Here is a 126,104-nt window from a genome sequence, read left to right on the forward strand (position 1 = left end):
AAAAATATGAGGTACTCTAAGGCCAAACTGGCCTTGCCCTAAAAATGACGAAAATTTAGGCCTGTAATGTTCTTGCATTAATTATTGAAATCCTTGTTTGTAACTCACGATTTTGCTCTCAAAACAGTTAATTTCTCCCACTGCTTTCCCTCACATGCTCACAATTGGTTGACATGTGAAAAAACATGAAGAAAAAAAAAAATTTGAAGCAGAGAGGACCTCTAAATACAGGACAAATTTATCTGGTAGGAACGCGACTATCCGCGCGTCCACGGTGCATCGATTGGTAACTTCTTATTTCACAATCAATTTTTGAGTGCACCGACAGGGCTCTATTCAAATCGCTATAGTGCTATTTTTAGTGCTTACATCATGTATATTTTTCATGCTCTTTCGAATGGTACTCTTTTTAAGGATATTCAATAAATTCTAAGAACCTAGACCGATATCTAGTAGCACAATAATGGCGATATCACTACACTACTTTGGGGATCTCCCCCACTGCAAGCATGGTTAAGACGGCAGGATGAGCACAAAAATATTCGGTATTTTTTAATGTTAAACTGTAACCATCAAATGATTTGTGTACAGCTAGAACTAGGGTGTCTGAACGATTTTTCAATTTTCAATTTGGGATCGTTTTTCACCATTTTTGTTTGATATTTGAATAAAAAATGTTATCAGAATAATACATTTCAAATTTCAAGTCTCACCGATGTTTCTATCAAAAGTTACAGCCCCTCCAACACGCTGGTATATTCATATCATTTTGGTCAAAATCGACGAAAAAGACGTCCACGCAGAGTGATGTTGTTTTGCTAAATTTAGCCAAACAGCTGTATCGCGCGATATGCAAGCGTATGCATATCGTACGCATGCTGCTAAGCCAATCCGCGACTTGCAGCTTGAGCTACGCTGTCTCCGCGACATGTGCGATTGACTAGTATGGTTGGCGTTCGTCGCACAATAAACCCGGAAGTGAATGCACGTTATAGTCAATGGCAATATCGCGGAGACAACGCACGTTGTCTCCGCGATATTGCCATTGACTATAACGTGTATTCACTTCCGGGTTTATCGAGGGAATTGCCAACCATAATTTCAGTCACTTTTTCGTTCGTGCGCGGAGATGTTACGCGATGTAACCATGGTTTGGACTGAGCGGAGCGCACGCCTCCTAATTAGCTGATCCACCAAATAGCGAGAAGGGTATTTTTAAACTGTTATCAGTTGTGATCCCTGGGGCTAGCGAAAATATAATCACATAGAATTGTTCCTTAGGACTGGGACTACTTATCGATCGGGGCGTCATATCTCAAAAGTGACAAACCTCAGAGTTAGCCAGGACACAATGTTTAAATTGCTGTTTTGACCAAGATATTTTTAGAATTTCGGGGGCTACGCCCCTTTGGAATATTGGAATTCACCTGCTCTTTCATATGACACCTCATTCATTGATTATCACCTTCAGGATCACAACTGATAAAGGTTTGAATCTCGATTTGAAAAAAAAAATTGACTTTTTTTGCATGGTCGCGCAATGCACGTAGGCTGCATAGGGATGCGTGTAATCTCTATGGGAAGAATTTTAGCACACAACATCGGGTGCGCGATCAGACACCCTACTAGAACATATAAAATCAAACACCAAAAAAATCCATTGGGCAAATGGATAAGGAGCATGAAGAAATCTACAAAAATTAAATATCAATTTACTAGACCTATTTTTCAGGATTTTTAAAACAAAACAAAAGCTCCAAACAATTTCAATAATAATATGTGGAAATAAATGCTGGAACAAAGAATTCAAATGCTGGATTTTGTAATAAGTGGCCGAAAAAACACTTCTTTACTCTAAATTCAGGGGGTATTTGAGTTGTTTTTGGCCAGCCCACTCTCGTATTAATTTGGTTTTAATAAAAGCTGAAAAAAGAAAGGAACAGGCAAGTAAAACTTTAAATTGAAGCTAAACCTGATTAAATTAAATCAAGTTATGAATTTTTTAAGTTGCCAGCAATCAAACATAAATTGGCACATTTGACAGGTGACATATCTTGCAAGGTCCCTTCCCATTGTAGACTAGATGTAGAATCTACTGAAGAATGATTTTAATAATACGTATTAGGAGCCTCTCAAAAGCCAATTAGCCTGTGGTGAAACTTAGTTATTCCTTCCATCGACTACATCTAATTATATGCCTACACAGTACACTCTACAGACAGCCGAGCGCACCAACCAACCCGTGCGGGTATTGCACAATATGTTGACAAATCTCTTCTAAATTGCGGCAAAGAGCCACAAGATTTAGGGGAAATGACATGGAAATAGGTACACACAATTGGGATAAAACTTTGAAGAGTGAAAAAAGTGTGCTCCCTACGATGTCGTTTTGCTAAAACTTAGCTTTGCCTTTGCTATATAACTTCGCTTTGTACACACCAGGCGCGGCCATTATGTGTGTGCACATATTGATGCATGCGAATGAATGACCCGATGGTTACACGTGGCGTGACGGCCAAAAGCGAGAAATTGACGACGAACATGTCACAATCACACGCAAATAACACAAGAATCAGACAACTTCATCGAACAAAACTTCCATATGTGCAAATTTCAATATCAACACAACAAATGCTAACAAAATTATAATGAATCATAATGGCATAACGCAAAAAGATCACTTCCAAATTACAAATGCTTATTAGAAATCAGGATTACATCCTACCTCTTAGCGAGTGCAGAGCGAAAAGACCGATTTGTCTAAAATGGCTGCTGGGATCGCTCGAGAGCCGCCCGGCGACTCAGATCACATGCGCAGTCGACAAGACTCATGCAAATGTATGACGTCATTACGACAGAGGCGGAAACGAAAGACAACGTCGAAAATGCAATGAGTCATTCAGAGACATTCATTCAAAAATTAATTATATGACATTTCATTCAGTGGTGCAATTACTACATTGGGCGTCAGGGAGTGTACTGTTATGATTTTTCTTGGCTGAATGGATGGACATATTATTACGATGATCAATTTAAAATTTGAATTGAGATATATAAATGATGCAAACATTGCAAGACATCCCACCGATTGACAACAGAAATGTATAGCCAAGCGTAGCCATAATGTAGCTTTTAGTATTGGAGGGGGCAATGGCTCGAATGTATACATACTTGATATTAGGTTTATGTTGCAAGCAGCAAGGGTAATGATCTATACACATGGAATCACAATATATCGGGTAGTGGTATCAGGGGGGATCTAGGGGGTTCGGCGGTTAACCCCCCCCCCCCCCCGCCCATTGGGCGGCCAAGTGAAAAAAGAAAGGGGAAAAGGGGGGGGGGAGAAGTGTTTTTTTTTAAAGTAAAACGGCGCGATTTTGAAAAAAATCCTGGATCCGCCACTGGGTCGAACCCCCCCCCCCCCCCCCTGGCAAAAAGCTCGATCCGCCCCTGGATATCAACCATTATAATCATCATATATTTAAGGGTGTAGAATGTAGATCAAAGGGACGCTCTGGCACAAAGGATCCCACAAACCCATGTAGGCCTATACAGCAAAAAAGATTGAAATTGGCTCGCTTTGCACCTCACTTGCTAAACAAAATTTATGAATTTGGTTTATCTAGAGTGACAGTGAATAAAATATAAAATGAGGGTGCCTTGACTAATATAGAAATGTTGAAAAAGGCGCGACGATCTATATAGAAGATTTCATAGACGCCGGAAATTGGGGACAGGGGGCACTCGCCCCTAACCAAAAATAAAGAAAAAAAATAAAGAAAAAAGGGAATTAAATTTCCTAAACATATCGCATGCCACCTATATCAATGGAGGTTTTTATAATAGCGATACGCGCATATCGTGGTAATATTGTGAGAGGATGGGAAAGCGTGTGTGTGTGTTTTTTTTATTTTTATTATAGGGGTGCCAAAAGACATGAGCCCCTGAACGCTTGCGTACTGATGGGGGGGGGGGGGTTATTTCTAATTCGATACCAGTGATTTACAAATGTCACATGATTCTCCTCCCCGAAAGAACAGATTTCGCTTAGCCTCCCTAAAAGTGTGCCCGTAATTTAGAGCAATTTTCATCTCGCTCTCTCACATTTATAACTTAAATAATTATTGTGTAATCTGTTACAGGTCTTATGTATTTATCATCATGAGATTATGCTAAATTATTTCCATTTTTTTTTTTACTATGATAAGGTCTAATCGGCCACAATGCGACCACACACAACTGCAAAATATGATGCTGAAGCAGCTAGTACCGTATATAGAAAAACAATAATTTGCAGACGATCCCTGTTATTGTATTAATTAGAATGTAGCTGTGATTACAACGGTCTCAGTTAAAATTAAAATTGTTGCTTTAGGTCTTGCTTGGGAGCCGCCCCCAAACAGGGGCGGATCCAGCCGGCGGCGAGAGGCCGGGGCCCAATCCGTGAGAAAATATTTAGCAGCGACTTTACTGGCCAGCTGGTGAATAAGCGGGGGGGGGGGGGGGATATAAGAGCACTTTTTTTGGGGGGGGGGGGTCCAATTTTTGATGAAACATTAAGCGGCGACTCAGTCAGCCGGTGAATAACCGGGGGGGGGGGGGGGGGGGGGGGGGGGGGGTAAGAGCACTATTTCTTCTCTAGTTTGCCTAAGTCGTGAGAAAATTTTTTTTTTTTTTCTTTTCAACAACTTTTTTTTTGGGGGGGGGTCAAGGCCAGTCCCCCCCCCCCCCTCCGCGCTACTACCCCAAAGTGCCTTTTTAGTTTGGGAGTGCCCCCTCCCGGCCATCTTTGAAAGTCGCTCCACCGCCCAGTCTGCCACCGCCCCCACCGCCCCTGATGTTTGAAGGGCGTGAATTTGCATAGTAAATGGGTCAATCAAGGGGTAGTGAATGGTGTAAAGAACTCTTTCCTTAAAGTATGGTGTTAAAAAAATGGTTATTACATTCATTTTCTTTTCAAATTTCCAACTGGCAGTGTTTTATTCATCCCCTTTTGTAGAGATAAAAAACACATATTTTTTGGGAGGTTGACATTTTGCAGATTTATAAACTTATTTTTCTGCTGCGCTGAAGATACATTTTGATTTTTTTTTGGAGGGCTTGCTGCATTGTAAATCCCTGATTTTTTTCCTTTAGTTTACTTTAATTCCTCTAAACGCCTCAGATGTGCGGCATCCCGCCAAGCTATCATTGTGAAATGTGAATAAGTACCATACCATGGAACTTTCATACAAGTCGCCCTTTTGAAAATAACATTTGTCATCACATACAGGCGCGCCAGGAGCAGTTTGGGATGGGGGGGCACAAACATTCCAGGGGGCTCACCTTCCAGGGGCAGTGGCGTAATGAGCAAAAACGTTTGGAAGGGGGGGGGGCAGAAGGTACGCATCACCCCCACTCTTACATGTTACATGCAGGCCGATCAGGTAAAGCGTAGCGAGCGTAAATTGGCGTGGGGTCCAGGGCCTGAAAGCTCAGGGCTTTTAGGTATTACATTACGGTTAGATAAGCATCCAGGGGCCCGCCTTAGGACTCTCGATGGGGCTCAGGGGGCAGAGCCCCCGGAAGCTCAGGGATTTAGGTATTTAATTACGGTCAGCTATGAGCACAGACATTGGCATATGTCACTTATTTGTTTTCTTCTCTCTCTCTCTCTCTCTCTCTCTCTCTCTTTCTTTCTTTTTCTCTGTAAAATACTCGTTTTTTTTTAAGTGAGGGGAGCTCAGCCGTTCTGCAGCCCCCCCCCCCCCCCCGCTTCCACGCCTGGGTGTGCATGTCATATTATCACTATTATTCTCATAATTTGTATCACTTCCGTCGTTAGTGATATCTTTATTGAATAATATTAATTCGATTTGAATGACAAATTCAAACTGACTGTGATGGGTGACATGAGAATAAATTGTCATTGACATTGCATCGTCATTGTCCGCGCGCGCGCCACGTAAGTACAACGGTACTTGCATATTATGTACAACTTGTAGGCTAGCGCGCGCGCGCGCTCAAGCTACCACCACCTGGCTTTCAAGATTGAGGTTGAATTGATGGTGGAAAGGCGTTTCAAAGATTCTGTATAAATTATAATGGCAACTGGTAAATCCTTGCGAGTGCTCAAACTACTGCAGGATGTTGGCAAAGCATCGTAAGTTTAAAGCGTAACAGTGCTTTCCATGTTATTTTTTTATTTTTAGTGGGTTCGATTATAAATATAGATATCTAGGAACAGGAATGTGTGTTGCCCGTTGGCACCCCTCGGACCTCGATTTTAGTGCATGTCCAGTGGCAGCCGCAGCATGCTTGTGGTGGTAGACGGGATGCGCGGGATTGAAGGGACCTGAGCTGGGGCAGCATGCAGCAGCCAGAGGGAGGGAGGCGTGGCGTGGCAAGCGGCGAGGAGCTGAGCTGAGCTGAGCTGAGGCCGCGGCCGGGAGCGATAGATATTAGTTTGTTGAGGTTTTTACAATCCAAACTTTCAAATGCATAATCCTGATAATACATGCATGTGTTTACAAAGATCTTGAATGGATGTACAGGACCTGAAAAAAGCATAAAAAGGCTAATCATGTCCGGTACAGTGCCAGTACTCGGTAGAGTGTGGTAAGTCACTATTAAAGGTAAAGACCAGTATTGGAAACGCCCCAATTTCAAAAAATGATGTGGAAGCTCTTATTACCAATCGTGTGAAAGAATATGTTTTGAATGTTACATTATGATAAAAAATTTGACGGGAAACCGGCTACTAATTGATATATTTGGTAAATTAGTGTATCTCTCGCCTGTTGAGAGATATGAAATGCACATGTAGCACACGTGTGTGTAGTCCCATTTACATCTTTCTGTGTACAGTGCTTCTAACTTTATGAAGACTTGGCCAAATTTCTTATCATTTTGATGATTCCAGAACCTTGTTGCTGCAGTACATCTATGCTAGATGATCAACCTTTTCTGATCAATTTCACAACGTTTCGATAGTAATTCTTTAAAATGTTGATGTATTTGGATTCCCATGTGGATGTATTATAACTTTTATAAGCATTAGAAAATTTAGCCGCTAAAACACTTCTATTTTGCGAAAAATGAATAATAAAAAATTTACTGGTGCTCCCGCCTTCCTGGTAAATTTCAAATATTTCAAATAGCACCTAATTAAGCTAAGGCCAGAGATTTATGCCATTTTACAAAGCTGGTGAATCAAAAAGTTGGTACCGTATTTGCCGGCGATAAGGCCGCAGCGCCGTATAGGCCGCACCCCCGATTTTGACATTTAAAAAAAAAAAAAAACTTTTTGTCAAAGTCGGGATTTGATCTCTTGCGTATAAATGTTGATTTGACTAAATCACCGCCTTAGACCTCTCGCCATCCCGCACTGATGCTAGCTAATGCAGTTTTTTGTGATGTATACATTGCGCCTCTCTGTTGTGTATTGAAATGGATTCAAATAGCGACTTCGCGTGCTGGATGCTTCGCGGCAGCTCCGTTAAACGGGCCCTTTTACTTTTGCAATGCATTGGCACGAACTTAGATCAAGATCTATCAGCAGATGTTGTTTTTGGAAGTTTATTTTCGTCTTCATGTCAACAATGCAAGATAAAATTGTTGGTAAGATGTGTGGAAATGTATACCGTATTTGCTGGCGTAAAGGCCACAGTATTTTTGGAAGAGAAAATATCAAAAAGTCGGGGTGCGGCCTTTACGGCGAAACAGAAAAAAAAAAAAAAAGTCAAAACCAGCACAAATTTGTACATATGGGACTAGATCTACGAATGGTACAATAACTATATAACTGCCCCCACGCCCCCCCCCCCCCCCCCCCCCCCCCCCCCCCCCCGGCTACGCGCCTGAGAAAAGTCCAACTTAAAGTGGATCTTAGTATTTGTGAAACACTCCCCTGATGATGATATGACATGAGACTTCAGAACTCTATTGCTTCTATTTCTTTCACAATGCAATTGCATGAGTAACGTCAACTTTAAGTTTATAAGGGCACTTCTTTTCTTTTTTCTTTCTTCTTATTTTGAACACCTTTAGATGCAGTTGTCCAGCCCACTCTCAGGCTTTTGGGGGAGGTATTGCACTGGCGCCTCCGGGGTCTCGTATGCCACTCAAATCTTGCTCCACGTCAGCTGAACAGCCTGACTATGCATTTGAGGTGAGCTGGAGCACATGTAACCTGTTACTACTGTATTTTCTTATTCTCATAGACTGAATACAGGAGCCATCCGGCTCCAGTAGGCAATGGGTTATGACAAATAACCCTCCCCCTCCCCTCCCCCCCCCCCCCCCATGGATGTTCTGATTTCTGTGAAAGTGGTGATATAGCGGTGCTTTCATTCACCTGCTACAAAAATGTTGTACTTCCAGAGTCAGATTGCAGGTTGCTTGCTTCAATAAGCTTGTTAGTCCAGGGCAGGCTTGCAACAAACAACTTGAATGATGGTGAGGAATACAGGGTTAGAAAACTCTATACCAGTGGGCCCAGTGACATACTTGAAGCTTGAACCAGACAACAATAAACAGAGTACTAGTACAAAGAACAAGTAGTTAGTACATTACCCCAGTACTTACAGGTAAAGAACAGTTTGGGAAACTCCCCCCCCCCCCCCTCTCAAAAAATGAAATGGAAATATGTTTTGACTAATACGTGATGATACAAATTTTGCAGAGAAGCTGCCTACTAATTGATATATTTGGTAAATTATATCTATTTGGACCTGAAAGATATCGCGCACGTGTCGCGTAGTCTCATATTCATCTTTCTGTGTACAGTGCTTGTAACTTTACCAAGACTGGGCCAAATTTCTTATCATTTTGATGATTCCAGAACCTTGCAGATGCTAGATGCTAGATGATCAACCTTTTCTGATCGATTCCACAACGTTTCTTTCACAATGCATTGCATGACCAGAACCGATATTTACCTTATAAGTTGGACTTGAACTATGGCAAGCCGTTCATGCCACTAGATCCTCTTACCATTCCTGGCATTGGTTTCTTTAATAATCATGCAGAAGTATATCAGAACAAATAATATGTATGGATAAATGCAAACTTACTGTTTGTCGAGTCCAAGAGTAGATCGATGGAGAGCTCTGCTGTATGTGAGATATTGCTGAGGAATATGAGACATAGGAGGGGATGGGGGGGTTCTAATTATCCACTCATCCTTCAGTGTGATTGGTCATTCATTCATGTATCACCTAGTTATCCCCCCTCCCCCCCCCCCCCTATTCATTATGCCACAATACACCTCAACATGTAGTATGTACAATGGCAAGTGCAAACTAAGGAAAAGGACGATTACACTCTTGCATCCATGTACATGTACATGTATGAAATACTAGTGGTACACATGCAAGCCACATGTTCCAATGTTTCATGTACATGTACATGTATATCAAGACCTAATTGTCAAATTTTGTTGAACAATCTGTTGTCTTCTCTGTCATGGTTGAAAGACAATTTTCTTTCTTCTTTTTGTGCATGTGTGCATATTTTAAAACAAAATTTTTGAAAGAAAAGTAAGATTTAATCAGTTAATGATTTCCAACAATTTATACTACTTTTTGATCTGACTTGTCGGGTTGCAATGCTGTTGATAAATTAACGTAATACATTTAAGTTTTGGCAAGTTTTTTGTTCTAGCTAGTACCTACTCATTTTTTTCTTCTTCTTCTTTTCTCCTTCTTTTTCTTCTTCTTTTCTTTTTCTTCTTCTTCCCCTCCTCCTCCTCCTCCTTCTTCATCTTCTCCTCCCCCTCCTCCTTACTCTCTCCCCCTTTTTTGTTCTTGTTTTGTTTTTCAGATGGCGTGCTCCAACATTCGATTTGGAAATGGGGTGACTCAGGAAGTTGGCTGGGTAAGTTGCATGATTTAGTTTGTTACAATTTCTTTTTTTTTAAATTATTTCCTGAACTGTAGAATATCTTAATTCCTTAAAGGTAATACAAAGTTTTGGGAAATGTTGAAAATCGGGTTGATAGTGATTCTTTACCATTTTGATATATTTGGATGCCCCTGTGGATGTATTATAAACACTAGAAAATTTAACCTCTAAAACACTGCTGCTTTTGAGAAAAATTGAATATAAAGATTTACTGGTGCTCCCGGTAAATTCTGATAAATTTCATATAGAGCCTAAGGCCGTACAATGGTAGCTGTGACCATGAAAATCTCAGAATATGTAGTTGTGATACATAATTTCCAAACGGGAATAGCTAATTGGTCGATTTTAGTCAAGAAGCATTGTTCTATAGCTTATAATTACAGTGCTTATATAGTGCTTATATAAAGTCTCTAAGCGCTCTACAATAATGCAGCATAATTACCCTGGCTTTAGCAGTGCAGCTGTTACGCGCGCTGCGTTTCAAGGAATAAATTCCTACCAGGTACCCATTTACTTCACCTGGGTGGAGTGTGGCAAATATAGATCAATGTCTTGCCAAAGGACATTAGTGCAGCGGCGGGACTCGAACAGCGGACCTTGTGATCGACAGTCCGGCTTAGTTAAATATCTTGACCTTGAGAGGGAGCTATACAAAATAAAGAGTTTATTATTTACAATTTCATAACTTTAGACTCGATTTCAACCACGACAACGATCACTGAATATTGTAGGATCGCATATATATGCTTCTAATATGTTCATTTGAACCAAATTCATGACCTCATACCAAAACTTTGTATTACCTTTAATGTCTGTGTCTGTGTGCTATTTCTGGTTTCTGTTTTTTTTTTTTTATGTCAAAGCAAGGGCAAGTTTTACAAAATGGTGCTTGTTTATTTCAGATACATAATAGATTATGGTATACCAATGTGTAAACAGAAGTAGCAGCTTTATGTGCTAGTCCTTCCTGTATGCTACATCTGCTCCGTTCACATTAGCCCTTTGTCTTTACACTTTGCAGGCCCCAATTACTATTGATTTTTGTACTCAATCCCCCATGGTGAAATCTCTAGCCAGAATGTGAAGATTAATCTTTGCTGGACTTTGAGCCTATGCTGGTTATGAAAGAACATTTGCACTGTGACAAACATAAAGCTCCTGGATGAATAGAGGCTAATACTAATCCATGTCCTTTCTTTGTTTGGTGTCTTATCTTTGCAGGACTTTGAGCACATGGGTTCAAAGAATGTTTGCGTGGTGACAGATAAGAAGGTATGTTTGCCATTTGGTTCATCTTAGGTTCAGTCATGGGGGAATGGGAGTTAGGAAAGTGGGGGGGGGGGGGGGGGGGGCTACTCGTCTTACAGCTAGATCAATTACAAGAGCGAGCTAAGCATGGAGGGGCTGGTAGGGGGTTGAACCATTTTCTTTTTCACTTCATGTCTTTTTATCCTGTCTCCCTTCTTATGTTTTTCCTCCAGAGAAGGGAAGAGAACCTTTCCCTTTTCTTCTTTTTAATTTTTCCATTCAAACTCCTCACTATACCCCTGTCCATGTTCATGAAACCTTTTTGTAAAGGGTTTGAAGAAAATTGAAGAAATGAGTATGTTCTGTAATTGTAACCAAGAATGTTTTGACTACTGAACTGGTGATAGAATATATGCCTATAGATAGATTTTTTATTGTAGAAATGAGTGTGTTTTGCCACCAGTAATGTTTTGACTACTGAACTGGTGATAGAATATATGCCTATAGATCGATTTTTTATTGTAGAAATGAGTGTGTTTTGCCACCAGTAATGTTTTGACTACTGAACTGGTGATAGAATGTGCCTGTAGATCGATATATTATTTACTGAAGGAAACTTAATTGTGATAGCAGGAATAAATATTGCCGGAGTAGATCGATTCATATTCCTTGATTTTCCTTTATTTTATTCTTAAATAGAAAAAGGAAGTTAATTTTCGACACTCTGACACACTCCCTCTTTATCAGTTTTGCACATCTACAAAAAATGTACACACAAACAGCCTTTTCACACAGCTAAAATTCTATAAACATGATAAGTTTAAAGGGCTTTGAACTAATCAGCTGTACATACGACATCATTCACACACAGAAATTTCGGTGCGATCGTTAATCGTTTCGTGATTAACCACTGCTCTTAAAATGCGCAGTAGTGCCATTGCGCATTGAAGGTCAGGTCATATCAAACAAAGCACACGCTCCTTCCAGTTTAAACACGTTTAAACCTTTCACACACACAAAATGTCAAGCTCTCTAGATACGAACTTCGTATCTGCAGCCTGCTTTGAGGGGCGTATGAATCGCGACTTCGTATCTATCCGAGCATCGTATAAACGATGTACACACAGGGAAAATTTTCTTTAAAGGTGTTTAAAACTGTTGAGTTTAACATGTTTATACTAATCATCTCTAGACACGATAAATTTTAGCTGTGTGTGAAAAGGCTGTTGGACTGACACTCTTGGGGGAACATTAAATACGCAAAGTAGTGGACTCTCATGGGGAATTTGACACCATCTGGTGTTTACCCAATAACAGGTGTTGTCTCAATGTCTGTCAGCAGGATCAGCCTTCAGTTTTATGACCAATTGGCCTTGTGTAATGCCTTTAATCCCTTTAACATACAACCCATGTATCTCTTGTATAACACCACGTCTCATGTTTTAGCTCCTTTAACCCCAAGCTTGCATGCCACACCTCACCCAGTTAAGGTACCCCTGTGGTATTCAAATGGAAAGGATGATCCTTAATAGGAGATTAAAAGGGGAGCTTATTAACCCTCCTTGATCATGGATTAATCTCCCCTTAATTGCCCCCATGTTGTCATACCAGGTTATTTCCTTTCTATTGTGCTGGTAGGCTGAGTGTCTTTTTGTTAGTACTTTGAAAAGGAATTATAGGTAAAGACCAGTAAACACGCCCCAATTTCAAAAAATGAAATGGAAGCTCTTATTGCCAATCATGTGAAAGAATATATGTTTTGACTAATACATGATGATGAAAATTTTGCAGGGAAACCGCCTACTAATTGATATATTTGGTAAATTAGTTTATGTACATGGTCTGTGAGAGTTAAACGCATGTGTACGTATAGTCCCATATACATCTTTCTGTGTGCTTGTAACTTTACGAAGACTGGGCCAAATTTCTTACCATTTTGATGATTCCAGAACCTTGCAGTACACACCAATACTTATATGCTAGATGATCAACCTTTTCTGATCGATTCCACAACGTTTCTTTCACAATGCAATGGCATGACCATAACTGGTCTTTACCTTTAAGTGCAGGCCCTGTAAAGTTAACATGAAGAATAAAAGAACTTGATTGATTTTGTCCTCTCATGAAGCAATTAATAGAAAGGAAGTAGACCTGTTGGAAATGCCAACTACTACAAGTGGAGGATGCTGGTGTTATCACAAGATTATTGTAAACCATAGCAGTTTGGAGTTTTACTTGTATTTATGAAGTAACCAGTTTTCCCGCCTCAAATTGGCCACAATTAAAGATAAACTTGAGTTCTGGTAAAAAAAAAAAAAATGAATTCTCTCAGAATCAAACAAAACTTACACTGAATGTTCAAGATTACAAATAAAAATGAATTTGCCAAACAATTTTGGTAGAAAATGTATACTGGCTGAGTAATGAGCATCGAAAGATAAGGGAATCAAGGTTAGTAGCCCCGACACCGTTTGTGTAGTCCCACATCTTTCTGTGTACAGTGCTTGTTACTTTTCCAAAACTGGCCAAATTTATTATGATTTTGATGACTTCAGAACCTTGCAGTACACACCAATACTTACATGCTACATGTTCACCTTTTTTCTGATCTATTCCATACCTTTTCTTTCACAATGCAATCGCATGACCAGAACTCAACTTTATCTTTAAGCTTATTTTCCACTACTTCATACATGTGGTATGAAGAAAAAAAAATGTGGATTTTAAAGAACCAATGTGAAACGAAATTGCAGAATTTCACTCTAAACAAATTGCATTGCTACTCAAAAATACTGAATTCATATTTGTTATCACACTGCCATTTTAGAGAAAATTAAGTATTTAAAAAAAAAAGATATTCGACCGGCCGACAGACCCAGGTTCTGCCACCTAAATGGCAATACAACATCATTTTTTTGTTAAAGGTAGAGACCAGTATTGGAAACGCCCCAATTTCAAAAAATGAAATGGAAGCTCTCATTACCAATCATGTGAAAGAATATGTTTTGACTAATACATGATGATAAAAAATTTGCCGGGAAACCGCCTACTAATTCATATATTTGGTAAATTTGTTTCTCTCATGGTCTGTGAGAGATATAGGGTAGTCCCATATACATCTTTCTGTGTATAGTGCTTGTAACTTTACGAAGAATGGGCCAAATTTCTTATCATTTTGATGATTCCAGAACCTTGCAGATGCTAGATGCTAGATGATCAACCTTTTCTGATCGATTCCACAACGTTTCTTTCACAATGCAATTGCATGACCATAACTGGTCTTTACCTTTAAGGCTTACGAAGCCCTGATACATAAACGGCACATTGTACTGCACTTGAAATAGACTCAAGTTTGTCTGTGTGATTTTTGTCTCTTTCTGCTAAAGTAAAATATGTAACTCCTAGCATTCTGGATACGGTAAAGCTACAACACTATTGCACAGAAAGGTGACACTGTACTAGGTGAATCAACAAAAGAAGTTATTCCTACACGTTGAGATGTACTTGTACAGCGTTGTATAGGGCTATCATGGAATAGTTGTCTATTTTTTTTTTTTTTCAATCTTTAGGTTGAGATTGCCAAAATCCAGTTCAGTCAGTTCAAACAAGGAAAAGTTATTTAAAATGAAAATGTAAGGCATTTAAATTTTGCCATTCATGATATTATTAATGATGGTGACAATTGTAAAATGGTGATGATAACAATAATAATAGTATTAATAATGATAATAGTAATAAACCTAGCAGGAATTATGATGACGATGATGGCGATAATAATAGTAGTACCGGCAGTAGTAATACTACTACTACTACACCTGCGCCTCAGAATAGCTTACTAGATCGATGGCGCATAATAAATGCTGTATTATTATTATTATTATTATTATTCTTCTACTACTACTACTACTACTACTACTACTACTAATGATAATAATGATACTGATAATGATAATATTAATAATGATAATAATAAAAAGAAGAAGAAGAATTAATAGTGATAATGATAGATAAATTACTAAATATTTTCTCCACACATCAATGAGAAATGGATGAATGAAAGATGGTATATCATTGGTCTATTTTGATGTGCAGTTAGCAAGCCTTCCAATCATGGACACTGTTCTGGAGTCCCTGAATGCGGCTAAAGTCAACTATGAGGTATTTGACAGTGTCAGGGTTGAGCCAACTGATATAAGGTAAATTCGTCAGCACGATTTAAAATACTTGATCGGAAATGTAATTCAGTTCATCTAGCATTTTTGGTGTAGATATTATTCTGTTATTATTCAATTATAAGCCTGGGACCATATTCCAATGACCAAGTCCTCTAATATGTTAAAATGTGATTTTAATTGTCATATCAAACTGAATTAAAGGTACCGGTAATACAAAGTTTTTGGTAAATTTTGAAAATCGGCTGGTTAGTGATTCTTTAAAATTTTGACATATTTGGATGACCCTGTGGATGTAAGATAAGAGCTAGAAAATTTAGCCCCTAAAACTCTTTTGCTTTCGAGAAAAATTTAATATAAAAATTTACCGGTGCTCCCGGTAAATGTTGATAAATTTCAAATAGCGCTTACGGCCATACGATTGTAGCTGCGACCATGAAAATCTCAGAATTGAGTTGTAATATGTAATTTTAAAACGGGAATAACCAATTGTTCGATTTTAGTCAAGAAACATTATTTTATGGCTTTATTAATATCTTGACCTTGAGAGGGAGATTTACAACATCGATTTCAACCGCGACAACAATTACTGAATATTGTAGGAGCGCATATGCTTCTAATTAATATGTTCATTTGACCCAAATTCATGACCCCATACCAAAACTTTGTAATACCTTTAAGTCTCGTTCAGATACGACGCAGTAAACTGTCACAGTTTTCTTACGTGTAAATGAATGGAGACTGCGTGTGACTTTGCATGGTCTTGCACATATTCACTGAGCTCTGTGTTATATGATACAGAAATTTGATGCGCTGATTTTGCCGCTGATTCTACCACATGAACTATCAATCAATGATAATAATGACAATAATAATGATCTTGTTCGCACCACAAAATTATGACAATTTGGCTTTGCCGCAACTTTTGTAACATGTACAGTGCGCGTCAAAAAATGAAGTTTACACCTAGAAAATTGCTAATTATTTTAAAAATCATCTAGGAACAGTAAATTATTATACATGTACATCTTATGAAAGAGTGTTTTATTCCAAATCATTTGTGAGTGATACGTGTTCATGCTTGGATGAATAAGAGATATTGTTTAAGAGAGTGCAAAAATGGACTTGCGCCGAAGAAATACATGTGATGTTTGAATAGAGCAATTGGGATTTGGGTATTAATTCGGTCCTTGCAGATCCAAATAACATCTTTAACAAAATAATCATGCCACACATATTAAATATCGAAGGACATTTGAATGTGTAAGTGTGTGACTTTGTGTCTGCAAATGCATCTCATTTGATACATTCAATTCATTCTCTTACTTTGATCACTTGGCGCAAGTCGATTTTTGCATGCTCGCAAACAATGCCTTCTGTTCATCCAAGCGTGACCACATACCACCCAAAAATGATACCAAACGATTCGGGATATAACACTCTTTCAAAACATGTACGATAACCTTTCGTTTATAGCCGACTTTTAAAATAAATGACAATTTTCTAAGTGTAAATTTTTTTTTTGACTCGCATGGTACATCAATGTTCTCTCTATGTATGTACATATTGAGGGTTCAGGGACTCAAAAACTTAACTCCCTATTTTGTCAATGGGTATCAATGGGTATTTGGTATCAAAATGTTCAGAAAAATGTGGGCTTTCCAGGAAACACAAAGACTCAACTCCACCCAACACCCCATTGAAGTCAATGGCTAGTGAAACATGGACTTACCGGTAACTTGTTAAGGCCCAAGTGCTCAGTGACACATAAACCACTTTTTCTCAAAATGGCCAAAATGTCTTTGTGTCAGTGAACCCTCGAATTCGATATACCTGTCTATTTCCAGTTTTCACGAGGCCATCTCTTTTGTGAAAGCCCGAAACTTTGATGCCTACCTGGCTGTTGGAGGGGGCTCTGTCATGGACACCTGCAAGGCTGCCAATCTCTACGATTCTCACCGGGATGCCGAATTTCTGGATTTCGTCAACGCCCCCGTCGGTAAGGGACTCCCAATCCCAGGAGCAGTAAAGCCTCTCATTGCAAGTAAGTCTGTCTCGATCACAATTCTGTTGGTCACCCCACTCACTGTCTGCTGAATTTCAGCCAACTTTGAATTCTCATGATTCGCCTTTTGATTTTAAAATGTGAGGTTAAAGGCATTAATTGTTTAACAATGCCAAATCTGTGATGCATGGCCCTATGTGTTATTAGTGTCTATGATATGGTTTAATATTGAAACCCTAAACGATTTTCCAGATTTTTCCAGATTTATTCCCAATTTTTTTACTCTAAAGGGGGGGGGGGGGGAAGTAGAGGGCAAAAACAACTAGTTGATTTCATATATTTCCATAAATTGTTGGTTCTGTTTGATAATTGCTACCTAAATTGACAGTTCACTTCCATACTTTTTTGTTGTTAAATCAATTACAATATCTGCAGAAACTCATTTATGTTTTGTGTAGATTTGTGTATCTGTATCTTATATAATTGCACATCATTAGGACAGTGGTCTTGGCTACCATTCCCAATTTTCCATGTTAATAATAACCTTTTTACTTCGTATTCCTTGTAAGGTTTCTTGTATTTTCTCTCCTTGTATTTTGTACAAGAATTTCTCCTCTTGAAGGTTTTCTTTTCCGTTGAAAGGCTGCCTTCAAAAGTTATCCAATCTTTCAATTGCATTCCTTATCATTGTTTATTAGAAAATCAAGCTATGATATATAGTCCCATAGACATTCTGCAGTGTAGTGGTAGTGGTAGTGGTAGTGGTGGTGGTAGTAGTAGTAGTAGAAGTAGTATGAGTATTGTAGATGATGGCATTATAAGTAGAAGAAAAATTGGGAGTATGAGTAAATATGGTATCAATTTTATATTATATTATATCTTCTCATGTTCTGTTCTATCACTTCTTCTGTTAATGCTAATATGAGTAAAACAATGTTATCAAACTACATGTCAATACTACAGAATACATATTCTACAAATTCTACTACTTACGATTTTACATTTTCACAGTTCCCACTACATCGGGGACTGGGAGCGAGACTACAGGGGTGTCTATATTTGACTACACTCCACTCCGAGCTAAAACAGGTAGGTACCGTGAGAAGTAAAATAAATAAAAACAAATTTATTGAAGCTCTCTTTTTGTGTGTTTCTATGGGATTTCAAACCACTCCCATCGTTTACATGTACATGTATAAAGGCCGGTGGCTTGTCACATGTTGTTTTTTTACCTCACAAATGCACGAAACAGATCAGTTACTTAATACATGTTATCTTTAATCAGCTGTTATTAACAGTAAAAGAAAAATTTCCAGGTCAGCTCAGTAGAAACAATTTTGTTAACATAACGATTGAGGGTCATGTGACAATGTATATTTGCAACAGGGATTTCTCTATTTACTGATGAATAAAAAAGAGAAATTGCATTGTAACTAACCGTCACCATATTTGACTATTTTTGTATCGATTAAGGACATCTTTTTCAAGCTACACACATTTAAATGCTAAGGACCTGCTTACACTATGAACATGACTGACAAAAAAAGCGGACAAAATATACAGTTCCTCAGGTAGACAAAGGAACATCCCTTCACTGCTATTATGTAAACATGTGTAGAACAGGTGTCACATGCATATTCACCTTTTTACATAATAGCAGTGAAGGGATGTTCCTTTGTCTACCTGAGGAACTTTATATTTTGTCCGCTTTCTTTGTCTGTCATGTTAATAGTGTTAACGCAATAGTGCACGTCTGAGTTAAGAAGAATGGAGCCACGTGCTTACACCCTTTTGCATGCCAAATCATCTCATGATTTTTCGTTCCTGATGTAGGTATTGCTAGCAGAGTGATCAGGCCGTTGCTGGGTATTGTTGATCCCTTGCACACCCTCAGCATGCCTAACAGAGTTACTACTTACAGTGGGTTTGATGTGCTGTGGTAAGTTGATATTAAAGCTTATCTGTACTAGTTGATAGGAGGGATTAGACCACTCTGCAGATTTTTTTTTTTTTTTCCTTCTTTTTAATGACGAAAAGTTTTTGGCTGTCAAATGCTCAAAAAAATTCATGGCTGGGATTATTTTGTCTTTTGGAGTTGTTGTGTACCATGTTTGTTGATATTTAGTGCCTTTTCATGACTTTGAAATTGAAATATTTGAAATATTGGTCTAAGAGAAGACGCAAAACATGCGGGCCGCCATCTTGGATTACAATGTAGGCATGCATTATAATCCAAGATGGACATGGACAAAATTGGAAAAAGTGTATGAAAGTTATACTAGTAATCACTAGTTGTATGGGCACTTAAAATTGGCTGAATTAATAATGTCACTGTTATGTTGTGCCGGGCAACTGTCCAATTTGTTTCAAAACACAGAATGACTAAAATGTCAATTTTTCAAAATGTATGACTCAGGACCTATACTAATATGTTATCCATAATATATGTTGGCTAGTGCCACAAGGGAGAAAGTAATTAATGATGTTTTTGTACTTGTCATAATCCTTTTATTAAAATTCCAATTTGAGATTTGCATAGATATAGTGATCTCATATTTCAAACATTCATTACTCTTGCTTTATTTCAAACTTTGGCCGTTTCTCTGCATTGTGTTGTAGCTGATAAGCGATATATGTATATAAGAAACAATTAGGAATTGTTATTACCCGATGGACATATTCTGGGTTTTTGTTCCAATTTTTAAGAGGTATTTGCACAGTTCATGATAAACGTTTAAAGGTAAACACCAGTTATGGTCATGCGATTGCATTGTAAAAGAAACATTGTGGAATCGATCAGAAAAGGTTGATCATCTAGCATCTAGCATCTACAAGGTTCTGAAATCATCAAATTATAAGAAATTTGGCCCATTCTTCGTAAAGTTACAAGCACTATACACAGAAAGATGTATATGGGACTACCCTATATCTCTCACAGACCATGAGAGAAACAAATTTACCAAATATATGAATTAGTAGGCGGTTTCCCGGCAAATTTTTTATCATCATGTATTAGTCAAAACATATTCTTTCACATGATTGGTAATGAGAGCTTCCATTTCATTTTTTGAAATTGGGGCGTTTCCAATACTGGTCTTTACCTTTAAAACAGATCGCATTCATCTATGTTTTCATTGTTGAATGAATACAATACATGTATAAAAATGACAAAACATAATACTGCAAATCCGCATTTTAGAAATGAATTCTGTCTTTATTTCTTATAAAAAGCCATGCTCTGGAGTCCTACACTGCCATCCCATACAACGAGCGCAAACCAAGACCAACCCACCCCAAGAACCGACCAGCCTACCAAGGGAGCAACCCCATCAGTGATATCTGGTCTAGCCACGCCCTTAGGATGCTTCAGAAGTTCTTCAAGAGGTAAGATACACAAGCCTACCAAAGTAGTAATTCTATCAGTGATGTCTGGAGGGTGTTTCACAAAGACTAAGATCGACTTAAAGGTAAAGACCAGTATTGGAAACGCCCCAATTTCAAAAAATGAAATTGAAGCTGTTATTACCAATCATGTGAAAGAATATGTTTTGACTAATACATGATGATAAAAATTTTGCCGGGAAACCGCCTACTAATTGATATATTTGGTAAATTAGTTTATCTACATGGTCTGTGACAGATTAACGCATGTGTCGCGCACAGGTGCATATAGTCCCATATACATCTTTCTGTGTACAGTGCTTGTAACTTTACCGAGACTGGGCCAAATTTCTTATTATTTTGATGATTCCAGAACCTTGCAGTACACACCAATACTTATATGCTAGATAATCAACCTTTTCTGATCGATTCCACAACGTTTCTTTCACAATGCAATGGCATGACCATAACTGGTCTTTACCTTATAAGTTGGACTTGAACTATAGCAAGCTGTTCATGCCACTAGATCCTCTTTCCATTCCTGGCATTGGTTTTTGAAGGGACATACCCATCGTGGTCACTAATCTACAGAATTTACATTTTTTGATAGTTCATTATTGAAGGAAAAAATGTTATCTAAAGATCATAATTGAGAGACCAATGGTGAGAGCTAGCAATGAATGGCCTGCCATAGTTCAAGTCCAACTTAAGTCCATCTTTATTTCGTTAAAAATATAGGGTTAGGGTAACTTAGTTGCAATCTGGTTCAGGTTTAGTGTTAGGGCTAGGAATAGTTATAGTGTTTGTTCGGTTAATGTAGGGAATTAATGCAGAGCAATTGCCGCAGGAGTGAGTATCGTCCAACTCCCCAACAATACATCATTCTTTGTTCTAACTTGTAAACCCCCAGAGCTGTGGCTGACCCGGAAGATTTGGAGGCTCGTTCCGAGATGCATCTAGCCAGCGTCTTTGCTGGTGTGGGCTTCGGCAATGCTGGTGTTCATCTATGGTGAGTTCTAGTTTTCCCTCCGGTGGTTCCTGAACAAACACAGGGATCGTTTAACAACGTTAAATCTGAGATGCACGGCCCTACGTGTTACCAGTGTCTGTGATAGATGTTATATTGAAGCCCTACAAAAATTACGCTTCAAAATGATCCAGAAGTGCCTCAAAAAAGTAAAAACCTTTGAGTGACCAGTGTTACCATACTCGTGTTCCCCAATTGATTGTAGTGTTACGAAAACCGTTAAGCAAATACAAAATTTGATTCTGATTTTCAATCATAAATATCTTGATAATCAGACAGGAGATCGGCTTGTAAAAGTCATGGGGTTCCTGACTGACCTAAAGGTTTATAATTATCATTGCAGCATGAGCTAAATCCAGAATTTTGTTTCAGAATCTGAGTCAAAGTTATCGGATCCCTTTAAGGACACTCTGTCGCCACTTTTCATGTGCAGTATGTCATAATTCCCTGACACAGGACTTGGTGCAATACCATTAATGAGTGTACAAGTCTTGCACACAGCAAATTGGACGTCCCACCAGGGAACTACCCTGTAGTGTCTAAGGAAATCTTCAGGCGAGGGAAAATCATGATGATGAGCTTTCCTTACCGGTATCTTAAGTGTAGAAACATTGCCAAAATCAAGATTTAGGAGGTAAGAACAGGTTTTCAAAACGTGTTAATCCAGTTGTTACCAATTGAAAGTTGTTCAAACTTTGTTTGTAGGATACTGTACTACTAGGGAATTTTATGTGTGTAAGAAATGAGAATTTGAGCTCATTTACTTCATAGCTGGGTATCATTTTAGTCTGATCTCTTAACATTTGTGTAGGAGTTCCAAGATCGACACTTATTTTCAGTTAAACGTTAACATCCCATTTCTTAACAGTGGTTCAAACAGAAATAAAAATAACCGCGATATTACTGCCAAAATCAAGATTTAGAAGGTAAGAACAGGCTTTCAGAATGTGTGAATCAAGTCTTCACCAATTGAAAGTTTTTAAAAATACTATTTTTTAGGAATGTGAACTTGAGCTGATTTACTTTATAGCTGGGTATCATTTTAGCTTCAGTATGATCTCTTAACATTCGTGTAGTAGTTCCAAGATCGACACTTATCTTCAGTTAAACGTTAACAGCCCATTTCTTAACGGTGGTTCAAACAGAAATGAAAATTAACGGAGTATTACTGCACTTTTCTCTCCTCATATCTTCTACATGCAGCCATGGTATGTCGTACCCTATCGCTGGTATGGTGAAGGAATACAAGTCTCGTGACTACGATGTGGACCATGCTATCGTGGTGAGCCTCTATATAGACTCGTCTTCATCAGCTGGAGTTTGCCAAAGAACCCGCTATATCAGACTTTAGATATTATCCCGAAGCTTGAAATTGCGTTTTCACCAGACGAGTTTGCCAAAGAACCCGCTATATCAGACTTTAGATATTATCCTGAAGCTTGAAATTGCGTTTTCACCAGACCAGACCAATCCGCTCATCACAAACTAGCTCGGACAGGCGCAAATTAGCGCTCTATTTTCCGAATAGTGGGATATTTTGGCAACAAGATCAAGATTTCTCTGGATATTTTCTTGACCAAATATCCCACTAATTGCAACTGCAGGCTAATGAAAACCTAAATTGACTCGTTAGTTTGTAGTTTGCGATCAGGATAGTTAAAATACCGGGTTATTTGGCTAAGTCGAGCTGATGATGACAGGCCTATTGAGTGTTTTCCTTGTGAAACCCGTCTCCAAGAAATAGGCCTTTGGATACAATGGAGGGTTCTGGGGGGTGTTTCACAAAGATCCTAAGTCAAACTTAACTCTAAGTTGGACTCGAACATTATGAATAGCCCTCTGTAGCCTTAAAATAAATATATTCAAAAGCAATTATTCAAGTATTTTAGATGTTTCATAAATTCCACATCAAGAACATGAATTCTCCTTGATAATAAAAAATCTGAATGATTTCAATCAACTTTAATGCCTTTTAAAATAACTTCTACAAAATATTTTTGATAATTGTTTTTTTCCATAATTGTTAAGTCCGACTTAGAGACAAGTTCAACTTAGGATCTTTGTGACACCTCCCCCCCCCCCCCCCTTGTTCACCTCTTGTGTATTTAGTTTGTGCAGTATTTTTGTGCAATATGTGCAATTTGTGCAATATTTCAACATGGGAAACCACAGCATCCCATGTTAAACAAACAAAAAAAACTCACAGGATTGTTGGTGTGTCTGTGCTGAGTGGTAGGTTTCAAATACCAGTATGCACGCTACAGTCACATACAGGTTCAACAAACTTTACAGTTAAGCACTGGTGCACTTTCAACTCCTTATCATTTTGCTTATAAGTGTTATATTCAGATTACTGCTTTTGTTTTGTTTTTAAGATGTTGGGCAAGTTGTTGTAGTCTTGCTCACCATTTCTCTCTTGAATTTAACCACACTTAACAAAAAAAGCTTGCCATGCAAGTGCAAACATGGATTTAAATAGACTGTGTTTATATCATGAATATATGACCAAATAAATTGTTGGTGTCCCTGTTATCTGCTTAAATATCTTTACTCCAAATTATCTGCTTATACAGTATATGAAGTTTCATTATAATGTGCACACATTTAAAAAAAAGCTTTGTACTTAACTATAGCAGGGCCCAGACACATGGTCGTTGGCACCAAAAATTGAGGTCTGGAACCCCCCCCCCCCCCCCCCCCCAGATTTCAATTTACAGTGGGCTCATGCATACAGACTCTAGAACATTAAAGGTACTATGTCTCTTTTGCAGCAACCTCAAATGCTGTAGAACTTTGCAGGAATTATGAGTATGTCATGTATGTCCTAACTGTGAAATTTAACGTTAGCAGTGTCCTCATATTCAAATTTTGCAAGGAAACCCGTTTACTTGCTAGACTTCACTGTCAGACACTATTGAGTGACTGACTGGCTCTTTTTCTTCTTTGGTAATAACATACATGAAAAGAGTTGTAAAGGGTACATGAGCATTTGTCTACATCAATAACCCACTTCTTGTGATGGCCAAGATTAAACTGATTGAATCTTTGCGCAGCATAAAATGTATGACCATTCGGTACATTTATTGTCTGAAAATCAAGACTATTACTTTTGGGCTCTATAGCCGTAAAGTCAATTTGACAACTATAGTCGTTATTTTCCCACTTGAAGACATTTTCAAGCCCCACCTTTTTTAGGGAAGTGCTAAATTAGTATTATCTTTCAAATGCAGTTGGAATTTAATTTTTTCATTTTTTTGGCCTGCAAATGGGACATAGTACCTTTAAATCAGACCCCCTTTTGAAAAAAGTTACCTGTGAGGCCCTTCCTATTGTACCTCATGGTCTAAAATTATCTGGAAATTGTTGTCATATTGCTCCAACACTGTCTGTCTGTAATATAGTTAATAGAGTCAAAGCTTATTAAGTGCCCACCTCTATATAAAGGCCACCAGTCTGTGGTGGTCACCCATATTGCCACCCTCTAGAAGGGAATGTGTGTTCATGGAGAACCCGTCTACAGTGGCCAATTTTTGTGTTTCGCTTTGATGGCCCTTATAGACAGGTTGGACTGTATTTCATCTTGTTTCTCTTTGCTCTTTTTCACCAGCCCCATGGCTTGTCTGTTGTCGTGACAGCACCTGCCGTCTTCAACTTCACAGGGCCCAGCTGTCCTGAAAGACATTTGGAGGCTGCTAAACTTCTCGGTAAGCAATGGAGGATTTGCCCTCCAAATGAATTTTAATGGCTCGTTACAAGGGGAATCATGGAAGTTTGTTTTTTTTTACACGTAAGTTAAGAGTAGACGTCCCTAGGTTTCCATGTGCGTTAGGTCATAATTTGTCGACACCAGACATGATGGAAATACCATGTCTTGGTGGTGTACAAGTCTTGCACACAGCAAACCAGTAGTCCCATCAAGAAATCTCCCCACTGCCCGTCTCTTGGAGAGTCTTCGGTCAAGAAATGTCCGAAAATTAATTTTCTTTATTGGGCGATTAGTGGAAAATGCAAAGCATCATGTCAGACCTGCTGGTCATAAAACTGAATGCTAAATTATTCCTGGTGATTGACAACACCTTTTATTGGGTAAACAACGAATGGTGTCAAATTCCCCATGAGAACCCACTACTCTGTGTCTTAGTTGGGAAGTGGGGATGAATGAGAGTAGCTTCCTGCAACGAAGGTCCTATCCGTACTCACCTTATGTGTGTTGTAATATGCTGAAGTATTAATTGATTATGCTTATCACACATTATTATTTATAAAGTAAAATCCTGCAGCTTGCCATGTCAATTGAGAACGAGCCAATGAAATGACCAAGGACTTATTTCTCTCCAAAATATGATTTATGGGAAATTTTGATCATTTTCCACCGAGTGTTTTGATGAAACCCACTATGAAAACAAAAAAATGCACAAAATACACAAAATACCACTTTTCCCTTTCGACACAATGAAAACACTGAAGATATCCAACATGTTCTTAAACGGTTTAAAATTTGACTTTTGACCCTTCTTTCACATCCCCAGGCACTGACATCACGGGAGTCAAGCTCGCGGACGCAGGCCGCTGCTTGGCCGACACCGTCAGGAAGTACATGTACGACCTGGAAGTAGACGACGGACTGGGGTCGTTGGGCTACGACTCTTCGGACATCCCCGGGTTAGTCAAAGGCACACTGCCACAGGTAAGTTTGATGTCCGGATTGAGTATTTCAATTTGAGTATGATGTTTTATAACATTGTATTACCATTTTTTATTGGTTGGTTTCACTGTATACCATTCAGTTTCAATTAAATTAAATTCAATTTTATTTTATTCTAAAAAAAAAAACTGGAAAATGTTATAATTAAACCACCTTAAATGCATTGTTTAACAATGTTTAATCTGAGATGTATGGCCCTACGTGTTATCAGTGACTGTGATATGGTGTAATATTGAAGCCCTAACAAAATTGCGCTTCAAAATGATCATGAATTGCCCCCCAAAAAGTAGAAATCTTTGAGTGACTAGTTTTAATATACACATTTTCTCCAATATTCTCCAATGCTGATTTCCAATCATACATATCTTGATAATCAGATAGGCGATCGGCTTGTAAAAGTCTTGGGATTCCTGACTGACCTAAAGGTTTATAATTATGATTGCAGCATGAGCTAAGTCCAGGATTTTGTTTCAGAATCCGAGGCAATGTTACTGAGTCGCTATAATGAAAAGAAGAGCAAACATGTAAGAGAAAAACGCTACCTAAGGGCAAATTATGAAAATGGAAGGGTCAGCGATAAAGAGAAAAAAGCCTTATAAGATGTTGGCCCCAAATAAAGATATAATCATATCTTTGCGTTGTGATATTATAATAGCTTTCCTGATTGCCAATGCACTTCATTATTTAATAGTAACATAGTATCTTGTCATCAATGAGGTCAACCATATTTTAAATTATTATGCTGTATACGCAGTGAAGCAGAATTCATAAATATTGCCTGTACTGTATATTGAGATGCATAGACAATTTTTTTAGTTTTAAGGTTGCAGTTCTTATTTAAATTTTAATTCTCATCACTGTCTTATTCTCTCCCCCATTTTTCCAATCCCTCCAACATCCTCTGTCTCTGTCACCCACATCTTCCATTCTCTCTGTTTCTCTTTCTCTCTCTCTCTCTCTTCTCGGTGTACTCTCTATCTCTCCCCCTCTGACTCATTTCCTGTTCTCTCTTTTCTATCCCTTGTTTCACTATCACTTTTTGTTTTCTCTCTATCCCTCCCCCCCTTTCTCTCTCTCTCTCCCTCTCTCTTTCTATATTCCTCCCTCTTTATCTCTGTTCTTCTCTCACTCATTCTCTTTCTTTCTCTCTCTCTCTCTCTCTCTCTCCTATGCATCCTCTCCCCCTCCCTCCCTCTTACCCCATGTCTGCCTGTCCTGTTTTCACTCTACCTCTGCCCCCTCTCTCCCCCTCCCCCTTCCCCTGTCCCTCTCTCTCTCTCTCTCTCTCTCTCTCTCTCTCTTCCATGCCCTCTCTCCCTCTCTCGCTCTCTCCCTCCCTTTCCCTACCACTCTGTCTTCCCCCCACCGTTCATGTATACAGCACCGTGTGACCAAGCTTGCACCCCGCCCTCAGAGCGAGGAAGACCTTGCATCCATGTTTGAGAGTTCCATGAAAGTTTATTAATGGAACGTGGCCTTCGTCGTCCTTGTGTGCTGCAACTCAAGATCCAGAGTAATGGATAAATTTCCTCCTTTATATTTAAAGGGAACAAGTCACCAAACAATATTTCGGCCAGATACTTGGTGATTTTGTACAAGCATACTGGCCAACGTTATTCTTTGTAGGTGATTCGTTCCCTTTAAATCTATCCATTCATTCTGTTGGAATTTATCTTGAGGTATTCAAAAAGAAAATGAAATATTCAATGAATGATCATTTGTTATTTCATCTGGCTAAATCAGAGTTCAATCAGTTTTTATATTTATCACACGGCCAGTATTATCCAATATGTATGATTATGAAAGTAATAACTTGGTACATTTCGTACATTTACTTGTGTGCCTCGTATCAATACTTCAGGGCAGAAAATATTGCAGAAACGTAAGCTTAATTTTTAAAGATTTTGGCAACTGTTATGTGAATCCACTTCCTTCATTCGCACAAAATGGTTAAATATCCATTATATGCATTACATTTTGTATTCTTTGCTAATGATCCAATGACAATCGAAAATTAGAATGATTGTTTATAGAACTACTCAAGTAATGAAGATATAATGAAATTGAAACTACTTTTGAAAGTTTGGTGCTAAAATGGCATGCACATTTTCATTGATCAGTAATTTTCATAATGTAGCCATTATTCTTGTGTTTCTTTATTTTTTCATTTGAATTTCAAAATTGGTTTACTGCTCAGCATTTAAAATCATGGTAATAAGACATGTTTTCTACTCAAGACAAGATGTTCATTTGATTATGTAACTAATAATTTAATCAGCTATAATTCCAAAACCATTGTGATATAGATAGAATTTTTATGATATATATATATTTTTTGATGATGATGATGATGATGATGATGATGATTATGATGATGATGATGATGATGACGATGATGATGATGATGATAATGATGAATGTGATGACGGCAACAATATTAATTATGATTCATAGAGTGATAATATTGTTTACCATGAGAATCATTTCAATGGTAGAGTTGATGAAACAAACAATCATGGCAATAATGGTTATTATTCAAAGTCACTTGTTACAATGATTTAGTAGAGGGGCTGTCTGACGGCATATGTTCAAACTAAATGCAGTATGAATACATGCATTGCAAAGCCATTTAAAGTTTATTTTTATACATATTTTTATGGCTGAGCCTTCTACATCTTATATTCTAATTTTCTCTGCCAGGTTGATGTGAAATTTTATTACATGTCCTTTCTGGGTGCTATATAAAATGGACTTTACATTTGTAATTTTTTTTTGTTCTCCATTGTTGCCTGTGCCAAATGTTTGTGATTATCAAAATGATGTATGAGATATATTTTTGTAAAAGCAAACGATGATGATGAAATTGTATACCGTCCTAAAGAACCCTATTATGTATGTGATTCAATTGCGGTTGATTATTACAGATTTTTAAGCAAAGAAAATTTGCTGTTCTCGTTCCTTTTGTAAATGGACTTTGTTCTTTGACTCTGAAGATGGAATTGTTCTGTGATATGCAGTTATCTTAGTAGAGTGCTAAAGTCCAAGAGATATGAAGTTGACTGATACTGCAGAGTTTATTTGCGTGTGTGGTGGTATGTGAGAGATGCACAGAGAGAGAGGGGGAGAAGAGGGATACTATAGTAGCATTGAAAGAAGAGGTAGATATATAGGGGAAGATCTAGAGGGAGACTGATGAGACAAACAAAGCGGTTGCCATTTTTCAAAAGGTAGAGGGGGGTCGGGTTGAGAAGTGTTAAGAAATAGGATACATATGTTTTGGAAAGAAGAAGAAGGGGCGAGGCATCAGTTGGGGAGGGGATGTAACATAAGCGTCACAGAAGAGGGGGTGAAAAATCCATTACAAATATTCTTTCGGAAAATTTGGGATATGCATAGGTTGTCGGACAGCACGAAAATTGTTTTAGCTTTCTGTTTTCTATTTGATTTTATCAAGAAGATTTCTAAACACCTGTCAACACATTTTGAAAATATGGTACAGTGTTACATTGCATTCGACGGACGATTCCGTCAAATGTTTCTATATAGTACGACACAAGACTTTGATCGCTATCAAAAATGACAAATCTTGTGGTGTGACCATTGATAAATGTCGGTGATATGAGGAAGCCTCATAATACCATTAAACAAGAGATTCAATTTTGGAATAAAATAAATGAATTAAAAAATAAAAAAAATAAAAAAAAAAAATCCTTTTTCAACTTTTTATTTATTTATTCCCCTATTTATTGAATGTATCATTAATCAATTCATATGATATGTTCAGGTGCCCTCTGTTTTTACAAGCTTAAGGTCTAATTTCATTTAATATTTTGCCAATTTATGTTTATATGACTGTTATATGTTGTTTTTTGTTATATATGTCGGATTATAAACAAATTGAAAAAGAAATTGAAATCGAGGAAAAAATATTCATTTATTTATATTATTTTATTTACTAATTATCGTTTTAGGCATACGAGACACATTGCACGAACTCGCCCGATAAATGTTTCCAAAGTTATCTCCACACAAAGAAATAAGAAACAGGAATGAATTGATTACGTTAAACTCTGTATATTTCATAATCAAAAATATAATATAGACATGTACAATACAACCAAATCATTATTCAATAAGCAACGCCCATGAAGTAAACAAATATTTTCAAACTTATAGATACTTAAACCAAGTCCCTATATAGCGCCCGGCTACAGTGGTGGATGAATATATGTGTCTGTTGTATTTCAAATACCAGAATGCAGGCTGCATGTAGTCGTTGTTGCCGTGTTGGACGTTAGATCGGTCGATATCCACTATTAATTATAGCTGCATGTATCATATCGAAACTTGATCGCAAAATTTGCAAAAAATCAACCTTTTGCAATTTCAATCCTTGTGATGCTACACCTATTGAAATGTGCGAACGCGTCAATGACACATTATGTAATCATTAACATGATGTCTATAAGCAATCTTGAAAAGGTTCGGAAATCGTGTTTTGAAAACAAGTTCATGTTACATTAGTTCAAAAGCATTACACCTCGTACGCATTTTAACCGTTGCGGTCCATAATACCAACGCCAGCGGACACTCGTAGCTCTTTTGTACAAAATACCCTTTTCTGTTCATTGGAATGTTTATAGTGATATGTCAATATAGTTAAAAAGCACAACAACAATGGCCTAAAACGTTCCTTTAGGCGTGAAACGTACTCTACTTCTCCAGTCGGCATATAAAGTACAGTTCACGTTTTGGAGAAAGCAAATATTTCAAATCCATGTCATTTATTCAACATTATTACGAATTGACTACACTTTAAACTCTCTTATAGAAATCTTGTAAAAGAATTTACCAATATACACATCTATTTAATTCAATCATGTCTGTATCATTGAAGATAAATGTGTGTTTATTTTGAGATAATCTTTTGTGACAATGTGAGTTGCAAATAAAATTCATTTTAAAACAAATTTAATAAACACATCAAAGTTCTGTACATGATACCCACTTTCTCTTTACTGTAATGCTTGTGGTGTAGCACCAAACGCAGGTCTAAAACGTTTTTGAAACACTGCAACATTTGCACGTTTAACCTTTTGGAGAAAATAAATATTTCACCTCGTATTTATTTTATTGTCCTTTCTGTTTTGCCTCCGTGTGAACTTTGGACTAATTTGGGCGTTCCTAAATGACATCTTTAAAAAGGTTAAGATGCAACATTGTGTTAAGATAATGGTAGAGTATATCTACATAATTTCTAAATTTTAGTTTTGTTTAGTTTAGTGGTGGTTATTTTACCCGACTGCCAAGAAAGCATAAATGCCTGTGAGTAAGCAACCAGAGGACCGACTGCTTTAGGTCCTCTCTTTAGGTCCTCTCTTTAGGTCCTCTCCTGTTCTTTATTTTTCTTTACTGTTTATGTGGTACGTAAAAAGAATTTCTTCAAATCAATACATCCATGTTCTTTTCTATTTTTCTATTAAGCTGCTGCAACAGTACTGTGAAATGCAGGATCAGATTTTTTTTTAATAATGTAAACAAACATTGATGCTTGAATTATGATTATTTAATTAAAAAAACACAGAACGAACAATAATGACGAGCTATTGTATTGACCAGAGAGATTCATCACACCAGCATAACACGGTGAATATGGTTTTTATTGTATATCGCCAGTTTCAAATTGAAAGGAAAATTGCACATATCATAACATTCATGTTCAAAGCTAACACAGCATTTCTTTGATATCATTGATATACATTTGGAATGACGTCGAAGTGATTAATGTGACAATTATAATGCTTACTGTAATATTAATTTTATATTGCGCACATATACATCCAATGGGATGCTCAAGGCGTTTACATAGTACCAAATATTGCCATGGCTTTAGCCCAGCTGCCCTAAGTTGCTGAAACATTCCATTCCTACCAGGTACCCATTTACTACACCTGAGTGGAGAGAGGCAAATGTAATGGGACTCGTACCGAAAACCATGATAATCACAGTCTGGTGAGGTATATTAGCTAAACTACGACAAATTAAAGCATAATTAGAATGTGCACTGTACATTGTGATTTCAACACCAATACATTCCAAAGAAATACATTAATAATTTTTTATTCGTGCTAACATGATGAAACGATTCATTTTAATAAAAATATATATTTAAACAAATATCCCCTTTTATATGGTGTGTAATACATCAACGATGTCTCTAAGCACTTTACAGATGTATTATTACCCCAGTCATCGGATTCAGGTTTGCTCGCACACAATGTATGCACATTCTCCACTCCCTGGGGAGCATTCCAGCAACGCGTCATTTTACCGACGCACACAATGTTGATCAAACTACATTAACTTTCACATCCTATACCGGGTACCCATTTAACACATGGGTGGAGAGTGGCAAATTTAGATTAACGTCTTGCCAATGGACGTCAGTGTCAGGCTGGGATTTGAACCCCGTACCTTGTGACCTGTAGTCGGGTGACTTATCCACTAGACCACAACACCTCTACCTATTAAGTCTTCAAGATAAATATACTGACTGAGCTGACTATTGTCATAAAGTGAGACCTGTCATATACTCTTACACTGGCTAATGAACAATAATTATAGAGTATCAAGGTTTGAAAACAATTCAAAGAGAGAGAGAGAGAGAGAGAGAGAGAGAGAGAGAGAGAGGGGGGGGGGAAGAAAAAAGGGGATCATGCAAAGATGAGGAGGGCGAAGGGGCACAGTGTGTTTATAAAATGCTTGTCAGCCAATTAAAAAAGAACGCTGACTACTAAAAAAATATGGAGGTTATCAATTTTTTTTATAATGTGTAAACATTTCTGATAAGCAAAACAAACCAAACGATAATTATCCTGCGAGGGAGGTACATGGCTTTATACAAGTACTGGCTTGTGGCTGGGCGCCGATCGTCCAAATTCGTGTACTTTTTTAAATTATATAATACCTTTGCATATATATATCATTAGATTGTTAAGGTTGACAAAGACAGAGGAAGACAGAGACAATAATGGGATGGAGAGAGAGAGAGAGAGAGAGAGAGAGAGAGAGAGAGAGAGAGAGAGAGAGAGAGAGAGAAAGAGACGGAGAGAGAGAAAGAGAGAGAGAGAGATAGAAAGAGAGAGAGAGATACAGGGGAGAGACAGGGGAGAGATAGATAGAGACAGGCAGAGACAGACAGGCATCGAAAATCCATAAATTGTTTTAAAATATACTTCATATCATTCTGAAAAAACAGTCAATAGGTACACATAATATTAGACTGAGCCTACATAACTATAATATGCTATTCATCGTCTTTCATTTCTTTCCTTTATTCTTCTTTTTCAAGACGCCCTCTTCGTGCGATGGTTGCCATCGTAGATCCCTTTCGAGGAATGCTTGTCGCCACGGTAACGAGTCGTAGTTGGTAATGTCTCCTCCGAACGTGTCAGGGAGGATGGAGGGTGAGAGGTATTCATGAAGGGTTTCCATGTTCTGACCGTGTAGCCGGACCTAGGTTTCCATTACAGACAAATAGAGAGAGAGAGAACAAAAAATAATGATGATAGTAATGATGATACAAAATGATGATTTATAAAGTACATTTTCCATATACATGTTTAAATGTGCTTTACAAGAAGAAGTGAGTTTTGAGATGTTTTTTAAAGGTATTGAGAGATTGCTGGTTCCGAAGAGATTTGGGTAGGTTGTTCCGCAGTTTGGGAGCAGCATTAATTTTGTGATTGCTCTGTCACCAAGACTAGTGTGGGTAGCATCATGGGAGACGGATGGTTCAGCATAAATAATGACGATAATGATGGTGATAAAATAATAATGAGAATAAATAAGGAGGGGAAGAAAAAGATTAAGACGGTGAAGAAGAAGCCCTTGCCATTCAATTAAAACATAATAATATAGGTATATACAGAGATGCTCCACGGTCCGGGGGTGGAGGCATAAGCCACATCATAATAATATCCCCTTCTTCTTTACTATCTTTAGCGAATTTCATATCATGCGTTCCAAATGACTGTGGATATCATTACTCCACCTTTAGTTCCGGCAATCTTAGCGCCAGTACATTCCTACCAGCTACCAAATTACTACTCCTGGGTGGAGCATGGCAAATATAAATTGATGTCTATCCATAGGAATTTAGTGTTGTTACCGGGATTCAAACCCCGTACCATTTGGTTCAAAGTCCGAAGAATTATCCACTAGACCAAAAACACATTTACAGACATACTGATATTAGTGGGTGTAAATAAAATCTTACCCGTTTTCTGATCTTTTCTTGCATGAAAGGTTTGATTATAGTGAATGCTCCATCGAAGAGTAGACTCTCATTGATGAAGTGAATGCCTTGCACTCTGACCGGTACACAGTTCTGATCACGGTTCATGGGATAAACAAAAAGAGATAATATCGATTATAACTCATGAAGAAAAAAACCCATATATTATCGATGTGTACTACATTGATACTTTGATAGTCATTTCATGATTTTTGATATGCACATTATTATTTTTATTCTTATTCTTATTCTTATTCGTTTTCGTTTTCGTTTTCGTTTTCGTTTTCTTTCTCTTTCTTTTCTTTTGTTTCTCCTCCTTTTCCTTCCTTTCTTCTTTTTTTTTCTGTCGCTTTAGTCATTCTTCCCATCCTATTCATTCTACCTTTCCCCCTTTTTTCCTCTCTCTCTCTTCTCTCTCCTCCATTCATCGTTATTTATCGTTATTTTATCTAAATGCTACTTCTAACCCTTCCCATCTATTTCTTAACATTATCATTAGAATAATGATAATAATTGTAATAATGAAATGATAATAATAATGATAATATTTATTTCAAAAATCCTCATCATCACCCTCATCATTATCAGCATTATTATAATCATCACAATCATCGTCATCATTATCATCATTATCATCACCATCACTAGCATCAGCGTCATCATCACCATTTTATCTAACCTGAAAAATGGAAGTGAGTTTCCTGGCAACGGATGGGGTTAAACACGTGACCTGAGATAAATTGACCCCTTCGAGATCGAAGAGGAGGATGACGCCGTTGATTTGGGCAGCTTCGTCTTCTACGAGCTGGTCGATGACCATGAAGAGGGCAAGGGCGATGTCAGTGATGGGGTACAACCTCGGATCCCAATGACCTGATAGCAGAGAACGACAACTTTAATAAACATATTTTTTATTAAGACAACAATTTTCATCCTACCTATATAATCGAATGTAATGAAAGAACATAAAGAAAGTATTCTTTATCTTGTATCATGCTATACGGATGCTAAGAAAGAGGGCTGTTTCTATGAATAAACTATTGCTTGGTGATAGCTATATAGCCCCACAATCAAACGTATTCTAAAATTAAAATTTGAGTTTGGATAATCAGATTTCAGCGCCATCATGGACTTCCAGGGGGATACTCATTGAATAAAGTCATTAATGTAAATATTTAAACAGCTCATACTTGATTATTGGTATCTTCATTGCCTTTCGTAAATGATACATGTATCATGCTTGATGGTCGTCATTTTATGAAAATTAAGGTATCCACCATTTTATCTTTACCTGTATACAAAAACATGCAAACTACTGTATTGAGTTATTTGAATGATTTCATATTTCCTATTTGCCATAATAACCAAATTAGTGGCATTGACGATTCCAATTCATCTGAAAGGGCGTTATGCGACATATATACTTGCTAATCAATTCAAATTGAATCATTAATTCAAATTAATGAGTTGATGAGACCAGGGAAGGTTTTAACAGTAGCTAAACGACGTCTTAATCTTGTCATTATGAGTGTCAGTGGCACTGGTATGCATAATTATAATTTATCTCACATTTTTCCACCCATCAGAGACGTACCCACAAATTAACAATTCAAGAGGGGGCGAAATCCCCCTCTCAGATTGGGGAGGGGGAGTTATAATGTCTGAGCAGCTCTGCATGATGTTGCAAGATGAATTGTTTCCCTCTATCCCTCTACCCCCCCCCCCCCTCCCCCCATTTGAAAGCCCAAGGGTGGAAGATACCCAATTGCGCAGCTCTGTACCAAAAATGAACTTTGGTTGCCTCTTGATTCGTCGGTTTTATGAAGTAAAACCATGAGAAAAAAAACCTGTCACTCTGGTGACACTGACAGGACAAATATGAGTATGTAAACATTCAGTCTGAAAAGAACCTTTACATGCTGTGAGACCATGCAAAGCGCCCCATTCATTACAAATCAAACACATGTGCCTTTTTTTTTGTTTTTGTTGGACACACGATTTGATGAAGGAATATCACAATACATTACAGATATCAAGATATTATTTTCCTTCGCAACCACACGAGCCTCCCTGATACATCCATATTACATCCTTTCCAACAAAGTGAAAAAAGGTAGTACGCGTCGTGTTTCCGAAGGTTCCATTCTGAAAATCCTATTATTATCAACCTTATTTCATTTTACGGAATTTATGATCCCCTTGTAAAGGAAATTTGTGTTTCGGAATAATGAAACTTCGGGGAAAAAACGCGTAACCCCTAACAATAATCATCCTTCAAATGTATTCATCATTAAACTTATACGATAGAGGATTAATTGGTCGGGGAACCTGTCGTGCATCATGTGAATATAATTGTAAAACTAATCAGGGGCGGATCCAAAATTTTGTTACAATGGGGCGGGGCCACAATTCTGGGGAAGGGGTGACAGCAAATTTCTGAAGAAGATTTTTTTTTTTTTTTTTTTTTTTGAAGTTAGGTTTGAAAATTTGAAAAATGGGGTGACGCTCAATCTTTTCTTTCTTGTTGTCGTTATGTTTGTGTATCAAAGGTATGTCACATGGGTTTTAAGAAGGGTCACAAGCGGTTGTGCCCCTTAAATTTGGCACTATTTAAAATGGTTATGCAAATTGCATCTGTATAATATACATGATTTATAAGTATCTGAACATCGGTGTTCCTTCATTGAATAGGATATAGGTATGATTTACTGGCGTAGCGTGGGTTATTGCTGTGGGGGCACCACCACCATGGGGGAGGGGAATCTCACTTCACTGTTATGCGAATCGACAACGTTATTGATTGGGGGAATGGCGCGGGAGGGGATTGATGAGTCTTGTTTGCTGGTTCCCTTCTTCCTCCCCCCCCCCCCCCCTCTCTCTCTCTCTCTCTCTCTCTCTCTTTCTCTCTTTCTCTCTTTTTTTCTCTCTCTCTTTCTCCTCCACACCCTTCTCTTCTTCTTCTTTTTCTTCTCCTTCTTTTTTTTTCTCCTTCTTCTTTTTCTTCTCCTTCTTCTGTTCCTTCTTCTTCTTCTTCTTTTTCCCCTTTAAACACATATGATTGGGGTCACAAGCCCCTGGGCTTCCTTTATTTAACGATATACGCCACCAGTGCGAATGGCGAATGGTAAATGTATTCTTGGACGGAGAACACAATCTACATTTGTTCTTATAGATTGCTATGAAGCTCCATTTGGCGTTGTTTGCTCGATCAAAGTCCAACTGAAATGTAATCACGTCACAACATCGCCCGTCTGTTTAAATTTAGATTAGAAGTGAATTCTGTCCTTAATTTATATTAGAAATTAAACTGAGACATATCAAATACCATGCAGCTATACAGGTGTGTTGTATACCTATGCAGCTCGTGATCATTTATGAATGGTCACAACACTGACTTATTCTTTTTTGAAACTCCTATCATAACCCATCATTCTTTTAAAGAGACATTTTCATCTAAAAAAAAACAACGACACACATTTCAGTGGATTAAATTCAACCAGATAAGGACATTAATAATGCACCGATTTGAGAGATCAGATTTCTTGCTTCTGGAAAGTTCTGGTTTTAAAGGGGGTGGGGTCCCCCTCCCAATATATACATATATATTCTTTTTAAATGAAAACCTCTTCATTTCTTGCTTTTGTTTGGGGTTTGTTTCGTGGGTGTGTATGTATTTTCTTTTTACAATGTGTACATTGTACAAAGTCCGTCTTGCAGCTAGATACATTCACTGCAAGTCATATACATATCGGATGAGTCAATATCTATTTTTATATCACTACTGAAATGGAATTACGTGCATACTCAAGTACATCGTTCAACAGTAATACATCAATCGTATTAATCGTATGTACTTCCTTATATACTCGTAACGAGGTGTCGAGGAAAATATCAATAATGATGATGATAATGATAATACTCATAATAATAACAGTAGTATTAAAAATTATAAAAATAATATCAATAATAATGATGATTATGATAATAAGTATAATAATATTACAATAAAAGCTTATCATATTGTTATTATATTATGATCTTTTTAAGGTACAACTCAATTGATGAGGAACTTTATCAGAAATGAAGGTAGTGATCAGCTAAGAGAATGTTTTTGCCACGAATGTTAATTCACTTAGCCTAATGATCATTTAACGAATTATCATTTTTTTTGGCTAAATAAAGTATAGTGATAATAAAATTCTCATTCTTCTTTCCTCATTTCCTGATGGTGTGATATAACAAATTTTCTTTTGTTTTGTTTTGTTTATCATGTTTTTTTAAAGACCCTTTTCGTATTTAACTTTGCTTGATTTAGCCATAAGCACAAAACATGTAATAATCACATATTTTATCAATAAATTGTCAGACATTTTTATATATTTTTCAATATTGTGTTCATTTTTGAGGGGCAATTGAGAGGAGGGGAACATCGGGCTTACTCGATGAAGGAAATAAGACTTCACAAGGTCAATGATAAGGGGTGGGGTATAGGGGGTCATTATTATCTTCTTTTCTACGCCCCCCCCCCTTCTGCAATCGGACCGAGGGCACTTCCCTACCGTAGCTATTGTCACATGCAGCCTCTCGTTCATGATACATGTTTGTATCACATTGGATGGATGTTAATTTTATTATCCTATCCCAGTCTTGGGCAAACATATCATTATTATATAACGTCATGACGTTATCTGTTTGTACCTCGCCTTACCTGTCTTCATGGCTACTATATGCCTTCCTTCTTTATCGGTAGACTCCAGCACATACGGGTACCCATCGTCCAAAACGTGTTTGATACCAGTGGGATGGTACTTCTCAAAAAAGTCCGGGTGCTTCACGTGCAGTTCGTAGTACTTCACAATCGATTTGAAGGCGCGATCCACCTCAAACTTTCTGGCGCGTAAAAAGCGGATCAAAAATCTCGAATCGGTATTGAACACGATACCCTTTTTCTCGTCCATGCGTTCCCTGAGCTTTTGTAGCGCACTCTCCCTCACGCTTGGCGTCTCTCCTAGTTCAAGCTCGGCCTTTTTCTTCAAACCTTCACTCATAGTCCATTCGTAAGACGCCATTTCGATATTGTCTTCAGATAATCGTGAAGTCGATCATCAAAATATATCAAGCGATTGAGGCGCCATCGGAAATTTCACATCAGACATGGACATCGTCTGTATAACCATTTCTTTCTGTCAAGCACGCATTTAATTGGATGATACCAGTCAATAACAGTTGAATTCCTTAGCTATGTCTGCATTCAAGATGGATTTAGCCTATACATTCACTGCTGTATCACTCGGGTCCGGTGTAATAATTAACGCCGGTTATATGGCTTCAAGAGCCTTTTCATTACATAGGGAGTTGGAATCATAAAGTCCAACCCGATCAATCATTATCTCAGCCAGCGCTAATTATACATTTGCAGTTACACACTCCGTTGATAAGAATTAGACCTCCGTCACACCGCACCAAACCTACTCCACACGGACCGATCCTTGTCCATTCGTGCAGGTGCAAATTCTTGATCGGCGTGCTGTCGTCCTGGCGTCATTCGTATCGGTGTGGCAGGGGTATGAGACGTGCCGGTGTCACCCTCCCGAATTATACAAATACTTGACCCGAATCAGCTGATTAACGTGTATTGTGAAATGTTATAAGGTTTGGGAATGATTTTTTTTTTCTTCCTCCATCACTCGGGTAAAATCAGGAAATCAAATCGCAGATCATAATTTGTTATCGTTTAAAGCTTATCTGTCATAGTTTACAGGAGGGATTAGACCGCCCTACAAGGTCACTGGACAGGTGGTTATCTCATCAACTCAGCTCTTAGTTAACATACGAAAAAGAGGATCATGGGGGACCAATGGTCACCGATTAAGCATTGTTTGTTATATAGAGGGCGCAAGTAGCTACAAGTAGTGCAGTGGGCCTTTAAGCGCTAAAAAGGTTGATATGGTGTGTATAGGTAAACCGTATAGTCGGATGCCATACGAAGAAGTAAAGAGGGGGTGTGTGCAGGACTGGGTGTGTGTGTGTGTGTGTGTGAGAGAGAGAGAGAGAGAGAGAGAGAGAGAGAGAGAGAGTGAGAGAGAGAGAGAGAGAGAGAGAGAGAGGGGGGAGGGGTTTAGCCCTAAGCCTTAATAATGTATGTTATTTTTATTATTAGAACAAATTTAGTGATTTTATTCCATTATTCTCCTTCTTTGTTCACTTTTTTGTGAATAATTTATTTGTGTTTTGAAAACGAAATGAAGATTTGTATTTGTATGGAATTAATTACATTGATTTTATGTAATGGTTTATTTTGAATGAAATCTCGTATTAAAAGAAATATGGAAAAAAATTAATGGGTAGAGGTTTTTAGAATGAACCCGAAGAATTTTTGTATGACAATGCTAATAAAAGGACCTACTTCGTATTATTCAGAATACCGATTAGGGTCGGCAAAGGCTGTGCCCAATCCCCCCTAAATACGCCATTGCTATCATCATCATCATCAACAACAATTTACAACCCCCCTCTCTCTCTCTCTCTCCCTCTCTGTGTTTTCCTTCTTCTTTCTTTCTTTCTTTCTATCTTTCTTTCTTTCTTCTATTTTTAGCGTGTCCCTTGCCCCCGAATCTATACCACCGCTATCAAAGCAATACCAATAATGAGCGTATTCGGTAATTACAAAAGAGCATTAAAACAAAAGCTTGCCAAACAGTTTAATGATTAACTTCATGGGCCAAGAAATATATCAATACTTATAGGAATGAGTCAGAGTTAAGTTTCTATAATTATAGGCCGCCAAGACTTAAGAATCTAATTTATCACGAGGAAGACAGATTCGTGGCAGTGTAAGATGTATGATTACTATTACAATAATTGCTCCGGGTATATATCCTACACTATAAACGAATTTTTAACTGCAACAGTGGACCCGACTCTAAATATAAATCTAATCTTAAGCCTAAACATAAGTTAAAACCCAATTGCAACCCAAACCCTGACCCTATACCTTTGACAAAATAAAGCTCAGAGCAATTGTTGCCAGAGCAAGCGTCGTTTGTGTCGTTTCACAGGTTCACCTCGGTCAAACAGTGGTGCGACATCACAAGTCCTTAGGCAGAGGAATTTAACCCAGTGGCGAATCCAGCCCTGGGAAAAAACAGGTAAAAACACGTTAATTTTACCTTTATTCGTTTTTAAAAAGAAGACGGGCCCCTTCCTCTGGTTCTCAAGGGGGGGGGGGGGGGGGTGTGGGATTTTCAAATTTCCAGGGGCAAAAAGAATAAGTGCTCATACCCCACCCCCCCCCCCACCCCCCAATGAGCGAAATATCGGCGCGATTTTCGAATATTCGGGGGGCAGAAAGAAATTTAAAAATATTGCTTCTTACCCCCCCCCCCCCCTCCCCGGTTTATTCACCAGCTGACTGTTTCGCGGACAAATTTTTTCTCACGAATTGGGCCTCCTCTTTGGCCCCATCCCCCGCCGCCGGCTAGATCCGCCCCTGGTTTAACCCTTTTAGTGTCACAACCCATTTTGGCATTCCTTGTCAGTGCACGACTCTCCAAGTAAAAACGTTGGTCAATGCTGCTATACCATTATGGACTAAAATAATGTACATCGAATAACCTTTTTATAACCCTCGCCCCCTAATAAAAAAGGTAATAATAAATTAATCAATAAATGAAAAGATTAATAAATGAAAACATTTAAATGATAACCCATCAAGGTTGAAGAAATACCATTCCCTAACCCAATTTCAGAACGACTGCACTAGTGTAAGCATTTCTTTTTCAGAGGGGATGTGGCAGACAAATGAATGTAAGCATTAATTTAACTAGAGTATATATAGAGGCTCATCATATTTTCCGAATAGCTTATTACAATTTATTTTTAAAATATGTATTTTCACCTTTAAGTACCTTTTTCTTTTTCTGCGTTTGTTTATTTTGTTTCATTTTATTTTGATTTGTTTTGCCTACTTGCTATATAATTCAAACATTTCGAGGATCTTAGTAATATACTGATGCCATTTCTTAAAGATAAACTTGAGTTCTGGTAAAAAAAAGAAAATGAATTCTCACAGAATCTAACGAAACTTACACTGAATGTTCAAGATTACAAATAAATGTCAAGTGCCAAACAATTTTGGAAGAAAATGTATACTGGCTGAGTAATGAGCATAGAAAGATAAGGAAATCAGGGTAGTACTAGCCCCGACACCATGTGTGTTGTCCCATATACATCTATCTGTGTAAGTGATTGTTACTTTACCAAGACTCTGCCAAATTTATGATGATTTTGATGACTCTAGAACCTTGCATTACACAACATTACTTACATGCTATATGATCAACTTTTCTGATCTATTCCACACTTTTTCTTTCACAATGCAATCGCATTACCAGTACTCAATTTTATCTTTAATAACTGGAAATTTAAATGAAAACAAAAATCCAAATCCCCAAATTAGCTAAATTCACATATTAAATAAATCGTAAAGAATGTATTTACACCAACCCGTCACTGGACTTTCGAATGAAACCAGCTTGTTACGATCACCATATAATTATAACCTCGATCGTATTTCCGTATTTTATTGTCCATTATTAAGTAGTCATATATTACAGTAAATAACAGTAGTTGGTCTCATTACATGTACATGATTACACAAAACAAAGAAATAAAAACAAAATTAAACCCCTCAAAGGAGTTTGGAAACTCAAGTTTCATCAATTTTATCTCACTCGTCACGGGATAATTATTACTTTGTTTAATATCATTAGAAACAAAATTACTTGTTCCTCTTTAAAATAGCATATTTGTTATCATTTTGCAGCCACGGAATGAGCAGTATAGTACATCAAAATAAGGGGCAGGGTCAAAAGTAAAATGTTGCAAAGTACACTGGTAAGCACTGGTATTGTTATGCAGTGCATGCACTACGCAGCAGAATGCACAGCCGAACAAGATCAGTGCGTTTTGCAACCTTTTCACTTTAGACCTTGCCCATCATTTTGATGTAATGCTAAGTCTATGACTGAAGAATCCTAACAAATGGGGTATTATTTTAAAGAAGAATAAACACACTTTCTAATAATGCTAAACACAGCGACAATGACGCCATAACAAGAGAGATATCATCATTTAAACTTAAGTTTGCAAACTTTTTTGAGGGGTTTAGAGGAGTGGAAATCTGTCGGATGGAGTTACGTGAGGAATCACTACGTTTGGAGTGGTAATCCAAGCTCAAAAGAGTGGAATCAACTCTCAAAAGAGTTATTTAACCACTTCTTTGGAGTGTGTTTCGCTACAATTTGGATTGAATTAAACTCCAATGCCGGGAAGCGATGCCTATTGTGACTCATATACAGTGAATTCCTACTTCTCTGCATTAAGGCAATATAGATAATAATACTGATAAACATTTCAGAATAAAACAAGCAGCAACTTATAAAAAAATACACTCTGTTTTCGCTCTAGACAAGAGAAATTAACACAAAACATACAAGAGAAATTTAGGAATTTTGAAGCATCCAAAAAAAATTTAAAAATCGATTCACAATTTTACATTATTGCTCGTTAACGTTAAAAATCACATGGGCTTGTAGAGAAAGAGATATTTATAACTTACATATGAAGTTTAGCCTTGTCATAGAACTACCTTGTGAGAGAAACTGCCTGGAAGCAACTGGGAATGTTGATTGCGTTCATGAATTGCACGAATCGATCCAGGGGCGGATCCACGTAGCAATTATTCCTGCCCGCCCCCCCCCCCCCTAGCCCCGCCGGCTGGATCCGCCACTGAATCGATCCAAGTTCATAAAAAGCAGGTAACACGACTACGACAAGAATGTCAAGAAATTTACTCAAGCGTAATTTCAATACCCTATTATTTATTATACAGTCATGTATTAGAAAATATTTTCGGGTTATGCAATATCCGCCAGTGTAATGTTCGTATGTTTTAAAAGGTGATGCACAAGCTAGGTAACTGAAACTTTCTCAATTTGATATCTTGAAACGTCTTGGGGATCATTTTGAAACATCTCCTTTCAATATTTATATCTAAGCAATAGACCTTTATCAACGCGTTATCAGTTTATCTCTTATAGTGTTTACAAGTACAGGTCGAAGTTCATTTCTCAGATTAAAATGAGTTATATTGGGATAACAAATACACAGACAGAATATAACGACAGTAATGGTTGTCTCTGGTACCCATATAGGTAGGCACGTAGCCACGGGGGGGGGGGGGGGGGCATGTGCCCCCAATTTTTTCTCCAACTTGAACTTTTTTAGACCCCTCCCCAGGACGTCGACCAATTACATGTATGTGCCCCCAAACATAATTATAGGCCTATATCAAAGCTGAGAAGATTTCACAATACCTATTACCGACCCGCATTATCAGTTAAGTGTTAACAGGTATATCGATGTTCATTTCTCAGATTAAAACAAGTTATAAGGAGATGCAAATAAACAGACAGAGAATAACAACAGTAATGATTGTTTCTGGTACCATTTTCCATACATTGTTGTAACATAAAGACACAGATAGTATAGTACATAATCTTTGACACTTGGTAAACTCCATTACACTATTGAAGAACTACAACTTATTGCATATTCATAGTCAGGGTAAATCTTTGTAATTCATGTTTGCGTGAGGCTTGTCCAACATAGCATTTTAAAGTAATCAATATTATTGGGATCTCTCTTAACATAGAGCTCACTTTGACCTGACTTGAGCTTTCATGAGTTTCACCCAACAATCTAAAGCAACACTGAGACTTGCATTCAGAAAAAATTGAAATAGCCCATATAGGCCCGGTGAGCTACCAGCATCTCAGCATATGGCATATACTAAAATACGTAACACTTTAATGGGAAATTTCATAACATATGCATATAATCAATGTGTTTTTATCTAGTTTATTTAATTTGTTGGTACATCTTGGTTATCATTTATGAGTTTGCTTAAGGCCTGTCCAACATAGCAACTCATAGTAATCTTTATTCATTGGGATCTCTCCCAATATACCTTCGAGCTCACTTATCGATCATCTTTAAAAGCTTTCATGAGGTTTACCCGACAACACCGAACACCATGAGATTTGAATTCAGACAATATTGAAACAAACAATCTCAAAACACATCAGTTAAACAGCATGCCAGCGATTGCATATTTCATTATGTATAAAATTATGTATAAAAACTTACAATACAAATCAACAGGCAACTTGCAATCAATAGTGAAATTGAATATCTCTAAATATATATCAATAAAATATTCCCTGTGCATGGTTGCATATTTCATAAACGTACTCATAAAACAGAGTTTTGTTTTTTTTTGGTTATTGCATATGAAGGTAGGCCTACATCTATTTTAGCAGTAACTCGAATCGTCGGCCCTCGACGTTTCAATGTTGCATATCAGGCTTGCACGACACGTAGCATCACACGGACCCGCGTCGAATTGGCGATGGTAAAGTCTGAAGAATACGATAACGAGAGGTCAAGGGAAAAAAATCATTGACATTGTTAGAGGCAAACTTATTTAGCAATGCAATCATTAAATATGATCTAACTCATTGGACTTTTTTTCGTGTTTGTTTCCTTCCTCGTTAGGGACCGAGTTGAAAAAGACAGTGGAATATACTTGTTTGATTTCACCTATTTTCTTGTCGTCTTTGCTAGTATCAATAGCAGTGATAAATATCTTTATCATCATAATTGATTGTTGTTATTCTTCTTATTATAATCATTATTGATATTATTATTTATTATTATTATTGTTATTATCATTATAATTACTATCATTATAATTATCATCATTATTATTATCATTATTATTGTTATCACAATCATCATTATTATGATTAGGCCTATCGTTATTTTATTATTATTATTATTGTTATTATTATTATTATTGTTATCATTATTATAATGATTACTACTACTAGTACTACTACAATATCTTTCTCTTAAATTGTACCCATCACAGAATTGTTTTACTTTAATCAAATCTTTATACTACTTGAAATTTTGCTTAATCTCTCACCTAAGATTTAATCATTGACCTTCTAAATTGCCATTGCTTAAAAATGTGATATCTGGAACCACTTCTGAAAAATGAAAAAAAAAAACTAAACTAAAACGAAACATGGCTTTACAACTTGCAAGATGGTATAATGAATAGAAGGAAAACACAAATCAAAACACTTACAAACAACAACAACAACATCAACACGACCGACCAAGAAGAAAACAAGGCAAAACGATTAAAAAAGATACCTGTAAAATTGATTGAAAAGAGTTGTATTTGTCTTCATTTGACCGACGACTCTGTTCCATTCTTCGGGTTGCAATGATGTCATGTTGTAGGTTTGCTGCGAACGAACCAATAATATTACAAACAACAATTTTGGTAAATTCTGAGACATATACTATTCATCGTGACACATTATTTTTTTATCGCTGTGTGATGATTGAAATAATATATCCAGTTTGCGTTCAAAAGGAAAAGAGGGGGAAAAGTACGGGGGAAATAGGTAACATTTTCTTTAAAGCGTATCTGCCATAGTTTACAGGAGGGATTAGACTGCCCTGCAAGGTCACTGGACAGGTGGTTATCTCATCAACTCAGCTCTCAGTTAACATAAGAAAAAGAGGATCATGGGGGACCAATGGTCACCGATTAGGCATGGTTTGTTATATAGAGGGCGCAAGTAGCTACAAGTAGTGTAGTGGGCCTTTAAAGAAACTATAAAGTCCAAGTAGTATTTTGGTAACTTGTTTAGATTGAAAGAAAGAAGAAAGATGTATGGAAGGCTACTTCTGTATCATAGAAAATTATTATAGTCTCATGACGACCATACATTTATAAAACAACAGACAAACAAACAGACAAAACAAAAACCTTTAAAAAAAATCAGATAAAACAAATGGGCGTTTTCAAAGATGGAAGTGTTTAACATTGATTCATAAATACAGTCAAGAAATCTGCACTCTATGCCTATAACTGAATTGTCTTAATGCCATGGAACCTTACAATCATGGACAGAGAAACGCTGTTACCTTGGCGGTGTACTCGTGACGCCATATTGGTTTGTCCGTCAGGTTGGCCTCGGTGAGGTTGAGATAGTAGTTATCATGGTCTAGTACAGCCTGTAAATCAATGGGTAAATTGACGCATTTCTAAATGACATGGGACTTTAAACGGATTATGGACAGCCTAGAATGTATATCATAATAATACCGAGAATTGCGTTTGTGATGGACGTCGAAATTGAACATGATCGCAAAGACGTTTGAAGGAAAAAAAATCACCGTAAGTCTCGCTCAGATCAGTGCAGCGGGTAACCGCGGTGGTTAATTTTTGTTTAGGATGATGAGAGTGTGATACGCTTTATACCACTTCATAATATGTGAACATACCTTAAAGACAATTTCATTTCAGTACTCTTTTGTATATTCCATTGAAATTATTTTCGAATCATGTAATGTGGCTTTGTAATGTTCACACATTTGAATATAGGTGATGAAAAGACCATTTAAAGTGGCGTCGGTTGATTTTTGTAAAAGTTTTTGCGATCGTTCTAATGATAATTTGGCAATTGAACTAATTTCAACAATGGGCTCATTTCAGAAACTACATTTTTTTTTTTTGGGGGGGGGTGGTATATCTATAAGGCAAAATATATTTGTGGAAGTATTCGAGATGTCGCTTTTGGAATAGAAGTACCGGTAATCCTTTAAAACATCTAATCTAGATATTGCAATACCGCTTTTTTTAATATAAATCTCCATCCATAACTTCAGCAAATTATGATTAATCCAGGTACTATAGGCGTATGATGTTGCATGAAATGAAAAGAAGGCTTTTCATCGACTTTTAAATCATTACTCAAAGTCAAATATCCGATTTTATGTACCCAGGTAGAGAGGTTCTGGGCGCTCGGTGTCACGGCTCCTGCAATGTACACCGCGCTGATGGGCCGGAGGGAAGTCGTATTCTCGTAAAAATAAGTATGAACTGATCTCGATGCCTGTGCCCAAAGAATTGTCCCCGAATCGTGCTCTCGCATCTCAAATTTAGAATGAATGCAATGAGAAAGGACAAAAAAGAAAAGATGAAAAATTGTGATGGCGAAAGTGACAAATGATTGTGGATTGTGAATTTTGAAGGCGTACCCAAGTCGAATTAGCGTAGCTGCCATCCAAAGTGTAAACACGGTAACCCGGAAACTGCGTATCGGGCGTGATAGCTCCTGCCACGTAAACGACGTTGATTGGTCGGCGAGTAGTGACGTTTTCGTAAAAGAGGTGGAACTGGTCATGATGGGTGTGGCCAAAGAATTGTCCCCGGATGGTACTCTCGTATCTATAGGTGGAAGTGACGAGCAAAATTTCAAGTTCATCTCAATTATTATTTTTAAAACGGCATCGAAATGTGCATTTCAAAATATGAATTAAAGATAAGGTGAGAACCAACCTATTATGCAGAATAATCCAGTCATTTAAAAATGTATCAAAACTTCTTGGCCATACTATTTAAAGTGCTATCAAGGGGGTGAAAAGTGCTGCCTGACAGCTCATTTTTGTTATAAAACTTCGATGAATTCTCACCTCTTGACGATGAGTTCGTAGTTCTTACTCCAGACCGGTAGAGTACTACTTGGAGGAATGTGGCCCAAGATGTGCACCTTCTCCCCTGTCGCCTCGGCTGCCTGCAGGACGCCGATCAACCACTGCAGCTGACCGTCAGGGTCCGTACCGTTGATCCGCAACCACCTGGGGGAACGAGGTAACAACAAAAATAAAGACATTTCAGACTCTCTTGCCTGTCCGTACTCGGGTGTGTAAAGTGATTTCCTCTCGATTAGTGAATAATATATTACACGTTGTTAAAGAAAGCTTGTGTGGCTAAATTTAAAAGAGCAATGGAGTATAGTCACACGGATAGGTAAAAGACATTAAACAGAGTGGCAAAGACTTTCAAGAAATCAATAATTATTCACAACCGGTTTGTATACCCCAATAATGTTCCATAGGCCTAAATGTAACATTTTTGGAGATTGTAAAACTTTATGTTTTGTTAAATGTTTGTAAATGTTTGTACTTTTCTGGAGATGATAGACAAGGCTATAATGAGACCACCGAAGGTTAATTTTTCAAAAGTCTTTGTGATCCCTATACAACCTAGTCCCTTGGAAAGAATTTAGGACCGTTGGCTTGTGAACCGTGCTTCCAATTGCTTCTTGCTTCATGGACATTCAGGTAAAGATCTCTAATCAACACTTTTTCTTGTAATAACGGGCAATCTCCTCGAGTTTGCTTTATACAGTCATCAAGGCAAACAAAAAGTGGCCCCCGTATACAGTTTTTACTACACACATTCCTCTCTCTCTCTCTCTCGCTCTCGAGGGAGACAAAATGCATGGCCACTATAATAGAGAGGTGGCCACTAAGACAGTTTTGACTGTATACCAATTACCATGTTCTATGGTATGATTTAGCTATAGTTTGACGAAATGTTTCCTTCTTCTTACCAATTCTTTGGGTTTCCAGCATTCGAATTTAGAGAAACAACGCGGAGTCCTGGGTACAAAAGAACATCGTAATAACCACCACTAAATTGAAGAAAATGGAAGAAAAGAATTTGTTTTAAATACCAGGTTTCAAATATATAGAGCTGTCTACTGCCGGAATATGCCTATGGGAAAGTTTGAAAATCAGCATAATATCTAAGTGCTTGAAAATGTGTATTCACATTTCCTAAGCTTCAATACACAGCTCACATGATAGTGAAAAGTGTCGTTTTTCAGTGAATAAACCAACTTGAGACGCAAATCATTTTGTCGTTTAGCGCCACAAAAGCTATATACCATAAACTTCGTATTTCTTATCTGAAAGGTATCTTTTAGTTCGTGCATTTACATACCCCCCCCCCCCCCCCCGATATTAATTTAGGTCTCTGTACAACAATGTTTACTTGATCTGCCATACCCGCAAAAGCGTAGCATAAACGGGAAGAAGGTAAAAAACAAAATGGACGATTGCATCAACGGAATGAAAAGAAAAGTTGAAGAATATGAAGAATGAAAACATGAGATGGTGGGATTAAAAAAGAAGGAAAACAAGAAAGTAAGAAAGAAAGATAAATAAGATAGTAAGGAAGATGGATAAATAGGAAGAAAGAAAGAAAATAAGAATGAAAGAAAGAAAAAATGAAAGAAAGAAAAAGACAATCAAGCGAGAAAAAAACGATGAAACAAGAGAGTGAGATGTTCTTACCGTTGAATGGTTGCACGTGTTGTATTAGGTAGCCAATCAGCTTTGTCTATCCAAGAATCGACCATGTTGTTATATAACCACGTTTCTGATTGGTCACCCTTTATGACGTCAGTAGGTGGAAAACTGATACAAATAATTGTTTGGAAATAATCTGTTAATATTACCAGTTGAATGAAGTTCTATAAACCAATATTTAATACAGATCACTCCCATATTACAACACTTTTATAATATCTTCATAAGAAATTCAATAAAAGAAGTACTGAAAAAGTATGAATTAGAAATAAGAATGTTTGCGGAAGGAAAGGGTGGAGGTTTATAGGTGTATCACTCTTAGAATATGAATTTGGCGAACAAGATCGTGGGAACGTATTCTTTCCTATTCTCCATATACGTGTATTCACGTTGCTCTGCGATATGAGATATGATTATAATGACTCTTAACAATATCATTTAACAAAAACAAAATACTCCGCGGTTTGCCACATTACATCTGGACGAGGCCCAAATAAACCAAACTGAAATAATTAACTATTATTCTGCTTGGGTCTAATTTCATCCTATGTATTAACTTTACTTCTCATCTTGCCTTTCTCTCCTTCAATTTTCCTTCCTCTTCCCCTCTCTCTCTCTCTCTCTCTCTCTCTCTCTCTCTCTATCTATCTCCCTCTCTTGTTTCTCTCTGACCCAGCTGTAGCTGTATTCCCTCCCTCCTGTTGTTGTACATGCAACAGTATACAATGCAATTTATTTTATTCTAAGGGGTCGAATTCACAAGATCTTTGAGTAGATCTTTAATCTGATCCCCACTCAATTTATGTTATTTGTGGTGTCATCTACTGATTTTGATATGTCCACCTTTTTATATTTGTTATACATGTATGCGTTTATTCGCAATTCTATGTGTCTGTTTTTTATATTGAGTGAATAAAGAAATTGATAACGTTGCGCGTCAGTCACCTGTTTACGGGGGCACTTTCGTGGTTGCCAAGAGCGCCGTAAACTTTGACCCCAGGGAAGTATTTTAGTAAGAGGTCGGTGACGAGGTTGAAGATGCCAAGGTTATCGGATCGAGTCTGATTCCAAACATCATGGGCTGGAAGGTCACCGGTCATGTAGATCAGGTCAAGCTGAGAAAAAAAGTGTCAAAATCACAATAAAATCGGAAATAATCAAGATATTCCAACATTTTTGTGGTTGGCTGCTATCGAAGTTCATTCATTGAGAAAATTCTTGATAAGTCATCTGTAATTCATGCTCTTAATACATTTTGCGGAAATCAAAAATATGGGTCCATATACCACCTTATAGGCTTTTACATTGACGATGTCTTTAAGCGCTTTACAAAAATAGTATTACCCTGATCATTGGATTCAAGCCTGCCCGCACACAAGTCATGTTTGTACATTCTCCACTCCCTGGGGAACATTCCAGCCAGTTGCTTTTTACAGACGATCACAATGCCGGGGATCGAACCTACGACCTTCGCATCTCTAGTCAATTACTGTTCGAATCACTCGACACCTCTATTTATAGAGCTACTTTCAAATTTAAAATGACATGCAAGTTTGGTTAGATTTCTTCACCACTTTGATTTGAGGTAATATGTTTCTATATTCTTTTTGTAGCATTGTCGTAAATGTGAATGTATATAAAAATTAATACAATTTTCACTAATAGGTTAGGGCACTTTAAAAAAAACAGAAACTACATAGTTGATTAATGTTTAAGCAAGTCATAATCTACAGAGGACGGCCCATAGATAATCATTGACAATTATGACAAAAAGGGATTTAACTTTTCAACATTAAATAAAAATCTTTTATATATTTTTCTTATTCAAAAAATGTTAACATCTACTAAAGATCCAATGATCAGGAATCCTCTTTTCGAACGGGGTATCATAATTGACGTGTGGGCACACCGCCAACAAAATTATTCAAAGTCAAACGGTAATTTTTGTTCAGGAAATTTCAGAATCCAGTCCAAAATGTAAGGGTCCACAGTCCCAGGAAAAGTTTATTTCTAGTTCCTATATTTGGATAGGAAACTTGATTTTGAAAATTACTTTCTGCCATATACCATTTTTATTTATACAATATTTTATTTTTGGGCCTGTTTACGATTCAACCTAGAATGTGAAAAATTGCATAATGCCCCTTAGATTCGTTCTCTCATGACGCGAGAAACAGTGTAACGCATCATAATGTGAACGAGCCTTTCCAATTTTTCATCTCTTTTGTTGAAATGTATACTGGCAAACGCCTACGTATTGTTCCAGCAGATTTAAGCGGGCATTTGTATCATAGGAGGCGGACTTGCTAGTTGAATTAGAAAATTAAGGATTAAATGCAAATGAACAGGATCATCGTGTGAGAGAAGCTGTGGAAAGGGGTGATATGATTTTTTTTTTTTTTTGGGGGGGGGGGAGGGGGGTGCCTTACTCTTCTATCACCGATCTTCTCATTTTCACTCTTTTTCCACGTCCCCCTCCCACTTCTTAGTCATGTAATTGGGGGCAACATACTCCTGCCTCCTATAATTATGTATACCACTTGTGGAAGACATCATACCTACCTTCTGAGTCTTTGATATTTCTTCTAGAGTGTTGATCATTAGTTTCAATGAAGCATCACAACCTCGTAGATCACCCCATTTACCAGCTCCAGGAACACCGGGTGCTGTCGAAAAGAAGGAGGTGGACGAAAAAAGAAGAAGAAAGGGAGGAGGAAGAGAAGAAGGAGAAGTAGAAGAAGAACAAAATGAAAAGAATAAGGAGGAGGAAAGGGAGAAGGAGGAGGAGGAGAAGGAGGAGGAGAAGGAGGAGGAGAAAAGAGGAAAAAATAAAAAATGAAAAGTAATAATTTTGTTCACAATATCTCTCATATCTGATCCATGCAATCTATATGTATAAGTTATCTGTAATTTATCGTGTAATCATCGGCAATTTCACTTGACTTAATCCGCTCTCGTCCAGTCATTCAATTCTCATTTACTTGATACATTCGCTCTTTTGTACGTATGTCATTCATACACCTCGATGTCCCCTCTCAATCTGGCGCCGCGCGGTCTCACATTTAAAAAGTTATTCCATCCATCCACCATCCACAAAACCATATCGATTTGAATTTGGGTGTATTCGTAAACATCTCGTCCATTCTGAAATAGCGTCTGATGCCCGTTTTATATTCGAGCTGATGACGTATCTAACTACCTTGTTCAACCTGGGACTCGTTTCACAAAGCCTTTTTTCAATGACAAATGACAAAAATCAGTGACAAATCTGCCGATAACCAATCAGAAGCAAGGATTTCGGTAGCTTATAACAAATACTGTCACTTGTCACTGATCTCAAGTTTTGTGAAATGGGGCCCACGCAGGATATATTTACCTGGGGGACCGTCATTCGACCTGCAACAGATGGGTTCTCCGCAGTCGGTGTTCGTCCCTGGCTCGTACATCCGATCAATGTGAAGATCGCTGATGTGGAGAATACGGAGAGTTGGTGATCCTTGCTGCAAACAAAAAAGATAGCCATAGACCACGATTAGGATGATGATAATGATGATGATGGTGGTGATGATGATGACGACGATGATGATGATGATGACGATGATGATGATGATGATGATGATGGTGATAATGATGGTGATGATGATGATGAAGATGATTTAATACTTCATTATGCTTTATTTGCAATCTATAAAGCGAGTGTTGGAAATCAATTTAATAAAAATGTAGTGACGAGAATAATAAGCAAATATTTTTTGTTTATGTTGAAATACAAAATAGAAGTAGAGGAAAACAAAATTAAGACAACGAATTTGAATATTATTAAGTGGAAGAAGACAATTACTAATTTAAAATCTGCTATCAAGTAAATAGAGATATAATTTGATTTGACCTCATTTAGACATAAAGTGCTTTGTTATGAATATTTATGTACCATGATGTTATCCATGATTTTATCTGAATAAAGATTTATTTCCACAAAAAAAAAAAAAAAAAAATGATGATGATGATGACGATGATGATGATGATGATGATGATGATAATGATGGCGATGATGATGATGATGAAGATGATGGTGATACTGGTGACAATGTTGATGATGATGATGATGATACAGATGATGATGATTGTGGTGATCAGGGGCGGATCCAGCCGGCGCAGGGGAGGGGGCCCAATTCCTGAGAAAATATTTAGCGACGAAACAGCCGGCCGATAAAATTTGAAAAATTGCATCCCCCACCCTTTGAGCGCCAGGGGAGGAGGTCCATCTCCACAAGAAAAGGTAAAATTAACGTGTTTTTACTCGTTTTTTTTTTCCCCCAGGGGGTAAAAGTGGGGTGGTGCTCCAGCCCCCTGACCCCCTGTTTCATCCGCCGCTCCTTCAGCTGAATAGAGAGTGGCAAATGAAGGGTTGAGAGTGATGTGAATGAACCACTGCACCACGACAAAAAATCCCTAATATAAATTTCTAAAATTTGAATTTTTCTTACCTTGGGTGGATTCACTGGGGTTACTGGAGGTTTGGGGATGCTCGGAAAGGTCACGTTCCAGTCCGAGTTCGGGTCATAGGTCACTGCGCATGACTCTCCGAGCAACGTCCCACATACCTGATTTGGGCTCAAGTAATGTAAAGCCGCCACATCAACAACCTCATCCTACACAGGAAACAATGATTAAAAAGAAGAACCAAGTTTCAATGACCCTCTATTACCGTTAAAGATCATGGATTTAGTTTTGTTTATTCTATTTTTTCAATATTTTGAAGTGAAATATAATTACCTAAGTGGCCCTGAAACTGAAAGTACACGCCTCTACAATTACTAATACGGGGGGATACACTCGTGACACGTACAGAAATCATTGGTAATGATCTTGCAAAAACTAGTTTTATCCCTTCAAGAAGAAAGTAGGTGAAGTCGTGAAGACGTCTGTCGCTATTGATATCATTTGAGAAAATTATAAGTAGATAAAGTTAGTTATCTTTGCAATCATAAACGGTGCTCCGACATTTTCCCCGGTGACAGTTCAGTCAGTTATAGATGGTTAGGGTTTGAGTTGGATGGAGTGTTGGGGCCAGGGTTTATAAATCGGTTAAAGTGTTTAATGTCACTGGAGCAATGTGTCGCACATCTATGTGTACGTCATAAATATGGAAAATGCGAGCCAGAAGTTACTTGACAACGAAGAAGAAGAAGAAGAAGAAGAAGAAGAAGAAGAAGAAGAAGAAGAAGAAGAAGAAGAAGAAGAAGAAAGAAAGAAAGGAGAAAATAAAAGAAGTAGGAAGAAGAAAGAGGGGAAAAGAAGAAGGAAGTGGAGGAAGAGGAGGGAAGGAGGGGGAGGAGTAGGAAGAGAGGGTAAACGAGAGCACGAAAATAGAAAATAAGAAGAACGGGAAGAATAAGAAAAGGAAGAGGAGGAAGAAAAGGAGGAAGAAGAAGAAACCATCCCTACAAATATATAACACTAACAATAAATTGAACAAACTTAACAGATTAAACCATAGATTTTTCTTTAGGGTACCCAGTTCAATTTTTCACGACTCGCCTTAAATTCTCTGGTGATGTAATCGCACACGCGGTCGTCCTCGATCTTCAAGATCTTGCACACCTCAGCGGCGATGACGGCGATGAGGTCACGTGATTCCTCGGACATAATGACGTCATCGATGGCAGCCATGATGTCCTTGCAGAGGTCACAATCGATATCGAGATGGTAAGTGGATGCTGACTCATGTATGATGTTGTTCCTGTTCAACAAAGTCGAAGTTGAAGAGGAATTACATTTTGGTCGTTTTCTTTCTCATTATCTTTTTTTCGTTGTTTGTTTATTTGCTTGTTTGCTTGTTTATTTCTTCCTATCTCTCTACTTTTTCCCCTTTTATCTATATTTCTATGATTCTTTCTTTCTTTCTTTCTATCTTTCTTTCTCTCTATAACTACCTTTTTGTCTGTCTGATTTTTTTCTTCTATCTATCTTTTTTTTGTCTATCTATCTTTCTTTCTTTCTTGTCCTTTCACTATTCACTTCATTCAATACCATGAACGATATACATTTTATAGACTTTTTTGTAAAACTCTAATTTATTTTCTGTTCAATTTTCTCACTTCTTCTTTTTCCTAATATATTCTCTTCTTCCTATCTCTTCACGTAATCAGTTTTCTTCTGACACGAATTGATTTGCGTTTCCTTTTTTCTATCTTTTTCAACCTCAATATTAGTCTTCCTAGTTTTTTTATAAATGTATTTTTTCATCGGCATAGACATCATCATCATCATCATCATCATCAACAACATCAGTAGTCTTCATCTTCATCAAAATCATCATTTGCCATCATCATCACTATCATCATCATCTTCACCAGTCGGCATTCACTCACATGTACGTGGGATCAAGGAGCGGAGGACTCTGTGAGAGTGATGCGTTGCTATAGGCAAAGAGAAGCGGGGCGATCCGGTGCGCGAAGTAAGTCCTCGTCTCCTTTTCCAGTAGCTGCTCGTGTCTCATTGACGGAATCGGTGAGGAATTCGTCAAGCCAAGATAGCACCAGAAAGAACAGAGTAGGACCAGGAAGGTCGATCTTCTGCAAGCCATGTTGTCCTGACGACGTATAAAAGAGAATTTTTAATCTTATTTCGTGATAAACCGTATTTAATTTCAGCGTTCTAGCTATGTATGCGGCACGCGCCCACATGTAGCGAGAAAATTGCCACCCCCCCCCCCCAAAAAAAAAAGAAAGGGGGGGGGGCAGAGAAAATTAGAAGGAAAATGAAAGGGGTGGTAACTTTAAATAGGATTCAACTTTGCATTTCAAATAGAAAGACCCCCTCAGTATATCACCACTAATATATGAATGGGGATATTAACGTTGGTGAAGTACAGTTAACCCTTAGTATACCGACGCAACCGAAACAGAAACAGAAACAGAAATCTGAAGAAAAAAAATAAGGTATGTCTTCAAAAAACAATACCTTGTAGAATGTAAAAGCTATTTTATTTATTTGTGCATTTCGTGCAATCGTTAATCCACCGTTAAAAGCATGAAAGGAAAATACCATAACAAATATCTTTTTGTACAATCTGACCGACTGTAATCTAACTTTCATTCCATTTTCAAGCCATTCCAGAGATGATAAATAAAACCTTATTAGTATTATTATCATCATCATCATCATTACTATTTTCATCATCACCATGATCGTTTTAATTACCATTGTAATCATCATTATCACCTACTTTTATTCTTGTGTGGAAACCTATGTAGTGCTTCATCATCAGAAAATTCAAACAAACTATTACAACATACTAATGTTGAATAAAAATCTTTAATTACGTGTCATAAAAGTTGATTCTGTTATAATCGAAGTACTTACAATTATAGTTTACAGTAAACATGACACGCGATGGCATAGGCTAATGATGGTATGTAACTCTCCTTTAAAAAAAAATAGGTTATAGTTCACCAAGTATTGTTGTCCATTCATCAAGGAAAATTCCAGCTTACCTTCCCTTCCGGACATCCGAACAAAAATAGTGCTGGGTCAAAGGAAATTATGACAAATTAGCTCTTTGACATTCAATAGTGCGACCCAACTAATTCGTTGAATATTGCGATTTGTTGCTGGGTGCAATTTGAATAGACAATTTTCTGCATCAGTCCTTAAAAACCTGTTTATTCGCTGGGTTTTTTTTCTTTCTATTTTACACGAAGAGCTATCATTTTGTGCATTTATTGACTAATCGCTCCTACCGTGATGAGGTTCAACATAAATTAATTTCCCTATCAGTAAGTTGGAAAAAATAATTTCGTCTCATGGAATTCACTGCTGGTGCATAAAATTAATGATGATAGAGTATTCATTGGGTACAAGGAAGTAAACATTAAATTGCATGCCCATGTGCAGGAGATAGCGATTCTAAAGTGGGGCTCAAGCCCCCCCCCCCCCCCCCTCCATTTTTCCTGATTATAAATACATTTAAACGAGGCATAATATAGATTTAGAAAATGAATGACAATAAATTCTCAAAGACATAATTTAATTATGGGTTACATTTTATTACGAACATAGCCTGTTCCCAATTAAACCCGACACTGGGTCCAAGATCACATTTATAAACAAAGTACACTTTAGACCACAAACCAACATTGTTGTCAAACCCATTTTTTAACAAATCTCGCTCTCGGGATTCAATTTCATTAGCTAAATAGACTAAATACAGATATATATAATTCTTAGCATCATTTTGCCACTATAACATGTATTCATACTACGTACTCGCGTGTATATACTCGTACATAAATTGACAATACTTGTAAATATATACATGTATGTACTATAATCTACTAACATAATACTTACGGGTTACAATAATCACAGGCAAAGGCCGTTAGTTGGTAATTCACAAAGTCATGTAAAATGGCGAAGAAAATCCAAGCTGATTTAATGGAAGCGGGAAATACCGGTATATTGTCCAAGATATTAGCGAAATATTACGAGCACAATGTCGTCTGCTGGTTGTTTTGTATATTGTGCTCGTTTCGGAAGCATTGAACTAGAAACGCGTCATTCGATGATCGAGTGGGCGGGAAAAAAGTAAACAACGAAACTGATACCACGATTGCATATCTCGTGATTGCGTTGTGATATCGAAAACATAAGTATTTAGGCATGTTCTGTAAATGTTCACCGCAAGGGATGTTGAATTCTCAAATAATAATGATAAATGATCAAAAGTAACATTGAAATACTATCATAAAGCGCTATATAAGAAATATAGCTATATTATAATAAATTGTTTACATACAAAATATGCTATTTCCATTTGCTGAATATCGGTATACAGTAAGCAGCAGAAGGGGTGTGAATACTTCCAAGCAAGTAAACTTTGCAGCCACAACATTGTGACCTATCGTTCTTATTGCCATTTATAAATATTTATTCATTCATTTATTAATTGATTTAAGAATATTTCAAACTTGATGCTAATTTTCAGGAGAAAGTTTTTGTTTCTGTTCTTCAAACTACTTTTTTAACAGTGTAAAAGGAGAATGCCGACAGTGGAGTGAAACCGAAAGATAACAATATAGGGCAGGAAACTTAACCGCTTTCGCGCAGTAATCTTAATACCATATGGACATTGCACCGTCATTACGATTTATTGAGTCTATCTTTGATAATTAAACTTGCCAATAATCAACTTATGCGATATCACAAGCAAAATTATAAAGTTTGTAGTTTGATCGTTAGCTAATTATTACATGTTTTAATCACGCATGCGTCGCATTACAAATTGATTAGAACGACGACGAACTTATGGTTGGGGGCAACAAACTTAACTAGAACAATATAGTAAGCAAGGACTCGCGGACCTGAAATAAGTTTCCTCTTACTCAAAACTGATCTAGCTTCGAGTATTAATACGATAATCTCAGTTTCGAGATATTAATATTTGTAACATAAATTTCTAAAGCGCAGAAACTATAAAATATTATATTACACTTCGCTACAAGAACCGATGTGCTTAACATTAATACGGACAGTAACTAAAACATAGATGTGATTTTAGTTTTTATTTAAAATCATGTCGACTATAATAAGTAGGCCTATACTCTATTTACAACACTCCCCTCCCCTTCCTCTGAAGAAAAAAAACAAATCGATTTATGGATACGCCATAATAGGCATTTCAGTATCATTAGCGACTTGCATTATTGAAGAAATAAATACTTAAGATTTAAAACAACACTCTATGTTTATTGTTTGAATGGAGGCTGATGTACCATCTGGAATAGTAGGAAAGGACATCATAATAGGAAAGGCCCTAGGATGGCGTATTGAGGACGCTACGAGAGAGGCATTAATTCTTTATGATTTTTGCTATAGGATTGGACTTTGATTGAATATCGTTCTGCTTGTACTTTGTAGCATTAGAAGATCGCTTGCTGAGCTATGGCCGTTGATGGGATAGTCACAGTTTACTAATAAAGCGATTCGATCATATACATACTGATACATTATGTACATGAAATACAGTCTCCATGTATACTCCAAAACTAAAGCTAAATCACCGTCGAATCACCATTTTAATGGACCAAGGAAAAAAACTAGGAGTTAAATAGCAACAAGAATTGCAAGACATGTACCAGGGGTGGATCTAGGGGGCCCGGCCCCCTCCCTTGGCCAAAAGAATAGGTCCCCCAAAATAGAGATCCATCCCCCCCCCCCCCCCCCCCCCCCCCCCCCCACCCGTTTAGCACCGTAAAATAAATAGAAGTTTTGTGAGATGGGGCCCTGGATGTTCTCATTATCACATGTCTTATCAGCATAATAATTATATTGGTTGCCTACCGAATTGGGGTCCCTTCCTCGCCGCCGGCTGGTTCCGCCCCTGGTCGCCACATAAGTAATTTGCGACACAACTTAAAACATAATATCCAAGATAATTTTTTTCTTTCTTTTAAGTTTCCCATCCCAATCTAAAGCCTCAACTTGTTCTTTATGTCTACCTACATAATTAGACTGCCGACTATAAACGATAAGTATTATAATAGCTCCCATGTCGTCAGGAATAGGTCCGTTAGCTCAACAGGCAGAGCGTCGTGCTAATAACGCGAAGGTCGTGGGTTCGATCCCCACATGGACCAGATCCAGTATTTTTATATTCTATTTTATAATTATTTGAAGGAAAGCTCATTATGAATTATGAAGAATGAATGAATTAGTTCATTCACCTTACGAATAATTCTATTTTAATATTTTATAAGCAAATTTCACACATCAATACCTTGTGAGAAGGATTCCGCCGACCCCCCCCCCCCCCCCCCCCTAAAAAAAAAAATCAAAAATCAAAAAAAAAAAAAAAAAAAAATCTATTTATTGATACGCCACAACAGGAATTTCAGTATCATTAGCGACTTGCATTATTGAAGAAATAAATTGTTTGAATGAAGGCTGATGTACCACGTATTGAGGACGCTACGAAAGAGGCATTAATTCTATTAGTGTGATTCTTGCTATAGGATTGGACTTTGATTGAATATTGTTCTGCTTGTATACTTTAAAATTAGAAGATCGCTTGCTGAGCTATGGCCGTTGATGGGATAGTAACAGTTCACTGATAAAGCGGTTCGATCATACATACTAGTACTGTCAGGATACATCTGCATATAAAACATCATCTAAATGTCTACCTGTATAGTCTAAAAGCTACAACTTCGAACCACCATGTTAAAGGACCGAGGAGTGACCACTTTTTCAAAATTAACATTCTAACATGTTCGCCCCAGCACAGTACAGATTCAATCTCGCATCCTAAAAGTGTTCAATCTGGTACTTTTAAAAAGGGGTCACTCAAAGGTCATTTTGAATTGTGATAAAACATTTTAGTTTTTAGAGTGAACATGTATCTCAGTGTTTAAACCAAAAACATAAGAATTAAATAGCAAGAAAAATGCAAGACATATACCAGGGGCGCCCCCTCCCCTGGCTAAAAAATAGGTCAAAAAAAAGAGCTCCATACCCCTCCCCCCCCCCCCCCCGTTGAGCCCCCAAAATATATAGAAGTTTTGTGACATGGGGCCCTGGATGTTCTCATTATCACATAGCTAGTTGTCTTATCAGCATATTGGTCGCCTACCCCCCCCCCCCCCCCGGCTTATTCGGCCGGCTGGCTGAATCGCCGCTAAATATTTTCTTACGAATTGGGGCCACCTCCCTCGACGCCGCCCCTGGTCGCCACATAAGTAATATGCGACACAACTTAAAGATAGCCGCTGCAAAAAGGACATAATGTCCTTTTTGCAGCCAACATTAAATTCTGTATAACTTTGCAGAAATTATGAATATGTCATGTAAAATATCTGTGAAATTTAAACGTTAGCAGTGTCCTAATATTCAAATTATGCAAGGAAATCTGTTTACTTGCTAGACTTCACTGTCAGACACTATTGAGTGACTGACTTTGTGACTTTTTTTTCTTCTTTGGTAATAAGATACATAGAATGAGCTGTAAAGGGTACATGAGCATGTTTCTACATCAATAACCCACTTCTTGTAATGGCCAAAATTAAACTGATTGAATCTTTGCGCAGCATAAAACGTACGACTATTCGGTACCATGGTCTGAAAATCAGACTATTACTTACTGGCTATATAGCTCTTAAATCGATTCGACAACTAATAGTCGTTATTTTCCCACTTAAAGACATTTTCAAGCCCCCCCCCCCTTTTTTTTTAGGGAAGTTCTAAATTAGTATTTACTTTCAAATGCCGTTGGAATTTAACCTTTTCATTTTTTGGCCTGCAAATGGGATATAGTAGCTTTAAAACACAATATCCAAGATAATTTTGTTCTTTCTTTTTAGTTCCCCATCCCAATTTTAAAGCCTCAACTTGCTCTTTATTTCTACTTACATATAGAGTGCCCACTAGCGTGGAACGAGAGACGCTAAACTATAAGTATTATAATAGCTCCATCGTTGCCAGGAATAGGTCCGTTAGCTCAACAGGCAGAGCGTCGTGCTAATAACGCGAAGGTCGTGGGTTCGATCCCCACATGGACCAGATCCATTATTTTTATATTTTTATATTTCATAACTATTTGAAGGAAGGCTAAATATGAATTATGAAGAATAAATGAATTACTTCATTCACCTTACGAATAATTGTATTTCAATAGTTTAAAAGCAAATTCCACACATCAATACCTTATGCAACTATACATTCATTGTGATGCAACATATCAACTCGTTCATGAAACACTATTGTGCCTTAATGTTTTGAAATTGAAATTTATTTGAATGTGTGTGAACTAAACACTAATAATGCAAATCAACTTTTGTTTGTTTAGGCTTTTCTTTTCCAAATATAAGTGATATTTGCTTTTCCTTCTTAAAACGGCACACTCTTACGACCTGCACAACATATTATTTATATTTGTTAAAACCCTTTCAGGGAACTATATAGAATTAAATAGTCTGTACATAATTGCCATTTTAACTCCCATATCGATATCAATATACACGTATATGACAGAGGCCTAGAGAGGGAAATAGAAATCCCATCCATGCCCAAGCTTCCTATTTACTCAAATGTACCTACTCATCTGATATTTACAAGCCTTCGGATTGCATACTAATTACTTGCAAAGTAAAAGTGAAGTGTGAAATATGGTATATTGCTAGTTTTGCTAAGGAATGTAATTTGTTAATACAACAAAACTTCAAAAACCTGTGAGGGGGTAGTCGCTTGCCATCACCTTCGCCCCTCTCGTTCACTATGCTCCCTCGTCCCCCTCGCTTTGGCGTACTGATGGGGGGGGGGGGGGGTCTTGGGCCAGTTGCCCCCCTAATACAATTCAAACGTTTTTTCTCACCGTAAATTATACTTTTGTATGCGTTTATGGAAAATTTACAGTCAGGCAAAAAGTATTCTTATTAAGAAGCCCCCATGTCAGGGTCCGCCAATTTGCGGGGCTCGAGGGCTCGAGCCCCCCCCCTCACTTTTTTGAATAAGTATGTTTAAGAGAAAAAGAAAGAAAGAAAGACAAAATAGAGACCTGCCAGTGTCACAAATGAGGTATCAAAATATGCTCATTTGACCGTAATTAAATACCTAAAACCCCTGAGCTTCCAGGGGCTCCATCCCTTGACCCCCGCCGGGACTTTACCCTTTGACCTCATGCAAATTTACGCTCCACTCGTTTCGCTCACTATACGCTCTATCTGATCGCTAATGCTTCAGCCCCCCTCCCCACTTTGAAAAACGTTCCGCGGGGCATGCATGTAACATACAAGGGTGGTAGGCGGTGCGGATTCCCCCCCCCCCCCCCCCCCCCCAAATGTTTTTGATCATTACGCCACTGGTCCCTCGCATTCCGCCCCCCCCCCCCCGGTCATGAAAAGAAATCGCCGCCCCTTCCAATTTAACCAAGAATCGTCAATAATGAGTGATCTGAGATGATCTGTTATAAGGTGAGGCTTTGCATGGGGTGTGTATAAATTCATAAGTTTGTGGTTTCACTATGTGGGCAGTCCTTAAAAGGACAGTTTGGTTCGAAAGGGGATAGAACAGCAAAAGGGGTGATAGAGAGAGAGAGAGAGACAGAGAGAGACAGAGACAGAGAGACAGAGAGACAGAGGGAGAGAGAGAGAGAGAGAGAGAGAGGGGGATATTCTTTCAGATTCGTCCTATTGAGGAGTACTACTTGGTATTAAACGAATGATATAATATGAACTTAATGTGTGATCTGTTTCGCTTTGGGGGAAAAGTTACTAACATTTAAAAATATGTCATTTCTAAAAAGTTCTAAAAAAAATTCTTGTAAAATGCTATGAATAAGAGGTTCAAAGGATAAATCTACCCTGATACTAAGTTGGTTTAAGTAAAAGCAGAAAAATGAGAGACACAAGTGGTGAAAGCAGGTGCGTACGCAGGATTTTTTCAAGGGGGGGGGGGGGTTAACATTTATAAATCGGGTCGAAAATTTCGCAACAACTCAGCCAGCCGCTGAATAAGCGGGGGGAGGGGGGGGGGGGGGGGGTCACTTTTTTTTTTAACCCCCAAAAATCGCAACGACTCAGCCGACTGCTGAATAAGCGGGGGGGGGGGGGGGGGGACACTTTTTTAGGTCAGCCATGGGAATATTTTTTTTTTTTTTAATAAATAAAAAAAAATCCAAAGGGGGAGGGGGGAGGTTAGGGGTTATGGGTTTTTTTTTGTTTTTTTGTTTCATCTTCTCCTCCTTCATCATCATCATCATCATTTTCATATTTTTCTTCGTTTCAGCCTCCATCTCCTTTCCTCTCCTTCTTTCTTCATTTTCTTTCATCTCATCCTCCTTCATCACTATCATCATTATCTTCTCCTTTTTCTTCATCATCTTATACATCAACAATCTGCTGGAAAAAACATTATTATTTACATGAAAATAGGAGTGAACATTTACATCAAACATATACATCTGCACATTTTTGTAAATTATCTTTATATATTTAATGGATATCAGTTGCACTGATCAGATAATATAATCAAAATAAACTCATAAAAAGAAAGAAAGAAAGAAATCATCGACAAAATAGCGGCATGAAATGTACACATCCAATATCAGATACAAATACTACATGACAGTGTAGGGCATTATGAAATAAAAACATTTTTGTTAGAACAAATCATACAGTAAAATAGTTTAAATGACAAAAATCAAAACTGAAATCCTGTCTGGATAACTGTATAGAGATTGGATATACATGAACTATTTTCATCATAAATATTCTAAGAACATATAACATTCAAATGTTATCATGCATCATATACATAAACATTAGCACAGTCGATAAACAGCCATATAAACAAATTAGTGGACGATTGAAAAACTACCCATATGGTTACATTCAGATGTCAATAATTAATTTATCAAATTAAACAAGGAAGAAAATCTGATTAAATAAGGTATAAAAATTTCACCTAAAACTTGTCTTGATAGAGATAGTATTACTTAGACTGATACATACATGTACTTCATTATACAAAAAATAATCATTTTAAAAGCATAGTACAATATATAGGTTAATGCGGGTACATGCATGTATACATTCTACAGAAAAACATGATTCAGACATGTGCAACTGCATAAGGAACTTCATAAATACTCTTAAGTACTATAAACTAAGATATGCACTTCTGCTCCTATTATAGGATGTGATAAATTTTCAACGACACAGCCAAGGTTTTCAACCAATATCATTATTCATAACAATGATAATCAGGGAATTTGCTAAAACAATTTTTGGTTGATTAGGGAGTGGGTGTCAAAATTAGTTTGTAAATAAACATCAATAATAATGAGATAAAAAAGGTTAACATTTTATGACAGGAGTAATGCAAGCCCTGTAATCACATTAAAGTTGCCAATAATTAAAAAAAAAATTAAGATTGAAAATTTCTGGAGATGTAAAAATAAAGAAATAATTTAAAAAAAAATGATATCAATAAAGATGTCAACAACAAGATCTTTAATCATTGATGGCTCCAGAATACATACTATTTGATTTATATTGGCTAAAAATGGCAATATTGTTTACAATCGTCATTCATTACTAGATATATTGGACATGTAATTAAAACATGTAAGCAATTAAAATTAAATTTATCATTCAAAAATTTGATTTTAAAAACAATAAGGCAAGTTCATGAGCTTTAATAATGCTGCTAATAAGTATCATGAAACAAAATCTACAAAGTTTTTGGTATGGGATCATGAATTGTGTTCAAATGAACATATTGAAAGCAAACAGTATGTGATTTTACAATATTCAATGATCGTTGTCCCGGTTGAAATTGAGTCTCAAGTGACGAAATTGTAAATTATAAACTCCTTATGTTGTTTAGCTCCCTCTCTAGACTGGTATTATTTTAGCTTTAAAACAATGTTTATTGACTACAATCGACCGATTTGCTATTCCCGTTTGGAAATAATATATCAGAACTGCATATTTTGAGATTTTCATGGTCCCAGCTACCATGGAATGGCCTTAGGCACTATTTGAAATATTTGAAATTTATTTCAAAAGGTTTACCACCTTGTGCGTTAGAGGCTTGAATAGTTCCAAGCAAATGGACTGTTCACATAATTATGCAATCATTTTTTATAAGAATTAAAACCAATCAAAACAACAATGTTCATTAGTTAACTGACAATACATCCACCTATCTCAAAGATTTAGGCCATCACCTTCGCCCCTCTCGTTCACTATGCTCCCTCGTCCCTCTCGCACTGGCATACTGATGGGGGGGGGGGGGGGGGGGTGGAGGGCTTGGGACAGTTGCCCTCCCCCTAATACAATTCAAATGTTTTGAGACAAATAAACATACTAATATACACACATGTGTGTAATTGAGAGCATAATAGTTAAATGTAAATAATGCATTATTATAAAGGAGTATAAATAAATACACTAGTACATACATTTATCAGTTAACAATATGACATAATACATGTATATGACTATGAAGTAAGTTGAAGGACTGTGGCACAAACACAACAGGCAGTCAAGGAAGAATGATTACCGGTAATCATTTTTAAGATAACTGCCTTACTCGGGAGACAAAAGAACTATACAGTAATTTGTACATGAAAATATATAATGCCCAGGTTTTGTAAATTCTGTCTCACTCCACAATAAACCCCAAAACATTTTCCATAAAATGATTAGAGTTATAACCATCTTAAAATCATGTTAGTAGTAAGGTGCGTTTAAAAATGAATAATGTAAAGAGATATGGAAGAATGGGATGGGAAGATAGATAAGGAGACTGATGGAAATATAAAAACAGAGAAAAATGAATCAGAATTATAATACGTAAAAGATAATGTAAAAGAATAAAATATGAGAAAAAGAGAGGCATTCAAATTAAGCATAAATTTGAAGAAAAACAATACCGTATATAAATTGTATATAATATCTAACTGTACCTCAAATTTATAAATAAGGGGCCGTATTCTGAAAACGATGGTATCTGTCATGTTAAGGAAAATGATGTTATTCGTCATAACAAACTCAATTTGTGTGAGAGTAACGCTTACTATTAGTCCTAGCACAAATGTCTCTTATGACTTTATGCAAAAGCAGTCTGCTTTGCGCAGACATTAACCAGTGACTTGTAATAATTTTGATTTGCTGTGACAACTTACATTATTTTACTAACATAACAGATAACATCATTTTCAGAATACCACCCAAGCTATTAAAAAATTGCATTTCTAGAGATCTAGAATGCATCATTCCACAACACTGCATGCCCCCAGTGGGCCAGGAAGCAAATACGAAAAAACTGCACCATGTTGTTATGAAATGTTTGTTCACTGCTTTAGTTTTGGATGATGGCTGCTAAAAACATTTATCTCATGCTTCACACAGAATAGCACAATAACTTATCACACACTCTAAAAGAAGAGGGGGGGGGGGGGGGAGAGAGAGAGAGAGAGAGACAGAGAGAGAGAGAGACAGAGAGACAGAGAGACAGAGAGACAGAGACAGAGAGAGAGAGAGAGAGAGAGAGAGAGAGAGGACAGTACATCCTATGGAAAACAAAGAGGCATAAATGTATGTACATTTTTTAAATATAAATGACGTAAACTGTGAACTGCCAATGGATATCACACACAACCACATACACTTACAACCAATCTATGTCCTGGGTAAAAATTAGCAAATCCTACAGAATATCGTAAATAGTAAGAATTACATATAATGTCAACCACCTTTGTAATGCTGCGTATATATACAGTATGTGTGTGATTACTATTTAAGGGTAATATAAAGGTTATTGTATATATCTCTCTATCATTATGTACATGTACATTGTATGTATAAAAGATGATAAAAAAGTTCATTGCTCATAATCACATGTACATTGTAAGAATTTATAAAAACGGTACTGATAATTATTTTAGTTACCGGTTGGTTACAATTCCTGCCAACATGTCATGAATAAGTGAACAGGTAGGTCTTTATTGATTTTTCTCGCCAAATTATTTTTTATTTTTCTTCACCAAATTAGTAGGGAATACAATTCCCAGTTTTTTCCCTCCCTTTTTTGGGGGAAGGGGGGGGGGGATAAATTTCACATTAAGAACTAATAATCAAAGGGACATTGTATTTTACATGCACCTTGGATGTACATGTATATACATGTATATGATGATAATCAGTATTACATTTCAGCTGCATAAAGTCACAATGCCAATTTGTTACCGGTATATCAAAGTTTTTCATAGATCTTCATTCATTTTGCTTTGTCTCCATAACGTTTATCAATTTTAATTTCAAAATCAAATATATATGTAAAAACACAATTTTGTGTGAACACCTTGTATTGGCTTTTTATGAAATCACTACGGTACATCTTTAAGTTCAAGTAGCCCTGCCCAAAATTAGTCACAAGCACACACATGACACACACAAACTCTGGTGGGTAAATAGCTCTCATGCACATTACCGGTATATTATGTAATGTAAGCCAGTTCACAGAGCAGATTAAAGTCATTCGTACTAAACTGTAAACCCCACCGAGACAAATGAAGGATAGTTCATGAGAGCATGTTCTTCATTAATGCATACCGGCAGATACATGTAGTACATCCTATGATAGACATGTAGAAACTGTATCGTTCTCAAGAGGGCAAACGAAGGGTATTCATGAAGCATCTCCATTACTATGGCAGTTGTACAGGTAATTCTAAAATGCACAAAGCGGGACTTCTCCATATTCAATAGATCAGTGGACATGTATGGGTGTCATTTGTACTTGTGCTACCTCTTAACTGGTCTATTGCCATGGGTACAGACATAGCATGTACTTTTCCTATCAGAGCAATAACTATTTTTTTGAAACTCAGCATGCTAAGACCCTTTAGGTAAAACTACTATTGGGTTCTCTTGAAACCAGCATATGTGATTAAGAGATACAAACTACATGTACATGTAGCTGTAAACAATGTGGAACTTCTCATAATTGCAAGTCATTAAAAATATACAATATTTCTCTTCAAAATATGACTTTGTTTTCTTTAATTTATTTGTTCAACTAAACTTGAACCAATTATTTTTTCTTTTGAGGTAGAATGTATGGTAAACGTGCAGATACCTGTCTAAATCATGTCATATTTTATGTTCACGATGGAAATCTCCTGTAGCACAAAGTCTGGTCCAAAGTTGAACTCTGGCTTGGGTTTCATGTCCATTCAAACATTGCGTCGGCTACTTCTAAGCAATCAAATAAACTATGAGGTGAAGAGGTGTTGTGGTCTAATGGATAAGTCGCCGGACTGTGAATCACAAGGTTAAGGGATCAAGTCCCTGTAATTCCACTAACGTCCTTCGGCTAGACATTAATCTATATGTGCCACACTCGACCCAGGTGAAGTATTGTTAAGTGGTATTTGGGTAATGGTAGGAAGTACAGCGCAATCCTTTGAATGTGTCAGTGCTTTCATCAGGGCAGCTAGGCTAGAGCTACAGTAATAATCTAAAAACCTCTTTGGAAGCACATACAGACATATATAGACATTACACATAAAACAACAACAGTGTATTATTAATTAGGATTATCATCATTATTATAATGAGGACAAATCAGTAGCATTACCGGTATCTAAAATTGCCATAAATATAACCTCTGAGCTACTTTTTCCAGAAGGAACAAATTCTTCACAAGAAGTTGACATTTTAAGCCCAACTAGGCCACATCATGAACCACTATTTTACACATCCTACATGTATGTGTGTGATAGAGAAGATTCCATGTTAATTCATGACCTGATGCAATAATAGTGGACAGTACATTAAAACAAAGTTTTTTCATGATGGATGTGACAGGCACTATACAAAAATGGCATATAATAATTATTATCATTATTGAAGACATAGCGTATTCCATATGAGCTTGAATCAAAGTATTCCCAGGCTTGTGATATGTCTACCCTAACTTTACCCAGTGAATGAGATTTGGTTTGAGAATAACACACAGTTGTGATACACCAAAGCTAGACTAATCTCAGCTTAAGTATTCAACACACTCAACTTTTTTATTCAACCAGAATACTGTACTGTACGTGCCCTGAACTGTTGTTCTTCCATCATCCAGGATTCAAATTGTGCATAAAAGAACAGCTGTGAGAGTTCCTGAGAGAGTTTTTAACTTTTCCTCGGTCCTTTGAAGTTCCTGAGAAAGCTGACGCCACCCCCTCCACTGAAATCCAAGAGAGCTGTGAAGGCACTGACGGGTAAAACACTGGAAGAGAGAGAGAGAGAGATAAATACATGGTATCTGTGAGCTATTAACTATTAAACTCTGGTAAGCTCTAAAAGAGCTATGATAACTTTTTTTTTTAATTGAATCTTGGTGAGCAAATCACACTTATACAGCATCAAATCCTAACAGAACCTTTTGTGAACAGAGAAGTATTTTTTTTTCTTCATGTACATGTACAATGTTCATGACCTTTCCTTGATAATTAATATCCAAAAAGTACTTGTTCGCACATCCGCACACTCAATAAAAACTAATAATAACAAGGTCCATGATAAATGATTCACACTCTCGACTCTTTACACAAATGTCCATTATCCAGTATCCACTAATACAGGAAACAGGGCAAAACTAGGAAATCATGTGATTTGGTCAGGTGATCTACATGTCAAATAATCATATCCTGGTGTTAAAAAAGGAAACCTCATATGTACATGTATATAATCAATTCTATAATAGTAAGTATTAGATTCATGTGCCCCAAAAATAGGGGGAGGGGAATATTGAATTAATGAATGAATACATAAATATATAAACGAATACATTCATTAATCAATATAATAAAATTAAACAATAAATAAATAAAAAGATAGATAACAAATACTTTCTACAAGATTTACAGTATTTTGCCCTAGATTAATTTTGAATACCGGTACTGGTGATTATTACAACTTATGCAAATGAGGATTAGAAGTTCAAGATCTGGAAAATCACTTCATTTGTCTACGTGGATGGAAAGGTAAAGAGGCTACTTACGACTTGACCGCTGGAATGTACTGTGCATACCAAGGTACAAATATTCTCTTCTGATTGGTGAGTATTCCTTGCAGTATCATCTTGACTGCTCTCTCGGACTTCAAAGGCGCTGGAAATCTGAATGAGGATAGTAAAAATAATTGTAACATGTTTCAATTTCAAGTTCTGAAGTCAACAATGTTCAGTATCATTAAATGCATTGGAGGGTGAATGGGCTGGACACAAGGTACCATAAATGGTAACAGTAAAATTAGTCTTTGTACACACTAGACAAGGTAATTGACACCACTTTTACAACTTCAGAACCAATTATTTGAAATTTATTCAATTTATTCAATTGTATCATTATTTATTATAAATTTATCTGGCCCTCAATAACTTGCTAAACCAATTTTATCATTATTGTCACTGTTACTGGTGCTACATGTAAGTGTCAGGGCCCTCAATTCAAGCACATTCTTCTTAAATAAGAGTCAGGAGTTAAGAATGACTTTTAATAATAATAATAATATAGTGCTTTTCAAGACCGAAGGCCCTCTCAAAGCGCTTTACAGATATATATATATTATTACCCGGTCATCGGATTCAGGCTTACCCGCACACAATGCATGCACATTCTCCACTCCCTTGGGAGCATTCCAGCCAGGCGTCATTTTTACAAGCGCACACTTGCTAATCTAAGCACATTAGCTTTCGCATCCTATCGGGTACCCGTTTAACACCTGAGTGGAGAGTGGCAAATGTAGATCAATGTCTTTTAGTAACGAAAGGTCATTGGAAGTGACAAATGTACACCATGGTACATTGCACCCTGAGTTCTGAATCAATTGCTGATACACATGTTTTTATGCCTTATTAGGCCATTAAAAAGAATATACATGTTTAGCGTTCCCGCCCGCCTCCTTTTTTTTTTTTTATGTTATTGAATTTTTTTTTTTTTTAATTGATTTTTTTTTTTAAAGAAAAAAAACATGAAAAACACTGCTAAAATGCATCTATTTCTGATTTAAAAAAAAAAATTAAAAATGCCAATGACCATCTTGAAAAATAGCCCAACTGTCAGGGAAAATTAACCGAGCGGCCATTTTGAAAAGAAAAAAAGGGCCTCCTCCTTCCTATTTTTGAAAAAAGTAGGACGCTAAACATGTTTTTGTGTTTATTTGGCCTTATGGCCAAAATATGAAATCCTGATTGGAATTGTAAATCAATATACATGTACATACATGTACAATGAGACAAGCAGACATTATTCAGGAGTTGGTGCCAATTGTATGATTTTTTGTTGTGCTAGTGAACATTTTATTGGAATTGCTCAAATTGGCCAAACATCAAACTTACTCCAAATAATTGTTTACACCTTTCAACAATAAGCAAATTTCAATGATATGAATGGTTCCATTTTGAGAGGCACTACCGGTATATAGAATTGTAACAGGTGTGAACAAATAATCAGTCACGGTACATGTATAATTTCTATTCCTGTATGTTTTGAGAAAGATTTGTAATCAAAATCACAATCCTTTGTAAAAGATTTGGCCAACTTTTCTAATGACTTCAATGTTCAACCTGAACTAAAATACAGTGGGATCTCCTAATGACAAACTCCAGGTTTGCAAAGAAATTACCTAGCAATTAATATGAAGCTTTGTTTGTAGTAGACATATTAGGTCTTCGCTAAGTGACAGACTCTGACAGATGCTGTTTTTTACTTGCACATTAGCTTTGAGTTTTTCTTATTTGTCCGTCACTGCACTTCCCTTGCACGTGTTCCTGCGACTGCCCACCTTTTCTACACAAAGTACAACAATACTCTGTAAGAGAGATGTACTCCAATGGAAGAAGAAGGTAGAGCTAAAAAATATTTTAAATAGTGGAACTGGCAAAATTATAGCAGTGTACCAGTGTTCTTTATTACAGGCTTCCAACGTATAAAAATCCTCACCTTGATTTGCACTGAGCAAACATGCCTTCCTCCATATAAGACGGACAGACCAGTGACAGGTGGACTCCTGTTGCCTTCATCTGTTTCAACTCGTACCCCAGCGCCTCTGTGAAGCCGATGATAGCAGACTTGCTTGCGCAGTAGTCAGCGAGACCGTTGACGCCCACGAACCCAGCCAGACTGGCAATGTTGACGACGTGGCCCTGCTTCCGGTTGAGCATGTCCGGGAGGAGAGCTTTGGTGAGCTACGATCGGAAAGAAAATACTACAGAATTGAATTTGTTTGAAGCAATTGTTTTTGTTGGGTTTTTTTACAACTTAGGAGGGGATGGTTCATGGTTTGAAGAAAATTTTTGGCGGCTGGATCAGAAAGAAATATGACAGAATTAAAATTAAAAATTAACAACTTTTTTTTAATTGTACAACTTTGGAAGGGATGTATCATGGTTTATGGTTCGAAGAAAAACTTTGGTGGCTGGATGGGAAAGAAAATATGACAGAATTTAATTTGTTTGAAACAACTTTTTTTCCTTTTTTTTTTTTTACAACTTTGGAGGGAGTGGTTCATGGTACATGTATCTCAATTCACATTGAAAAGGTATATTGGCTGGCATTCAATTGAGATTTTATAAAACAATCAATTCCCTTTAATTTGGTTGCTTGGTTATTATAACTTTAATTAAATCTAGGCTCTTTTTTAAGACTGTTTGAATGGAGAAGATTAAGGTTTAGTGAATTTGATTTTTCTATTTATGTTAAAGTCCAATTAAATAATATTTTTTTAAAGCTGTTCATCTCTATTTAGGCCAAATAACAAAAATGAAGTGTTTTTCGTCCCCGCCCGCCTCCTTTTTGTTACTATTTACTATTCAGAAGAAAAAAAGCAAATGAAAAAACAAACAAAAAAGCCTGCGATATACATTTTTTTCATATAGCTTCTAAAGTGATACAAATCATTTGTTTTGTCAATCATACATTGCATTAGTATACTCACACAGCACAATATCTGTGTCTCTGTGAATAAAAAGGCTTGGCCAGGTATAATTAGCATGGAAGCCATCTTTTAAAAAAATAGTTAAAATTAGCAAAATAGTAAAGAGTACATGTAATGCCCTGCCTCCTCCTTTAAAAAAAAATCTGGACGAGAAACACATTATTTTTGTTATTTGGCCCTATCACTTTTATCCGCACCAAGAATTCATGATCTGATACAGAGTATCAGATCTTTTTGTCATATTAACGAGACATCTGTATTTTTCTATACACATGTATATCCTAAAACTAAAAGGGTGTGGTCCTACTTTGAATGGAGGGAATGAATCATTCAGTAAGCTAAGCTGAGATTATAGATTGATATCTCTACAACTAGAAATACTCTAGTAACATGTAATCCTACTCCTAGTATTATCGACTTGTAATTTGTAGGAAACTTTTAACAAATTAAAAATTGTCAGATTGCTAGCACACTAGTATCTAATAAACACACATTCATAATTCAAACATTTTGTTTTTATGTCTTAAAGACTAATCCTGATTGTGATGTACACATTGCATAATAAATGATCAGAGTCAAGTCTAACTCCAAACAAATTCCCCAACTTGTACAAAATTCATTGGGCATAATCAAATCTCACTTTGTCTTTGTCATTAAAAATAATAAATGGTATGATGTGGAGGGGGGGGGGGGGGGGGGCCAAATGCTTAACAAAAGTAAAGTCACCACTTTAGCCTTGGGATTTAACAAAATATGCATCAAATAGCAAAATCTTTAATATTTGTACTTTATAATTTTATCTAATACAAGTCGTAAAAGATTCATGAAATATTTTATGTAAACTTCTTCAAATTACTGTTTTATATCAACCAATCAGATACAACCTGTCCCGACACACAACCTCTAGGTGTAGGCCTACCTACCAGTATCATTCTCTACAGCCATGCGCTTATTAATTTTGTTGATTGTCAAATTTTGAGATTCATGAGAAGAATTAGACTAGATTCATATGAAACAATTTGAGATATTTAATGTCAAACAAGATCGACAGGTTTTTATCTTTTTGTAGACTCCATAAACAATACTGGTCTATAAGTTTTTGTCTTTCTTTTTTTAAAACTCAATGCACACTCAGTGCTGTCATGTCATGAAGCTTTAAAGTTTAATGCTCTTTTTGGTGGTTTATCTAAAATACCAATTGTTCAGTTTCAAACGTTTACAGCCAAGATGCATCTTAAGCAAAACTACAATTATCAAAAAATACACAACAGTAAATTTAAACAAAGAAACAAAGGTAAAAATGTTGTACCCAAATATACGCCATGGTATTCACTTCAAAGACCTTCTCTATGGCACTATCTGAACACTGTAGCACTGGTTTTCCACTCAGAGTAGCGGCATTATTTATCAAAATATCGACATGTCCAATATCCCGTTTAATTTGCGCGATAACGGAATACAAGTCTGTTTTTCGACTCAAATCGCAGTAGTACGCATGAGCACTTCTCCCCTTGCTACACAGTTCCTCTGCCAATAATTTGTTTCCTTCAATATCTATATCAAGCAGAACAAGCTGGGCACCTCTCCTGGCGAACTCCTGGGCCAGCAGCCTCCCGAGTCCGTTGGCTGAGCCTGTGATCAAAACAGTACGCCCATACACATACTTGGGACTGGCTGGAAAGACGAAGCGGTACAAGCTGCATAAAACATGGTACAACATGCGACAAAATAAGACTATCATCTCGATCAATAACGACAAACAATGAAAGAAATATCCCAGAGGTAGAGAATTGTCGGAATTATGATTTTCGAGTGGCTCTCCTTCGGGTTCTGCCATCTTATAAAGATCTTTCCTCGTGCATCATCACGCATCCAACGCAATTAATCTAGCCTACAGCGTGACACTTTGAATGTGATGTCGATGCGATACCGGTAGTGCATGCTCAATGTAAACAAAATAGCTGATGATGAATGTGAAATGTAGGTCGGGTTAAGATGTGCCTGCCGTTGATGTAATCCGATTCGAACTTTTCGGAAACGACCTTTTTATAAATGCACGCAAAAGGTAAATAATAACACGAAGAAAGTAGGACACTGTTCTTCAAGGTCACATTCGCTATTATTGATAATAATCAAGATCTAGATGTGGAACTTTTACTACTAATTTGAGCTGTATTTTTTTCAAAGTAGTATAGACTATCTTTGATTTTTTTTAAAAGGATAAATAGATTTTCATGGCGCTGAAATATTTATACAATTTGGCGTGTGACTGGACGGGGGCGGGGTACGGAGCGGAGCATATTGCCCTCTCCACTATAGAGAGGTGAAAACGAGGTAACGAAAAGGAAAATAAGAAATATAGATTAATTTTATCAAAAATTTCGTCAAGTACGATTGGTTTCCACATGCATATTTTAATGCATTCTAGAGTAGCCTACATACTACATAGGAACTATATATTTACATGATTAAGGCGCTCAACCCATGATTTTTCACATATTGCTAAACTGCATGGTGTCAAAAATTTAGGCCCTGTAGTTGATTCCACTATTATACAATTTCCATATTGAAACCAGTTCACTTAACTGGAATTCACAGGCTCGTGGTTTCAACTGGCCCTAACTGGTAGGCCCTACCAGTTGACAACTGGTAGTCCAACTGGAATAAATTGGTTACCAGTTGATTCCAGTATTCCAAAATCCATATTGAAACCAATTAACTAATTGGAATCAACTGGTACCAGTACCAGTTGCAATGGTTCCACTGGTATCTAACTGTTTTTTCCGACCTGGGTTAAAAGGACATCCAAGTAAATTCTAAATCAGTTGCGAGGCCTACATTCATTGTCATAAACGAAACTGAAAGAGTGTGATTTAGTTGATGTCTGTCGACTGATCATTATATGAAGCGCCAGGCGCGTACACGGGGGGGGGGGGGGGGGGGGGGGGGGGGATTTGGATTTGTTTTTGTTTTTTGTTTTTTGTTTTTTATAAAAAAAAAAAAAAAAAAAAAAAAAATCCCATGGCTGACCTAAAAAAGCTGACCTTACCCCCCCCCCCCCAACGGAGCAAGATGTCAAAATTTCAAATTTCGACACCAAAAAAAAAAAGTGTCCTCTTATCCCCCCCCCCCTCCCCCCGCTCATCAAAAAGTGACCTTTTACCCCCCCCCCCCCCCCCCCCCCCCGCTTATTCAGCGGCTGGCTGAGTCGTTGCGAAATTTTCGGCCCGATTTATAAATCTTAAACCCCCCCCTTGAAAAAATCCTGCGTACGCGCCTGTGAAGCGCTCAATGGGTCCTAAGTTACGATTGTGATTCGTTTACAATGGATAATCGTGCATCATAGAGGATTACACTTCATTGAATGATTTTAAAGGGAAATCCAACCTTGATAGCAAACTCTAGAGAAAAAGAAAAAAAAATCAGAGATGTAGATTGGTGAAACGGTTTGAATGAAATCTGATAAATGATGAGAAAGTTATAAATGTTTGAAAGTTATAATATATCAATATAGTTATGGGCTGAATATCTCTGTTGGTGAAGTTGACAACTTTCCCGGCATTTAACACATGCACAAAATGACTACAATTTCATTTTATTTTAGATGTATGACTCAGGAGGGTCTTAGTATCTAGAGAAGACCTATAGTAATATGGTATACATACTATATTTTGAGTAGGGAGGAGGCACTTAGGAGAAAAAACAGAAATCAATGATATCTTTGTACACGCGACAAAATATGGGAGAGTAATTTTTGTCCGCAACTACGTCAAAATCTACTGACCAAACTGCCAATTTGAGATTCGCATATTTGTGATCTCATACTTTAAACGTTGATTTCTTTCTAATTATTGGTTCGATTTATTTCAAACTTTTGCCATTAATAATCATCTACTTGCACGCAAATGAACTTATTACAAGGATTGGATTTCCATGTAGTGAATGAGTATTTCACAATATGAATGACACCTTCCAGAAACAATGATTTCCTAGTTTGCCGGTCGGGTCAATTCAAGAACGTTGCTTTGAGAAAGATTTTCAGTGTAAGTGGGGTTGCTCTATTTTTTCTCTCGAGATACTGACCACAAGCAAACGTTATCGTGTTTGCTGGACCCGCTATTGTTATGCGTATATAATAGAAAACAACGAAAGAAATGATAATTTAATGAAATAATAAATTTGGACAAGGGATACTTTAGGTCAACAGTGATCCTTGACGTGTTTGAGTAACTGGTGGTTATCTTTAGTAAAGCTGATTATTCAATATATTTATAGACAGCCAGCCGGAGATGACCTCTATTAGGAGAAGAAAAAGGGCCAAGAGGAATCATGTCAGTAAGTGTTTTTCATCCTTCCCTCATAATTTCCATTTTCAGTTTGACTTAATAATAATTTGGAGAGGACTTTAAAAGATTATTATTATTATTATTATTATTATTATTATTATTATTATTATTATTATTATTATTATTATTATTATTATTATTATTATTATTATTATATTGCATGTATTCACCATTTATGATTCCGGACCGCCCCACCCTCTCCCCTGCAGTTCGTCCAATTCACATTTCGTTTTCCATCCATGAGGTTTAATAAACATTTGATGATTATTATTATTATTCATGATTAAATTGTTAATTGATAGCAGACGAAATGGGCATTAGACAAACCATGAATTAGACCAACTGGAAATCAGACTAAATGAGCGATAAACCAAATGATTAGTAGACTTATTGGAGATTAGACCGAATGGAAATTAGACCAAATGAATTTTAACCTAAATGATAAGAGAACAAATGTTACGTAGACGAAATGATTATTATATATATGGATAGTAGACGGGCTGTCCGAAGACCATATGGGAATAGACCGATTCGGGCAGTAGACGAACTGATTGTAGACGAAACGGCTATAACACGATTTCAGATAGGCCTACGTTCACAACTTAAAACTACTTGATAACATAACAAGTGATCATTTTGTTTAAAAGAGGGGGCACATAACTCTGGAAAAGGCTTTGACGACCCATGTTGTTAGCCTTCCGGTCTAATAACTCTTGTTAATTGATACCATTTTTATAAGTAATATATAGTATTACCAAAAGGGGGCAAAGAGAACATTCTGTGTACATTATAAAGGCAAATCAGTCTGGGTTTTAAAAGCAAGGGCACGGGTTGGTTGTGCCCCGCCCACCCCGTCAAATCCAGTATACGCCATTGTTACAGGCAATCAACGGTACGTTCACATCTGCATTTGATTTCTAATTGTCAATAATGATTATGCTAATAGAAAATAATAGCCATCACATTTTTTTCATACAAGAAGTGATGCTTTATCCATTCCCTTTCCATAAAGAAACACAAATACAGTATACCCAGACGTTTTGTGGCCGGACAGGTTGTATATCCAGACAGTTGAATTTAAAACATTACTTTGAGAAAGTTTACATGCAAAAATTCATAAATGTTTAAAGATATTTCATGGAAAATATTATAGAGGACAAATATTTATCATGATTAGTAATATTTAATGCTAAATTTTCCTAAAATTCGAATGCAAAAGAAAGGCTTCATTTTTTGTTAAGCGTACGGGCCCGTGACCCCCTCCTATCATAATTATACAGCCCAAAATACTACAAAAATATACTGACTATTGACAAGATACTTATTAAAACATTTTCAACGGTCACAAATGTCCATGAAAGCCTTTTATCTTATTTCTGCTTCGTATTTCATCTATAAGTGAAAAAACACTCTAATGCAAGCTGCTCCTTAAAACCTTGTAAAATGTGGGTTACGAAGAAAAAAGTTGTGAATAAAAAATGATATGAAATATTCGAGTGCTTTTTGTTTAAGTAAAAAGATGGTAAATATAGAGAACAGGAAGGAAACAAAAGAATTGGAATTCGAAGGACGAGGAGTTGGAGAGAATAGCAAGAGGAGTACAAATCAGGGGCGGATCCAGGATTTTCCAAAAGGGGGGCGTGAAATGTACGAAATTGCGAGAAAAATGGTGAACCTTAAGATGATCTATGGTACATTCTGAGGCATGAACTGAACATTAATTTTATGTGAATATTTCTTAGGGCCCTTTTTCGGAAGTAAAAAGGGGGCTTGCGCCCCACGCCCCTGATGATCCGCCCCTGCAAATAACGGCATGAAGTAGAAAGAGATAGATAGATATTATATCAAATAATTCAATTTGGATAATCCTTTAATTGTCACGTTCATATATAAATAATAATTAAAACAATTGAAATAACAATCCTTGAGAGTTCACTTCTTCAATATGACCGGTTTCAATTCTAGTTTTTTAGATAGATAGATAGTTATGTTGATAGGTAGGTAGGTAAGTAGATAAATATTCGTTTCTATTAGAGATACATAAATAGGCAGGGGGTAGGTAGCTAGTAGGCTTAGGTAGGTAGGTAGGCAGGCAGCAGACAAGTAGATATATAGATAGGTAGATAGATAGATTAATTGATTTAGAGAGAAGAGAGACAGAAAGAGACTGAGACGGATAGCGACGGAGAAAGGGAGAGAAGGTGTACATTCTGTTCACGCAGTCATGATGGACATTCACCTAGTCATAACTGGACAACATTTCGTGTCTTTCGTGATCATACTGACTAAATCATGCCCTAGATTGTTTGGAGAATTTTGTTTAATTTTACGAAAATTGCAACTTTAATAATTTTAAATAGACATGTATTATCCCAAACCCGATATGAAGTCATTTCCCATATCGTCAGGGTAATGATTAGAAAAATAATCCAGTTATCAATCAGTTTTGCTATCTTGCATATTAATCGCTGATTTCGTTTGGAAAATGAAGATAACCAACCCTAGAATCATTTGAAGTTCCTCTTCTATTATACTTTTCCCCAGCAGATCTTTCCTTGGAAACAGACATTTGAGTAGGACACTCAGAAGTCAGATCATCAGATGATAATCTTGTCAACGTTGTGTATAGGAATGTTGTGTGCGGTGCGAATCGCATAGGCTTTACGTGTCGAAAGTCCCAATTGAAATAATACACACAATACACTCGTCCAATGTGAATGTACTGTACGGACGCTCGAGCTCGCGATCGCCGGCCAAATCCGCGCGCCAATGCAAGCGACTGATGTACAGACACCTGACGAAAGCCTCACGAAGACTTCTGTACCTCCAGGTAAAAACCGTATTTTTTCAACTTTCTAGGGTCAGACTGTGTTAGTCATTGTGAATGTATTGGTGTTGATGATCATAGCTAGTGACATTTTACTGTTACAATGTTCTGTGAACTGTTGGTTTGGTTTAAAATGTTAGTTTGTTAACTCTGAGATACAAAGTTTTCTCGTTCGCGAGCACGCGGCCAGCCTGTGTGTTGTGAGAGTGTGTATGTGTTGGCATAATTGCATGTGTGTGTGTTGTACATGCTATGTGCTGTTCCCGTAGTAGGTTGATATCGTGAGTAGACTGCAAAGTTTTCGTCTCAAACTTTTGCAAAGTATCAACTTTTACACTCTTTTCTGACACATGGCTGCAACAAAATTGAAAGATATTTGTCATAAATGTTCTATAAATCCACACTGTTGACTCCATAGTACTTAAAATGTTCATTTACGTAGTTTTGAGGGATTTGTCCAATCTTGAATGTTGAAATCTTGTATAGATGTGAGACGATTCGTGACGTAGTAGGCTGAAGAGGCCATTGCGGAGAACAACCTGTTGACCTGTGAATATTTACGTAGAATTTCGGGCTAGGCCAGGGGTGCGAGATTTGCATATCCCGTTGTGAATGTTGTTGAGAGGGAGGATGCCGAGCGGACTTCTCAAGTAATCTTGGTTTTACTGTGTGGGGAAGGGGTATTATTTTTAGAGTGCTCTCCTATTGTGCTTGTGCTCTCAAGTCTCATGCAATTTGTGCTCTACTAACATAGTAACAAGATGTGTTTTTAAGGAAGGGGATGTGAATAACTCTTGTTGATGATCAAATTAATTATTAGTGTAGATCTAGAAAAAAAGGTCTAGTCTACTCTAACGTTAGACTCGTAAGAGTTAGACTGAAAAAAATCTGTTTATTTCATTTGGGGATATGTTCTGCTGAGACAGTATGGCTTCACTGAGGAAAGCATAGGCTTGGAAGGGGGAGGGGGCTTTTTCATTTTTTTCCTCAAAAATTGTTTAGGTTTATTTATTTATTGATATTTTTTTTTAAAGCAGCCGGACAGAGCTGTAAACATAGAAATATTTGCGGTACATTAATAATCACGGATTTACAGTAGCGCTAAAATCTGCAAGCGCGAATTTTAGAACTCACAAAAATATAAGCATGACTTCTTATGCATGTTTTGAACGGGCTGAATTGTGTGCAATGCAAATTTAAGAACCAGGGAATATATTTTGGGGTCACTCAGCTCAAAAAATTAATCAGGCGAAAATAACAGCGTTTACAGTCTGCTAGTCAAAACATTAACCAAAAATGTTTATGAGCATTCAATATAATATATAGATCTAAGCCAACTCAAACAGGATAAAGAGCATTGAAAAATTCCACTGTTTTCTGTTTTGTTTGGAGGTTAAATAAAAATAAACAATATCATCAGAAGAGTTTATGAAAAAAACAAGAGTAACAAGAGTTCAAAACAAGACTGAAATGGAGTTAACAATTTTTTTTTTGGGGGGGGGTGGGGGTGGGGGGCATAGCTTGTCGTTAGAGTTTATCGTTACTATGTGACTGCCCGTACCCTCTAAATGTTTATGTGCGAGGAAATATTTATACATGTTTGGAGAGGGCAGACAGTCCATTTGGCGTTGCTTGCTCTGACTTTCATTCAAATAATATTTGAATTTATCTTGCCTCCAGGATTATTTGTTCTTCAGAGTTACGAGAGATGTCGAGTGAAAGAGTTTATTGAAAGAGCACAGATGTGAGAGTTATGTACAGTAAGTTTCAAGGCCCAAAAGTAATGATGGGTCAGAGAGCTCAACTCTGGAAGTTAATTTCCCATAATTAATAAAGTACCTTTTATCATGGGTGTGTATGGCGCCGGGGATTAACTTGACGCAATGCCTCGTAGTGACACGCCCTTTCAAGGGGCAACATGTGTCCGGAGGGTATAAAATGGGAAGCAGAGGCTCTTCTGAATTGGGGTGAGCTTTGACTTTTTTGGAGCGACTTCTTCATTTTTATTCATACTCCCTTTTCTTTTCCCGACACGAGGTGCTAAAGTTTTAGCAGAGTTCGTAGGCTGGGCGCCCATAGAGGTGGATTTTTTTGATTCATGATTATATTTATTTAATTGTAATAAACGTACTATCCACTTCATCACTTGACTTCTGTTGAAAACTTTTATTTCTTCGTTTAGACTTTGTTCTTCTGTGAAATTTGACTAGGGCGGGGCGGTAGGCGGCCACCTCGTAGCCGGGGCCATTTCAATAACTTGAAACATTTGATAACAAAGAGAAAGCAATGAATCCAGGACTGAATATTATCTTTATCACTGAATGCTATGAATTGATACATTGTTTAAAATATGTTAGTTGTTATACAGTAGGTTTGCAGATGCACCATGTGAGAGAGAGGGAGGATTGAGGAGTCCTGAAAAGTACTCTCTGTAACCTTTCTTGAGGGAGTGTAGTCCTGCAAAGAACTGTTGGTGTTAGTTGTTGGTCTGCATCCATTGAATGATTGGTTACTACTGAAGTCCACCATTTACATGTAGCTTGCCATTCACTGACACATGAAGAAATAGATTTACCTACAGCATGTGTAAACAAGCTATCATATGCAACATGTATTCAGGAGTAGATGTTAACATGGCATCAGGCCACGTGAAAACAAAAGTGCTTCTCCACCACTTGACATACCCTTACCCTTTGTGTACGTGTGAGCAATACCGATTCCCCATATAGCAGGAAGTTAGAGGGAGAAAGGTCGTTATAGTCATTATTCACTTCCTGGTCTGGCTTGAGTTCCCAGTATGTGATGTACGTATGCATACTTCCCTAGTAGATGTCAGTGTATACATTAACAGTTCCTATGGTCTGCTGTATGGTCATCTCCACCATTAACCCATGCCCCTTCAGTGTTTTCTTAAGGTCTAAATAAATCTGTTTTTCCTTTCAAATTGGTATCAGTTATGATTATTTTCCCCTACTGTCCCTACATAGTTTGAAGTGATAAAAGTAAAGTATATACTAATAAATGAACATCTATAGGTTTAAATAAAATTTAACTCATTTAACAAAAAATTTACATGAAAATAACAATTATAAATCGTCACACTGTTTTGCCAATTTAGAGAGTTAAGTGATTTTTACAACTTAATTGTTCTAATGCATGAACGGCACAATGTACTGCATAAGAAATTTACTAAGATTTTATGATATTGATGCCTTTTCTGCTTGTGTTTCTTCTGTAATTCCTAGCATTTTAGATAAAAAACAAAATTTTAAAATGTCTCTTTATCAATTTGTAATTGCTTCTTTAGTTCAATGGACATATTTTTGAATATCTATGAAGACTATGATATCACATCGATTAGAGATTGAATGTTAATTGATTTGGTCTATTTAAAAAATGAAATTGGCATGAATGCATATAGTAAGATGTAAAATGGAATGTAGATTGGATGGAATCATTCATTCATTTGAAAGAAACAACATTTTGAAAATCAGAGAAAATTATAAAAAGAATGAAAATTTTCTGAAGTCATGAAAAAGTGAGCAATTTATAGGCATTTTTTTTTCTTTCTTCAATCATTTCTAAATTCTCTTGGGTGGAGAGAAATTCCTCATATCCTGTCATAGAAATTCAGTTTACTTTTTCTTCTTTGCGATTGCTTGTGAAGTATATCATGTTTTCGGAGCCAGAAAGGCATGAAGTCTGTGTAAAAGCAAAAGTATTGGGAGTATGCTCTCCCGGTTCTCAACAGACCATTTGTTGACCTGACTTTATAAATAAATTTTTACATTTCGAACATATTTCTTCTTCTTCTTCCAGGCTATTGGCTCCCTTCCACGTCACACTTATCCCAGTCTTCCAAAGCCATCACCATGGCCAAGCCCAAGGTGAAAACCGGCAACAGCAATGCCGTGGATAAACTGACCCGTCGACCTCCCAAGAACGTGCTCAGGATCAAGATGGGCTGCACTGACAAGCGTAAGGTACGCAGCGGCAAGCTCAAGAAGGTGCTAACCTCGCTGGAAGACCCCGACTTCATCATGGAACCTGATATGGATGCCTTCACCTGCACCGAGGCAGAAATGGACGCTCTGGAGCTGTCTGAGGACCTTATGAATCAGATTGAAGAGGTAGGTACACTGTACATGCAGATGGATGATGTGATCGTGGATGACGCAGCTCCAGGTCAAAGATTTCCTCCCATAATTTTGTTTAAAAAGATCACCAACACCCACAAATACTATGCACTAAAATCGTAAATCATTGTCTTTTTTGTTTTGTATTGTTTTTTGTTCTTTGTACGAGTTCCAAAGTTTACCAAGTTTTTACATCACTTAATTGTAATTCTGTCTCATTAGTTTTTCTTCTTTTGAGTAACCTTAATTTGGTGTGTGTGTTTGTGTTGAGGACCCTTTTTTCATTATCATTTACTGATCCTGTTTTGTAGTTACATGTAGTTATTTCTACATGTATTACAGCCTACGACTGCTTATAATTTGTTGCTTGGATTTTTAAAAATAAGCATTTACTATTAGACAGATGAATATATGAACATGGATTTTGATTTTATTCCTTATTCAAATGAATTGAGTATGAATTTGAGTACATTGATTTTGTTGCAATTTATTGGTTGATAATCAGAGCTAGCACCACAAAGCAGAAAGATATAGACTGGGAACCATATCAGTAACCACATGTTTTGTCACAGTGACACAAATTTTAAAAGACTTAACATTTGTTTCTGTGTATGTTCTGTAACAGATTGAGATGGATGACTTAGACGTAGATGATGTCGATGACGTCACTGTCAAAGATTCAGGGCGAGGGTTTGAAAAGCTGTCTACCTCTAAGAAGCTGCAGACCATGAAGCGCAACTCCAAGACTGGCCAGTACGAGTGCCCTTACTGCGTCTTCTGCTCTCCTTACTACAGCGCCGTGGCCAGTCACACCCTCATCCACACAGGTGAGAAGCCATTCCGTTGTAAGATCTGCGGATACCGTGCCCGGCAGCGAGGTCACGTGGTGGTCCACATGCAGATGCATGAGGAGCAGAAGCCGTATATCTGCGTCAAATGCGACTACTCGACGACCCAGCCGTCCCACCTTCGGGTGCACATGAGGGTGCATGCCGATGAGGAGGAGCAGGATGAGGGGGATGGCAACTACATCTCGGAACAGCTGGCTTCGCTCAAGGAACAGATGAAGAGTGAGGAGGAAAAAATGCAGCTGTTCTCATGCAACCAGTGTGATTACGTGACCAAGCGCAAGCACAACCTCATACAGCATCTTGCCGTCCACACGGGAGCCAAGCCCTACAAGTGCGATCTGTGTGACTACTCTTCCAGCCAGAAAGGTCACCTGAATGTCCACATCCGCACCCATACCAAGGAGAAGCCCTTCAAGTGTCCAAAGTGCCCTTTTGCATCCACGGTGCCCAAGTCCCTACGTGAGCATCTCCAGATGCACTATGGGCAGCGCCCCCTCAAGTGTCCTTACTGCTCTTTCTCTTCCAGCCAGGCATTCTCTATCAAACGCCACATTGCCCTGCATGAGGATGTCAAGTCCTTTTCTTGCAAGTTCTGCAGCTACAAGACTACCGTTGAAGATGATTTCAATCACCATAGGAGTATTCATACCCAGCAAGCCTCCTACAAGTGCACTCATTGTTGTTACGAGTCTCCTTTCAAGCACATCTTCGATACCCACATTCTAACGCATACTGAGACTCTGGGCATCACCGCCGAGAATCGTGTCCCCAAGGGTAACATTCCGTCTATGCGTTCCAGACAGGGTGCAAAAAATCGCCTGCGCAACACCAAAAAGAATGAAGTTCATGATGATCCGGAGTCTGGTAGGAAACCAGAGAATGAAAGCCTTTCCATCCATCCACCAACCACCTTGCCTTCCAAGGAGCCTAAAGCAAGTCCTGTCCCTGGGGCCGAACCCGAGGACTTGATGGTCGATGTGAACGACTATGACGATGATGATGACGATGATGATGACTATGACTACATGGAATTCACCAAAAAACCCAAGGCCATCAGGAAGCAGAATTCTCCAACACCTGCCGATGCCACTCGCACCGTCTCGACTGCCATGCAGACCATGCCTGAAATGTCGGTCGAGCTTCCGCCAACTCCAACCCTCTCCGACAAGTATGCTCCTTCTCTTCCCGACATTGCCACTCCTTCCTTTCATGACGGGGCATCCCAGCAGGATATCAATGAAGCTGAGACTAAACTCTCCTTAGAGGACATGGAATCTATGGAAGGCATCGTGGTGGAGAACCCCATGAACAAGCTCTTCACCTGTGAGTATTGTGATAAAGAATTGATCGGCCAAGAAGACTGGCGTCGGCATGTGTCGCGTCACTTCATGGAATGGCCAGAACTCAATTGATTGTGTTCCACTTTCTGTAAAATTCCTGATGCTTAAAACAAAATGTACAGATCCCAAGAGAACCATCTTCCTGTAAAATTTGCCTTACATTTCTTATGCTATGTCTTCCACAGTTTTTGTATTTCTGTTTGTTTAAATAAGAAAATGCATCAGTTATTTTCTGTGGTAGTGGATATTTGAAGTAGAACTTACATTTAACACTACCATGTCCCTTTCAAATGGCAAAACAAGAAAATACTTCATGAAGACTATTTCTCTCCTGGATATCCCATTTTGGAGAAGATATGGTGGACCTGGAATTAGCGTTTAGTTTGCTAGTCTAACGAATGTGAGGAAGAGGAAGCTGAAGAAAGTGTCAGAGGACTTCTTAAAAGCAATGAAGTATTACAAAAAATGTACAGCGTATGTAAAATATATAGTGGAAACGTTGTGTGTCTTGACACAAGTATTTATAGATATAGGATTATGTAGGGTTTAAAGAAAACAGAATGATAAGGTAAAGTTAATATGTCCATATTTAAGTGCATGCCAAAGATAAGATGAATTATTTTGCCAATGATTTCGTCAATTCTCCATCAGTATTGGTTATTAAGATGTATGTTGACTCAAATTGCTGATGGAATTATATTTTGGAGAGAGATGAATTTATGTGATTGATTTGAATAGCTTTCTTTTAACGTGGAAAAATGGCCTACCAGCCCTGATCTCCATAGTTTATCCTACAAAGAAGAACAGTCCAGCAATAGAAAAAAGATTTACCTAAGTCGGATTTCAAACAACAATGATTTATGCGACAGTTGTGTTTGAGTAAGTGAACAAGAGTACAGTGTTTCCTCCTAGAGAGTTATATTTTTATAAAACATAATGAATTTTTCAAGCTTAATAGGTATATCTGATCATGTGAGAAAATTAAAATTTAAAAGTCTTCCTTTCTAACATAAATTTGTGCCTTCTAATCATGCTGATAATTTCTCGATATTAGTTCTGTCAAGAAAATGCTTTTGTATTCTCTTAAATGTTTAAAACCATGGTGCTTTTGAACTTTTTTAATCTGTTGTGTAAGAGACATTGTAATATGTTGTAAATCGGCGTGGATTCATTTAGTCGATTTTCAGTAGAGAAATGTGTGTTGGTGTGATTTAGAAATAGCAATGAAGTGTATTGAGTAACTACATGTACAGTAAACCGTTTGCATTCAATATCGTTTTTGTGTGTAGATTACCTTTTCTAGATTAAGAGTCTTGTTTCATATTTTTTGTTGTGTCTTCCATGTAATTTTGTATTTCTTTCTTTCAATTCCATTTGAATTCCATTCTTATTTTTATTATGCATCGTGTATATAATGTAATCACATTTACCGACATTGATACATGTACATTGTAGCACATTAATCACTCAAAAAGTATTAGTAGTATTCTTTTTGTCTGAATTCACAGCCCATGGTAATGAAAAAAGGGAAGAATTACAGAATGAGTCAGAGATTCACTTAACTTTTGATTACTTCCATAATCCATATTAGAGGATGCTGGGATCGTCTAACAATCAATTGATTTTCCCTCAAAAATAATTTGAATGCAGCATAAATCAACCCTTGTATCGTTATTGGGGAAAAGAAAATTCTCATATGCTACATTTATGTCCAGTTTGACAAGAAAGTTTATCAGATCATGCAATTTTAGCAAATTCATACTACCGGTAGTCTTTGGGGAGAAAAAAATCCAAGCCATACTTATTAGCAAGTGTAAATTTATGGTGTTACTAATGTACATTCAGATTAGGTATGACCCAACTTAAGAAAACTGCATATTTTTAAGAACTATAAATTACAGAAAATTGCCTTTCTTAATAATTACCTCGAGTGTCTAAAAAAAAAGGGATACAGTTTACACTCATGAAAGATGACTTTCAAATTTAAGTAAATTTCAATTGAATTTGCTAATTCTGTTTGGATATTCTTCAAATGAATTACTGGATCCTTCTGAGGCACCAATGTATTTATGTTACAAGACATTCATTTACCTACTATACATGTACATACAGGTACGTGTAAGGTATGAGGGAAAATCAGCATGTGGGGAAAGGGGAAAGGGTGGGGGGGGGGGCAGCTGCAGAGTGCCATTGCTATTGAATTGAGCATCTGCCCTTTAGTTGTGTTATTGATCAATGCCTAACTAAACATTTTTATGTACAGTGTGTACATGTATTTCAATTTAGAAATTTATCTTAGTTTGTGGCTACTGCCTTCATAACACACCTAGGATTCTGCCTTAGTTTCGATTGACACAAATATTGGTATACTGTAATGTTGCACATGTAGCTGTTAGTACCATGTACATGTACATACATTGTATCGACCTTGAAGCTATGTGCAGTGATACCAATAGCAGCGCCTTGCCATTACAATCGTTTGGCCTTTTCATGAATGTCTACGTCTACATCTAAGCAAGACGAACACTCAGCGATACTATTACCAACCTAACCTACAAGTTTCATACCAGCAACTCATAGGTAGTCTACTAAATCAGGCCCTTTGAAAACATTTATTTCAACTACTCTATTTCTGTTGTGCTGATTATACTCAAATGTCTTTTATAAAGATATTCACAAGTTCTTATGAACAATATTAAAAAAAACTAGCTGAAAGTTATTGATATGGTGAAGCATGCAGTAAACGTTATCAGACCACCAAAGCACTAATTATAAAGCAATGTTTGGACAATATAAGACTTTGCATATATGTACATGTACATCTATTGGTTGACTCGACTGTCCCAAATTCTCTAAAGTTGTTTTGCTTTTATCTTTGTTAAATTATGCATATTCTATTAAAATTATAGGATGTATGTCAAGTATTGGTAATCATGAATATTTTCTAAATTACTGCACTTTGTGAAACAATATTTTCCATCATCACCATAGCAGTAAGAATTCAAGACTACCTTTAAAGCTTGTGAAACAGGTTTGGTAATTAGACTACTGCAGGAAGCCTTATTGCCTACTAGTCATGTAACCTTATCTTGGAACCCACTACCAGCACAGCCAAGATATGCAGGGTGTTTGATTACAATGGCGGTAGACTATTAAAACCCATTCGGTACTTGCTTAAAAGAACATTATGCAAATTATTTTGTACAGTTGAAAGACGAGGGGAGATCAAAATGAGTACTTTGGCCAGTGTTGACCCCTTGGAAGAGCATACATAATGATTTAATTTAGAAAGGTAATTAATGCATCCCCCCTCCCCCCTTTTCTTGAAGGGAGGGAGGGGGGGGGGGGGGATAAGCTTGCAAATACATGTTTAAGGTGTTCAACATTTAGTTCAGAAAAATATTCAGTGGTCAAGTAAAAAGTGTTTTGGGCATCATGCGGTTCCAACAACCCTTGTTTTAAAATTGTACATTCTCTTGCAGATTTGACATAGCTTGTATATAGATTTTAAACCAACATACACATGAAAGTGACACGTAACTTTGTACCTGCCATACGTACATCATGCTCCCAGCATACATGTGGCTTCAAACCTATTTATCACCTCAACAATCTTCATAAGAGGATACCAGTAGATCTCTTTTCCCCCACCGTGTGCACCCCAACGAGACTTTTACCAGATGTCATGTTTGTAATGGGATGACAAAGGTGGTAAATACCTTGGCTCGTGTTTGATCACGGTCGTAGCCACCGTCGTGGCTAGGCTGGCTCGTCTTACTTGCAGGGGTAGATGAGAACTCATTATCTATCGCAGCTACATGTAGGCTTGCAACTGGTTTAAAGGTGTAAGTGTGCAAGTATTGCATATGTCTGATATATTAAAGCCATCGTTTAACAATGTTATATCTGAGATGCAGGGCACTACGTGTTATCAGTGTCTGTGATATGGTGTAATATTGAAGCCCTAAACAAGTTGCGCTTCAAAATGATCATGAAGTGCCTCAAAAGAGTAAAAAATCTTTGAGTGACTGGTTTTACCATACTCATTTTCCCCAATCGATTTCCAATCACAAATATCTTGATAATCAGACAGGCTATCGGCTTGTAAAAGTCATGGGATTCCTGACTGACTGACTGACTGAAAGGTTACAATTATGATTGCAGCATGAGCTAAATCCAGAAATTTGTTATAAGAATCTGAGGCAAAGATACCCAATCCCTTTAAGTAAGTGATAAATAGCAAAAGTGTTGTTTAATCTTGTTTTGAATACTCTTTGATAGCTTACTTTATTTAGCAGGAGTAGATGAGAACTCATTATTGTTACCACACAAAGGCTGGCAACTTATTTTAATGTACGGTCTTATGATATGTTGTGTGATGTAAACATGTTTGTGACAAAGCATTGAAAGCGAAGTGAGTGAACCATTTCTACAATTATATCATGAAATGATACATCTAGCTCAACACATGAGTGGTTTATGCATTGACTTGTTGGATACAATCTGATATTGATGTAGCATGTAGTACTTACAGCGCACCTCAGCTTGAGCTATAATCAAGCTTTGTATTCAGCGGATCAATTTCAACAAAGGAGTCATTGTATGAAAACCCAAACTCATCTACACAATCTTAACAAACCCCAGCAGTTGAGCTTCATTTATGGGCTCTGAATGAATAGCAGTAATCAATCTCATGTTTATTGTCTGTTTGGAGCCAGAAGGGCGTTATCCCATATATATTTCAACACAGAGTTAACATCCTTTTGGCTCTGAACAGACGGTTTATGCACTGATAAACATCTCCCTATATAATGACGCGGTGAAACTGATACCAGGTTCTAGCAGTGAATAAGGGCTTGAATTATGTGTTAGCATCTACTGCTGCTAGCTAGAACAGAAACCTGTACTCTTTTCTCCTCGACTACTCAATAAATAAAAAAGTATTGATTCTACAGTATTGTACTATGCCAAGGACATGTAGGTACCCTAAATGGTGAGAAAATAAAAGACAAATCCATGTATGTATGTGTACTTGGTAATTAAAGCTGGTGTTGAGTTCTGGTCATGGATCACAGATCAAGAGACACTTCCTTTACGTACAGTTTGTAATTCTGAATGAACTTAATCATTGCAGTAGATTGATTGTGTGGACCACTAAATATTAAATAATTGTTGAGCATTTATAAAGCTTTCTCAAAAGGGTACAAAAAGGGTCTTTCACTATCTACATTTTCTTGTTTTCATGTTCAATATAGGTCAACTGTAAATTTGTGTTAAAACCTTGATTTCTGAAGAAAAAAATAAGGTGCAAGTTTTGATATCCCGGTACATATATATTTAGTCATGTGTATACATTTGATACAGATTGAAGATGCAGGGCCACAAACTTGGGTTCTTGAATAGGAGAAAGATTTTAAATATATCAAAGTCTGTTCTGTAATATGATGTGACATTCCATTACAGGGATTCATTGCCGTGCCAGAAATGATAAAACAGAATTAAAATGAGTGTCAAAATGTATTTAGCAACCAAGGTACACAAAACAATATTCCTGTAGATGTAGGGTATATTGATTGTCTGCCAAATCCTTTATAGGCTGTTGAATTATGATTTAACTGATTTGACTTCTATTAATGAAATATGAGATTATGTCTGATGGATTAACATTTTCGTTGTTGTTGTCTTTATTTATAAATGCAATCTCTGGCTATTGCATGAAGAAAAGACAATTTAAATTATATTTATCATACAAAATTTCAATTTTGAGAAATGGGACAACCATATCGTCAACATTAGTATCATTCCAAGAGCATGATTCAAGTTTTGTAACATACCAGAACTAAGAAAAGTGTCTCAAAGTAACCCAACATTGATTTCAGCATAAAAATGCGCAGCTAACTACATGTATGTTTAAAACTTGATGTCTGGCTGATTGTTGTAAGGTATTGTGCATACAATGTGAAGGTTGTTGCATCATAGGCTTTCAAGTATAATATTTCTAAATCGTATTGAAATTTTAATCAAATATGAGGTAGGGATAAATGCATGAGAGAACCATCAAAGGTAGCAGTTCGAAGTTTATTTTGTCTTTATTTTAGGGAGTAGGGACAAATATTTATACTTCAGGGGCTTATTAATGCTTGTGTGTACATTTAAGTTTTTTTCTTCATTTGTGGAAGACATATATGTGCACAAAAAATAATTTAAAGATGCACTTTACATTTGTTATTAACAAATTAAAATAATTTCACTTGATTTATAATATGAATCCATCCCTCATTTATTGTCTGGCAGGGTACATTTATTTTGGTTTTGCCATCTTCCCACAACCCAATACATTTTAAATACTTCATGAATTTTCGTCTCAGGGAATTGGAAAGTTATAATTTGAAAATAATATTTTGAATATTTTGGATGAATTTCTGATGAAGTCAATTACATGTATTTAAAAAATTGATTTCTTTAGATGTTGACAAGTATTCTCAAAAGATTTCAGTCAGTATGTTATATATGCATTGATATTGAAATTTTGAAAGGATGTACAGTGTATTTCATATAATTTTCATCAATCATGTCTCTCTTCAATTAAAAATCTTTCATTTTCGTTATATATAATATGAAATGCAGTGTGTCAGAAAATATAGCCATTATTAGCTTTCTCCTCAAGATGTTTTGTACCTCATAATCTCAAAAGTATTCTGTGTACCCACTTGGCACTACCCAATATAGTCATCATTACTCTGTTTTTTGTGTTTATCTTTGTTTGAGATTCAAATATGCATGCAAATCCATGAGAGAATATCTCCTATTGCACATTATTTTTATACTGATATTTCTTCTACATTCCTTTATGTAATTGGAGAGAGGAAAGGTGTCGTTTTATTTCAAGGGCATATTCTTCCGTATGTGCGAGGCTTTGTCATAATAATTGAGTAATTTTTTAGTTATTCCCCAGTTGTACCAACCAGACCGATCAAACGATTACCAAACAAATAATTACAATGGCCAAGAATTTGTCAGTTTGGAGTCGGTCTGGTGGTGTGTCTGAGGTATTATATCTACATCTGTGCCTTATTGATTTGGCCTTTGTGCCTCAATTTAAAGCCTTTTCATAATCTGTTAAGCTATAAAAAAATGTCTTCTCAACATTTATGTAAAATAGTTTTGTAGTTTGCATGGCAACTCTAGAAATATGGTGTGATACAACGAAAAGGAAAGAATATTGCAAAGGTCAGTAGTTATTAGTAAAAACAGAAATTGTACATTTTATTTTTTAGTTTGAAAAAGCAGACTCAACTCGAGTCTGGATCATGGATGCATAATTTGATAATAAACCGATGCTGCTTAATATTTCTTGTTGAAGTTGTGATTCTTGTAATGTAATGATGTTCATGTGCTGGGATCAGTGAGAGAGAAAAAGAAAGGGGTGGGAGTGAGAGAGGGGAAGGGGTGGAGGAGATAGAGAGAGAGAGAGAAGGAAAGGGGTGGGAGCGAGAGAGGGGAGGGGGTGGAGGAGATAGAGAGAAAGAGAAAGAAAGGGGTGGGAGCAAGAGAGGGGAGGGGGTGGAGGAGATAGTGAGAGAGAGAGAGAAAGAAAGGGGTGGGAGCAAGAGAGAGGAGGGGTGGAGGAGATATAGAGAAAGAAAGGGGTGGGAGCGAGAGAGGGGGGGGGGGGGGTGTGGAGGAGATAGAGAGAGAGAGAGAGAATGAAAGGGGTATGAGCGAGAGAGGGGAGGGGGTGGAGGAGACAGAGAGAGAGAGAAGGAAAGGGGTGGGAGCGAGAGAGGGGAGGGGGTGGAGGAGACAGAGAGAGAGAGAAGGAAAGGGGTGGGAGCCAGAGAGGGGAGGGAGTGGAGGAGATAGATAGAGAGAGAGAAGGAAAGGGGTGGAGGAGATAGAGAGAGAGAGAAAGAAAGGGGTGGGAGCAAGAGAGGGGAGGGGGTGGAGGAGATAGAGAGAGAGAGAAAGAAAGGGGTGGGAGCAAGAGAGGGGAGGGGTGGAGCAGATATAGAGAAAGAAAGGGGTGGGAGCGAGAGAGGGGAGGGGGTGGAGGAGATAGAGAGAGAGAAAGAAAGGGGTGGGAGCAAGAGAGGGGAGGGGGTGGAGGAGATAAAGAGAAAGAAAGGGGTGGGAGCGAGAGAGGGGGGGGGGGGGTGGAGGAGATAGAGAGAGAGAGAGAAAGAAAGGGGTGGGAGCAAGAGAGGGGAGGGGGTGGAGGAGATAGAGAGAGAGAGAGAAAGAAAGGGGTGGGAGCAAGAGAGGGGAGGGGGTGGAGGAGATAGAGAGAGAGAAAGAAAGGGGTGGGAGCGAGAGAGGGGGGGGGGTGGAGGAGATAGAGAGAAGGAAAGGGGTGGGAGCAAGAGAGGGGGGGGGGGGGGTGGAGGAGATAGATAGAAGAAAAGGGGTTGGAGCAAGAGAGGGGAGGGGATGGAAGAGAGAGAATGAAATAGAAAGATGAAGAGAGAAAGAAAAGGGTGGGAGCGAGAGGGGAGGGGGTTTGAAGAGAGAGATGAAGAGAGAAGGGATAAAGGGAGATGGAGAGATAAAAAGATGGAGAGAGTCGAGAAGAGCTACCGAGTGAAAAATGACCGAACATGTTTATAGTACCCTAATTTAAGTTGTATCAACTTGGATATTGCAAACACTTTGCCTGAGGATGGGGATTTTGCTACAGACATACATGTATGTAAGGAGAGTCAGATTAATATTTTCTGCTTTGAACTAGAACGATTATCATTCAAATTAGTTAGTAGTCACTAGAGTAACTGCCCTTTGGGCTCTTGGCAGACAAAATCAACAAAAGAATGTATTGGTATGATTTAGAAGGAAACTTGAAAGAAACTTGAAAGAAGGAGGGAGAGACAGAGAGATTATTGGAAACTAGAAAAATAGAGAAATGTACTGGATCAAGCAAGTTTCAGAAGATTGGACCAATAATTATTTTTAAAGTCGGCATCACTAATGATGAATCTTCTATTGTTATAATAATCTGTCATGTTAGAACTTTCCCCTTTCTGTTGTAACTAAACTAATAAACAGGTCTTCTAAATGTAAGGAGGACCAGGCAAAAATTTGCCCTCTTTTGCTATTCATGTAGGTCGCCATTTTCTTTCTCCTATTTAAAAAAATCTTCTTTCATTTTCTTCTTGTTTCTCTGTCCATTGCCATGTCATTTGAAGTGTTCACAGAACATGCATACCAAAAATACAACCATACAATTACATTTCAATTCTTTGACTTGAAGGAAATGTTTTAATAAACATATTTTCACAGAAACTGTGCATTCATAATTTGTTTGTCAAAGTTCAACTTCCAGACATAACAGTCGTTTCCCTTTAAAGATAAAAGGAGAAAACGAGAATACACACACATATATAAAGTCTGCTTTGCAAACTGACTTTGATTTAGAAAAAACGAACAATACTGACAAGTCCTCGTTGGTCACATGTAAAAAAAAAAAAAAAGAAAAAAGAAAAAAAAAATCAGTTTAGCCTTAGAAGTATATATTCATTTCTTTACATAAATGACATAAATGTACCATATTAAGCCTGCATCTGATTTTCATAGCATACTGAAAATTGTATAGTTCAATACCTTATGGTAAACTTAATCCCACAACCATACATACAAAGAAAATATACTGACAGAAATTTTGACAGAGAAACATTCTGTAAGAAAAAAAAGGAAAGATGTGTTTAATCAGACAAGATTGATTCCTTCTTATTCAATATAAAAGCTGAGTGCATTACTCTCATTTGTCCAATATAGCAATTATTTTTGCCATTTGAAAATCGATTCCATTTACAAAAAAAATACAAATATAACACCCTAGACAACAGTGCATGTTAGGAGGTGGGGAAATCCCTTTTGAAATATCAAAATTACTAATACAAAAACAAAAAAATTACAGGTACATCTTCTCAAAATAACATTTTCTCCACTGGCTCATCTGCAGGTCATCCAAATAGTTATCTACTATTCCACCACATGATGGCGCTATAGTAATATGTTGTACATGACATACTAATGATACAATATAATCTTTATGTATCAGAAGCCATGTAAGTGATGCAACCCGAATTTTATAGAGCTTTTTTCTCAAATACAAAATTTCACAATAACCAAAAATCAATGGATATTTTTACCGTGATATATGGTCCATTTTTGTAAAGGATTTAAGGAAAGCTGGTCTAAGTATATGCTTTCAATTCAGTGTAATACATATTTTTCTTACATCAAATGCGTTATGAGATTCACTTGGGAGAAAGCATAGATCATGAAAGTGTTGATTTCCATCATTCACCGGCAAAGGAATAAACTTCAAGTACATCACATGGCCATATTATTTATAAATTCATTGATAAATCTTGCCTTGCTCTTCTCTTATAATGCTATCTCAAAAGTATAAGCATTTTTTTCTTCATCCGACAAAAACAAATGAGAGGGGAAACTGTTTTGTAAGGGGGTGGGGTGTGAAGGAGCAGACAAAGATTAAGCTTTGGACAGCTGAAAAAAACCACTCATAAAAGATATCCCCAAAGCAATAATACTTTTTTTTTTAAACAGAGAATAAAAGGTAGCTTTTGTGAAGCATAGGAAAGATAATTTGTATACTTGGAAATACTTTATACATCTTGAAGACTTAGCTTTGCCATGATCTTCATAATAATAGTACAAGAACTCCTCCTCATCACCATCATCATTTTTCATTATCACAATATAATCATTATTACTTTGAATGTGATTCACAGCTTCAACTGATTGGGGAAAATCTAAAGCACATTATACCATTTACTTCTTATTACTGTAGCTCATCGCCAAGCATCACTGCCATTGGAAGATGCTCTCTATCGAATCTTCTGAAATAGTTCATGAAGAATGTTTGACATCATAAGCAAGGCATGATGATTCTCATCATCTTGAAGTTTCTGTCTTTGCCTTTGCTTTGTCCTTTTGTCTCACTCCTGTCTCTCGGAATTCCTTCCTTTCGGCCAAATACTCTTTCTTGCACATTTCAAAGAACTCCTTGTTTTTGTAACTGCAAATAAAAATTTACAAAAAATGTAATCAACATATCATCGAAAAATAAGTGTAAATTCTCAAAACACAGGTATCTATTAGACATTAATGGTACTAAATACAATATAAATACAACCAAATAACTAAACAAATAAATAAACAAAATTCATTTGGTTTGAAAAGCCCATTTGAATCCACTTTCCTCTTCAGTAGAAGAAAATGTACTGCAAAAAGATGTGAGTCATATTTCCTAGAAACACAAAATCTCAAGGAAAATTTATGTTTGGAATGGAAAGAATAATCAAACCCGAACATTAAATTACCGTTAATATGAATTAAATAAAATTGTTCTGACTCTGACTTTATGTGTACGTCACTTTGATTACAGGACAATTTCATATTAAAGGTTACATGAACAAAACAATTCTGAAATAGTCCTAAACTGCACATCTCTTGATTAAAATCTATGAAATGTACTGCAAAAGGATAAAAGGCATATTCCCTAAAAAAAAGACAATCTCGAAACAAATTCATGTTTCAAATGGAATGAATAATGAAATCCTAACACACTTTATTACTGTTGATATACAAAACAATTCTGAAATAGTCTTAAACTGCCCAATTCTTGATTAAAATCTATGACATGTATCCTGCAGCTGGGAATGATCCCAAGATATTAAAAGTATCCCAAAGACTTTCAATGATCCATGCAGCGTTAAGTTTCCATCTACTGAAGATCATACCAATCAAATGACTCTCTGAATTTTGAAATAATGTGCAACAGTGATTTGAACATTTATAGATGGAAGTTTTCTGGGGAGGTTCCTGTAAATTCAAAACTTCAGATGGATACCTGAAACCTCATAATTGATATTACAAGATGATGTGACTTCTTGTAGTCTTTAAAAAAAAAAGAAGACACAATTAGCCGTGAACCATAATCAAACCTCCGTCACAAAGCTGCCAATCAACTTGCAGATTTTGATTTATATCTGTCTGGAAAGCAAACAATATCCTGCGATTTTGATATCACTCCTCCATGATCACTCTACACTTTAATCTCAAAAGAATCAAAAATTAAATTTTCAAATCCAACCCTAATGAAATATAATTTGAAAGCTAAGTCGTAAGGGGTGGCCTTGAACTCCATACTTCTACCCCCCCCCCACATGGGTTCTAAACTGACCAATGTATGCATGGGCCCCCTGTTAACATTTGAACGTTTTGGTATCCAGAGTAAGATATGGAGGGGGGGGGGGGGGGGGGGAGGGAGCTAAAGTGTGTCGGATGCCTACTAATGTCCAGCGTGGTTGAGGGGAAATAGGAATGAGGTGAATTACTACTAATACTCACTATCCAGAGATGCATTCCTTCATCGCTCCGTTTTCCTTCCGGCATGAATAAGCCATGGTCAGTCCTTTCTCCTTACAGCATTTTGTGAATGCTAACGATAAAAGCAAAGAAATTTGTTTGTTTGATATTGTTACAACAAATTCTCTCCATCGTTTAAAGTTGATACCTGTATTAAGTCTCAACACTGAAATTAGGGGAAAGGTTGCTGGGACACCAAATTCTGTTCTATTTGTATCTACATAGATTGTATTGCCTTTGTGCATGTTATCGCTTTACCTGGTACATATAAACAGGAATATCATAGCTAAGCTTTTCCATATTCCATAAAAATATATAATAAAGAAATAAATATAAATAATCAAATAATTATATTAAGCATATTAAATAGACAGAAATAAATTTGAGAACATCTAGATTTTATTTAAAATGTATACTGTAAAGTAATACTTGTTATTCTTGATAAATAACCTGTATTCTAATTTTGAATTGATTTGAAAATGCGACGAAAGCATTAACATTTATCCCACTTTTGTGAGTCATTTCTTACCATCACAATAGTCTGCACATTTTATTTTGGCATACTCCCTCATCTTCTTGGGGATAAGCACCTCAACCTCCACCTTTCTGAGGAATTCCTCATCCTCTTGCCAAGCTAAAGGTTGTTGGAAAGAGGCAAAACAATGACAACATTCAAATATTTACAAATTTGCTGAAAACACTGAATAGAGTGAAATCTTGTTTATCAAACTATTTAAAGGGAAATCCAACTCTTGTAATATAGGTTCATTTGAAAGAAAATAAAACATTCAGAGAAACACAATGCCAATGGAAAAAGTTAAAAACAAATCAGACCAATAATAAGAAAGTTATGAATGTTTGAAATATGAGATCGCAACAGCTATGCGAATCTCAAATTGGTAATTTTGTCAGTGAATTGTGACATAGTGACAGACAACTCTCCAATTTGTCATGTACACAATTATCACTAATTTCTGTTTTTCTCCCAAGACAAGTGCCTTCACTCTTGGCCTTGGGGCACTACTGAAAATATGTTATGGAGGCTTGGAGAGTAAATAAGGTCCTCTTTAAAAAAAATACGTTCGAGTCAATTTGTGTGTTGGAACAAATGGAGAAAACCTCCAGGGCATCGTTTCATGAAACCATCATAAGTACAAGTTCACGACATCCCATTGAAATACGTGTATTAAATTAAACATGCGTTTCAATGTGATGTCGGTGAACTTGTACTTATGACAGTTTCATGACACGGTGCCCTGCACTACATCACAGTGACATCCCTGATTCAGCCAATTTTTAAGTTCCCGTTTGTAATGCGATTACAATTTTCAAAAATTCTTTACTTTCTTGTTTTTTGGAGGGTCAGATTTCATTCAAACTTTCACCGGTATGCTCTTCTGATTTTCTGCTTGCTTTCATAGTCGTGTGCTCTAAAGCCAAGGTCAGATTTCCCTTTAAAAAGCCCCTTTCAAAATAGCACTTGTGCAAATTACCCCAAGAGGCAAGACCACAGATTTTGTTTACACATGTAGACATCTTACTTTCTGCATTAATCACAGTCAAAGTGCTTCATGAGAAACTTTTGCTTGCCCTCTTGAAAACAATACTTGCCCTCTTGAAAACAATACTTCCATCTGTGCATAGATAAATACCAAGCAATGGTCACATAGTCTACATAAGTTTCATGATCATTTATTTATCCAGCAGTCCTCTCAAACTCGATGTGTTTTACAATTTTTGTACAAAATTGTCACTTGCCACTTTGCCAGTGTCCTTTCCACACTTCTCTTGTCTACCACTGAACAGATGAATCATGAACGAGAAAATAAAAATGAAATTGATATTACTTAACCCTGAGAAAAGGAGTCTGGGGAAGAAAAATCAACTGACTTTAGTTTGTCACCAGCTCAAATGGCTCAATTCAACTTTCAAGTTTCAACTCAACTCGAAATTTTTTGGAAATTGGAATTGAAAAATGTATTTCCCTCTTAATCTAAACTAAAGAGTTTGTTCATGCCCAGTTAACCCTTGGCCTTGCTTTACCAAATCATCATACATGTCGTTATTAGGCTGTTATACTATCAGTTGCGCAAGGCCTCGCTTAACACACCTGGCCTGTGGCCTGCCGGAGCTGAGCAGCCACCGGTTCCCGTCAGGCTGAGCTGCGCTGATGCCCCGACGCATCGGGGCAGATAATCTAGGTGGACTCAGGACAGGTCAGCCGCGGGGCCCACTATATTCGGTACCTTCACAAGTTAACATCATCATTACATATTTAATTTCGCAAAAAATGTATCCGTCAGGTATATTTGTACCATTCTGTGACAGTAGACATTACTCACAAATCATGGGGTTATTACAAATATATCAAAATTAGTCATTACCGAACCCTCGACGACCTTCTGCCATTTTGCCCGAATGTTGGTCTGTAAAGTGAGGTTTTTAGATATACCGCATATAGCTTTAAAATATAACATTGTAATATTTGGAAATAAAAAATATTTTTGTTATGTTAATATTTTATTAATACAACAAAGCAATGCTTTTTGTTTATTATATTATTAAAAACTTCTTTAAAACAAAAATATTGTTCAAATGTAATGAGCGAGCCATTTACATTACGTCATTTTGTCGGGTCCAGCTGCTATTGCACTTGCGCAGAAGACTTTTCATAGAAGGTGTATTCACAGCACATAATACTGGAGCTGAACCATCTTCTGATGCTGTGTTATAGTCATACGTGTGTAAATCATTCGACATTTATATGATAAACAATCACAATCTTCACAATGCCGTTGTTTGGTGGAACACCGTTTGATACTGATGTTGGTGAGTTAAAAAGAATCCACAGTATGATCTCGACTTTTAGATCTGACTTAGCTTTTCAAATGAATGTTGTGTTGTGAATTATGAATAGACTTAGACTAAGTTAGGCCTATGAGACATGTCAATTTGTCATGATCATGATGATGCTGATTGATTGAAGTCTATTTTTCTTTGTTGAAAAGTGGGTAGGGGGTTAAATTGTACCATGATTGGAATGAATATGTCTATTTAATTATTAAGAAAATGACTGGTGATGCATTACAGCCTAGGGTCCTACGGCAGTACAGCAGGGCAGGGCTTGGTAATTTATAAATATGATTATTGATTTAGGCCTATGTGTTTATGGAATTGAATGTGACTGCAATTTGCTTGGCTTGCATCCACATACATGAAGATTTACGCCTATGTGGAGAGCCATGTTTACAGTTTTAATCACAAATGTGTACGGCCTACGGGATCCCCCATTCTCACACACTAGAAACCTTGCAACAACAGGGTTCGGGGTTCGCTGAAGGATTCGTCTTTCTTCTTGTACGCGCTTTGAAAATTGAAAAATGGAGAAATTTGTTACCAGTAGGCTTGAGTCGGTACGGTCGATCACACCGGGACCCGACCGTTGCCGTCGGGTCCCGGTTTCGTTTTTTGAGAACCGACGCTCCGAAAAAAATAATGAAATATGTAAGAAATTGCAGTTTTGCACACCACTAAAATCATTCCACCTTGAAACTTAAGTATTTAATTGTTACCAATCATATTCTAGCTCATCCTGAATCAATCCGAACTGCTGATATAAATATGGGTTGCAAAGCATAGTTCGCCCCATGGGGTTGTTGCCAGCTGCTAGCTAGCTACTGTACTGGCCGGGTCTCTCGACCTCGGCAGGATTAATAAATCAGGTTGAAAGAAACATTAATGTTTGAATAATAAAACGGCTTTCTAAAAAGTACTTCTTTACAACATACCGATTGAATAATTTTTAAAAGACAAAATGGATATTATTTCTTTGATTTTGATTACCGCATGCTTCTTTTAAAAGCTGATAATTACTTGGTAATCACAAGAAGTTTCGATACGGATAGCTGTTGCAAGGCAAGTTCAGACTAGTCTCGGAAAAATGCGCAGTGCTCCTCGTAGTTAGCTGTAATGCGTGCCAGAACGAACCCAAACAAAGACGTGATCGTAACGAGAAAAAATCATTAAAAACTACGAGAGCACAATTGGAAAGACAACTACTCAAAATTATCGTAAGCAGATACATAACTTGGAGGAATAATACAATAGTTGTCCAAGAAAAGCCACAGAAATAGTGATATTTAAGGAGTTACTATAGGTACAATCATTATCGGAATGGGCCTGCTGATATGTCCGAATTACACGTTATTTGGTTTCTAGCCTCGTGTTCTAACACGAGGCTAGAAACCAAATAACGCCCTCTACGGTAAAAAGCAGTATAACAAAGGATTCGAGTATCAGCAAGCCCCTTGCGATAAAAATGTACCCAGTTACTCCTCGATTATCACAATTTCTTTGGCATTTCTTGGGCGATTATTGAATTCTTTGTCCAAGTTATTTATCTGATTATCGTAATTTTGAGCAGTAGTTGTCTTTCCAATTGTGCTCTCGTAGTTTTTAATGATTTTTCTCTCGTTACGATCACGTCTTTGTTTGGGTTCGTTCTGGCACGCATTACAGCTAACAAGGAGCACTGCGCATTTTTCCGAGACTAGTCTGAACTTGCCTTGCAACAGCTATCCGTATCGAAACTTCTTGTGATTACCAAGTAATTTCAGCTTTTAAAAGAAGCATGCGGTGTTCAAAATCAAAGAAAAAATATCTATTTTGTTTTTAAAAATTATTCGATCGGTATGTTGTAAAGGAGTACTTTTTAGAAAGCCGTTTTATTATTCAAACATTAATGTTTTTTGACCCGATTTATTCAACCTGCATGAATCAAAATGGCGGCTCGATCGTTGTCTTTCTATTTTTGCTCCAGTTTTTTTAACTTTTAGAGGCATGATAATGGCACTAAACATCGCCAATCATGGATAAAAATAATGTCAAATGGAAGAATATACCGATCTGTGCCGAGGTATGCATGTGTTGATTTATTTGACTGATAAAAAGGGTCACTTTTAAGGGACATACTGATGATGCGCTTTTTATAGAGGCAAGTGACAAATCCTGCGAGCTGATTTCGGGACACCGGGTCCCGATCGGTGCAAGGCCGTCGGGACCCGGTTTATGAAAATCCCGACATGACTCAGGCCTAGTTACCAGAGTGATAGAAGTTTGGCCTTCCTCGTGTTCCATCATGATAACGAACTGATGAGTGATTTGCATTACAAAAATGTTGACCTCTGATGGGGGTTCACACTTCACAATGTTGATCCTGGCCAATTATGTAGGATCATTCCTTAAATTTTGAAATGCACTGTGCATTCCAAATTCTTTGTTCTTAGGATTAAATATGAAGCAAGGGACGTTGTTTTTACAAAGAATAGAGTATTGTTAAATTCCTTTTACTAGATCTAGTCTCTTTCCTCTTTTATTGATGTTATGTGAAATGTGATGTATTTTATTAAAGAACAATATGACCTCTTAAAGTACAAATGTGGACAAATGACTATACTGATTATGAAACAACTACTGATGTACATGTACAATATGCTTTCACTTCTTTGAAAATTATCTTTTGACTTTCTTATATTTTAGATAAAGTAACAAGTGAGGCTAATACAACAGAAGACTGGGGACTAATTCTAGATATCTGTGACAGAATAAAGGCTAATTCAAATGCGTAAGTATGATCTTTAAATAGCAAGATTTATGTTTTTACGTTACAGGGACCACCCAGGTCCTAGAGGCAGCGGGTTAATCAATGTGTCCTTACATACATGTAGCTCAGCAATACATATATATATCCTGGTTGTAGTTTGGTATAACATTTTTTCTCCAGTCCTTCCTAGGGCTTCTAAATGGGTTTCACTTATCTTCACTGCTCAGAGCATCTGATGGTTTGATGTTACAGAGATAAACAATTAATCAGCCCCCACTTCCAAACCAAAACTTTTATTAATTACACTATTTAAAATTGTGACATTGATTGGATAGGAGAAAGAGTGACAGTTTTTATAAGAAGACGGATTTCTACCAATTTACATGGAAATTTCACATTTAATTTGGATAACTGAGCTATTTTATAGCTACTCAGAACTAAATCATAATGTACTGCCATGTATCATCGGTACTTCTCTGGATAGCCTAGAGAAGGCAAGATGAAAATAATTATTTCTGTGTTTAAAACAAGCAAAGAACAATTTGCTTTTGCATATAAAATCAAATTAGCATCTATGGTATATTATATCGAACAGAAATTTGTCATGAACCATGTATTACGTGTAAGTATCGATGCATTTGTGATTTTTTCTCCTGTTTTAACTTGATAAATGCAATATTGATTTTTTTTTTCTCAGGCCAAAAGATGCTTTCAAGTCTATCATGAGGAGATTAAAGACTCCTAATCCACATGTTCAGTTGCAAAGTTTAATGGTGAGTCCCATTTTCTGTACTGTTTTAATTAATCTGGCTGTTATTTTCATTACCATTACTTTTTAGGATCATGGCATTTTAACTGCTTTCATTGAAATGTGAAATAACAATGAATTACATACATTTTCTGGAAATGAAAGTTTACAACTTAACCAGCTTTTGAGATCTGATGAGATACTGATGCTGCATTGTATTTTATAATAGTAAATACAGGTACATTGAAATTGCCCTCCTTGTATTTATGGGTGATTGAAAAGACCTGTGAATAATCTTAACCACCAATAATATTTTATATTATTATATATTATTTTGTTATATTACATGTATATGTCTGTCCATACGGTTGATTTCCAAACTTTCTATTGTTGGACAGTGGACACTAACATGACTATATTCTGATTACAAATATGGTATGCTGTGAAATTTAAGGCCAAATTGTTAGTCAGTTTTTGTATTAAAAGTTGTCCCAGGACTCCCTTTGATTTTACTGTTATCAAATGACAATATATAGGGTACAATGATAAAAATGATAATAATGATAATAAAAATATGAGCCCTAGACATGATATCTTGGGTGTAAGTGCTGCTGGGATACACAGTATGACCTTTGACATTGTTATCGTTTTGTCTCATGTCCACTGCAGCTATTAGGTGCTTGTGTGAGTAATGGTGGCAAGCTATTCCACCAGGAGGTGAGCTCCAGGGACTTCTGCGCCGATGCCAGGAATATCGTTAGTAAGGTGAGTGCAAGAGATGATTACACCTGATAGGGAGGGTGAGAGGAAGAGAGGGAGCGGGAGGGGAGAGAGGGAAGGAAGGTGGGAGAGAGAAAGGGAGATGGGAGAGGGAGAGACAGAGAGAGGGAGGGAGAGACAGCTATAGACAGAGAGATGGTGTGCAGAGAAAGGGAGAGGGGAAAGAGGGAGAGGAAAGATGGGAGAGAGGGAGAGACAGAAAAAGGGGTAGACAGAGAGACAAAGAGATGGTATGCAGAGAAAGGGAGAGAGAGGAAAAGGGGAGAGAATGGGAAGGGACGAAGAGAAAGAGAGAGTGGGGATTTGGTGTTATACCTGATGTAAGTGGTCTTTAGAGCCTGTAATGTTCTGTCATACTCGATACTTGAAAAAATGTGGTCAAATGTAGGAGGGGTCACACTTGAACAAGCATGTAACAGATCTTTTAAAATTACTTTTGAGGAGGGGGGGAGGGGGATGGCACACATGCCTCCCGTTATCATGTTGCAAATTCACCTGAACTATTGATCCAGACTTGTGGATAATAATCAACTTAGCTGGTAGACGGTTATTTAACAGATTACATTGATTGCACGTCAACAAAGATCCCATGTTAAAATAGAGCTACCAGTTTGGGAAAAGAAAATTGATTATCAAAGTGATTCAATTTGTTGTACACTTATTTTAGCATTGTTTATACTCACATTCTTTTATGCACACTGTTTACCAGTAAAGGTTCTTGTCTCTGAGTTTGTTAAAATATGTGAAGATTGTTTTTGTAGCTTAATCATTGTATTGATGGATTACAAATTTCCATGAATTTATTCTTTCATTGATGTACATCATTTTGTCTTTGTGCTTACAAACATGAATCTTTGACATTATTACATTATTTTTTACACTTTATATAATGTTGCACTTACATATATTCAATATATTTAACGTTATATGCATAGCATATATATACATTTATAAAATGTTTTCTGTTTATTGCTTTCCTTTTGAATTTCCTTGTTTTTGAGGAGTGACCCTGGCATACATGTACAGTATATTCATTCAGAAATTCAGAATTCAACAATTAAAAAAAAATTGTATGATCTAGACTGCCTAGTGAATAATAAACATTGTATTTGTAAGTTGCATTTAAAGTTTGAATTGATTACCAAAACATGGAAACCTTGTCTTGATATGTATGCTACCAGTACTGTGACATTGGTATTCTAGGACCCATGTCAATTATTGACTCATATGAAAAAGACATTCTGTTTAAAGCCCCTCAAAAGTGTTGGGAGCCCCAACTTCACCAAAAATTTGATGGCAAAATTTCACTTAAATTGTATCATAATGTGAAAGAGGGTGTCATTTAAGACACTCTTCTGCAGAGATTTATCCCCCAAATTGTGTTTGAAGACGAATATGAATAAATGAAAACATAATTTGGGTTTTCTGTTGTATGCAGAAAACCTATTTTTGTTGCATTCTAACATTATTTTCAACTTCAAACACATTTGTTTTGAAAATCCTTGCAGAAATGTGTCTTAAATGACATCCTTTTTCACGTTATGATAGTTTGATACGATTTATGTGACATTTTGCCATCAAATTGTTAGAGGGGCTTTGATACTTAATAATTTGTTTTTAAACTCTTATCATAGAGACTCCTTTGTAACCATCATTTTAGACTTCCTGGAAGGTTAACTCCAATTATTGTGCAATATTGCAAACCGTCTATTCTTCATTGTACACGTGGGATTCCCCACTCTGAGTGATAACAGAATTCTATTGTTCATGCACAATGCTACATGTATGTGCCCATATGTACAGTCCAATGTAAGCATGTACTGATACACTGTACTGATACACTCTCCATCATGTACATTATGCAGGTACTAGGAGGGTGTATAGAAGGTACTGTAGATCTACGTAGATGACTCATACATAGTAGCTGTCATTCTAGTATATTCTAGGTCCATTTATGACAAAAAAGCTCACCTGACAAATTATTTCAGGCTTTAGGCTGTCACTATGGACATGACAGACAAAGAAAGCGGACAAAATATACAGTTCCTCAGGTAGACAAAGGATTATCCCTTCACTGCTATTATGTAAAAATGTGTAGAACAGGTGTCACATGCACATTCACCATTTTACATAAAAGCACTGAAGGGATGTTCCTTTGTCTACCTGAGGAACTGTATATTTTGTCCGCTTTCTTTGTCTGTCATGTTCATAGTGTGTAGTAGTAGGGGCCTGCCTGTCTTGATTAATGACACAAGAGTCAAATGCAAAGCAACAAAAAATATTTCTTATGAGAAAAATTGAGAAATAGCTGCTAGCATTATCATTGCTACAAATATCCAAGACTGATGACCCTAGATTCCTTTACCATGTTAAAACAAGGGATTTTTGGTTTTGTTGTTGACTACTGTAACTGTATAGTAAAGAAGAAAATTAGGTTCAAGCTGTATACCAGTGTAGCTATGAAAAAAAAGTATTATGTATGTATTGTTGGTCATAACTCACAAGCATGACCTAGCAGGAAGTACTTGATTAGATCTATGTCAATTTCCTTTATAGAGAGAAGTATGACAAAATGTAAACAAATGATCATTTGCCTGCATTATAACTTACAAACATGTACATGTATAATAACATTCATGCACATGCATGCACATGTACTGTACATTGTACATTTGAGTTTGCCCTGCCTGCATGTCTTTGTTTGAGAATATCCATGACATATTGACTGTTAAAATGTTACCCTCAAATTTAGTGCTGTCGTCAAACATCCGGTATCCGACCGTCCATGGCACTATCAGTTTTTCAATTGGACGGTTTCGTTTTCCCATTTTTTAAAATTAATTAATTTATTTATTTATTTATTTATTTACCCGGTATTTATTTTTTATTTTTTATTTAAAAAAAAAAAAAAAAAAAAAAAAAAAAAAGGTTAGCCTGCATTGAGTACAATGTACATCAATTTGCTAGAAACCATTTGCTATCAGGTATCATTTTGCTATTATTTGATTTTCGTTTTTATTTTGTTAAGCCGTTAGGCATTAGTTAGTTTCTGACTGCCCAACAGTATTGCTTGAAATATAGTTGACACATTACCACCAAGTCACACCAAGGTGTATGGGATAATGCATGCAGTCACGCGTGACACGGTGTGAGACTGTCAACTTTTGTACATACCATACATGTACATGTATACCCCCCCCCCCCCCCCCCCCCAATAAAATGTAACAAAATTTGTCCCTCATAAAAAAATGGCACATAAACAATGTAGGACTATTTTGTGTAAGTGTATCAAGTATGCTGGTGCAACAGCAATTTCACACATACATGTACAGACAGTTCATCTATAAGAACTATCTTTTCGCAAGAGGGAGAGAAAATACAGAAACCTTCCAAAATAGAATTTTCGTAGTGAGTAATAAGTGTATACAGGGGATACTGAGGCCCTACAGCATATGTAGGACTGCAGGTCCTATCAAAGGGGTTACAGGTGTGAGAACTGTGTTCTGATTAAAGTACTGAGTGATACAAGATTACTTTGATGATGATGAACTGATATGATTTGGGGGTCACTGTAGGTCATAGGTCATTGCACAGACAAGTATTACTGGAAGCCATAGTGAGGAAGCCCCAAAGCTTTAAACAATAAACATGGTACTAATATATATGGGATTGCCATGGGGGAAATCGACCCGTTACATTGTGCATTTTATTGGGCAAAAAGAAACAAAATATATTATGGATTATCAGGGTGGTCCACAGGTTTGAAAATCAGCAACAGGTTAATATTCATTCTCATTCGAAATTATTTCTGGAAATATTAGCCATAAATTTGGTTTAAATGCTTCAAATATGGATCAGATTGCACAATAGTGCATCTAAGAACCTTACAGCCCTTAAACAAGCCGTGGAGCCCAACCCGGAGGGACTATGTACTTTACAAGTACATCAGTTCATATACTCCTTACCCGTTCCAGTTTTACGTATGTTTGAATTGTTGTTTGTGGACCAACCTTGGGTTTGTAGAGCAAATTAAAGGTCAATCCAACCCTTGTAATAATTTCTGTTGAATGAAAGCATGCAGACAGATAATATAAACAGAATGGCGAAAAATTTGAAAAAATCGGACCAATAGTAAGGAAAATACGAACGTTTCAAATATAAGATATTACTAAGTTTGTGCGAATCTCAAATTGGCAGTTTGGTAACTGGATTGTGACGAAGTCGAGGATTAACTCTCCCATTTGTTGTGTAGAGAAATGTCCTTAATTTCTGTTTCTCTCTTAGGCGCCTTCTCCCTTGGGGAGCACTACTCAAAATATATTCTGGATAGCTAATTATAGGTCGCACAAATAGGAAAGACCATCCTGAGTCATACACTTTTTCAAATTGAAATTTGAGTCATTTTTTGTGTTGGAACAAATAGGAAAATTGTCCTCTTCTACACCACAGAGTCATTTAACCGATTCAGAGAATTTGAAGAGCCCATACCTACAAAGATTATAACTTTTAGAAATGCATAACTTTCTCACTTTTTTCCCTAATTCATTCAAACTCTCACCGGTCTGATTTTTTTCTGCTTTGCTCTAGAGTAGTTTGCTATCAAGTTTGGATTTCTCTTTAATGATTAAACACTCATTGTACACTCTAAACCAGTAGCCTTGGCATCAATTGATATTTTCCTGAAATTTGTTATTGCAGGGTCATCCCAAAGTGTCAGAGAAAATGAGGCTCTTATTGAAGGACTGGGCAGAGAAAGAAATGAAGAACGATCCCTCATGCAGGTAAGGTCATGTGACTGAAAAGGTCATGTGATTGGTGAATCCAAGGATATGTTAATGGGCTAAAATATGATCATGTGACATTCTAAAGTTTTGGAGCTTCATGTTCAGTATTTCCAAGGTGATTTTACCATGTAACATGTAAACGAGGAGTAAATGGGAATTTAATCTTCATTGTTGGGCTGATTGAACATTGATATAATTTAGAAAAAACATATCTGTGAGAGTTCAAGATCAATCAGAAAAAAAAAAAAAAGAATATATATATATATATTTTGGTGAAAGTTGAAATTACTATTATGATAAGGAGAAGATGTGGATATTCTCCAGCAAAATGATATTTTTTTCCAGTTTCTTGTGGAAAAGATTTATAGAGTATTAAAAAAAATGAAGTTGCTCTCTTAAAATCATAGAAAATCATAGAAAATCCTCTCTTGAACCTTGCACATCAAGTGTAGATAATTGAGTGGTGTAATTCAAAAAGAAAGTGAAAGGAAGTAATAAAATTACATTTGATATTAATACTGTTTTACATAAAAATAAAAGTGGCTGACTTGTGCAAGACAATTGTGAAAGAGCAACAGAGGCTCAGAGCTCTTCAAGCATATTCATTCATATAGACCATCGGATGTGTGAGGCCAACTACATGTAACTCTTGTAATACGTAGTGCCAGTTTGATTACACTGAAATCTTTAGGAGAAAACAACATTTCATGCCATGATTTATAAATGATTGATCACTTCTGTTCCTATTTTCTAGTTTGGTTACACAGCTGTACAACAGTCTGAAGACGGAAGGTTTTGGTTTCTCTACGTCAGATGACCCACCAGTAAGTGCCTCCAGACTCGTGATTATTAGTGTAAAACCTATTTATAGTGCATATTAAGAAAAGTCCACACATTGTAAAGATCCTGCAAAATTTAAATTTCATAATACAGTCAAAACTGCTTTAGCAACCACCTACATGTATATAACAAGACCACATTTCTTGTTTCCCATTTAATATAGTTTCTAATTTAAGCCTGTACTAAAGAAACCTGTACATTAAGACCACCTGCCTGTAAAGACCACTTTTCATGTTGTATCTGCATGAATTTTCTCTATGAAATTATGGGTAAGGATCTATTTAATCGGATGGTGGTAAAAGTATGAAACCAAATCGTTAAGCTTGAGTGAGCACTGGCTAATTTGGAAAAACTCACAAAAAATTGATATGCGCAAAAATGTTTCAGCCTTCGATGGGATCAAAGTGCAAATCAGGCTGTTATTGGATGTATTCTGTATCAACAATTGATTTGAACAATCATTTGATGTAAGGCTGTGCATAAGCATGTAATGAGGTAATTGAGAACGGATACTTAAGTACTCAGCGACCATTTAAAAAATAATACATAAATATCAAACCTTTTTTGCTGTTGTGATTTTATGCCATACTGCACAGCACTCGTAACTCCTTGCTACGATAAATCATGTTTACGCCAACAGTCGCCAAGTCGCTAATGTGAAAGGTACCCTTCAGTATTAAAGTCTGACTGATTTTGTTTGTCTATTGCTTATACTTTGCAGAAAGCTGTACAGACATACAGCAATGATCCAAATGTAGTTTCTACACAGCAAGAGGAGGATGATATTGCAAAAGGTAACAATGGGAAGAAATTTTTATTTTTTAATTTAAAAAAAAATGAAAATGAAAATAAAAGACAGGGTTTTTAAAGGAGCCTGTATGTGTGTTATTCCTTCCAATGCAATAACCACTGATTATTAATTGAACTACACTTTGTAGTTGTTGTTTTTATTATTCTTGTTGATGGTGATGGTTTAAGTGTTATTGTTTTTTGTTATATTTTTTTTTAATTAGGCAACGCAATTAGTCTTATTTGTAGCATGGAATTAATATTCATTTACCAATCAAAGGAAAAAAATATGTCTTTCACTTTCACACATCAAACAAAAGAATTTCTGATTTCAGAATTATAAGATTGCATTGTGAAATAAAATGTTTGGAAGCCATTTGAAAGAAAGATTTATTATGTAGTGCATAAGAGTTGGTGCATTCTTTTGGTTTTAGAATTCTACAATTATCAAATTGAATCAATCTTGCTGGAAATCAAATGCACTGCAAACGGAAATGTGTATATGGGACTATGCACAAGGGCATTTGAAGAGGAAAACTCTTTTTCCAGGGACAGAATACCCTTACAAACCGACGAGAAAAGATCGAAAAAGCTAATATATATTATTTACCACCTTCATCAGAACTCTACCTTCTCTTTAAAGCTGTTTTCTATTATTAGATGGCCTGAAATAAATGGGAAAATAGAAAGATGCATGTAAAGTTATATATATTGTTTTCTGTCTCCTGCAGCCATTGCGTTATCATTAGGAAACAACAAGAGTTCCAGTCAAAGTCCCAGCGGGGGCGGAGGTGGTGGGGGAGGAGGAGGGGGTACGACCGGTAGCCTGTACCCCTCTACCAACGCCCTGTACGCCTCACCGATCCAGCAGCAACAGCCCAAGGAATCTAGGAAGGTCAAAGCACTATATGACTTTGAGGCCGCGGAGGATAATGAACTCACTTTCAAGGCTGGAGAGATCATCAGTGTACTAGACGACAGGTATGACTCTAATATGTCGGGGCTTTTCACAAAACTGGTCATCGGTGACAAATGACAGTTTTTGTTACAAGCTACTGAAATCCTTGCTCCTGATTGGTTATCAGCAGATTTGTCACTGATTTTTATCATTTGTCATTGAAAAAAGGCTTTGTGAAACAGGCCCCAGGTTTTATGTCATGTTATCATGTAGATAACGTAGTATAGTAAAAAAAAAAAAAAAAAAAAAATAGTTTAAAAATTCTTGCCAAAGACAGGGAACCAGACTCGACTAGCACTTGTGCTAACTTCTGGTACCCCCTTTAACAACAAAAGTATACACATAATATTTTATTCCATTTATATACGACATACTTTGTAAAACAATATTTATATTATTCATGTGTTATGTTATCGATCTTGTGTTATATTGTTATATTTTATGTAATCATGCTTGATACATTATGTTTTACTTGTTATTATTTTTGTTGTTAATAAACTCAAACTCAAAGATCCTTGCATTGGGAGGAAGGTTGCAATAGACCTGTAATAATTAATAATGTTGATACATAATTTTTGAGAAGGTTGAGATAAAAAAGTTTCTCTTGATGACTGAAAAGTTGATCAGAGGTTTGTCCGACATAGCAACAACTGATGTATGCAAAGCAAATCTCCTTCCATAGAGATGCCGCTCTGCATAGCTGGTAACCAATGGTTCAGGAAAGAAACATACATACATTGAAATACTTTAATAAGTAAATGGAGTCCATATTCATAAAACCTTACTATAAAGCTGGTTGTGCAATGAGGTTATATGAATATGATATTGGGTTTAATTTTAGGTCAGGGTAGAGTTTGGGATTAGGTATAGTGTTAGGTTATATTTTGGAATGAATACTAATTTACCACACCATGAGAGAGATTTCTATAGAACAAGTCGACTAATGGTTCTCTCCTTTTTCTACTGCACAGGGATGTAAACTGGTGGAAGGGGGAGAATTTCCGAGGCACAGGGCTCTTTCCATCCAACTTTGTGACAGCAGATCTCACAGCGGAGACAGAACCAGGTAATTCACCCGACCCGCAATATAAAGTTGGACAGTAAAGGGCGTCCTTCTCCCATACTGCATAGGTCAGCACTTGCTCAGATACAATACCGTGGAAAAGAAAAGATTTTTACTGGCTTCCATAGAGAATGTACAGCAGTGTCAACAAATTCCTGATTTTACTGAAAATAGAAACGTCGTTTTAATGGCTATATAAACTCAGAATATGATTAGTCTTGATAGTTAAACAAAACACTGCAAGGGTGCTACAGATCAATTTGTATTGCTGCATGATTTACTGATATTTATGTATCTTGATATTCAACCTCTTTTTGGCAAGGCTTTCCATAAAATGCCTTGACTAAGTCTGCCTCCTTGCTATTTTGTCCCTTGTGCAAACCCAAATTCACAATTTTCAGGGATTCCTGTTTTCAGCAAGTTTTTGCTATCTTATTTACATTTTGCTGGCCTAAACTGTATCAAAACTTAAAATCCAAAGGGTTAAAAAAAAAATTGTTTTCCTTGATTACTTTCCTTGCTAGTACTCAAACTTGGCTTTAAGGATTGGTAATTTTCATTGAAATGAAGCGGGAGAGATTTAGACATCAGTTTCATGACTATTGTGATTGATATTACAGTTTTTACCCGCTTCCGTCCTTGTAGAAATCAAAGCCCGGGAGAAGAAGGTCTCGTTCGAGGAGGAAGTGGAGGTGCGTACCATCGAGCCACCGACAGAGATCAAGATAAGCACCGAGACCATGGACCAGTGCTTGGAGATGCTCCAGAACGCAGACCCCACCATGGAAAGACCAGACAATCCTGACATGCCCCTATTGGAAGGTAGATATTTTTTAAGGTTCTAGGACACCTACCTCCTGGACATCCACCCCCCGGATAACCACCCCCTGTCAACTACCCCCCTAGGGCATCTACCCCCTATGGCAACCACCCTCTAGGACGACTACCCTCCGGGACAGCTACCCCCAGACAACTACCCCCAGTCAACTACCCCCAAGGACAACTACCCCCGGGACAACAACCCCCTTGACAACTACCCCCATCCCCCCGGACAACTACCCCCCCCCCCCCAACAACTACCCCCTAGGACAGCTACCCCCAGACAACTACCCCTTCGACAACTACCCCTTAGACATCTACCCCCCCCCCCAGACAACTATCCCCTACGACATGCATCCTCTAGGGGTAGTTGTCCATGGGGGTAGTTGTCCCGGGGGTTAGTTGTCCTTGGGGGTAGTTGTCCCGGTGGGTAGTCGTCCTAGAGGTGACATATGAGTTTTGTAGCATGAATTCTCATATAAGCGAGTGTATTATCATTGTGTCATTCCGTTAGAGGCAGCAAAATGTTCCTGAAGAGCTCTGGAATCATTAAGCAAAATAGAAACTTAAACATTGAAGATGGCTCTCAGGTATTTCTACCTTGATCTAGAAATGTTTTCCACAGAAGTTGTCCACAGTAACTTTCTATAGAAATCTTTTTGTTCTGTTCAGAGTGTTGTGAGTTTATATGACAGAAGGTGAAAACATGATAAAATGAAGCCATTTTGTCATGTTATTGTTGTGGTTATCAAATGAACCCTGACCATTTTTGAATTTGAATGATTTCAGCAACATGCAATGGAATGGCCCCGCTCATCGACCAAGAGTTGGAGTCCATTGACCGAGACCATGCGGACCTTACTGCTCTCAACCATCGTCTCATGGACGCATTCCAGATGTACCATGACCTGATGAAAGAAGCCCCCGTCTATGGCTATTCCATGAAGAATATGGCCCCAAACCAGGGCCCCTTCACAGGGCAGGGGCCCGTACCCGTTCCAGGCCCCTTCACCGGGCAAGGGCCTGTACCCGTTCCAGGGGGCTATGCCCCTCAGCAACCCAACATGGGTGGCATGCCACCCCCGCAGATGGTACAAGTAAGTTCCCCACTTTTCATCTGGATTCAAGACTTTCTCCCAATAATAATAATAATACAGTCAAACCTGTCTATAGCGACCACCCAAGGTAAACACAAAAAGTGGCCTTTGTAGACAGGTTACTTTAGTACATGATTCAATGAGAAACTATTTTCAAGGGAAACAACAAATGTGGCCTTTGTAGACAGGTGGTCACTAAAGCAGGTTTGACTGTAATAGGCATTTCTATAGCGCCGTCTATCTAGATAATTCTATTCCGATTATTACCCTGGCTTTAGCCTAGCTGCCGTTTATACAGCGCTCCAGCATTTCAAGGAATTAATTCCTGCCAGGTACCCATTTACATCACCTGACTTGAGTGTGGCAAATGTAGATCAATGTTTTGCCAAAGGACATTGAGGTATAGGCCAGGTTTCTAGGAAGACACCACATTAAAAGATTATATGTTATATATTGATCAATGCCAGTGTTAGCTAACTTAAGTTGTCTGTTGTTATGTGTGATCATTTGCTGCTCTAATGGTACTGCATATCTCATCTTGCAAGGAGTTTTGATTTGATAGATTTTATGAATGTGTCCTTCTACAAAGAAATATGAACATTAACAAAAAAATTACTCATTACTCATTTCCGTTTATGACATGTGTCTTGACTTTGTCAATAAAACTGGTCATATGAGCAGTATTGCTCAAATATTCAATTACAGTATAAAACAATATTGAGGTAATACCTGGCTATGTAAAGCTACCCAGAATACTCCCCAGGGAGCGGAGCTTGTGCATCATTAAGTGTATAATAGCGAATCGAAGGACAGGTAATAATGATAACAATATGAAGCACTTAGGAACATTGTATTAAGCGCTATTCAAATGTGACTATCATTAATGTTATGTTTTGTCCCTCCTCAGTACAATGCAGGAGCACCCCCTCAGCAGCAATACATGGGTCCACCAGGCGGGGTACCCAACTCATCGGGAATGGGTCCACCCGTTATGAATCAGGGTATGAACATGCCCCCTTCGTCCCAGGCTGCTCCTGCATCCACCATGGCTATGAGTCAACCAGTCCTCTCACAGCCGGGCATGGGGCAAGCTGCACAACCCATCTATTCTTCAAGGTAAGGGCCATGTTCACACTCAGATTTAAGACCATGCAGCACGTCAGTTATATCAGTTAAAGAGAAGGTTGAGTTCTGGGAAGAGGTGAAAAATAATTTGTGAGCGTTATCATTGTATTATGCAAGTGCGGAAGAACATCAGATAACAAATGTTCCCTGAAAAGCACGGCTCTTCGAATGCCTTAATATTCTAAATGTGGCATGTAACATCGTAAAAATCGAAACAGATTTTTATGCCACATGTTCGTTTAGTCCCATATACATCTATCGGTGTACAATGCTTTGTAACTTTACCAAGACTGGGCAAAATTTCTCATCATGATTCCAGAACCTTGCAGTACACACCAATACTTGCTTATCAACCTTTTCTGATCAATTCCACAATGCTTCTTTCACAATTCAATGGCATGACCAGAACTCAACTTTATCTTTAAGACCATGCAGCACGTCGCTTATATCAGTTTAAGGGGTAACCTATTATATCCTTGGTTTCATTGTACCTGCAATCTGATATATTGCTTGTTTCAAGGTTGGTTTGCTTGTGATGAAAATATTGAAGGAATTGAATTTAGTTCACACGTAATACTCCATACACTTGATAAATCACTTATTGTGAAGAAAGGCCTAGAATTCCGTAAGGTTAACCACTGTACTTATTAGGAAAAAGCATATTCATGGCAGACATTTCCCGCCTTTTTTGGGGTTAGTTAGTGCCATTGTAAGGCAGTTTAAGTGTAAGAGTCAAAAGTTGATATTTGGGTTCCGATATTTGTAATTGAAAAATATAGGATTCTCTTCTATTCGTAATGGTCCCATTGATATCCAGGCAACTCTATATGCCCTAGACAGTGATTTGATAAAAGTGATACATTGTCTATTTAGAGCCAAAAGGGCGTTAACTCATATACTTCTAACACAGAGGTATTGCCCTTCTGGCTCCAAACAGGCTCTAATCTATGAGCAGTATCATTGCATTAGAAGGGCTCATTTGAATTTACTTGGCTATTTTTCTCTTCCCCCTTACGTCCAACAGCCCGGCTTCATCCACCATGTATACCCACAACATCCCCCAGAATTCCTTGCCAGCTGCCAGTCAAACAAGCCCCGGCTCCGCCCCCTTCCAGTACAACTCTGCACCCGTGGGCACCGTGGCACCCACCAACACCTCCTACAGCCAGCCGGCCCCCATGGGTAGCATGCAGCCCCAAGGCGGGGTACCCTCCACCGGTGTGGCGCATGGGTATGGGATGGCACCCCCTCCAGGGGACCAGGGGGTCCAGGGGGTCATGATGGGCCAAGGGATTCCCCCACACCAGCAGCTGCTCTTATAGTGTCTGCTGCCCTCGGGGGCTGACGAAACGGTCCCACACGTCGTCTCTCCTTCAAATTTCAATCATGGATGGGAAAATTTGGAAGAATGAACTTTCTGGGACAAATCAGCAACTGCCGTTTCAGTGCACACCTGTTTCACCCTCCTTCTTCTTCGCTTTAAGTGCAGGCCATCAGCTGGTGACCTAGTATTCTTGTCCTGTTGTAGGTGCCATGCAGACGTATGTACAGTGTCTCATAAATAAATCATAAATCAATCTACAGCCTATCACCAGGTATAAAGCTTTAATGAAATAATTCATGATGTACCCAAAGCAGTGGCTAACGTATAATTAAAAGATAACTCCCATTATACTTTGACTACTATCTCTGGAAATTGATAGTTAGGAACACTCTGAGATAAATAAATTCTCGGTTTCATTCCGACTACTCTCACTCTGTGATGTGTAGAATGGTGTAGTTTTCCCAGACCCTATAATTCCCAGAGATAGAAATATCTCAACAAGGTCAATATGGCTTCACTTGTTTGCTTCTCAAAAATGACAATCAAATGAACACATTGTATCAAATGTTCAAAAGGGACTTGGGTACAAGTGACAATGACTTATGGGTAACTATTGTCAAGACTCAACTCAATTGATCAGTATATTTCATTATTTTTGTTGTTGTTGAACCTTATCATTTCTTTGTGATAACCACCATTAGGAAGTGTTTGGTAAATATTTGGTCACTTCTAATGTATATTGTCCTATACAGATGACAGTTCATAGTTTGACATCAAAGATTACCTTCGTTAAGGTTTAATGAGATAATTGTATAAAGCTGGGTAAACACAGCACAGCTCGGACCTGGGGCCCGTTTCATAAAACTTGTTATCTATAACAAATACTAAATTTCTATGATAATTCTGCTCTCAGCCAATCAGATACCATGATTTCAGTAGCTGATAACAGTAGCTTGTAACGTGTTATGGATATCTAGTTTTATGAAACAGGGCCCTGGCCAGTGTTCAAGTTAAAGGTAAAGACCAGTATTGGAAACGCCCCAATTTCAAAAAATGAAATGGAAGCTCTCATTACCAATCATGTGAAAGAATATGTTTTGACTAATACATGAAGATAAAAAATTTGCCGGGAAACCGCCTACTAATTCATATATTTGGTAAATTTGTTTCTGTCATGGTCTGTGAGAGATATAGGGTAGTCCCATATACATCTTTCTGTGTATAGTGCTTGAAACTTTACAAAGAATGGGCCAAATTTCTTATCATTTTGATGATTCCAGAACCTTGCAGATGCTAGATGCTAGATGATCAACCTTTTCTGATCGATTCCACAACGTTTCTTTCACAATGCAATCGCATGACCATAACTGGTCTTTACCTTTAAATGGCATGTTTTGTCTCAAACTATCGTCACTTTTTCATCGGTTATACTCTGTAACATAGAGGACAAAGATTGTCCAATGAGTATTAGACCTGCCTATTTAAGCGTGATACATGCCATTACATGTATTATCTGCTTGGAGCCAGAAGGATGTTAACTCTCTGTTCAAGTATATGAGTTATCGCCCTTCTTCCTCCAGACGATATGAAGAGATGTCACATCTGTGTGGATATGGTAGCAATTCAAACATGAATTTGGGCAAGTTCTCTCACGTTCATGTGTCGTATCTAGTAGCAAATTGTTTCTATTGATACTGCTTCATCATACTCTTTTGTAGATTTATCATATAATCTTTGATTTTTTAAACCCACTTGTTTTGTTAACTATAATCTGTTGGACAATATTTTTATATAGTGTGCTCACTCGAGCTCTCAATTTGAATGTAACAAGAAATGAATATATTTTGGCTTTTTAGAATTTTCTTTTTGATTGATGTATTACTGATGTTGCCAAAATGCCAAATACGTGTGCACATTTAGGTTTTAAAATGTTTGTTTCACAAGGTATATACATGAGTGAGCATTTACGTAACAGCTATAAAAAAGAAAGAATGTGCAATGATACTTTTTTCCCCCGCCACATTTTCGTCGAATTCTGTGAAGAATTACCCATTCTTTTCACAGAAAAAAAGTAGCTAAAAGTTGTATGATGCAAATAAATTGTACTACATGTATTTTCAGTTGATAAAAGGATACAAGGGATATCATGGTATCAACATTGCTTTGTAATAAGTTTAAGCTAAATTATGTACAATATGCATGTCATCATGGATAGCCACTCTACACTTCAGAAAAGCACGTATAAAGCAGAACATAGTCGGACTTGAGTCTTTTATGATCATCAAATTCGATTTGATTTTCTGGTAACTCTTGTGAAATTCTCATTGACTTCATGACTTTTCTGCTTGGAGAAATATTGGTGATATGAAAAAACCGTGTTTGCACTGGCCTGAGAGAAAGTTTAAGTGAAACTTGCTCTCAAATTAGACTCATATTTTATAATAATCTTTAGTCCCTTTTTCTACTGGTACGTGTCTTTACGATGATATTGCTTTATAGATCTTTCACTCAGTACAACATGTAAAGTCCTTTCCATTTTGTTTGATTAATTGCTTGTTAGAGTTACAAGGTTCTGTGTCATTATTTATCCAGACTATACGTTTTGTTAGATGTTGTAATGCAGTTCATTTATCTAGGAATAGTGCAGTGACATCTTTGCCTTAACACATCACATGAGCAAGGGCAGTAATAAAAATTTAAGGCGACCGTTCAAAACAAAACAAGCAAAAACAATTATCGTTGTTTATATTTAGTGATCCATGTCAGCATATATAATTCAAAACATTAGCTTGAAATATTACTTTTGTAATTTAAAGAGGTATTGCAAGTTGACATTTACAGATGTACTCTACATAAAGATGGAAGCTACTTGTCTGTATGTATGATGAGGCAACCGCACACACACAGAAGTTAAAGATTAGGCAGGGTACTGGTTGATAGTAGTTATGTGATTCAATTGGGAAAGAAAATATTTAGACGTTATTTGGAAGGTATCTGCTGCAATGTTTTGGAATCATCAAAACAAGAAATTGACTTAGTCTAGTCGAGAATCACATGCACTGCGCAACAGAGTAGGGGATATGGGACTGCTCACACATCACGTGACTTGAATGTTAGGTCCGAACTTTTCAACTATTCATCATATTTCAAATCTGAGGGTATTTGAAAGAGCAATCCTTTTCAGGGGACATTTCTACAATTATGTTCTTTCAACTTTCTAACTGAATGCGGACGTTCCTTTGACCCCATTCTGGTAATTTTTCAGGGGTTTATTTCTTCAAATGAGTACATATTATACAAATGTTGACTGCTTTGAGGGGCACGGTGAAAACTATGGCCCGAGGTGAGCTCACAACTGTGCTATTCCCCGAGACGACAGTGGAGGGGCATAGCGCAGTTGTGAGATCACCGAGGGCCATGGTTTTTAACTGTGACGCGAAAAAGAAGCAGTCAACATTTGTTTTATATACCGCATTCTTCTTGAGCTCAGAAATGAATTTCAAAGACAGATGAAATATGGCACCGTAACATAATTCTCACCGATTGCTCTTTCAAAATTTTGTTCGGTGTACATGTATGATATGGTGCTGGTTGCGCCCAAGCGTATCCAAATTGCCATAGCTACTCGCGCGCGTACAAAGACTTAATTCTATGCCCGGTCAATATTTTTCACTATACCGCCCAGCAGTCCATGGTGAATTTCATGCCCGCAAATTTGACCAATCAGAGGCCTAGAATCTAGACATGCGGTATATAATAATAATTATTTATTTATCCTTTTATTATGATTGGTCTCCTTAATATCAAATCTTCTGCATTCTGAAAATGGCTACGAAGCCACTTACACTTAATTTATTTTAACTCCATGAATTCTGTCTACTTTAGTGTACAAGAAAGCTGCGTACATGTAATTTATTTTGAAATCGATTTGAAATGCGATGATGAAAGGAAAACTTATGTCAAGTAGTATTTTCTAATACTGTAGATGTTTTTAAAGGTTTAAAATGAAGGGGGATTTTTGTGACTTTTTTCAATGTTAAACTTATATATATCCCTATCCTTAGCAACAACACTACATACTACCATACATCCATGTGTCCTTTTTTTTTAAATACATGTTTTGATTAATATATACTTTGTAGAGGCAGTGACAGTAAGCATTTAATATATTTTATTCATGTTCTTATTCAAGATTTGAAGCCATGTGAGATAAATATGAGATGAATGATTTGTGAGAGGGGGGGGGGGGGGACATTTGCTTCTTCCTTTGTAAAAATGCTTTATGGCAGAAATACAATGGATGAAATTTGAAATATATAAACATATTATTCTGATGTTAGGGTATAAAAGGTCGATTATTCTGCTTTAATATGTAAGAGGGAGAATTGTAATCTATTCTGTACATAGTGAATGACAAAGAAAGTGTATCATTAGGCAGTAAGTCCAGATTTTTGTACATTGTGAAATTGAAGCATCATCTAGTGTATTTATTCAAATTATTTTATGTCAAAAGAATTATGCTTTGTAGGGTTTCTTATTCCCCAAATAGGGAAGTTAGTGGGTTACCTTAAAACTCATTTATGTATTCCGAAACACGACTTGTAATATTTTTTTCCTTTTCTTGTGGCTTGCATTCTGGCTTTTGCATATCTCGGAGAGAGCAAGAACAAGTTGTAAAAAGGAAGGCCAGAACTCAGAAGCGTGGTATCAAGAATGTTATGATGCAATGTTTGCGTACCTAGTGCACAAAGATATGTCATTCGGATTGTAAAT

General features: G+C 37.1%; 7 protein-coding genes across 9 annotated transcripts; 3 read left to right on the forward strand and 4 right to left on the reverse strand.

Moving 5' to 3' along the window:
• The first annotated feature begins 6,006 nt into the window (after positions 1–6,006).
• LOC575433 (hydroxyacid-oxoacid transhydrogenase, mitochondrial) lies at positions 6,007–29,362 on the forward strand. The gene is made up of 14 exons (XM_030973870.1): positions 6,007–6,142; positions 8,029–8,149; positions 9,802–9,855; positions 11,104–11,154; positions 15,223–15,326; positions 17,150–17,346; positions 18,319–18,396; positions 19,141–19,246; positions 20,539–20,691; positions 21,599–21,697; positions 22,919–22,997; positions 25,323–25,419; positions 26,245–26,402; positions 27,802–29,362. The coding sequence occupies exons 1-14, from the start codon at positions 6,084–6,086 to the stop codon at positions 27,883–27,885; spliced, it is 1,440 nt and encodes a 479-aa protein (XP_030829730.1). The 5' UTR covers positions 6,007–6,083; the 3' UTR covers positions 27,886–29,362.
• Positions 29,363–33,579: 4,217 nt separating this feature from the next.
• LOC575290 (alpha-tocopherol transfer protein-like) lies at positions 33,580–40,123 on the reverse strand. The gene is made up of 4 exons (XM_775702.4): positions 39,425–40,123; positions 35,396–35,589; positions 34,699–34,809; positions 33,580–33,935 (listed from the first exon to the last, which is right to left on the reverse strand). Exons 1-4 carry the CDS (start codon positions 39,783–39,785, stop codon positions 33,741–33,743), a joined length of 861 nt encoding a protein of 286 aa, XP_780795.2. The 5' UTR covers positions 39,786–40,123; the 3' UTR covers positions 33,580–33,740.
• Positions 40,124–45,057: 4,934 nt separating this feature from the next.
• LOC584906 (sphingomyelin phosphodiesterase) lies at positions 45,058–59,598 on the reverse strand. Of its 3 annotated transcripts, XM_030974427.1 has the most exons (14): positions 59,371–59,595; positions 57,390–57,610; positions 56,557–56,758; positions 55,503–55,667; positions 54,392–54,515; positions 53,578–53,681; positions 51,961–52,130; positions 51,001–51,123; positions 50,256–50,336; positions 49,333–49,497; positions 48,898–49,087; positions 47,782–47,871; positions 46,999–47,093; positions 45,058–46,196 (listed from the first exon to the last, which is right to left on the reverse strand). In XM_030974427.1, exons 2-14 carry the CDS (start codon positions 57,602–57,604, stop codon positions 46,091–46,093), a joined length of 1,830 nt encoding a protein of 609 aa, XP_030830287.1. In that variant the 5' UTR covers positions 57,605–57,610; positions 59,371–59,595; the 3' UTR covers positions 45,058–46,090. The 3 variants fall into 3 exon arrangements, with proteins under 3 accessions (XP_030830287.1, XP_030830288.1, XP_030830289.1); XM_030974428.1 differs by lacking the exon at positions 57,390–57,610 and having other exon boundaries at positions 59,371–59,594; XM_030974429.1 differs by lacking the exons at positions 45,058–46,196; positions 46,999–47,093; positions 48,898–49,087 and having other exon boundaries at positions 59,371–59,598.
• An 11,673-nt stretch (positions 59,599–71,271) lies between these two features.
• Positions 71,272–77,437, reverse strand: LOC584929 (epidermal retinol dehydrogenase 2). Its single transcript, XM_784773.5, has 4 exons — positions 76,822–77,437; positions 74,519–74,763; positions 72,577–72,693; positions 71,272–71,802 (listed from the first exon to the last, which is right to left on the reverse strand). Exons 1-4 carry the CDS (start codon positions 77,347–77,349, stop codon positions 71,706–71,708), a joined length of 987 nt encoding a protein of 328 aa, XP_789866.3. The 5' UTR covers positions 77,350–77,437; the 3' UTR covers positions 71,272–71,705.
• Positions 77,438–82,476: 5,039 nt separating this feature from the next.
• On the forward strand, positions 82,477–90,270 carry LOC100891950 (endothelial zinc finger protein induced by tumor necrosis factor alpha). The gene is made up of 3 exons (XM_003724650.3): positions 82,477–82,688; positions 86,505–86,815; positions 87,447–90,270. The coding sequence occupies exons 1-3, from the start codon at positions 82,628–82,630 to the stop codon at positions 89,082–89,084; spliced, it is 2,010 nt and encodes a 669-aa protein (XP_003724698.2). The 5' UTR covers positions 82,477–82,627; the 3' UTR covers positions 89,085–90,270.
• Positions 90,271–98,489: 8,219 nt separating this feature from the next.
• Positions 98,490–103,834, reverse strand: LOC754298 (COX assembly mitochondrial protein homolog). Its single transcript, XM_001185109.4, has 4 exons — positions 103,787–103,834; positions 101,932–102,036; positions 101,385–101,475; positions 98,490–100,050 (listed from the first exon to the last, which is right to left on the reverse strand). The coding sequence occupies exons 1-4, from the start codon at positions 103,809–103,811 to the stop codon at positions 99,927–99,929; spliced, it is 345 nt and encodes a 114-aa protein (XP_001185109.1). The 5' UTR covers positions 103,812–103,834; the 3' UTR covers positions 98,490–99,926.
• A 207-nt stretch (positions 103,835–104,041) lies between these two features.
• Positions 104,042–121,570, forward strand: LOC584989 (signal transducing adapter molecule 1). Its single transcript, XM_011668297.2, has 13 exons — positions 104,042–104,231; positions 106,941–107,025; positions 107,702–107,777; positions 108,422–108,517; positions 113,231–113,313; positions 114,071–114,140; positions 114,878–114,950; positions 115,677–115,926; positions 116,875–116,969; positions 117,612–117,788; positions 118,575–118,882; positions 119,790–119,998; positions 121,032–121,570. The coding sequence occupies exons 1-13, from the start codon at positions 104,192–104,194 to the stop codon at positions 121,327–121,329; spliced, it is 1,860 nt and encodes a 619-aa protein (XP_011666599.2). The 5' UTR covers positions 104,042–104,191; the 3' UTR covers positions 121,330–121,570.
• Positions 121,571–126,104: the final 4,534 nt, after the last annotated feature.

This window comes from Strongylocentrotus purpuratus, unplaced genomic scaffold (genome assembly GCF_000002235.5).
Source record: "Strongylocentrotus purpuratus isolate Spur 01 unplaced genomic scaffold, Spur_5.0 spur5_scaffold_7, whole genome shotgun sequence".
In the NCBI taxonomy this organism is placed as follows: Eukaryota; Metazoa; Echinodermata; class Echinoidea; order Camarodonta; family Strongylocentrotidae; genus Strongylocentrotus; species Strongylocentrotus purpuratus.

What these genes read in the sequence shown, in the direction of transcription:
- LOC575433 (XM_030973870.1), top strand. Translation starts at nt 6,084, where the DNA reads ATGGCAACTGGTAAATCCTTGCGAGTGCTCAAACTACTGCAGGATGTT. An exon ending in AGTAAAGCCTCTCATTGCAA is followed by an intron (nt 17,347 to 18,318) that starts GTAAGTCTGTCT and finishes ACATTTTCACAG; the next exon opens with TTCCCACTACATCGGGGACT. An exon ending in TCAAAGGCACACTGCCACAG is followed by an intron (nt 26,403 to 27,801) that starts GTAAGTTTGATG and finishes TCATGTATACAG; the next exon opens with CACCGTGTGACCAAGCTTGC.
- LOC575290 (XM_775702.4), bottom strand. Translation starts at nt 39,785, where the DNA reads ATGGCGTCTTACGAATGGACTATGAGTGAAGGTTTGAAGAAAAAGGCC. An exon ending in TATAGTAGCCATGAAGACAG is followed by an intron (nt 35,590 to 39,424) that starts GTAAGGCGAGGT and finishes CTCTGCTATCAG; the next exon opens with GTCATTGGGATCCGAGGTTG. An exon ending in AACTCACTTCCATTTTTCAG is followed by an intron (nt 34,810 to 35,395) that starts GTTAGATAAAAT and finishes AACCGTGATCAG; the next exon opens with AACTGTGTACCGGTCAGAGT.
- LOC584906 (XM_030974427.1), bottom strand. Translation starts at nt 57,604, where the DNA reads ATGGCTTGCAGAAGATCGACCTTCCTGGTCCTACTCTGTTCTTTCTGG. An exon ending in ACATCACCAGAGAATTTAAG is followed by an intron (nt 55,668 to 56,556) that starts GCGAGTCGTGAA and finishes TTTCCTGTGTAG; the next exon opens with GATGAGGTTGTTGATGTGGC. An exon ending in GAAAGTGCCCCCGTAAACAG is followed by an intron (nt 51,124 to 51,960) that starts GTGACTGACGCG and finishes TATTTGTATCAG; the next exon opens with TTTTCCACCTACTGACGTCA.
- LOC584929 (XM_784773.5), bottom strand. Translation starts at nt 77,349, where the DNA reads ATGGCAGAACCCGAAGGAGAGCCACTCGAAAATCATAATTCCGACAAT. An exon ending in ATACCATGGCGTATATTTGG is followed by an intron (nt 74,764 to 76,821) that starts GTACAACATTTT and finishes TTCCGATCGTAG; the next exon opens with CTCACCAAAGCTCTCCTCCC. An exon ending in TTTGCTCAGTGCAAATCAAG is followed by an intron (nt 72,694 to 74,518) that starts GTGAGGATTTTT and finishes ATCCTCATTCAG; the next exon opens with ATTTCCAGCGCCTTTGAAGT.
- LOC100891950 (XM_003724650.3), top strand. Translation starts at nt 82,628, where the DNA reads ATGCAAGCGACTGATGTACAGACACCTGACGAAAGCCTCACGAAGACT. An exon ending in GAAGACTTCTGTACCTCCAG is followed by an intron (nt 82,689 to 86,504) that starts GTAAAAACCGTA and finishes TTCTTCTTCCAG; the next exon opens with GCTATTGGCTCCCTTCCACG. An exon ending in TTATGAATCAGATTGAAGAG is followed by an intron (nt 86,816 to 87,446) that starts GTAGGTACACTG and finishes GTTCTGTAACAG; the next exon opens with ATTGAGATGGATGACTTAGA.
- LOC754298 (XM_001185109.4), bottom strand. Translation starts at nt 103,811, where the DNA reads ATGGCAGAAGGTCGTCGAGGGTTCG. An exon ending in ATGTGCAGACTATTGTGATG is followed by an intron (nt 101,476 to 101,931) that starts GTAAGAAATGAC and finishes TTTTATCGTTAG; the next exon opens with CATTCACAAAATGCTGTAAG. An exon ending in AAGGAATGCATCTCTGGATA is followed by an intron (nt 100,051 to 101,384) that starts GTGAGTATTAGT and finishes TTTTATTTGCAG; the next exon opens with TTACAAAAACAAGGAGTTCT.
- LOC584989 (XM_011668297.2), top strand. Translation starts at nt 104,192, where the DNA reads ATGCCGTTGTTTGGTGGAACACCGTTTGATACTGATGTTG. An exon ending in ACCGTTTGATACTGATGTTG is followed by an intron (nt 104,232 to 106,940) that starts GTGAGTTAAAAA and finishes CTTATATTTTAG; the next exon opens with ATAAAGTAACAAGTGAGGCT. An exon ending in TTCAGTTGCAAAGTTTAATG is followed by an intron (nt 107,778 to 108,421) that starts GTGAGTCCCATT and finishes TGTCCACTGCAG; the next exon opens with CTATTAGGTGCTTGTGTGAG.